General features: G+C 45.6%; 13 protein-coding genes, 3 long non-coding RNA genes and 1 other non-coding gene across 25 annotated transcripts in view; 6 read left to right on the forward strand and 11 right to left on the reverse strand.

Moving 5' to 3' along the window:
• Nucleotides 1-14251: 14251 nt before the first annotated feature.
• On the forward strand, nt 14252-15715 carry fmc1 (formation of mitochondrial complex V assembly factor 1). The gene is made up of 2 exons (XM_026325397.2): nt 14252-14432; nt 15217-15715. The coding sequence occupies exons 1-2, from the start codon at nt 14304-14306 to the stop codon at nt 15418-15420; spliced, it is 333 nt and encodes a 110-aa protein (XP_026181182.1). The 5' UTR covers nt 14252-14303; the 3' UTR covers nt 15421-15715.
• A 1286-nt stretch (nt 15716-17001) lies between these two features.
• LOC113141436 (heme-binding protein 1) lies at nt 17002-21369 on the forward strand. Of its 2 annotated transcripts, XM_026325846.1 has the most exons (4): nt 17002-17509; nt 19511-19649; nt 19815-19995; nt 20200-21369. In XM_026325846.1, the coding sequence occupies exons 1-4, from the start codon at nt 17432-17434 to the stop codon at nt 20375-20377; spliced, it is 576 nt and encodes a 191-aa protein (XP_026181631.1). In that variant the 5' UTR covers nt 17002-17431; the 3' UTR covers nt 20378-21369. The 2 variants fall into 2 exon arrangements, with proteins under 2 accessions (XP_026181631.1, XP_026181630.1); XM_026325845.2 differs by lacking the exon at nt 17002-17509 and having other exon boundaries at nt 18915-19649.
• On the reverse strand, nt 18219-18903 carry LOC113141437 (uncharacterized). The gene is made up of 2 exons (XR_003296739.2): nt 18771-18903; nt 18219-18619 (listed from the first exon to the last, which is right to left on the reverse strand). It is a non-coding gene; the product is annotated as an uncharacterized LOC113141437 (long non-coding RNA).
• A 294-nt stretch (nt 21370-21663) lies between the features above and the next one.
• Nucleotides 21664-25450, reverse strand: wbp2nl (WBP2 N-terminal like). Its single transcript, XM_026325844.1, has 8 exons — nt 25318-25450; nt 24698-24806; nt 24426-24564; nt 24190-24282; nt 23860-24057; nt 23355-23465; nt 22779-22855; nt 21664-22686 (listed from the first exon to the last, which is right to left on the reverse strand). The coding sequence occupies exons 1-8, from the start codon at nt 25374-25376 to the stop codon at nt 22630-22632; spliced, it is 843 nt and encodes a 280-aa protein (XP_026181629.1). The 5' UTR covers nt 25377-25450; the 3' UTR covers nt 21664-22629.
• Nucleotides 25451-27101: 1651 nt separating this feature from the next.
• On the forward strand, nt 27102-29915 carry LOC113140984 (zona pellucida sperm-binding protein 4-like). The gene is made up of 12 exons (XM_026325143.1): nt 27102-27255; nt 27332-27456; nt 27543-27663; nt 27830-27964; nt 28063-28235; nt 28490-28560; nt 28676-28800; nt 28920-29103; nt 29178-29319; nt 29422-29491; nt 29566-29703; nt 29779-29915. Exons 1-12 carry the CDS (start codon nt 27102-27104, stop codon nt 29913-29915), a joined length of 1575 nt encoding a protein of 524 aa, XP_026180928.1.
• A 215-nt stretch (nt 29916-30130) lies between these two features.
• rrp7a (ribosomal RNA processing 7 homolog A) lies at nt 30131-32177 on the reverse strand. 2 transcript variants are annotated; one of them, XM_026325492.1, is made up of 8 exons: nt 32104-32177; nt 31775-31917; nt 31564-31689; nt 30950-31073; nt 30768-30865; nt 30481-30688; nt 30224-30306; nt 30131-30190 (listed from the first exon to the last, which is right to left on the reverse strand). In XM_026325492.1, exons 1-8 carry the CDS (start codon nt 32165-32167, stop codon nt 30188-30190), a joined length of 849 nt encoding a protein of 282 aa, XP_026181277.1. In that variant the 5' UTR covers nt 32168-32177; the 3' UTR covers nt 30131-30187. The 2 variants fall into 2 exon arrangements, with proteins under 2 accessions (XP_026181277.1, XP_026181276.1); XM_026325491.1 differs by having other exon boundaries at nt 30131-30306.
• Nucleotides 32178-32813: 636 nt separating this feature from the next.
• On the reverse strand, nt 32814-37717 carry poldip3 (polymerase (DNA-directed), delta interacting protein 3). Its single transcript, XM_026326177.1, has 10 exons — nt 37628-37717; nt 36876-36976; nt 36333-36772; nt 36183-36227; nt 35949-36026; nt 35591-35812; nt 34937-35014; nt 34721-34850; nt 34448-34514; nt 32814-33904 (listed from the first exon to the last, which is right to left on the reverse strand). The coding sequence occupies exons 1-10, from the start codon at nt 37693-37695 to the stop codon at nt 33688-33690; spliced, it is 1446 nt and encodes a 481-aa protein (XP_026181962.1). The 5' UTR covers nt 37696-37717; the 3' UTR covers nt 32814-33687.
• A 481-nt stretch (nt 37718-38198) lies between these two features.
• Nucleotides 38199-38352, forward strand: LOC113141695 (U12 minor spliceosomal RNA). The gene has a single exon (XR_003296771.1). It is a non-coding gene; the product is annotated as a U12 minor spliceosomal RNA (small nuclear RNA).
• An 842-nt stretch (nt 38353-39194) lies between these two features.
• LOC113140260 (uncharacterized) lies at nt 39195-43495 on the reverse strand. The gene is made up of 3 exons (XR_003296634.1): nt 43370-43495; nt 43115-43287; nt 39195-39718 (listed from the first exon to the last, which is right to left on the reverse strand). It is a non-coding gene; the product is annotated as an uncharacterized LOC113140260 (long non-coding RNA).
• Nucleotides 39327-49385, forward strand: fam234b (family with sequence similarity 234 member B). Its single transcript, XM_026324056.1, has 13 exons — nt 39327-39451; nt 43138-43671; nt 44409-44522; nt 44860-45027; nt 45437-45552; nt 45955-46105; nt 46233-46371; nt 46863-47057; nt 47148-47226; nt 47420-47587; nt 47749-47869; nt 48231-48457; nt 48548-49385. Exons 1-13 carry the CDS (start codon nt 39415-39417, stop codon nt 48548-48550), a joined length of 2052 nt encoding a protein of 683 aa, XP_026179841.1. The 5' UTR covers nt 39327-39414; the 3' UTR covers nt 48551-49385.
• On the reverse strand, nt 44180-49643 carry LOC113140259 (uncharacterized). The gene is made up of 5 exons (XR_003296633.1): nt 49613-49643; nt 47367-47607; nt 45930-46059; nt 44400-45036; nt 44180-44212 (listed from the first exon to the last, which is right to left on the reverse strand). It is a non-coding gene; the product is annotated as an uncharacterized LOC113140259 (long non-coding RNA).
• Nucleotides 49644-52745: 3102 nt separating this feature from the next.
• Nucleotides 52746-61927, reverse strand: ldlra (low density lipoprotein receptor a). Its single transcript, XM_026325781.1, has 18 exons — nt 61732-61927; nt 59558-59686; nt 59095-59217; nt 58606-58983; nt 58404-58526; nt 58181-58303; nt 57977-58096; nt 57753-57878; nt 57028-57199; nt 56714-56941; nt 56422-56540; nt 56202-56341; nt 55944-56085; nt 55722-55865; nt 55212-55592; nt 55021-55101; nt 54771-54934; nt 52746-54016 (listed from the first exon to the last, which is right to left on the reverse strand). The coding sequence occupies exons 1-18, from the start codon at nt 61778-61780 to the stop codon at nt 53960-53962; spliced, it is 2799 nt and encodes a 932-aa protein (XP_026181566.1). The 5' UTR covers nt 61781-61927; the 3' UTR covers nt 52746-53959.
• A 3005-nt stretch (nt 61928-64932) lies between these two features.
• smarca4a (SWI/SNF related BAF chromatin remodeling complex subunit ATPase 4a) lies at nt 64933-79390 on the reverse strand. 2 transcript variants are annotated; one of them, XM_026324627.2, is made up of 34 exons: nt 79234-79390; nt 76787-77050; nt 76461-76593; nt 75290-75748; nt 74465-74563; nt 74133-74388; nt 73557-73683; nt 73275-73448; nt 72969-73142; nt 72715-72882; nt 72578-72628; nt 72131-72261; nt 71907-71964; nt 71715-71824; nt 71415-71562; nt 71097-71260; nt 70889-70955; nt 70680-70790; nt 70351-70593; nt 70149-70262; nt 69645-69752; nt 69445-69531; nt 69260-69306; nt 68935-69101; nt 68663-68826; nt 68289-68555; nt 67758-67835; nt 67448-67666; nt 67071-67333; nt 66869-66974; nt 66674-66775; nt 66231-66363; nt 65952-66091; nt 64933-65578 (listed from the first exon to the last, which is right to left on the reverse strand). In XM_026324627.2, exons 2-34 carry the CDS (start codon nt 77006-77008, stop codon nt 65546-65548), a joined length of 4923 nt encoding a protein of 1640 aa, XP_026180412.1. In that variant the 5' UTR covers nt 77009-77050; nt 79234-79390; the 3' UTR covers nt 64933-65545. The 2 variants fall into 2 exon arrangements, with proteins under 2 accessions (XP_026180412.1, XP_026180413.1); XM_026324628.1 differs by lacking the exon at nt 79234-79390 and having other exon boundaries at nt 65546-65578; nt 68328-68555; nt 76787-77008.
• Nucleotides 79391-80907: 1517 nt separating this feature from the next.
• On the reverse strand, nt 80908-85806 carry LOC113140255 (cysteine protease ATG4D-like). The gene is made up of 11 exons (XM_026324050.1): nt 85659-85806; nt 84283-84533; nt 84033-84116; nt 83767-83940; nt 83193-83484; nt 83043-83107; nt 82730-82857; nt 82327-82405; nt 82159-82235; nt 81612-81731; nt 80908-81486 (listed from the first exon to the last, which is right to left on the reverse strand). Exons 2-11 carry the CDS (start codon nt 84473-84475, stop codon nt 81319-81321), a joined length of 1380 nt encoding a protein of 459 aa, XP_026179835.1. The 5' UTR covers nt 84476-84533; nt 85659-85806; the 3' UTR covers nt 80908-81318.
• Nucleotides 85807-86382: 576 nt separating this feature from the next.
• Nucleotides 86383-117044, reverse strand: LOC113140944 (microtubule-associated serine/threonine-protein kinase 1). Of its 6 annotated transcripts, none has more exons than XM_026325079.1 (27): nt 116339-117044; nt 112049-112080; nt 103751-103845; nt 103258-103333; nt 102384-102456; nt 100379-100539; nt 99949-100024; nt 99249-99458; nt 98083-98184; nt 96470-96602; nt 96316-96383; nt 96020-96096; nt 95411-95619; nt 94970-95108; nt 94699-94831; nt 93460-93625; nt 93264-93365; nt 92769-92891; nt 92564-92673; nt 92300-92460; nt 91834-92090; nt 91525-91707; nt 91186-91415; nt 90918-91040; nt 90698-90831; nt 90404-90591; nt 86383-90222 (listed from the first exon to the last, which is right to left on the reverse strand). In XM_026325079.1, exons 1-27 carry the CDS (start codon nt 116375-116377, stop codon nt 88604-88606), a joined length of 5019 nt encoding a protein of 1672 aa, XP_026180864.1. In that variant the 5' UTR covers nt 116378-117044; the 3' UTR covers nt 86383-88603. The 6 variants fall into 6 exon arrangements, with proteins under 6 accessions (XP_026180864.1, XP_026180862.1, XP_026180861.1 ...); XM_026325078.1 differs by having other exon boundaries at nt 88604-90222; nt 91525-91749; XM_026325077.1 differs by lacking the exons at nt 112049-112080; nt 116339-117044 and having other exon boundaries at nt 103751-106194.
• Nucleotides 117045-124935: 7891 nt separating this feature from the next.
• rtbdn (retbindin) lies at nt 124936-132912 on the forward strand. Its single transcript, XM_026324487.1, has 6 exons — nt 124936-125126; nt 126347-126526; nt 126619-126718; nt 127780-127908; nt 128476-128572; nt 131783-132912. The coding sequence occupies exons 2-6, from the start codon at nt 126367-126369 to the stop codon at nt 132137-132139; spliced, it is 843 nt and encodes a 280-aa protein (XP_026180272.1). The 5' UTR covers nt 124936-125126; nt 126347-126366; the 3' UTR covers nt 132140-132912.
• Nucleotides 132913-136867: 3955 nt separating this feature from the next.
• junbb (JunB proto-oncogene, AP-1 transcription factor subunit b) overlaps nt 136868-137061 on the reverse strand; it is a 1746-nt gene continuing 1552 nt past the window's right edge. The window contains exon 1 of the mRNA XM_026324480.1: nt 136868-137061. This exon is cut by the window's right edge and continues 1552 nt beyond it. The gene's annotated coding sequence lies outside the window, so the exon portion shown is untranslated.

A 137061-nucleotide genomic window follows, 5' to 3' on the forward strand; every position in this document is an offset into this window, starting at 1 on the left:
TCCAAGCACCTTGACAGTGGGAAAGGTTTACCCACTCACACATATTTCACCTTTACACACACACACACACACACACACACACACACACACACACACACACACACACTGACTGGAGAAGGTGGTACGTGCACGAGAACTAGCACTGAGCAACCGATGAGACGATATCTGAGGGTTTCGCTACTTCATCATCAATATCAGACACTTGGGCAGCATTTACTGATAATGTCAGAGGACAATGTTGTTATGAAGGATATTATTATTCCAGTGGACTGAAAATGAGATATAGTACAATGCTGCTGTCAAAACACAGCTCACCCTTCGTACATGTAGCTGCACGTTGTTTTGTTTTCTTTGACTTATTAAAGTCATTACATCTTTGCTGATCTGTTCCTATGTGTCATCTGTCAAACACGACTTAAAGGATGGGACCTGCCCATCAAAACCACATCTCCATAACTGCAACCACTATCAACATTATGATCAAAGCTGCACTAGAACAGCAGCTCAGATAAAACCTCAGGAGGATTTACAGTTCCAGTTTTATAACACACCAGAGCCCCATGAGCCCCAAAAAGCACCAATCTCCTATTAATTGCTCAGTTCTCAGGATTAACATGGGCCGTAGACATCCTGTAGACCACCTTGCCTGGCCCGTTTAAAGGCCGATTGCCTCTCTACCCTCCACTGACTCTTATTATTCTGCTAACTATGTGTTTAACGGAGCAGCTCGGTGACCCAGCAGGCCGACGTGCGAATCATCTCGTGTTGGTCTGTTGTTTCTCTGTCCAAAGAGGAGTCATAGGGGTTTTAATCTTTTAGGTGAAATATGTGGATACCACTCGTTTAAAAAACCAAGAGTACTCCCTGGGTTTGCCAACTTTATTTTAAGATACTGTCAAGTCTAATAATTCCCATTGATCACTATTTTCAGTATGAGACTTTGAAATCTCCTCACTAACATCTTGATAATGACACCGATAATGAAGGTGCCATCAGGGTCTGGCTGCGTTAGTGTCTTCTAATTGTCTCATCCTTCGAGGTGGCACATTCGTGGCCTGAGGCTTAATTTAACACCCAATCCTCCTTTGGCACCGCAGTTATTTACACCTCACCGTCACACATGCAAACACACTTGGCTCACCTTTCCAAAAGTTTCCTTGTACCATAACCATCATCCTCCTCCTACCGGGTGTGTTTACGGCAGAGATACACCGAGCCGGCAGCAAAGAAACAGCAGCCAACGTCGCCTTTGTCTAGAACTAAAAGTGTCTTTGAACGCACCACGCTTTACACCTGGTGAGAGGAGATACCTCTCCACGCCAGCAGGGGGCGGTAGTCTAAAAGGTCAGTCAAAAAGGAGCAGACCTATACTGCAGATATATCATGGAGACTACACCGATCCGCTAAGCTAAACAGCCAATCAGAGCGCTCCACTACGGCCTTCTCGCCCTCACTCGGCATGTTCGACCTAAATGACAATAAATGCATTATATTTATCTTTACGCCCTTGAATTAAATTTTATACAAAATACTTCATGCTTGAACAGACTGTTTTAAAAGTAGGAAGACAATAATATAAAGTTTGTCTAAAATATGTTGCTCTAAACACTAGACCTGTGTCTCACAGGTGCAGTAAAAGGTTAAAGGTTAGGTAACCAACAGGGAAAAGTTATTTTAGTAATGTTGCAGTTGTGTCCAAATATGATGATGCTGCTTGTTTTTTTTTTTTTTTTTTAAACATGTTGGGAGAATAAGTTTAAGTCTGAAATAAAATAACCTGAAGAGTTCAAACACCTATAAATCAATACTGCTGATAAATCACAGTGAACACTGGACTGAGGTTCACCAGGTGGACACCATTTGATAGTTTCCACATATTTCTGTGACACTGTATATGTCAGACATATGAGTGGATGAATAAGTGAAGCGAGAGAACAAATGGGTTAGGGCACAAGTGTGGGAATTGATCCATGATTGATCTATAAGTCAGAGAAATGTCTGTCAGACGTGTTTAGAGCTGAATAATCGTACATGGTGTTTTCAGCAGTTTTCAAACTCTGGTTCTGGCTTTCAAAAATCAATGAGATGAAAACGGGAACAATCGACTGAAAACACATTGAGAGCTGCATCGTCTTCAGGTGAACTGAGCTTCATCAGTCGGACTTTGACAAACCTATTATGTTTCTATAGCGCCCATCACAGTCTCCTGTCTCCCTTTTGTGCGTCTGCACAGCCGGAGGTTTTTCAGCATGTTCATGTTCTGCATGAGTCAGACCGGTACATGCAACCCATTCTCTCCCACAGCCCCTCCTGTTCCCCTCTTACTCTGCAGCCTGGTTCCCACATATCACAGATTTTGACAGTCCGTGGATGAGGTCCCTCAGGGAGGCATTAGCTCCCCATTGGGAGTTCTTCTGCAAAAGTGCCGACATACTACAAGTTTTTAAGAGTGAATCAACATTTTTCTGATTTGGCCTGGTTTGGTGTGGACCTCACTGTTTCACGAACGAAGCTGTGTTTTCGGTTTCGTTTATGATCCAGGTGGAATCGTCCTTTCACACAGTGAAGCCTCGTTCGTCCTCCAGGCACGAGCTGCTGACCTGTGACATACCAAAACAAATCACTCACCAGCTTCAACAACTCAACCTCCATAGGTGAGGCCAGCAGCTACCGCTCTCACACGTATAAAGGAAAAAATACCTAACACAAGTCGAAACACGTCTTCACTGCACCCCGACCTACACATTCACACGAATAGTCACATAATAATAGTAAAGTAAATACCGGTATCAGTAAATTAAAGTAAACAGGAAGTGAATGCCAGTGACCTATAAAATGTAAGAAATGACAAAAGCACGACCTTTGACCCAGCAGGTGACATCACCAGCCTGCTGCTTGTTCTGGTCAACAGTCTTAAATTCACTTTCAAGTTTTATGGAAACGGACAAAAAGCTTCAGATTTGAGAAGCTGGAGCCAGAGCAGGTAAATAATCCTCTAAAGCAGGGTCGCTGGTTTCATTTCTGTTGATCAGCGAGTTATCTCAGCATCAGGACCGTCCAAGAACCGCAGCACAAACGCTGACGGCACCTGGAGCCTCCTCACAGCCGCATCTGACGACGTGCCAGGAACTAACAGATGCCACCAAAGCAAATGTTGGAAGTGCAACGCTCAGCTAATTATTGGATCTGCAGGCCATTTTCCAGGTGACTTATGTTACTGCCCTGCTGCTGGAGACGAGGATGAGTGAAGCCGTATTGATCTGCTGTTTTGCAACCTAATCAATGCCCCCACACAGATCTCAGTGAAGCTGAAACACACGGTCTTACAGTCCAGATTCAATTATTACTCACTGACGACATTATTCTGGTATAAATAACCACCAGGGACTCACAATGCCCCCGTACGATTGTGCTGATCTGTCTGACAAGTCGGTTCAATTACCCCATAATTGGACATCATTGGAACAATGTGATTGAAATTCATCACAAACAGAAACATAACCAGGGTCAGTTCCGCCTGCGTCAAATGACGAGTTGTCGGGTTAATGAGACATGGCCAAAAAAGAACAGACGGCAGCAGAGACGCAAACAGTTGCACATCCCCGGAAACAACTACTGAAACACTTCCTCTCCTCTGCACCTCGTTTCGTTTTCTCTTGTCCTCCTCCTCATCAAAATCCTCCCGGCTCTTAAATTTACTCTGATACAGTCCAAGGAAAATAGGAAGGAAAGAATTCCTTAAAAAAAAAAAGAAGAAGAAAGGCAGTCAATTATAAATGTTCTTTAAAAATCAAGCACATAAACATCTCACACACACACACACACACACACACACACTATAGGAGGAAGACGGATATGCCCAGAGGTGCTCATTTATCTCACTGTTACACTTCAACACAGAAATCTGCCGTTCATTACACTCCGTACGCCAGCAGGGAGGAGACAGATGATCCTAAAATATTTCATACTGTATTTCACACATCAAAGATTGCGCCCTCAGTGCGTTCCAACACTTCCATGAGCTGGATAAGCACGATGACGATGACGTGGCTTCCCGGAGTCTAAATAAGCGTCTATTGTTAATTGGATTTGTCTGAAAAATGAGTGAAAAGCCACGCGGCACCTAATTAATGGCAATGAGTGGCGGAGATATAATGAGGGAACCAAAATCCCATTTAGGTTCGGTACACAAGGGCTGCAGATAAAGCATTTAAAAAAACTCATGAGACCTTATTATTCCACCATTATCCCAGCAAGTGCATTACCCAAACGGTCTGTGCAAGAGCAGGAAGCTGCCTGGACCTAATAACAGGCCTAATAGAATAACAATGCCTTACAGTGAGCATGAATGAACGAATTTCATTTGATGATTCATGCAGACTAAGAGCAGTTACAATTAAAATGATGATTAAAAATACAGGAAGGCTCAAAGGCTCATTCCATCGTGGTCCTCCAAGATGAACGTTGCTTCTTTGCACAGATGGTTGAGTTAATCTGATTTACTGTCATTTGTTTGGACGCACCTTCTCATTCAGTGGTTTTTCTCTGTTTCCATCATTTTAGTACTGAAAGTATCAATACTCAAATAGCCCAAAGCAAAGAATCTGCACTGAAACTCATCCTGAACCCCCTCCAGTGGGTTTGGGTCAGGGGGTTGTGGAGGTCTTCCTCAGTCAAACGGCCTCACAGAACCTGGAGGGGCCATCTGGGTCTGGGTCCCACTGATGGGACACTGTCTCTCTGCAGGAGACGACGACGCCCCATCACACCTGCTCCATGCAGAAACCATCCGTTCACCTTCTCTGCATCACAAAGACTCAGCACTGAAATAAACTCAGATTTGGACCCACCAGACCAAAGTTCAGATTCTGTTCTTCTCACTGATCTCGCTCAGTGTCTGCTGGAGTTGGACCATCAAGGCCTGACCCTCCCAGTCTCCTCTGACGGGGGCTCTAACCTGAGCTGCTGGTTCCTCTCCTCCCTGGGATGGTCCTCGTGAGAGCCAGTGTCGTCCCAGATAATTCATATGTTATTTCATTTATTCGATGTTTCTGTTCATTTTCGATGCAGATAAAAAATAAGAACAAAGTAAAAACCACTGAATGAGAAGAACTGGAACTGTATCAGTTAATGTTTTTTGATAGTAGACGATCTGCAGCGTCAGCAAAAAGTGAGGCAGCACTGCTGCAGCTTAAAGTAGTGTAGAGTAACTTTCTAATGGCAGCATTTGCAGTGTGTTCACACAGTCCATCACCCCCACAACAACCACCGGCTCCTCTTGCCTTCTCCTCGGTGCTCAGGCTCGGTCTCTTAGACGTCACCGCTGATTAATAGTAGATGGGAAGAGATGAGAAGAGAAGGAAGAGAGAGGAAACAGGGGGAAAGGTAGTAGAAACAGGGCTGTGAATAAGATATGAACATTAAAAAAACCCTTTGCACCGAGCAGGGAGGAGACGAATGTATGAGAAGATGATAGAATGTGCTGATATGATAATGGCCTCTCACAGGCCCCTGTGGCAAATACATTTGCTCCCTGTAATCTGGTCCTGGGACGGAGAGAGAATTATGTCTCCTATTACCTTATCATGCAAAACATACCGTCTCTCTCTCCCTCGTCCACGTCGACACAAACGCGACAGAGGGCTCACGCGCTCCGGCCGCGGAAATCTCATTCAACAAATCCTTTAATTGCCCGATCGATGCCTGTACAGCTGCGAGAATGAAGCTGAGAGTCAATAAGGGTTAGGGTCAGGTCCACGCACTGACGTGTGCCATTGATCAAAGTGCACCAGAATGAAACCGTTCATCTGTAGGCTCCACCTACAACCATTACCCTGACCCTCAGGCAAAACCTGGCACAAGAGGCAAAGCAGGAAGGTTCTTGATCTACATCCGTCGCTTAAACAGGTGAGATCACAAAGCGTCTTAGCAGCTTCTCTACAGCCACAACGTGAGAAAACCAGCGTAGGAGCAGCTGCAGACGCCTCCTTTATGCTCTTACCTTGTGATTTGGCAGCCAAAGTCTCATCCCAGCGTCTCAGACGTAGCATGATGGTGCAGCCTGGGACTCCTCTCTCCCTCTCATAGCCTCAGACTGAGGGAGGCTGAACTACAATCGACAGGAGACACAGGACAATATGATCAGCGACTGTGAGCAGCTATCGTGGAATCGTTTTAATTCTAACTTTTTGTCACAATACACACCGAATCTCAACAATGAGCCTTTTGCTGTCGACAGTGCATTTAGCTCGTCCCTGAGGGGGACGACGGTTCCCCTTCAGTGGGTTCTAGTGATCGGTTTTGTCTCTCATTGTGTGAGATCACAATACAGGAGAGTTCTGAATAATTCTAAGACAGAAAATCATTTTAAAAACTGAAAACAGCATCACTTCATTCTCCGAGTGTGACAAAAACATATTAAACAAAAAAAGAAAAACCAGCACAAAACACTACATGAAACTCGTCTACTGTCCGCATCCATCCCATCCAAACGAGGAATTAAAATATGGAGGGATTCTTTGTGCAAGCAGACAAAACTAATCACCTGGAATGATAACGCCTGCCAGCACCGTTAACCAATTAGCAAAGAAATGAGTTCAGCTCCAGAAAAGAGAAGAAAAAGCTCTGTCACCTTCAGGTGTCACTCCACCAGCAGGTCTGTTTGCTCTAACCAGCCTCACTTTATCAAATTAATGCATTTTGGTCTCGGTGATTAATTGAATTACTCCTCTCTAGCAGGACACCTCATTAGGTTTGTGGGGTTTGTGGAAGCAAATACAGATGTTCACGAACAGAGAGGTGAGATTAGAAACGAGCCAACGTCGCTGACGAAACGGAAACTCACAGCAGTTCGGGGTAAAATCCTTGAAGGGTCAAGAGGGTGAAGCAGCAGTTTGAAGGTGATCGTGCTCCACAGGAGCAGCCTCACTTCCGTTCCTCCGTAGAGACGTCTGGCGTCGCCTGCGTTTCTGACGTCTGCCAGTCTGTTATTGCGAAAAAAGAAAAGGGAGGACAGGAGGTTAGAAGCAGGTCACAGGCAGTTCAACTCGAATAATGTGACCTCTGACCTCCTGCACTTAGAACTGATAGGCTTAATGAACTGAGGGGAATTTTAAAAAAACGACCCAGTGTGTACCGGTATTTTGTTTACAGTCCAGATCCAGTGTGGAGGCCAGTTCTGTTCTATATAAAACAATGTCTGTCCCTAATCTGTTGAAATGCATCTGTGTGTGTGTGTGTGGAGATCAAACCCTCTGATTGGAGGAGAATTTGGACCAATACGATGAATAATATATTTCCTGTAAACGTACTGTGGCCCTGAATTGTCCCAGAACACGAACCGGCTTCTGTTCATCCCGACTAGAACTGACACACGAGTCCATACGAGTGTGGGCCAGGCTTTAGGTAAATAAATGATTCATTCCAATATGTTGATGAATAATAAAGCAGTGTCTGCAGGGTGACAGATTGTACTTTTCATATTTAATAGATTGATGGGCCTCACACAATATGAGCACACAACAACAACATGTAATCACACACACACACACACACTCGTCACCTTACACCCCCCCATGTACTGCTCATTTTAAAAGCCCGGGCTCGTTTAGCTTGTTTATCTTAGACTAATCCCACAAAGGGGCCTGAACGTTGCTTCCCCGGCTCTGTCGATACTAGTCCTCATAATCAGCTCTGATGAATTATTAAATAGCCTTTTTATATCAGATCATGACCCATATTCCATTTGCTTGAAGTGGATATGCTGCCAATAAAAGTCGAGATCCACTTTTAAAGTCGTCCCACATAGGCATCCCTGCCTGCTCGCTCACGGCTGAGCGGGATTCAGACGCAGGCCGCGGGACGTCATGAGCTTTAGACTTAAACTCGCTCATTTAACGAGACGATGGACAAAGTCTTCACAATCCACAGACTGGGGTGAGTTCAGCACGATAATACATCTAACAGAGTGTTAGTGCTGATTTCATTAAGGCAGAGGCTGATCTCAGAGCAGAACACACCAGAGTTCTGCTGTTGCCTCTTCAGTTTCCACACACACAGAAACGAAGCCCGTTTATCACCGACGGCTGTGAAACCTCTTCGGTTTCGTTTGGAGGCTTCTGGCAGACTCGTTTCCACATAAGCTCCTGGCATCAAATCACGTAAACGCTGAAAATTGACAGGACGCTTGAAATATGAGGCGGTGCACCGGTCATCAGAATATAAGTGATTTATTGATCCATAAAATTTGGTGGCAATGTTTACACAAAGATTATTCATTTAGACTGAGAGCACACTGTAATTTTTAGCCTTACATTAAACACCAAACTGAGCAAAACACTAACTGCAATGTCACATTTGGCAGGAACATCAGCCAAAAAAAACAAAACCCACGACAGATTTGGAAAAAGACATTGATATTTCTGCATAAAAGAGCTAATGACCTGCCAGGATCAGCAGCAATTCACCTGGACATGTGCACCCAAGTGCTGCTCAGCTGCATCCATCCTGCAAACCGTCCGCTCGGACAGCGACTGCTCCCTCCGGCACCCAGCCATGCTCTAAAGGACCATCGGCATCCTCTGCCTCACGCCAGTCACACCTGCTGTATCAACTGCAAATTTCCAGCTCAATGTGACATAACGTTCAAATTCCCAATAATAGGAATACCACAGCAGCAACCGTGTTTCACCTGTGCCTCAAACAGACATGTACTCTCACATCCATTCTGCAGCGTGGCAGCTGTGACAGACTCCCCGGGGCCGAAGTGCCCATCTGTAGATCAACTACAGGGGTCACGTATGTGCCAAGAGCGCCGAGCAGCATGGGTAATGGTCCCAGGCTATAAGTGCAGGTCCCAGGTGGGACTCTCAGGTATGCAGCCGTAACCTTGACTCCACATCGTGCGTGCACACACTATAAATCCTAACAGCTGTCAGCCAATGATGGGAGAGCAAATCAGAGAAAAGGGGTCAATCGCTGCTGCACCTATGATGGATAGACGGACAAAGTGCCCGTGTGTGTGTGTGTGACAGGGAGAGTGGGTGTGAATGTGCATTTTACTGCAGACTCCAATTTTATTCCAACACACACAGAGACGAGATCGACTGTCACTCTCCCACCGTGCGGCACCGCTCCTCTGTGGAACAGCAGATAAAAATAACTGCTCCGAAAAGAAGGCCAGCGTAGTCCGACTGTTCATGTAGATTACTTTATCGATCTATGTATATATTCCTCTCACGCTAACACACACACACACACACACACACACACACACACACACACACACACACACACACACACACACAGCACTGTTTTAAATAAGAGTGCAGAGCAGCAGATCTGACAGGCAGAAGCTGCTATTCCACAGGGCAGAGAGGAGCTAAAGGACCAAACCAAGGATGAAGTACAGAGATTCAATTTGATTTTATCCCACATGAATAAAATGCATAATAAAGAGAATTATAGAAGGATAAACGTGTGAGGGAAATGAATCCACCAAACACACAGACACACACAAACACTGGGTTAATGACAAAAAGCATCAATCAATCATCCTCCAAAACATGGCACAGTAATAGCATGTGTCGATTCAAAGCACCGTACTCACCTACTTAACCCTTAACACTGAGAGAAATGGAACTGAATTGATTGTGAAGGCCGGAGAGATCACGGCTATTACATCAACTAACAGACAAAGATGTTGCTTGAGTCTTTAATCCGCGTTAGTGAAATCCCATTAAGATTCAATAGTGGAAAAAAGAAATATTAAAATCAGCTTCAGTCCATTACAAAAATGTCAAAAAGTCTCGAATTTAGAACAGCTTTTGATAATTGTTTTTTTTTTTTTTCATTTGAAATCAAATCCAGGATTTAAAGGGTAATTCCACAGGAAAACAGCTATATCCAGAGAGCCCTTATCAGGGTGACGGCTGCTCAAAAGTCCCACTTCCCATTATCTTGGCGTAATGAAGAGGAGAGGCATTAAGTCTCCTTCAGGAAAAAAGTGGAAATAGAAAAAAGGAGGTGGACAAGGAAATGAGTGTGTGGTTTGCTTCACTTGGCTGTGCATCTGTCTAACGCGGTGCTTGTCCGTACACACACTCACACACCCACAGTCATTTAGTTACCACAGCCAAACCAGCATGAATGATCGGCCACTCGTGTTTCAGTAAATGACAGCGGTCAGGTTGGAGCATCACAGGATGACATCAACAAAACGCAAAATAAACAGCAACTTCTCTCTGATGCAAGCGAGTCAGTGACGTCTGAGTGGAAGAAGGACGTGGAATTTTTCTGGACGGCAAATGAAAAGAGAGAAAAAAAAATGGAACAACAAATAGATCAATGAGGTGACTTGGTTTTGAGCGGGTGGGAAGCGATGGAGGGGAGAAAAAAAGATGCAGGAAGAGGCGAATAAAGAGATTAAAGCTTGAAGCAAAGTGAGTGAAAGAAGTGAAAACTGTGATGGAGTAAAAAAGGGAAAAAATCCTCAGGATGATGATAACGGCAGGTTTTTTTTTTTGTTCTAGTCCATTCTCTGTGAGTGCTTGTGTCTGTTTGCAGGAATGAGAGTCAGTTCTGACACCAGACAGAGAGAGAGAGAGAGAGAGAGAGAGAGAGAGAGAGAGAGGAAAAGAGGGCAGAAACAAAGATGACACCCCGGCGGAACAGAGAAGTGGTGGGTGTCGCTCAGGAATCAAACCTTTTGCTCAGTTTGACCTTCACCTGACAAATAAGACACACCTGAGTTTGCTCATAATGTGCATTTCCTATACAGGGTGGACGTTTGGACGAACAGTGAGGAGGAGGAGCAGGAGGAGGAGCAGGAGGAGGAGGAGGGTGCGTGATGAAAGGGGCATTTCAGACGTTTGTGCGACAACATAAGAAAATGACAAGGGGACTAGAACGTGGTCTCAGGATGAGGAGTTGAGATGGTGCCCGCCTGATGAGTCACTGTGGGCTTGGTTGAGGACAAGAAGAAGAAGAAAAAACAAAAACACAGATTATAGTATGCAAAGGGAGAGTGACGTGAGGATGACACGGCATGAGGCAACAACCAGCTGAGAGCCGGAGGGGAGGGGAGCCATGGTTGGACCAAACCTGCAACTGTAGGCCAGTGTGTGTGTGTGTGTGTGTGTGTGTGTGTGTGTGTGTGTGTGTGTGTGACACAAAACACCTTGCATACACAGCCAATAAACAAAGACTTTGAGACAGACACTAAACACTAAATAGACCTACCTATGATTAGAAATAAGAAGCGCCCAAAAAAGATGCATAGGATGGGAGGAGGAAAAAAGAGAAGGGGGGGAAAATAGGAAAAAAGTGAAAAAGGCAGAAATAGAAAACACAAGCAAGCCAATTAAAAGGTTTCTAATTAGAGCTGTTTAAAGTGAGGAAATTAAAACAGTGGTGGTGTCAAAAAGTAGTTAAAGTTGGGGCGGACAGTGAGCGGAGTGGCGAGGAAGAGGAGGAGGAGGAGGAGGAGGAGGTGTAGGGAGGAGGGAGCGTGGGCTGCACAGGGGTAGAAAAGGCTGGAAGTGATAGCGATGGAGCGGGAAGGAAGAATGAATGAAAAGAAAGGGGGGGGGGATAAGGGAGGCACAAAAATCCCCGTCCTCTTTCTCTCTGTCTCTGTCTCTCTCCCTCCTTATCTGGCTCATAAATAGCAGAAATTGTTGACCAGGTAAATGGCGAAATAGATGAGAAGACAGAGGACCGAGAGAGCGAGCAAATGAAAAGGTAAAGCACCTCCCAGCAGCGCGATGAGGAAAAAAAAGAACAAAAAACGAAAGATAAAAGCAAACACTCCGGTGGGCTCCGTCGTCTCCAGTCTCTATGTGGAAGGGGGGATTGGCTGGTGCCAGTTGTTCCCCTTCCCCAGCTGCCTTCTGCTTTCTTCTGTCTCTCCTCCCAAAAAAGACTTCCCATCCAGATGACAAAAGGCAGCCTCGGACGTCCTTTCCCCTCTCTCAACTGTGCTGTGAATTCACATGCCACTCACACAGGTTAGACATGGCTGCAGCGGCGACGCACAGGATCACCAGTGTTGCTCAGTGGCAGGGGGCTGCTGCTATTCAAGCACTGCCTGCCTCATGAGGAGGGATACTGAGCTGGAACTGCTCTGTCTCCCCTCTCCCGCCCATTCCTGCAAAAAAGACGGGAGGAAGGGAGGTGGGCCCGCTCGCTGCATTAGTATTCATTGAAAGAGTGTGAGAGAGAGATGAAGAGGAGGAGGAGGAGGAGGAGGAGGAGAGGTGCCTTCCAACAAATGTCGAGGAACCAAACCGGTGTGTGAAAACCGATAAGAGACTGGCTCCCCCTAGAGTCCACCATCCATACACCAGCTCGAATAACTGGAAACACTGGGAATATACACTCAGTGGTCAGATTATTTGGAACAAGCGTCTGATCCGACAGTCCTGCAGTGACTCCTCCTGCATGAAGCTGCTAATGTGCAGTTTGTTCTTTCAGCTGGATGATCAGTTTGGAGGATGTTGGACTACACTGCTTTAAAACAGAACACTGAGCAAAACACAACAACATGCACAGACGTGTGTGTGTGTGGTTGTTTGTAGTGTTGACAGCTAATTAACTAACATTCACCAGGGACTAATACGTTTCTTTGAATCTAACAGTATTTTCTTTGTCTCATTTATATCAGCGATGCTGGGCAGAACCAGAAACAGCTCACCGTACGCCACAGTCCAGTCCAACAGCAACACAAACAAACGAACAGCCGTGAAACAGCCTGAACACAAACCGAACATTTTCCCCTTCATGAAGAAGGATTCACTGCAGGAATGCTGGATTAGACTGACTCAGACTGACACAGGGGTTCCTAATAAACTGACCACTGAGCTCTAATGAGGTGCGACCTCTCTGAGTGATGCAGGCCGACCCAAACACCCGACTCTTGAACTTCTGAGGACAGAATTCAACGCTCTACTTTTGCAGCTCGTGGCTCCAGCTGCTTGGATTTACTCTAATCCACTTACAGAATAATTCAACTTTTGTAGGTCAAATATTCAGGCCTGGGCTTTTCTCTGGAGCAGAGTGTTTTTATCATCTTTGTGTGATGAAGCACTTGTCCTGTGTAAAAAATGAACTAAGGATTAAAGGACCTTCGGTTTGTGTCCGTCACGCTGTTCTCTGCATTTGGCCCAAAGCTAAACTCTGTGTCTGTGGCTCCCAAGGGTCCAAATCAAAGCTACTAGCAGACGGAGCAGTGACTCTCCACAGTGATCTGTTTCTGAGTTTCCACTCTGGACGATGACGGGGGAGATTCTATCATTACATTTCATTTAGCAAACAGGGCCGTGCTCAGCAGGCTTCACAGAGGCTTAAACCAGAGCGAGTGTAAGCTAAACTACAGTGTTTTGTTTTATTCTGAAGGAATAAACTGTTTGCAGTTTATTTGCACAGCTCAGGTTAGAGCTCCGTGATAAAGCTGTTAGTTATTGTAAAAGCATCAGACAGACTGATGATGACAGACCCTAAAGGAAAATATGATTCCAGGTCTCCACGGTGCTGTCCGTCTGTCCGTCTGTCCATCAGACACTAACTTCACTCACAACCAAACTCAAGGCCAGTTTTATTCACAGTGACGGGTGTTTGAGACTGAAGTGCATGAACAAATCACCTCATGTTGAATCTGAAGACGGATTCCACGTGACCCAGGATGAGCAGTTTCTGCAGATTTACTCTGGTGTTGGACGGAGCCATAAAGGCAGGACGTGCGTCTGCTCCTCGAGACATCTGACCGACTTTTCTGGACCCTTTGTTGCATTTCTGCAAAAAATACAACAAACACAAACCAGTGAGGAAGCAGTGAGGTGATAACAGTTAGATTTCAGTTTTCATTCCTTGTTTCCTCATTACATACATTTTGCACCAGTGGGCTCCCAGAGGCAGCCACTGCAGCTGGGGTCCAGCACTTTAAAGCCTGTACAACAGCAGCTGATTCCCTCTGAGAGGAAAAGGCCACACTAGAAGTGGAAAAGTGACTGTTTGAACTGGTCCTGCTGCAGAAACTACAACCAGAGCTCTGCAGGAGAAGGCTGGACGCTGGTGGTTCCTGGATAAACACGCGGAAAAACCAGACAACTCGTTTTGCAGTCTGAGTTAAATCCACGTTACCTTCAGGCTGCTGCGGGAGCACGTCAGGTGGGAGGAAGCGGCATGCGTCGGGAACTTGTCAACGCGTCACAGCGCCGCCGTGCGGTGGCTCCACGGCATCGCGCATCACATCGACTGTGCGGAGTTCGGTTGGTGCTGCCTGGCTCCATCACCACAGCAGCTCAGAGATGGCGGCGCTGCCTTCACCGCTGCGGGTTTGTCGGGGGATACTGAAGGAACTACGGCTCCTCCATGGCCCCGGGTACAACCAGTCACTGGCCTACACGTATGTCATGGACCAGTTTCGGAAAAATAAGGCGAGTTTGTCACAGACTGCGTGTTAGCTCAGTTAGCTCAACCGGCTAACCTCCATTACAAGCTGCATGGCTATCGTTAGCTAGCTGGCTAACTGATAACAATAATGTTGTGATTCATAATTTAAATAATTTATGCGTGTTTGACCTTTGACACACAAACGTGGAAGTCGGCGTGTTGTTTTCTTTAAACTGTACAACACTTTGAACCAACAGTTAGCTGCCTGCAAGGTGAAGCAGAAGGGCATGCTAACATTAGCCAGTAGCTAATAGCTAATGAGCGTTAGCATAGCTCAGAAGCTTTTGTTCTTATTTTTAATGTAGTTTTTAATCAGTTTATTAATTCGGCACCGAAATCCTTTGAGTCTTCAACCTAGTTTCACTTTTCACATGTTCACTGCCGAAGTCCAACAGTATTTAGTTTCATAACCTTCATGTTTACATGGGGCTTATTTGTTAAAGCTCAGAGCTTCTTTATTAATGCTTGGGAGAACATGGCTCACATGGTTTAATGTGCAGTCACTGGAGCAGAACAGATCCTGCTTGTCACTGTGTGTTTGTCCAAGCTCTGAAAAGACCCAGAGCTGTTTTAATGTACATGTCTCTGTGGGGACTGAGCCAGATGTTTGTGTCCATGCGGTTACAGAGAAAAAATCATGATGGATGTCTGATTTTGAAATATACAGTTAGATCTGAAGGCTTTTTCTGATAAATAACCTATAATCTGTAGCAGCCAATTTAATACATGGACACGCAGCACTAATATCTTCTCTCTCCTCATGCACAGGTAACTGGGGAGAGGTACTGCCGTGCCCAGCAGGAGGCGCACCATGCCTCACACTCATACCTGTGCTTGCTGGAATCTACCAGGAGCCACCTGGTCCTGCACAACCTTTACCACAGCAAGGGAGAGCGTAACCCAGAACAAGTGGCCAACCTAGTGGGGCTCAGGCTGCCCACTCAGCCCGGAGGTAAAGGCTGGGATAAGTGAGGGCGTGGGAGGGTGACACCTTGGAAGAAAGTCGTGAAACTCTTCAGGACTCGTGAATTCAACTCCAGTGGGATAAACAGACTGTGCTGGAGACTGCTTTGAAGGAACTCTAATTAGTCCTTGTGTTCAGAGGAGGTAAACGTGATATAAAATATAAACTGGTTAAAAGTGTTGATGTGTGTGTAAGCTGTACCCTACCACTTCTTCTCACCTGCTTTTGTTTCCTGTTGAAAAACAGTTGAACTGTAGGAACGTTTTCATTGATTTGTCCCATATTACAATATTCACTGTCACACTACAGTGTTTGGAGTTTTTCTTAACATTATGGTTCACGTTTACATCCTGTCATAGCAACTAAACACATTTATTACCAGATTTGCCGAGGAGCCAGGGAAATGCAGACAATTGGCTTAAATCAGCGAGAGCCTTAAACAAACACAGGCTTCAGGAAGTTTTCAGATGTCTTCATTGTTTCCACAGTAAAAGTCATTTTAAATGGATAAACCTACAGTTACAGTCAATCTTAGACCTGAGCAGTTTCCTGCCTCTTATTTTGTATCAATGTGCAGTAAAGCAAACATCTCAATGGAAAATATTAGACTTTAGAGTATATTATGATTTGACTCATTCAAAGGAAAGTTTGTTTTTGTTTGTTTGCATTTTCCATCTAACCCCATCTACAAAACAAGCCGGTCATTAAGCTGAATATCACAGCTTTAATTAGAGTTTAAGGCAGCTTACCAGCACGTTGTTTGTGCTTCACTGACTGCAACTTACATAACGGGACAAGAGGAGAAGTGTAAAAAAATCCTCAGAGTACATGCCAAACAGAAACAGCTGCATCATCACAGATGAGCAGCGGTTAGTGAGGAAACCCTCGAAGGCACAAATAGTTTCCTGCACCACATCAAGCTGCTCCCTGCACACGTAACAGCTGTACAATACTAGTATAATTAAATACACTCGCAAACAAATTGAAATTTGGGATTTTCACACTGTTCTGCCGGTACTGCAGTACAGCATCGCAGTACTTCTTCCACCACTGTGTTGCCTTTCTGTGCCTCAGTACTGCAGTTTTCCTGCCCTGGGGTGGCTCATCCCACTTTTTGCATTAAACCTCCCTTTTCCCCTCTTCCTCTGATGACTAACATTGCCCTCAGTGGGAATTTAAATAGACTGACCCTAAAGCAAAGTAACGCACAGTGACACAGAGAGAAAGACTGCGCTGCCCCAGACTAACACACGCACACGCACCCTAAACCCTGAAAGAAAGCCCGATGCAAACTGACAAAGCAACAGCTTGTGTCAAAATCTATAGTGCGCAAAAGGCAGGATGTAAATGTGCATCCCTGCGTCCTGCTGTTTCACGCGTCCTGGAGCAGACAGCCATGCCAAGCAGGATGAGAGGGAAAGCCTAACAAGAGCCGAGCGGCACTGAAGGTTACGCTGCGTTCTGTGGGGAGAGGTGGACGAGGTGACGCCCTGTGGACTGAATGATGCTGCACCTCACACCAAAACCAGAAGTATTTTAAAGGCAGCGCAACTAGAACTTATCGGGGGGGGGCGATGAGCTGCAGAAGCGCTCCCTGTCATCCTGGAGTCCAGGTTCAGGATAAAGGTTTCTGAGTGCGAGGTGATGACATAAGTAAGCGTCAGGCTGCTGAGAGGAGAAACTAAGAGCGGAGGAGGAGGAGGAGGGCGGAGACACTCCACCCGCCGGAGAGGAGGTTGATTTGATCATTCCCAGCATCTCCACCTTGTGCGTCTGAAAAGACCAGACAAATCCTCTGTGGAGGAGAGAGCTCTGCGCTCGCCAGAACAAAGCGCGCACTGTGCCGTGGAAGAGAATTTGCGCTTTGGACACTCTGGATATAAGTTACTCCTCGTTTTTCAAGGAGCCAGGGGACCGCACAAAGAAAGAGAGGACAAGCTGATTTCAACAAGACCACAGACCCCAGGGAGGACAAATAAGAAGCCCGAGGAGGAGGAGAGGTGACGCGGCCGAAGCGACATGTTTGGCATGATCAAGAATTCGCTCTTCGGAAACACCGAAGAGACGGAATATACTCTGCTCAGCAGCGAGACCAAGGTAAGAGGCGTCAGACACAACTTCACCAACCTGATGTGTTAAAGCTTCTGCAGCTTCTCCCCTTTTAGTTTCTCCCCACGTTTACGCACAGGCACCGTCATGTTCGCATGGATAGTTTGTTCAGCACTTCACTCTGATTATTGCATTAACATATCTGGAGTTTAGCAGCATCTTTGCCACAGTTATCACAAACCCTCTAACCTCTAGCAGCTTGGCGTTAATTGGCTGTGACCTTTAAGGGGGGGGCAAAAGGGGCAAAACAGCCAGAGCTCCTGTGTCAGTCACCGGGGCAGAAATGAAGAAAGATGCTGAGTTTGGAGCAGCCTCGAAACAACCGGGTCACTCATGCACCAGAACCTGTGGCTCACTGGTTTTACCGTTATGGGATTGTGCATGCGCGTTCGTGCACACGTGCACGTGGAACGACAGGGGACACGGTTTGTTTCTAAGCCCTGAGGTCGGATATGGATGCACTGACCATGAGGATGGTGAAACTGACGTCACAGAGGAGCAAGCCCCCCTCCCCCCCCCTTGTGTTTAGGTGCAGGTTATGTTTAATGCACACACACACACACACACACACGATTCCGACACCCTGCACTTTTAATTAAAAGTGACAGAAACCAAAGGAGCTGTCTGTCAAGGCATAAACACACACACACTCACACACACACTCACAGTAAACCAGCAGCAGCAGATGCAGCAGGTGAAATTCAGTCAAAGTGTGTTAATGAATCTACAAGGCAGTTTAACAGTGACACTGTTGATAATAACACCATCCATGTGCCCTGTTCAGGCACAGGGTAATTATCACTGTATAAACTGGCATCAGCAGCTGAACACACACACACACACACAACCGCCAGACACATGACAGACAAATTAATTGCACTACTGAACTGAAGTCAGCCTGTGCTTTCTTTGGTATGTCGCCCGTACACAACGTTAATGGTGGTCCCCCTGACACCACGCACACCAAAAGTCTTGTAATTACTGTGCAGGAGCCTGGTTCCTGTCACAAGTTCGACCTCTGTGATAACAGGGTGTTATCTTCCATTTGTTGAGGAATGAACGCGGCTGCTATGACTCTTCACAGGTTCCTCGGGTCCTCTGGAGAGAGGTATGAAGAAAATTAGTTGTTAAGTCACACAAATATAAAACAAAGTCATAACATAAGGGGGGAAACTGTGACTGGAGTCAGAAATGTGTTTTTAGATTTGAATTTTCCTTTAGGCAAAAAAAAAAAAAAAAAAATACTCACATCAGGAAGCAGAAGAAATGAAGCATGAGCATATTTCTGTCAGATCATTTTGAGAAAAGCACCATCTGCAAAATAAATGACATATTATACAACAGCTCACAGCTTCATCCACTTACACCCAAACAGCCCCACACTGGGAAAATATATCTGTAATAAGTGTATCATCACTTTGAACTTGCCTAGATAGAAAATCATACGTGGGCATAACTAACATCTGTATTTGAAGCCAGATTCCTTCCAAACCTACTCCACTTACTGTTCATCAGCATAGTCGAGCGACTGTGCTCCACATTGACCCCCCACTTAATCATATTTAATGCAAAACTGTTGCATCATATGAACAGTGTGTGTCTGAGGGTGGGGGGGGTGAGTTACATAAGAGGATGCATCTCTTGCCCAGTATTTGCTGGAAGCTGACTGAGCCCTGCAGAGCAGAAGAAGAAGTTAAATCAAACCAGTGTAAATATGTTTCATCTGTGTCCCATTATCTGGCGGCCCACGCTGATTTCACACACCCCCGCCAGTTCAAGGCCTCCGTCCTCCGGAGCAGACTGTCAACATCAGTGTGTCAGAGGTGACTCATGTCTGAGCTTAACCTCGCTCCTACACTCATCCCCAAGGAAGAGAACAGCTGTGTGTGTGTGTGTGTGTGTGTGTGTGTGTGTGTGTGTGTGTGTGTGTGTGTGTGTGTGTGTGTGTGTGGTCGGTCTACTAAGCCACCCCCTGATCTCCCCGTCCAGAATGGCGTTAGCTTTGAGGTGCGGCGGTACGACTCTGCCAAATACGCCACAGTGACCTCTGAGGGACGAACCTTTGACCAAGTGTCGGGGGAGCTGGTGAGGAAGCTGCTCATGTACATCGGTGGGAGCAACGAACAAGGTCTGTTTTACAGCTTCTGGTGTTGGTATTTGCATAACGATATTATGTGCTCGACACGAAATCACACAAATCCTGACCTTTAGATTTGTTTCTTGCTTTGGGGAGACTGGATTTCCTCCGCTCTGTTGTTAAATTCACATTCTGTCTCACGCTCCGTCTTCTAAGGTGAGGCCATGGGAACAGCAGCACCCATCATTATCACTGTCTACCCAAGGAACGACGGCGTCATGTCTCGCCGTTTGGCGGTCGCCATCAAAATCCCCTCCATCTACCAGCAAAACCCCCCGGCTCCGACCGACAGCACCATCAGGATTGAGGAGCGGCCCGGCATGACGGTCTACGCCCTGTAGGTGCCACTTAAACCGTTTCAGTCAAATATGGCAGTGTAAATAATAGATACAGTGCTGGTCCTCAGACATGTTTACTTGACCTCACAGGTCCACGTGTGGGTCTGTGTTCTGGTCCGGTGAAACATGATTCACCCGAATAAACGAACACTTTAATTATCCACTTAATTTAGATTTTTCTCCATTTCTTTTTCTGCCCTCAGGCAGTTTGGAGGCTTCGCAGGGGAGAGTGAGTACCGAGCAGAGGCCTCGCGTTTGACACGCGTCCTGGGCGAGACGGCTCCATTTCAGCGCAAACAGTATTTCTGCTGTAGCTACGACCCCCCACTCAAGCCTTACGGACGCCGCAACGAGGTGTGGTTTCTACAGGAGGAGCCGTAGGAGCCGTTCGAGCGGTCAAACCTCATGCTCAATATTCAACATTCAAACTTAATCACCCTTCCACCACTGACAGACCTGTAGCTCCAACAGTGTCTGACTGGTAAGAACAGGTGGGCAGATTTTCCACGTGTTGCATTTACCATCAGATCTTCTGCTTGTCACAGTAACTGCACTGAAGTTATCTGTTCAAACAACAACTACATCAGCACAGTAGTATTTCCTCACTTCATTATGGCAGTTTCTGTATTTTTGTTCCGATTTAAACCCATCCTCATAGCTCTGAAACATGAATTAAAACGACTAAAGACTTCTCAACTAATTCAGCATTCTGAAGAGAAAGCACTGTGACAGTTCAGTTTTAGAGCCAAAGGGAAAATAGATTGTTTATTAGATATTAACTTAAAATAGCCTGATTTGGATCCTGAGAGACCGGAGCTCAGTAAATTGACTCGGTGACTAATCTGACATTAATCTGTATTTAAATCCAACTGAATTGAATTTTTCTGCCCTTTGAGATTTACATGTTTGTCCTCAAGGGAAGGTAAAGTCCGAGTCGAGCTCCCATCTCCCTGAAGAACACACAGTAGGGCTTCGCACGACTTTAATCTACAGTTTAGTGACTGCGACAGAGACATGTACAGAATGAACTTCCTTTTCCTGAGCAAGGACTTGGAAAGAAACAGGAGCTGAGCCATAAAGTGAAACTAGTCTTTATGAATTCATGGCTAATTAGCATAATTAGCTAGCTAATGTTGTCGTTATATACAGTATGTTGGTGCATTTGTGTGTGAATATGTTGTGTCTTCATGCATGACGGTGCCACCTTATTCTCTTCAAACTGTGTTATGCAATAGGTCTGTGTGATTTTCTGTGATAGAAATAATCAGGTTTGTTTGTGATTCATAATATAATAAATGTTACTCAGCTAAAATTTGGATAACTGCAATTTCTTCCTGTTTCCAGGGACAGTCTCATTTAAATGAGGCCACACATGAACAGACCTCTGCAGATGTGACACACCCCATCTACTGCATTTCTAATGAGAATTAAAATTTAAGCGTCAAACGTATGAAGATAAATGATAAATATATTCAAATGTGAAATAAATGAGATTTTATTAGATTTTAATTGACAAAACGCAGAAATAGGAGTAAGAACTGCAAAAGAGATAATATACAAACATTTGATTAATTCAAGCAAACTAAATCCCAGACCTCCCAAAAAAACCCCTTTCTCCCACAACTGTGTGCACATAGTCCTGTACAGGTGTTTACTGTTGCAGACCGAGGGGGAGACGCAGGCTCTCACCCAGTTCAATCAGGAATAAATGGTTAGCATTCAGAAGAGTCAACAGCAGACAAAACACTGATGGGTCCTTTATATATACCGGTGTGACCCTTTAACTCCACGCTAGTGTGATAACTGAAAGAGTCTGGTCTCAGATCAGCTTTGCATACATTACTACAGAAGAGTAGAAGAAGAGAGCGTCAGGTAACCCCAGCTGGTCACCTGTAACCTTCTTATGTAAGGTAGAAATATTGCACATAGACGGGTTTCGCAAAAAAATCTTTCTAATCCCATTTCAAACAATACACTGCCCCTTTTCATAAACAAAACCTTCTTATTATAAGATAATATTATTTATTAAATTACGATGGCGAGTGTTAGAATTGCTTAAGACTGTAATGCAACATATGTAGTGCAGGATCATGCTGATCATGTCTGAACAAAATGGGAACCATTCAGATACTGTTCTACCAAATGATATTCAACCCAGTGGTAAATACTCACTAAAACCTGTGTTTTAATCACACAGTACCTGCAATGATACTGCAAAAATACTTTGTGTATAGTCAGAGTTGCTGTTAATTTCTAAGGATAATGAAATCAAACGTCTACAAAATGTCTTCAAAAATTAATTCTACATACTGCCTCCTCCTTTGACCTCGTGACAAAAACAAAATAAATCCCATCACTGAGACTATTGATCAGTCTCAGATAAGCCAGTCACAAGCTGTTTTCAGTGAACTGAGGTCAAAGGGAAAACAGTATTTAAAAGACGTGATTGCTTTATAAGTTGTTCAAAAACATTAATTAACTGGTGAATTATCGCTGACACATCTATAAGCCCTCTATGACTTGCATATTCTTTTACTACTGAATAGCTATCATCAACAATACTCCTGTTTCAGAATATATTGAAAATGCAAAGGAAGAGAAAAGACCGTCTGTGAAGTGATGGTTCCTGAGCCTCAGTTGTTTTTCTTGTCAGGAGAGTCTGAGGTTGGTGCATATGGTGGAGGCCGCTCCTGTGTGGGAATAAAGAAAAACTCCATTCAACAAGTGCTCATGTTACTTCTACGCAATTGCACTGGAGAAGAAGACAAGTAAAGCAGCTCACCATAGGCATGTAGACATTGTGTGGGTTGCTGGGATTGTAATATGCACTGCCTGCTGCTTCAGCTGCCTTGGCGTTACCTGTGCAGAAAATGAGACGTGACAAAGAAAGATAAAGACAGTGATGGATGATGAGCATATTTAGGAACAGATGCTACAGTTTCTAACAATGTAAGGAGAACAGATAAGGGGGATGGGGCATCAGTCTTCTGAAGCACAACAACTGACAGCTCCGGGAATCCTCAAGACAAAATCTACTGGCACATCCCGATGATGTGTCTCATGTCTATAAATGTCTAACTCAAAAAAAAGAAATATGCCAAACTGACATGGCAGCACAGCTTACCAGGCCGATTTAACTGCAAACCACAAGGTGCTAAAAAAGACTATGGGGGGAGGGGAAGAAGGGAGAATGTTTATCCTTTGGAACCTTGATGTGTAGCAGATGAGACATGAGCACCCCTTTTTTGGTGGCGTGCTTCAAAATGAGTCACTTTGAGGGAGACAGATCAGATCTGACGGGTGCAGTGACACAGACACACACACACAGGAAAAAATAAAGAAAGAGGGGGAAATAGACCTGGAGGTGCTGGTGGTGCTGTCCAGTTCTGGGGGGGTGCGGTCCAATTCATGGGTGGCCCGGGGTACGGGGGAGGTGGGGCCATGTAGTCAAAGCCAGACGGGTACATTCCTGGATCAAACAAAATGGAATAGAAAGAAAAAGAGAGTTTCAAGGTCTCAGGAGGTCACAGTCCGTCAGCAATTAGACAAATAAATAAATAAAACCATACAGAAAAAACTAAACTAACAGGGACAGAGAGAAACTGCAACATCATCGTTGCCTCGAGGGTTTTTCTTCTGTGCAACGACCAGCAAAGCACAAATGTATATACAAAAACAAGCACATGCACTGCTCACATGCACCAACACACACAGATCACCTGAAGGCTGACATCTATCACAGAGCACATACTGATTTTGCTACATTACATTAAATGAAAGAATAAACAAGTAAAAGAAATCTACAGGAGAAAAAAAATATGAGAGATTCTCATGAGAACCTTAAGTGGAACCTGCACCTGTACCTGCAGTGGCTGCTGGATAGGGGTAGCCCATGCTGCCAGCAGCAGGGGGAGGGCCCTGGTAGAATCCATTCTGCTGGGGAGGTGCTGGGTAAGGATAGCTAGGAGGAGCAGGTGGAGGTGGGCCGTAGCCATTCATCACTCCAGGTGAAGGATAGCCGTAAGAGGCCGCACCGTTCTGAGCAGGAGCCGCACGAGACGCTAGAACAAAGCAAGAACAATTAAGCTGGTCACTCACTGTTTCTACCCATAAATCCACTGTTGTATTAAGCTCCACTCGATGAATATTTGTAACATATGGGGCATGGTGGGTAAGTACAATAGCACACAAACCATTTGTGGCAAGTTTGAAGAGATGCTGTCCCAGTTCTATGGCCCCTCCACTTGGGAATGACATTTTGAAATGGGCCTGGCCCTCCCAGCCACCTGACGAGAGTGGACAACATTTTTAAGGACCAGAGAAAACCTAACATGCATAAGCAGCAGCTAAAGAAAAAGACAACACACTTAAAGTCACTGTATTTTATTCTTACAAACATATTCACAGAATCCAGCAAAGGGCCACCTACCACCAGGCTCAGCTGAAACTGTTCCTTTGATGTAGTTGGCTGCAAAGACTGGTTGCTCAATGCTGCAGCCCTTCATTAGATAATAGGGGAACATGGCTGAACCCAGACAGTCCTTGGTATTACTGGACACAAACACCAGCTAAGCCAGTGAATGAGGGAAGAGACAGAAGGTGGGGGGGGGGCAACAGTTAAAACAGGATCTATGAGAATATGAGCACTGCAGTGTTTTGATCAGGAAGACAGCAGCATGTTAAATATGTTTTGTTCTGTACCCTGTATGGTGTCAGGTAAACCGTGCCCTTCTTGGTCCCCTTCAGCAGGTCTGTCTTGCAGGTGACATCGCTGAACGACAGCTCCACGTTCTTGCACTCCCTTAAAACACTGGGGAAAAGAGCGAGCAGGTCAAAAATCTACTTTATTGCTGTAACGTTAGAAAATGTGTGAAACTACTGCATTTCACAACGTGCAGCTGTCCCAGTCTACACAACACCAACGCTATGTGGTGACATTTTGGTTTTAACGGGATGTCAACAAACGACAGCAGCCCTAACTTCCTGTTTTGATACGCGGCTAACGCAATAGCGTAGCTAGCAACATTACGTAAACTCCCTTAGCTATCAGGGAACGAAGAAATAAAGCTCGTCATTAATAACATTATATCGGCTCAGCTCTGAACAGTAACACAACGTCTGAATTACACTGACATGACGAGCGCGGATAACATTAATGTAAACATATGTTGCTCGTCAGGCCAGCTAACGGGAGGCTAGCGGCTGGTTAGCATGATGCTGACTACGCACCGTGACGTTTAATAAGGTAAACAAGCCAAAACAGAAACGACAGTTTGCAAAGTAACGAACCAAAGAGTAGACACGGGAGGGAAAACACACACCTCTCTCCGTTGTTTATCAACACGCCGCCGTTTTGCGAATGATTCCGATTTAAAGCCATGTCTGGGAGACGTCTGCTCTGATGCTGCCTGCGCTAAAGTCTGAGCGTCAACCCGACAGGACGCCCAGGAAAAGTCATCGGCGTTACGTCACCACGCTGTCCGACGACGCGTGATCATTGGTCAGAATCGGACTAAGACAAGAGCGGTCCCAAAGTACTGGGTAGCTGACGTTAACTACCTTATATACTTCTAATTTGAAGTACTTTCCATACTGCTGGGTAGCTGACGTTAACTACCTTATATACTTCTAATTTGAAGTACTTTCCATACTGCTGGGTAGCTGACGTTAACTACCTTATATACTTCTAATTTGAAGTACTTTCCATACTGCTGGGTAGCTGACGTTAACTACCTTATATACTTCTAATTTGAAGTACTTTATATACTGCTGGGTAGCTGACGTTAACTACCTTATATACTTCTAATTTGAAGTACTTTCCATACTGCTGGGTAGCTGACGTTAACTACCTTATATACTTCTAATTTGAAGTACTTTCCATACTGCTGGGTAGCTGACGTTAACTACCTTATATACTTCTAATTTGAAGTACTTTATATACTGCTGGGTAGCTGACGTTAACTACCTTATATACTTCTAATTTGAAGTACTTTCCATACTGCTGGGTAGCTGACGTTAACTACCTTATATACTTCTAATTTGAAGTACTTTCCATACTGCTGGGTATCTTGGGAATTTCCCCCCAGGGATCAATAAAGTTTGATGATCAGTCTGTATTTTGTTGGATCCATCTGATCCTGAAAAGGAACTAAAGTTCTCAGATAAATGTAGAGCAGGAAAAAGTCCAAGGTTTGACTCTGACATGTAGTGAAGTCCAAGGATGAAGTAGAACAAAATGCAAATTTGTACTTTGGTGTTTTCACCCACTAAAACAAACAAACGGTAAAGAGCTGCACAGCCATAATAAGGACATCCCATTATGAACAACATAAATAAAAGTGCAAATTCAATTCTTTGTCTCAAACTGTACATTATGAAAATCCAGTTTAGGGTCCAACACAATATTCAGGGTAATGCAGCACAATCATGATAAACGCTCATGACAGTTAGCCAGATAACATCTTGTATTTGTTTCTTTACCTGACACAGAATTTGAAAGGTAAGTTCACATTTTACAACCAAAAGTCCAGATGAGCAGAAGAGGAACTGAACCAGCAGTAGAGACACAAACATGGTACAGATGGAAGGCCTGTAGCAGAGGCTTTGGTTCTGTGTCAAGGTTCTGTCTGTGTAGTTTAGAAAGAGAAGCAGAATCTGGAGAGACTGAAATACACCTGAAGCACCAAGACAAGCAGGTAATCCCCCCCCCGATCCCCACGGACACAGGGCTGAGGTGTGACTTATGCAATAACTTAATTTAATGGCTCCCTGGGCATTGTGGGACATGTAGGAATTAAACGGTGACCTCTGAATTAATTAGCAGCTTGTTCTCTCCAGCCTTTGTCAGGGCGCACAGGTGGAGAGAACCGACAGTCGGTGACATTATTATGAAAGACGAAGAAGACCTTACGGACCTGACGTAGCTCTGGAGCTTCAAGGCAATTAACGCTAATTAATTGGTGCCACGTGACCGCTTCCCGCGTCCAAGAAAGCACCGGATGATTGTGTGAACAAAAACGGTTTTCATCAGTGAAAACATCCACAGTATAGAGAGATGACTCGTTATTGTGCAAAGCTTTGCGTGATTTACCTCATTTGCGCCTTCATGGCTCAGCAGCGCTGTTGGTGTTTCTCACACGCACAGGTGGAAGAAACACCTGAGCGGAAGTTACAGCTCGTGCAGCCGACAGTCACCTGCTCCGCCCGGAGACTGAAGGCTGTGTTCGGCTCGCTAGTCCAAAGTAATGTTCGCGTTGAAGGTAAGGTCTCGGTGACTGACGCTGCACGTCCAACGCATGTTGCACAGAAATCACTGCACCTGCTTTGTTTTTGCAGATATGTCAGGGGCCAAAATCCCAGTGCCTCAGTCTGAGGGGCCCTGTGGGCTGAGGACGGGCAGAGACAAGGATCAGAGGCTCTCAGTCGTCAGCAGATATGACAGCTGCTATGCTCAGATTGAGGTCAAATGACACACACATCAGCTGATTTAGTCTAAATGCACAGTGGATTTCCTAACGTCCATGTTGTGATGACCTTTGGTCCTCAGGACAGAAAAGTGGTCCTTCCTCTGCAGGTGCAGCTGATGGGAGTGGATCAGTGGTTCAGGGTGAACGTCAGCTGTCCCCTGGTAAAGAGGTCCAACGCGAGGACCCGCCTCAGTCCAACACGTGAGTGGAAACGGCTGATACATGTAAAATCAACTCATCCTCACAGCCGTGTCTGCTAAACCAGTGCTCCCACTTCATCACGTTCACACTCCAACCAGCACATTTCCCTTCACCTGGAAACATCACAATTCACTGACAGGACACTGAACACATGGCTCTTCTCCAGCAGCACCTGGACCCTGTGACACAGAACGAGCCCTGCGGGTGGACTGTGGCCATCAAAACGTTTCTCAGGAGGTCTGTTCCAAACTGGGATGCTGTTATGACGATCGAGATCAAACCTGCTACTACAGAATGAACGGTGAGTTTGTCTCATATGTGGAAGTCCTGTACCAGCAATCCCTCAGAGAGGAACACGTGCTCATGTAAGAAACATTTCCTGTCTGAGCCTCTCTGCAGCCTGCTCTCTGGACGGACACTTTGTGTTCTCAGTAAAAGCTACAGACACAGACCCGCCCGTCGACCCCAGAGGCCTCATGGTCAAAGACCAGCCACAGTGTTCGCCTGTGGTCACCACCCCAGACACCGCGGTCTTTAAGATTGGAGTCACGGACTGTGGGGCAAAGATGAAGGTAAAGCTGCTGGTCAAGACTTTAATTCCCCAAAAAAGATCAAAACATGATCTGGCATCAAATTTTTTAAAAACTCAGTTGTGTTGTAGAAAGATGTGAAAGAAGCTTTACAATCATAAACGTGCAGTTTACCAAAGTTTTCATTTACAGGACAGAGCTTCTTCATTAGCTCAGGAGACTCATTTATTTAGTATCAGTGAACAGTTTAAAAGTTTTTCTGGAACCTAAAGCTGCTCCTCCCTGCCGACCTCTAGGTGGACAAAGACATGATCATCTATGAGATCGATGTGGAGGAGCTGCTTGCCAGAGGACGTTCTCCATTTAGGTCAGATCTTCCACCTTCTATACATCAGTACAGAGCTCAGATGGTGTTTTCTGGTTAGAGAATCATTTCCCATGATGCAAGAACACTAAAGCTACGATATGTATGGGATTTGTAGTCTCCTGGTCCAGTGTGAATATGATCTGAAGCATGAAGTCAACCTGCCGGCCTTGTATGCCGTCACCAACCCCCCACCTGTGACTGCAATGGGAACCATCCATGTGCAGATGAGAATAGCCACAGGTAACAAAGGGCAGAGCAGTGAGGCTGCGTTTGACAGGATTTAATCACACACGTGTGTTTCGCATGCCTGAAGTCTGCAGAACAGTAGTGCCTGTGTTTGTCGTTACTTCTTCCTACAGACGCATCGTTCACGTCCTTCTTCACGGAGGATCAGCTTCCGCTGACGTTGCCCCTGCGTAAAGCTGCATATGTGGAGGTTTCCATCGCTCAGCCTTCCCCAGACCCGACCCTTTCCCTGCGTGTTCAGGACTGCTTTGCCTTCCCAGCGTCCAGGCACTCTGTGTGGACCCTCCTCTATGACGGGTAGGCAGACAACTTGAAAAGTATGTGTGCCGGTTTCTGAGCAGCTGTTAATTTCACTCTCTCTTCGTGGATAGATGCTCCAACCCTCTGGATAACATGAGAAGCTCTGTTCCTGTGGGCGCCCAGGGGATCAGCTCCCACTCCCAAGTTAAGAGGTTTGATGTCAAGACCTTTGCCTTCTTGGACCCTGTCACAGGCCACCCAAGTGTGGAGGAAGTAAGGACCTCACACAGATGTGTGGCTTTCTGAGCACTGTTCCCCATCTGCATCTGTACAGCTGCACAGCAGCTCTGCCGTTAACTGTGGAATCTCTCTCAGATGTTCTTCTACTGCTGGGTGGAAATCTGCACCGACGACGCCGACTGTGCCCAGCCCTGTGGCTTCGTTTGTGAGTATGTGTTTCACCTTGTGCTGTGTGGTCAGTGCATATACATGTGGTGCTGTTACACTTTCCTCCCACAGCTTCTGAGAGAAGGAGACGGAGACGAGCGGTCACGTCGCAGCTCAGCCAGGTGGAGCTGGTGATGTTGGGGCCTCTGCTGCTGCTGGGACAGAACCGCACCGAACTGGAGGACGACCCGTGTGTGAAACTGAACACAAGTATGTCGGACTGAGCACAAAGCTGCAGTGTCGATGTGATGGAGCAATATATAAACGTGTTTCCCTCCGTCTCAGTCTTTCAGGCGACGGTGTATGTCCTCTGTGGCGTTGGTGCTGCCCTGCTCCTGATCCTGCTGTTGACGGCGTGGTCGTACATCACAAAGTGTCAGAGGCCACAAGTGCAGCAAGATAACAGCGAACAATGTCAATAAATCATTTCACCCACTGTAGTGTCCGTCTCTGTGCTGTTAACTCATGGGTGGGGCGTTTGGACCCAGCTGAGGCTCAGTCTGAGGTAACTGGGAATGTTTTTGATCAAAGAATGAACATTAAAAGACGAGAAAGCAGGAAATATAATCAAACTGAATCAAATTTCCTTCACCGTCATGAAGTGAGGTGCCATAACTCAATAATCATAACACAACAATCACAATAATACTTTATTCATACAAAAACGTTGTGGTTCCTAATGGAGCTGGTTGACTCAGGCAGTTCAATGAGCAGAGACAGTGTTGACTCAATAAGGTCTGAACTTCCTCTGGGCCCTCAGCAGAGCTATTCTCTGTTTATCCTCCTCAAACTTTTTCCTTAGCTCAGCGATGTCTGAAAAAGAAACACATAAAGTGCAGTTAGTTACTGTAGTGTTGTCTTTATAAATCCTACCACTCCATCTCCTTCAGAAAATTAACTGCAGATGGACGAGCGAAACCAAATCTTGATTCCAGTCGATCCTAAATGTTTCTACAGGCTGAGTAAAAACCAGAAACATCAACTTACGTTCTTTCTGTGTGTTCCTGTGCTGCCAGGTGTAGAAGTTCATGAGCTCCTTCCTCTTCTTCTTCCTCATCTCCTTCTGTAGAGTCCTCTGGTTGGCCGCCTCGGTGTGGGGGCGGGCCTTGGTGCCCTTATGTCCTCTTGTGACTTTGACCCAGCCCTCCTCATCCTCCTGCTGCTGCTCAGCCTCCTTCCTCTGCCGCTCGGCTTCCTGTGGCACAGAAAACAACGTCAGGCTGAAGTCAGTGGAGCGGTGGGCAATGCTGCAGGCAGAACCGCAAAACTCCCACCTCTTCTTTCCTCTTGTCATAGTCCTCCATAAAGGAGTCCACTATTTTTTGAAGGTTTTCTGGCCTAATGAAGGAGTCCGTGTACTGCTGGATCCATTCTGCCGGGACAAAACACACAGACATGTCAGGAGGTTCGTTTCTCAGCTGAACCTTAGTTCATATTTAAAATGTGCAGCACCTACTCTGGACCCCTGTCCTCACTGGACGCTGCTCCGTGCAGACCACCAGCGGCACATTGTGTGGGTGAGATTTAGCTGCTGTTACACTGGATGAGTCTTGAAAAACTACGTAGCCAACTTTGAAACCCTGGTAGAGACAGAGGCGCAGAAGGTAAAATTACCCTTTCACTTCCTGTACACTTTGTTTGTATTGCAGATTCATTTGAAATCAAGTGTTTGGAAAGTCACATGTTTATCCCACGTTCCTGACATGCACAACAAAAACCAGGTCCCTCAGACCTAAAGGATAAAGGACAAGTCTCAGAGTCCAGCCACAGTCCGGACCCAAACCCCAGAGAGAGATGGAGGTTCAGATTCTTCCCTCCAACCTGACGGAGCCTGAGAGGAAGAATGGGGGAATGTGCACAGAACCAGGTGTGACCAGACTGAAGCTGGACCAAGTCTACAAACTCCTGAATAAAGTCCTGAGTACTTTAGATCTCAATTTATAAATTTGCATGAATTTGTACAAAAATGTTTTTTCATTGGGCAAAAAGGAAAACGTGGAAGACGTGAAGGCCACAGGGGGAGAACGTCTCCCCAACGACACAGAACGAAGAGCAGTAATAAAGACAAACCTGTTTTTCAGCCTGTCTGAAGAACTTGGACAGTCTGGGTCCAGACTCCTTAGAGGAGCCCGGGTGGTCTCTGAGCTCCACAGACTGAACACTGCCAAACTGCGAGAACAGGTCTTTGACAACAGCCTGAAACACAGACAGTCAAACAGTGTCACTCAGACAGACAGTCAGTCAGACAGACTGTCGGTCAGTCAAACAGTCAGTCAGGTACCTCTGGGCAGTACGGCGGGACGTTGAGGACAAACAGAGTCCGGTCCTGCGGTCTGTGTGAGCTGGTCTCTGCGCGGACTCTGTGCTCCTTCACAAACAGCTGGTGCTGCGCTGCGGAGTCTGGGCTGAACTGTAGGGCCAGGACTGAAACACAAACAAAGAAACAAACCAATAAACAAACAGCTAAACCTGCGGCCCAACACGTCGCTCATCAGCGTCTGAACCCGCCCGGATCAAAACCCACACAGGCCGTGAAAAAGACGAGAAACGGTTCAGGCCTCGGACTGAGCCTTAAAGCGGGTTAAAGGGTCAAAGTGAAGAGACAAACACCTGTAAACCCTCCAGGTAGGACACACGGCTGGGCACGGGCATGGCTCTTCTTGGAGGACGCCATCTTGGTGTGACCTTTCACACCGGAAGTAAAACAAAAACAACAGCTTTTAGTTTCTAGATTGTTGCTATAAAAATAATCAGTTATACGATCAAAATTAAATTGAAAATTTGAAGGAAATATTTATATATATCGTTCAATTTGAATTATTGCTGGAGTTTCTGTTATTTTGTCTGGCCCGTTTATATCAGTGAGCCTCCCCGACACAAGGGTTCCTAATAAACCGACCATTGAGCAGGTTTATTAGCGGGATCTCATGATTGTTTTTTTGTAATATTTGTTTTTTGGGATTTTCCAAATAAAGAGTTTAATATAAAGACTGGAGCAAAATAGTAAATGTTAATAAATAGTAAATGTTAAAAATGCCCTTTATATCATTTTTCTCAATGTTTGAAGATCTTTTATTTCATCGAGTTTTAAAAAAATCATTTAATTCTGAGCACATTACATCTTCACTATAATTTTCTATTAGAACCAGAATCAGCTTTATTGCCAGGTACAGCAAAGAACACTTCACAGTACTAGGAATTTGTTATTAGCTGTTGAGTTACTTGTGAATATGTAACTTATGATGCCTGAGCTGAATTAGTAAGAGCAGACCTGTGGACAAACTGCACTTTAAATGTTGAGGAAAGAAGAGTCGCACAGATACAAATGCTAAATGTTTAATGGTGACATTTCAGACAGATCTGACCTCTCCAGTCTTCTTGCCCAACGTACCAAGAAAGCAACAGAAAGTGATTTACAGACCCTATACTTAAATCATGTGTGACGTGTACTACACATATTTAAACAAATACTGTTTCAAAACTAGATAACCAAGTAAAACAGAGCAGCAAAAACAGTGAAACCAAACAACATGACTGAGAACAGAGTCACTGAAATGACTGCTCAGCCTCAATTCACTCACTAAAGTACAATTATTCTGTTATTCAGTGACTCTGGCTGGTGAACTGTACACTTCCTGCTGTTTGGTCTGTTTTGTTTCTACGGTCTGTATTCACACACGCAGACAAACTGAAAAGAGGTACAGACAATATGACCGAATACACCTGTGTGGACGTACAGGGCTTCAAACATAACGTCTCAGTCACAATGCTGCAGTGTATGTCAGTCAACTTCTCTTTTGCTGGGACGTTGGTGTAAATGGATTAAACAAAACTAAACAAGAATATCCAGATGGGCTGGTATTGAATTAATCCATGAAAAAAAAAAAAAAAACCCTAAACATGCTCTGATTTGGAGCTTTCCACATTAGATTAAAACAACAAACCACATGACATTTCCCTCCACTGGCCCAGCACAGGAACAAACAGGAGACGTCTGGATACGACAGAACCAAAAACAGGGCGCTGCGTATCTGATTTTCATCTTCAGAGCTGTCAGGACTATCAAATGTGTAAAAACCTGTTTCATATGAGAATGGAGTCTGCCTGCTGTCAAGATGAAAACCAGTTTATATGAGAACAGTGAGTATGCAGTAATACGTTTCTGATCAGACAGTGTATTCACAAGAGACAAGGTTATATCTTAATGCGAAAAGCAGTGGCCTGTGAGCTGGGGGGCTCGGTGGTGGAGGCGGACTGTGCAGTGGACTTGAACAGAGCTTTGAGGATGGTCTGGGGGTCCACCTCAGGAGTGGGCTGAGATGAGGCTCGCTGTCCGGAGGAGCGAGACAAAGACGGGGGCAGACCTTCTTTCTTTGTACTGCTGCCTGAACCTGGACTGTCACTGAGCCTCCTGCAGGAGCCAGGAAGAGAAACGAGTGTCAGTTCTTCAGGACCACAGAGAGAGTCAGCAAAGCACATAAACCTCCACACATTTCATGTTTTGTTTCATGGAAAACTCAGTTGTCAGAGCAAAAAGATTTAGATTTGTGAGTGGACAGTGCAAACCAGAAACACACAACAGCCACTGGTATTTACATTTCAGCGCTTTGCTAAACCTGATTATATCAAACATGATCAATTTGTACTGTGAACTGGACACACCGTACCACCAATTAGAGTAAGCCAATAACCAAATGTTCTGTTTGAGTAACTGCCTGGTCCTAAAACAGGTAAATGCTCCTTACAGTGAGCCAATTACATACATATTTAACACAATCAACATCACTGGTAAATAAACTGTGACTAAAAAAGAAAAGCATGCTGGGCAGTTGCCTGGACTAGAGACCAATTACAGGTCACTGGAAACATGCAAAGTAAAGTACATCCATGTCCACACTCATGAGTGCACAGATTAATACATACTAAAGAAATTATGGTCTGTAGGGTCACTTACAACAGAATGGGCTGATCAGAAGTGATGACATTTCCCTGAATATGAAGGTTACACTTCATGGGTTGGCCTATTGGGGAGAGAAGAAGAAAAAACATCGACACAAACATCCATGTGGTTTGAAGTTCATCCAAGCAGGCCACTATTCAGTTCACAAAAACACAACAGGATGTCCTTAACACACTACAGCTGTCATTGCCCTGCATGTAAAACAGAAGCCTGAGCCAAAAACCCAGAGAACACTGGATGTGTGGCGTCCTTGCTACTGGCACTCACCGTCCAGGCAGCGGTTGTTGTACTTCCTGTATGCGCTGACAGCGTCATCTTTACGGACAAACACCACTTCAGCCACACCCACCCTAACCAGCCGTGCTCGCTTCAAGGCACCGCACACACAGAACAACTCCTGTGGAAGTGCGCACACACACCGAATGAGTCATCGCTGCATATCAACCACAGCAAAAGGTTATTGGAAAACTGTGGTTTACTCACCACTATGTCTTCCTCGGTGACCCGGGGATGCAGGTTGTTCACTGTTATTTTAGTGCCCTCCAAAGGACTGAAAGCAGGCTGGAAAGACACATGACAAACAGCAGATGAATAAACATATGCAGTGAAAACAGCTGCCATAAAAACATCCTGAACCGGATGTCTACATGTATTAAATCCATACTGTAATTTCTGGGGTAAATACTGACAGCAGATCATAATCTCAGTCAGCTATTTTATTGTAAAGAAGTGAGGCAGCTTCATGTCTTTTACTCATGTTTTCATTCTATAATGTTGTCATCCTGATAGTCTGTAATTTAGATCTACTACATTCTCTGTATACTTGACTACAGTTTTTGTTCTGAAGAGTGTTCCGTGTCTGGTTTGAGGGTGTAAGAACACTGTCAGATGCTGCACAGATTGGAAAGGCCCTTGAGGTAAATTTGTGATCCTGAACTGTACAAATAATAAGAGAATCATGGCACTGGAAAATAAGGACAAACAGACCTCAGGGTAAAGATTACTGCCTGACTGGCTTACTGAGATATAATTTAACCAACATTTGGTTGGTACAAATGTTACTGACTTGGCATAGACACAAATTACACTGTACTCCAAAGTGAGGGGAGGAGCTGAGACTGAGCTACAGATGTTTACCTGAGGAGGAGTTGGAGCCGTTGTGCTGGTTTCTGGTGTGCTTTGCTGCAGGGTCCTGGACACGGGCTGTAAGGCTGCAGCTGAGGAGCGGGCGGCAGCCATGTTGGTGCTGGGCCGAGTGGGAGCCACAGGGACTGGAGGACGTGGGGCTGTATAAGCATCATTTCTAACCACCTTAGTGATTGGGGCTGACATGGAGAATGCTGCACCCACCTGACCAGACTGTCCAAGACAGAAAAACAGGACGTGAATTTTAGTGTAGGCACAGATGACAGATATATACTGTTTACAAAGGATGTGTTTCTGTGTGGTGTCCTACAGTTTACGAGATCCGAGCCTGTCAAATGGCTGTTCTTACCCGTGACTGTAGCATATTGTTGGCAGTAGTGATCTTTATTTGTTTACTGAGGGTGCTATCATACTCATTTGATTCAGGCTGTGGGAGACAAAATCATTTATTAGTACAACATTTTGAGGTTGTATCCACGATGCTGTACGAGTGAAACATAGAAATCTCTTTAAGAAAACATTCTCAGAGAGATTAATCTGAAAATCTGACATGTTTCAATACGCCAAAGAAAAACAGAACAACCTGTGTCGCAGCACGTATGCCAGCTGACATCCCCACTGGACGCTGCTGTAAAAAGAAACACCACACATCAGAATACAGTGTTGGTATCATTACACACTTCAATACATCAACATACATGCAGGATGTGATTTGCCAATTATTTAACCTCACCTGGATGGTCTTGGTTATTTTCAGGGGTGGTGCAGCAGCAGCTGCCTGTGTCTGTGTCCCTCCAATGCTCCTTTTGAGGCTCAACCTTTCACGAGCATCCACCATTCTCTTGTTATTGCTGAGCTGTGGTGTTGTGCCGCCCCTCGAACTCAATCCTTGTACATTAGGGGCAAACTGCCTTGTGTTTACACCGCCAGGAGTGTTACTGGTCTGTACCTGTATCTGTGTCACAAGTGAGCCTTGGCTCTGTAGTTGGTGTGTTACAGCTGTCTTTTGTGTGCTCTGCGCTGGAGCACCAGGCTGATTCTGCCCTTGTTTGCGTGAGTTGATCATCTGACGAGCATCCTGCAATCCTCCTGCTCCTGCTCCTCCCCGGCCACGGATTTTAAACCGAGCATCCTTCTGAACCAGTTTTTCTCTGGCGTCTTTCACCTGAAAGCCTGAGAGAATGCATGGTGCTCACTTCTCAGTTGGTTTTCACTGGATACAAGGGATAATTGATCTTAGTTCTTTTATTTGTCCAGGCAATATCGGCAATATTACCTGTTCCTCCTCCAAGCCGCTGTCTGACATCATTAACCCCAATTTTCTGCCGGGCATCAAAACTCTTGCCAACCCCTCCTGCACCCCGTCCAAACGTGGGCCTGAGAGAAAAACAAAGCCCAAGCTCCTATTAAAAAAAACCACTGGGATTGTGTCGACAACACTTTCTAAAACCTTAGAAGTTGAATTTGTTGTTTGAGTAACGCTTCCGGTAGTAATGTTCAATTAACTGCCTTAATATTTCATTCAGACTGAGTTATTATACCCTCACAGACGTGTGTCACAATATAAATGTGCCTTTATATTCGGATAATGTTGAGAAATCTAACACAAACATTTGAACAACCTTAGACAACACCCGAACTTAAATCACTGGTTTAAACACCGGGTCAAACAAAGTGAGAGCTAACAAATATTAGCCAGCTAACGTTAAGTCCAACGCGTCAACTTACAAACATCCATTCAAGAGATCACAGATTTCCAAGTTTGTGCGTTTGAGCTAAAACTGAATTTGATCAAAAATCAGATAAATTACCAACTCGTGCTTTTTTCTCTTGTTTTAAATTAATAATAGTTTCAGGCGTAAAGGCCTCCGGCTAACGTTAGCTTAGCATTTAACGTTACGATAAACCCGCTAGATGTAATGGAACCAGCGACCTGCTCTAATTTGACGTTGTGCTTTTAAAACACTGCTACACATTACAACCTCCCTAATATCATCACATCCACCGGTGCAATCATAGTTTTATTACCGTTTAGCTGGAGCCTTGAGGTTAATACCGCGCTGTCGTATAACTTCATCCAGAGAGACGTCTGCCATTTTCTCTAACCGACTCACGGCGCATGCGCGGATGGCATGTTTTACCGTGTACTACGGAAGCTGCACTGAGCCAAAATGTACAATGGCTTTTGGGAGCGGACCCGATATTTATATTAGTTTCATTATTTGTTTAAGTCGATCGATCGTGTGTTTAATAACTTAAGAATGATTAGTCCAGAACTACGACTGCATCGATTAAGAACCGGATATTTCCCGGTACACAAGACTGATCTGCGATCGATTAATCCTCACAAAATGCGAATGACGTAAATGCGTTGGTACCCATGAGCCCTAGCGCCAACAGCAATGAACCTTATGTCAAGACAAATAAACTTCACGGCCAATAAACACTGTCTAACACTTTATTGCCACAAACCATATATTCCACACGCGGCTGCTGTTGATTCAAAGTAAAACAATCAGTGTCAGTGAAACACATTTGGCACCGTAACTGAGAAGGCCTGCACACCGAGTCTATCCCGGTCTTCGAGAGTGAATTGGTCATGCCTTAAACTGATGAGTAAGGAAAATAACGACGCGGGGTGACGCCCGTGTCCTCGTTCAACTAACGAGAAGAATTTTTGAAAGGGTATAGGTCTGCCTGCTGAGGTGACTCGCCTACTTTGCGAGATGCCTCGTGGGACTAGGACCTTCCCTGACCCCCTTAGATGTTTAATAAGAATGAACTTAAAGATAAAAACCACATCACGTGTTTACATAAACAACAGCGAGTGACCGGACTAAGGCTACGAAGGAAGCCGGACTTTAGTTTCTCATGAAGCATCTTAGTCCTCAAAAAGGCTCCTAGGGTGGAAAATTGTTCGAGGACTTCAGGAGTTTCTTAATCAGCGGTGAAAACTACTACAGCACCTTTCCACTGGACAGTCACACCATGCAGGCTCATTAAAAGGCAGATGGTGATGAGGTTTCTGTAAACCTGATGAACCACATCTTGTTATTGCTGATTATAAACAACAGGGACGTTTTTCTTTAAATAGACCAACATGGGCCTGTTTTTTCAAATCAAAGGCTTTAAATCCATCATGAGAATTTGCTTGTGTGGAGGTGTGCTTTGTGTCAACCAATCACAGTCCTCAAAAGGACGCGTCATACGTACCAACAGGGTAAACCCCGCCTATGTCTTTGAATATATTGCTGACTTGATAAAACACATCGAGGGCCACTGTACCGGATCCAAATTCCTTGTGTTTTGATTGTGAAAACATAAAGTACTACAACATGTAGTACAACACAAAGTACAGCCTGCAAACCATAAATAAAAGTGGCCCTGGGGCTGAGGGGGTCGGATTATGAGTAGATCTTATTGCTTTTCACCACTAAATAATAATATTGATTAATACATGTTGTTTTTAAATAGATAATTAAAAGAAGCATAACAATAAATAAACAGTACAACAGTTCATTATAAAACGAGTGGATCAATATTAATACTGATCATTTACTAATCATTTATCAATATAAATATTTAACGTTTAAAACACTGTTTGATTTTGTTTAATAATCTTTAAAAACCATTAAAAGCGGTTGAATCAGCTGCTTGTGGCTTCATGAGTCACGTGACCAGTCGTTGTCGTAACTCTCATCTATACCGCTCTGCTTTTTGACGCAACCCCCGCTGCTTCAGGGCTCTGGCAGATCCAACCGGCTGGGTCGGTGCCCTGTTCATCGGCGCTGCCTCACGGACCCGTTATAGGAGAAATGGCCGCAGCTCTGTCCCGTGCCCTCAAGCTGCCCGGTAAGATCCGCCGCACGCGTTTCTATTCCGACATAATCCGACGAAACAGAGCCGATCCGGTCTGGACCAGGTGGTCTGCGGTGGTCTTCTCTTTAGAGGAACTGGTTCATTTAATGCGCAGATCCATGACAGACTCGGTTTAGCGTCTCCTCCATATCAGCATTAATGCAAACGTTTCCCCGAGGGCTGTTTTTTTTAATATACCAGATGTTTTCTGTGCAGACGCAGGCTGACGTCTTTGTGTGCAGCTAGCTGTTAGCTAACATGCTGGAGAGTAAACAAAACAAAGCATCACAGTAAACATCATGTCTGACATCATGCAAAAATCATGCACTGTGTGTATAAACCAATGTACCACTGATGTATTACTGCAGTAGTACTGTGCTATATGTTTAGGTCTAATTAGGAACAAGCTGCAATAATTATTTATTAAAGGCCAATATAACCTATGTATTATTCAGTAGTGGAAAGTAACAGTGCATTTATTCAAGTACTGTACTTAAATGTAATTCTTTGTAATTTACCTGAATATTTCCATGTAGTACTACTTCATCCTTGGACTTCACCACACGTCAGAGTCAAACCTTGGACTTTTTCCTGCTCTACATTTATCTGAGAACTTTAGTTCCTTTTCAGGATCAGATGGATCCAACAAAATACAGGCTTCAACATGTGGAGACACCTGGTGGAAAGAAAAACCCTGGATAGTAATCAATTAGAGTGTTGATAGCCAATCACAGCTGTTCTTGTGCTTTTCTATTGATTGGTGATATGTCACAGTTCACTATCATATTCAAAACAGCAATTTAATAATCATCAAACTTTATTGATCCCTGGGGGGAAATTCCCAAGATACCCAGCAGTATGGAAAGTACTTCAAATTAGAAGTATATAAGGTAGTTAACGTCAGCTACCCAGCGGTATATAAAGTACTTCAAATTAGAAGTATATAAGGTAGTTAACGTCAGCTACTCAGCGGTATATAAAGTACTTCAAATTAGAAGTATATAAGGTAGTTAACGTCAGCTACCCAGCAGTATATAAAGTACTTCAAATTAGAAGTATATAAGGTAGTTAACGTCAGCTACCCAGCAGTATGGAAAGTACTTCAAATTAGAAGTATATAAGGTAGTTAACGTCAGCTACTCAGCGGTATATAAAGTACTTCAAATTAGAAGTATATAAGGTAGTTAACGTCAGCTACCCAGCAGTATGGAAAGTACTTCAAATTAGAAGTATATAAGGTAGTTAACGTCAGCTACCCAGCGGTATATAAAGTACTTCAAATTAGAAGTATATAACGTAGTTAACATCAGCTACCCAGCGGTATATAAAGTACTTCAAATTAGAAGTATCTAAGGTAGTTAACGTCAGCTACCCAGCGGTATATAAAGTACTTCAAATTAGAAGTATCTAAGGTAGTTAACGTCAGCTACCCGGCGGTATATAAAGTACTTCAAATTAGAAGTATATAAGGTAGTTAACGTCAGCTACCCGGCGGTACATAAAGTACTTCAAATTAGAAGTATATAAGGTAGTTAACGTCAGCTACCCAGCGGTACATAAAGTACTTCAAATTAGAAGTATATAAGGTAGTTAACGTCAGCTACCCAGCGGTATATAAAGTACTTCAAATTAGAAGTATATAAGGTAGTTAACGTCAGCTACCCAGCAGTATGGAAAGTACTTCAAATTAGAAGTATATAAGGTAGTTAACGTCAGCTACTCAGCGGTATATAAAGTACTTCAAATTAGAAGTATATAAGGTAGTTAACGTCAGCTACCCAGCAGTATGGAAAGTACTTCAAATTAGAAGTATATAAGGTAGTTAACGTCAGCTACCCAGCGGTATATAAAGTACTTCAAATTAGAAGTATATAAGGTAGTTAACATCAGCTACCCGGCGGTATATAAAGTACTTCAAATTAGAAGTATCTAAGGTAGTTAACGTCAGCTACCCGGCGGTATATAAAGTACTTCAAATTAGAAGTATATAAGGTAGTTAACGTCAGCTACCCGGCGGTACATAAAGTACTTCAAATTAGAAGTATATAAGGTAGTTAACGTCAGCTACCAAGCGGTACATAAAGTACTTCAAATTAGAAGTATATAAGGTAGTTAACGTCAGCTACCCAGCGGTATATAAAGTACTTCAAATTAGAAGTATATAAGGTAGTTAACATCAGCTACCCAGCGGTACATAAAGTACTTCAAATTAGAAGTATATAAGGTAGTTAACGTCAGCTACCCAGCGGTACATAAAGTACTTCAAATTAGAAGTATATAAGGTAGTTAACGTCAGCTACCCAGCGGTATATAAAGTACTTCAAATTAGAAGTATATAAGGTAGTTAACGTCAGCTACCCAGCGGTATATAAAGTACTTCAAATTAGAAGTATATAAGGTAATTAACGTCAGCTACCCAGCGGTATATAAAGTACTTCAAATTAGAAGTATCTAAGGTAGTTAACGTCAGCTACCCGGCGGTATATAAAGTACTTCAAATTAGAAGTATATAAGGTAGTTAACATCAGCTACCCAGCGGTACATAAAGTACTTCAAATTAGAAGTATATAAGGTAGTTAACGTCAGCTACCCAGCGGTACATAAAGTACTTCAAATTAGAAGTATATAAGGTAGTTAACGTCAGCTACCCAGCGGTATATAAAGTACTTCAAATTAGAAGTATATAAGGTAGTTAACGTCAGCTACCCAGCGGTATATAAAGTACTTCAAATTAGAAGTATATAAGGTAATTAACGTCAGCTACCCAGCGGTATATAAAGTACTTCAAATTAGAAGTATATAAGGTAGTTAACGTCAGCTACCCAGCGGTATATAAAGTATATTCAAATTAGAAGTACATAAGGTAGTTAACATCAGCTACCCAGCGGTATATAAAGTACTTCAAATTAGAAGTACATAAGGTAGTTAACATCAGCTACCCAGCGGTATATAAAGTACTTCAAATTAGAAGTATATAAGGTAGTTAACATCAGCTCCAACATTAAAGTGATCAACACAATAATCATCAATAATATCAGATCCATTCATGTGAAATGGGCCATTCTGCACAATGAGTACTTTTACTTTGGATACTTCAAATAGATTTTGATACTAATAATTGTGTATTTTTACTTTACTTTAAATTTTTTACAAATATACTGCAGTTTGCTGTAGTACCTGGATACAACACTGGGTGGTGAATCCTGGAGGTGATGTAGTTACTACAGTTGCAATTTCCTTAATCAGCAGCCATGTTAATCAATAACTAGTCAATCATTAATGATTTATGACACTCCTATTATAAAAGGCGTTTAACAATCTGTGTTTACAGAGAGAAACATAGGAGGGCGTCAGTACCAGCTGAGCAGGTGTTTCCAGCAGCTAGACAAATTTCAGCTTCAGTTAGCGACTAGACAAATACTCATGATGTTCTTTAAAACCAGTAAAACCAGAGTTCACTGTGCCGAGTGGAGGAACTTCACCAATTGTAGTCCTTCTTTAGTGCGCTCTAATTGGACAACTTGGTGTTTTACTGCATGTGTTCCAGTTACAAGAGAGGAGATTAGTAATTGTGGATCAATAACGTATCAGCACGATCACAATGAACTGGTCACCTGTACTCAAACTAACCAACCACACAGGACAACCGATCCTCACCCGCATCCTCTGTTCCTCTGCAGGGAAGAAGGGCTCCGAGCTGGGGGAGTACGACCCCCTCACTCAAGCAGACAGCGACGAGGATAGCGAAGAGGACGACCTCGTGCTCAACTACCCTCGAAATGGTCTCGGCAGGGATGGGATGGGCCCCTCAAAGCTGCAGGCCGGCAGGTCTGGAAGATTCATGGGGGCAAAAGATGAGGCACAGGAGGATGAGGAGGAAGAGGAGGATGAATGGAGGGAGCAACTCCCTACCAGATCTAGGCAGGACAGAGGCGGCATGAAGGGAATGCAGTACTGGAGCCGCAGGGACTCAGGAAGGGACAGGGCAGGGGAGGACAGAGGGGGGACGCTCGGGGCCGCTGGCCTGGGGGTCAACAGTACAGATGAAGAAGCAAAAAGGATGAGGATGATAAACGCTGTTCGAAGTGCGTTCTTCCTGGTGCCGCTGGTCTGTGCCACCGTGCTCGTGCTGCTCTGTGCGTTCCTCATTCCCTGCAGGAAGGGTGAGCTGGAAAAGAAGCTGCAATGGGAGAGAGTGCTGGGAGATGCAGGAGGTAAGAGGAAAAAGGGTGTGTGATATTTGTGAGTAATTACGGTAATTATATTTTAGTATTGCTGCTATTGTTGCCACCAAAATAATGCAGACTTTATATAGACTTTCTCAGGCGTCTCTGTCTGGTTCACCCTTTAATTAGTCAACTATAATTACACATCTTCTGTTCCAGCACACACTGAAAGTACTGAAAAGTACTGTACAGTGTATTTATATTTAAACCTGGGGATTTTCTATGTGTTTGTTGTTTCCATTAAGCCCAAACAGACATAACCAACAGAATTTCTGCTGTTTACACTCGTCCTCTGGCTTCTCACTCGACACATAACGTCAGTAGACAGATCAGAGACCAGTGGACTCTTTGTTCCTTCAGAGACTGTAAACAGTGTCGGTCGTTCTCAGCGTCTGGAGCTGGTTTTTGGAAAAAGACGGGCCTCCCATTGTTGGTGAGGAAGAACCATGTGAGCCAGGTCAGCGGTGTGGCTCCCTGCTGGGTTTTTAATAGTTTTTGGACAACAATGGAGGGGATGGATGGATGGGATCTGGCAACAATAACACAAACACACAAAATCACAGGCTGTGTCCTTTAATAAACATATATGTATATATATATATACACCAGTATTTTACTTAGACAGTTCAGCCTAGAAACCACTTCTCGCTGACTGCTGTTACAGCAGCTTCAAACACTGACTGCACTGGTGGGCGGTGTTTATTTGTTTTGCTCACTCTGTCTAGGTGTCACTCCGCCTGCACTCGCACTGTGGGATGTAGATGGTGATTCGGTGGAGGATGTGTTTCTTGGAGTTACTGAATGGACCAATGACACTCATCCTACACAGAGGAACAAAAGTACGTGGGGAGTTCCTTGAAAAGGCGTGGTGTTCCCTGCCGGTTCAGAGGAACTATAGGGGCCTTTTAGATAAGAAGAGACAGAGCGTAGGGTGTCAAAACAGTCTTATCTTGTGAATGTCACCTTCCGCTCTGTGTCTTCACCGTTTCTTAGTGCTAGAACTACAGTTTGCACTGGGGCTACGCATGTAAAACAAATCTTCTAATCTAATCCTGATAGTCCTGACCCTTCCTGAATGTAATGTTAACACCTGATCCTCATTTTCCTTCTTCAGTTTTTGTTAACGCTGTATATTTCCTTGATTTGATGATGTATGAGGTCCTTTCTTTGCCCTAGTTTACAGTGCAGTGGCGCTGTCTGCAGTCAGTGGTCAGGTGCTGTGGAGGAAAGTCTTGAGAGAGTCTGTCATGTCCATCCAGTGTGGTCTGCAGTACAGCACCCAGCCGTCACCTGTGTGTCTGCTCATCAGCAAGTCCATCCTCATGGGAGTCAATGGCACCACAGGTTAGAAGTCTTTCTCATGTGGAGATAACAGTAATTAGTAAAACAATAATTAGTACCCACTTCTACAAGCCTTCTGTATTTATACTGTGGTAGTTTGTTGTCTAGGGCAGTGGTTCCCAAAGTTAGAGGGGCCAGGGTTAGTCAAATCATGGCTCAGAATCAAAACATGCCTCAGAGTGTCCACAACACAATAAGACAATAATATGAAACTGTTAAAGCCCATAATAATCTGTATAGATATATGCATGTCATATTGGGGATCATGAGGCATGAGATGCCATGTCAAAATAATTTCCTTTGACAGGCTGACATGCAAAGAAATGAAGAGCTGAATTTCTCTCTGCCTCCTGTTCTCCAACCAAAACTAAAAGTAAATAAGGACATTTAAAGGTTTCCGGTCTCTCCTCAGGGAGGAATCTGTCATTGGTCCAGCTCAAGAACATTGAGTCCCAGGCAGTGTTGCTGCCAGACCTGCAGGGTGATTCAGTCCCAGATCTGCTCATAGCCACCCTGCCTGCAGATGAGGTATAGCTACACTTGTGAGGAAAAGTACTTTGATTTACTGCTTTTGACTATAAAAATCACAAACTGTCCCATTAGTACACAAATTGTCAGACATCTCCCTCTTTTCCTTCTATACACAGACATTAAGTTAAACATTAGGCATTAAAAAAACTTAATAAAAATCCTACATTATAAAAAAAAAAAGACTGGGGGTTAAAATTCATAGATTAAAACATTAATTTCACTTTCTCCCTTATTTTAAAAAAAGCAAATACTAAATGCCATTTTTTTTGTCTGACAGTACAGTTCCCACTTTATTTCCTCCAGATAAATAAAGTCGTGTCACTGGCACCTACATTTCAGACTATGGAAAGTTTACGGATCATTTTTCCACTTACCTATTCCTGCTGTATTCTTGTTCAGGCTTTGGATCTCTCCCTGACCTTGGTCTCTGGGCTGACAGGCGCACAGATCGGACATCCAGTGTCTTTCAACCTCACTGCACAAGGAAAGCTGATCGGTCCTTTGCTGCATGAGACACAAAAAGGGGCATATTACATCCTCTTTGGACTAGGTAAAGGACTAAATCAGCAGCATACAGATCTGAGATATTAGTATTATGTCCTAACCATTACAAGGTGTCTCATGCATTTAATTCACATTAGGGCTGTTGATTTACAAGACAACATGTGTTTCCTTAGGAAATGTACAGGCCATCTCCCTGTGTGATATCTACATCCGTGCCACTGGCCAAACACCCATAGCTCAGGGACTTAAAATTAAGGACCCAGGGTGGGAGAAACTAAGAACCAACTCGTCCTCCTTCATACACATTTACAGGTATGCCTCAGCGACTGGCACGTGGCTCTGGTTACACTTTACAATCATGTCTTTGTCTGTTACGTACTAAACCTTTAACCAGTTGGAACAAGATCACATGACTCTGACTACTGTGAGGGGTGATTATATTTTTCTACCTATTCCACTGGAATTAAATAGAAAATGGTAAACCTGTTAATCTTAATTAAATCCTAAACATTACAGTTATTTCATTATTTTTGATATGTGCACTTTAAAACAGAAAAATAACTACAGGTCTTAAATCACTATCTAATGGATTCAAACAGGCTTTTTCTCACATTTGAGAAGAAGACTGGTTTCAAGAAGGGAAAACAATCTGTAAATGTGTTAAGAAACATACATTTACCTGCAACATTAAAAACATCTTACTAGGTACATGCATCACAATGATGGCCATGAAGACTATTAGTTAATTAGAGAACTTAAGCCTCAAAAGGACCAAAACCTCACCTCTGTTATCGTCTTTACAGAGGATCTGAGAGCGTGGACTTCCTGCTCCCTCTTGTGGCAGGTGCTGCCAACAACCGCAACAGCCTGGACATGGTCTCTAACCTGAACTCCACCAAAAGTGACTGGGTATTAGTGTATGGCTCTAGCAAGCTGTCAGTGATCAGACAGAGGGACATCCGTAAAATATGGACCTTCAGTTCTGACCCTATTCACAGGTAAGACCCTGAGTGTCACTGCGGACTCAATTACGAGTGTTTTTTTTTTTAATTCTGCAAAACATCCTTAAAATATTTCTCCTGTCATAGCCAACCATCCTTGGGACACTTCAATGAGGATGGAGTCCTTGACCTTTTCTTTCAGCACTCAGCAAACAGTATCATGGAGGTAACCAGGCAGGGCTTTCATACGCTTTAAGGCTCAAATGAATGCAAGAGCTCACATTCTGCACAAACAAAACTGTTCTCGTTGCATTTGTCAATATTGAGTTGTCACAGAAACTAGTGTTTTGAAGAGTAGACTTTTACCTGACCTCCACGTTGGCTCTAATTGTGCTGAATTTCCCCTCTTCTCCTGTCAGGCGCAGGTTGTTGATGGGGCAAATGGGCACCTTCTCTGGTCAGCAGAGTTTACATGTCCAGGTCTTGTTTTGGAAACTTCTGCAATCTCCACCTCGACTGGCCAATCGGTTTTCCTCTTCTGGGCCAGCGAACCAATCAGAGCGCAGAAGAATGTAACCAAGACAACCGTGAGTCTGAATCACTTTTGCTGAGTGAATAGGAAAATAAAACAGAAAGAGCGTGCTGTGTATGAATCATGTTCACAGCTTATCTTACTGCTTTGTCTTGGAGCAGTTACTGAAGTACTCATGTAAAAAAAAGCATGAAACTGTTCACTTTGGCTGTGCAGGGAGCACCAGGTGTTGCTGCAGCACAGCCCCTCATCAGAAAGCTCTTCCTGCTGCACCCTGCATATCCCACAATCCTACTGGAGCTCACCAGCACCACAGACACCACAGTCACCTCTGCAGGTAAAAAATAAAATACTATAGAACAATACCTGCTTTAAAAACTGACTCTTTATCATAACCATTATCAATCACTTTTTAAATGTCTGCATATAATGGGAGTGTGGAGAACTTTATACTTTACGTTGCACCATTGGACGTACTGACAACCATCTCATGACTGCTAGTTTTTCACGTATGCTGCATTATAATTCTCAGATACAGAGGTGTCCAGTTTTTCTTCCGTCAATACGGTGCATTTCCATAAATAATCAAACGGTTTTGAAAATAATTACTGTACCAGTTAAGAAAAAAAAGTACACCGTAAATAATACACACATTCCATGTTCTACCTTCTGTTTTCTCCTACTTCATCTCCCAACAGTGAGTTATCAGGAACATCAGAAAGACGCCTCCTACATCACTGTATCCTCCCGGCCCACGACTAATTCAGACCCCGGCGCTCGAATAGTTAAGAGTATGAGCCTCAGAGCTGCTATCGCCAAAGCACAAGTTGTCAGACTGGGGGAAAGCAGCAAGTCTGGGGAACCCGCTAAACCTGGTGCGTTTGAGATCAGCAAGTTCTTCAGACGTCTGTTCTTCAAACGTCAGGTGAGAAACAGCGATACAGGTAGAATAAGTTCATTTATTTAAGGCTTCAGTAATAACAGTCAGTGATAACTCTCCTGTTTCTTTGTTCAGTAATGAGCCAGCACTGCCTCACACGAAGAGGTTCGACTAATGGAAGAAAGGGAATATTAAAGCTGTGGATGGACTCTGCACTTTGGAGACACTAAGAATAACTTATGTTACGGTCACTCTATATGTACTTCATTTGTTATTTGTTGCTGTAAAAAGATCAGTGAAAAGTAGGGATTTCATTTGTATTATTTTGGTTTATATTGTGTTTGTACATTGAAAATGCTTATTTAAATTATTTAATTAGCATCTAGGGAATTCTATCAAATTTAAGTGAATGTTAATGGTTTGCCTTCAGTAACTCCGCACTGTATTTCATCACTGACAGTGAACATGAATCAACATTTATATTATTATATATGTTTACAGTATGAATGACTTACACTACTCCTCCAAAGCCAGTGTGCTCATGTATCATTCCACCAACGAAGCCACTAATTAGTGCAGATCACCAAGTAGTATAGTAGTCTGTAAATACTTAATGCTGTATAGTATTTATTAATTTGCTTCAATGTTTTGATATTTCTCATGTGATCTGTTGATTTTTTCCTTGTTAGATTTTGTATGGCTAAATCAAACACCGTTTCTCTGAATATGTGGCTGCTAAAGGTTATGGCATTTAGATGTAAGATGCAATTTCACATATTGCAGGAGAAATTATAAAAATGACTTCTTTACAGAGACCGCAATGTGCTTCCTGTGCCATTTCTCTCAATCTATATCTATATTTGCTGTTTTTATTTTTGTTGGTGTTATTTCTTAGTTTGTGCTTAGATTTTTAAATGTCACCTGCAGAAATACATTAGCGTTAATCTGACTGGTAAAGTAAAATAATAAAGGGAATTTAGCTAATCAGGCGCCATGTAAACAAGTGTTTAAGCTAGCAACGACACACGGAAATCTAAACTTTTTCACATAAAAACTGATTTTAAACTGATGAATGTGTTGATAAACAACAACAAACTCATCTAAACTAAAAAAAGAGACTTAAAACCGAACAAAATTCCACCGTTAAAGTCCGTTAAATAACTTTGATTAGCTTAATTTACCGGAGACAACGGTTCTCACCTTACAGCTTGGACGAGCGCTCGCGGGTATGCGCCTACGTCACGACCCTAACAACGTGCTCGTGCACACGCGTAAACGCGCGTATTTCTGTAGTTGTGACATAAACATTTTTTATTTATTTATTTGCTTTTTGTACAAACACAACAACAACAACAACAACAGAGAAATAGAAGTTAGTGGCACCGTTTAAAAGAAAAATAAAAAATATCCCAAGATTAAAGATTTTGTAGTAAAATATTTAAGAAAAATTTCTATAATTTTGGAGCATGTGTATTATTAAAAATGTATCTCTGCTTGTTAACCCTAACATTTAAACCTGATTCTAATTTGAAGTATTTTATATACCGCTGGGTAGCTGACGTTAACTACCTTATATACTTCTAATTTGAAGTACTTTATATACCGCTGGGTAGCTGACGTTAACTACCTTATGTACTTCTAATTTGAAGTACTTTATATACTGCTGGGTAGCTGACGTTAACTACCTTATGTACTTCTAATTTGAAGTACTTTATATACTGCTGGGTATCTTGGGAATTTCCCACTTGGGATCAATAAGGTTTGATGATTATTAAATTGCTGTTTTGAATATGATAGTGAACTGTGACATATCACCAATCAATAGAAAAGCACAAGAACAGCTGTGATTGGCTATCAACACTCTAATTGATTACTATCCAGGGTTTTTCTTTCCACCAGGTGTCTCCACATGTTGAAGCCCAGTTTCAGCCTGAGACAGTGACAGGGGGTTGGCATCAGTTTGTCAGTGAGTGTAAACAACACATCCCACTGAAGGTCAACAACACTGCTGATGACCAAAGTAATTCTGTTTGCAGAGTCACAACTTGGACAGGACACTTTGTCCCCCCCCACATTGCTGGAGGGGACCTTTTCTCTGTGTGGGTGGACCAGAGGGGGTGAGGCTCCCAGAACCAGGACCAGGGCCCAACTGCCAGGACTCACAAAAGCATTGATACAGGTCAAAGTCAATGAAAAGAAAATCACTCAAAGACATGATAAATAAAAAGATTTTTCTGAAGCGAAGGACTAAAGTTCACCTCACATCGGAATAAGTGGGTTCGGAGAGTGTAAAGTATAAAATCTAGAGATTTTCTCCTCTCTGCCCAATTCACTACCAATGGTGAAGCTTTTATCTGGTGGATGTCGGGCTCCTCCCACACGAAGCTGCAGCAAAACACAGTCTGAACAAAGGTCAGTGATGGTCCAGGATCTGGACCCTAGGCTGGTTTTTGTTCATGTAGACTGTTTTTGAATATTTATGCATATGAGAGATTTCAGTGTTTGATTTCTATAAAACAAAAACAATAAAGCTTTTTAATAACATCTTTTCACCTGATGTGAAAAAGTGTCAGTGAAGTGTGCAGGAACTGAAGGGGCCTCCACTTAATGAAATGAAATGTTAATTATGCAGCATTTGTCTGTCCCCCCGGGGCCCCCAGTAATAAGAACACTCAACCTCAACTTTCTGTCTTTTTATAATTCTGTTGATTCTGTAAATAAACCAATTCTTAAATCAACCATTAATAATTAAACGTAATAACAATAACACTCCTCACAATCTATTAATTCCTTCAGCTTTGTCGTGGTCTGTTGCTTATTATCATTAAAGTAACTTTTGAAATGCACCTGAAAACCACCTGAGCTGAAAACCACCTGAAGAGTTTGCAGTAGTTTGTAGTACAGCGGGTGTTGAGGTCTGAGGGGGGAGAAAACACTGCAGGAGTATTTACTCCAGTCGTCTGTGGAAGTATGTAGAATGAGCCAGACGGTCGCACACGACCTTTGTGGTAAAATTAATGATTGTTGATGTCAAGAGATCCAGATGAAGCTTTTCTCTGAAACACAGACATTTTCTTCCACGTGTGCAAACAAACACAAACTGTCCCACAGGACTGTGAGTCTCAGGAGCTTCACACTGACTGACGGCAACTTTGCTCCAGTTAAAGTCTGCGCTCGCCTCAGTTTTCCAGCTGTTATATGTCTGAAGTTTATCGTCATGTCTCTGAAATTAAAGAATAAGATAATAAAACACTTGGAGACTCATGAATCTTTAGGATGAAGTAAACGCAATGGAAACGTCACACACACTGTGACATTCTTTGTTCCATTTCTAGTCCATCGCTGGATTTGGCCTGTAAATAAAAATAAAAATTCAAAATGGAAATGAGCCAAAAACCGTTGACGTATACAGTGTTTACATTTTACTCAGAAATCCGAATGTCGGCTTCTTATCTGGATTTGGCTTATCAGCTCAACACTTCCCCTCTTCCTCAGCCTTGAACTTCGCTCACAACACACAGACCTGGAGGTTCACACTGTCATAAAGCCCCACACAACATGGATTTGGGTCATAAACGTTGTTTTCGACCCACAGACACACGATAAAGTGTAAATAAACACTCCTCTTTCTGTGTAAAAGAAACGATAGACACATTATAAACTGCTCCTGCTCAAAGACAAACCAGACTACTTGTTTTCTAGTTTAGAGGATTTCTAAGAAACTGTGTGGTTCTGCCTTTCACTCTGAAATCTGCACTTTCTAGGAAAAACCTCATGTTTTCCATAAAAGTTTAAATACAGAGAAAAGTGTGTAAGGGAAAAATGAGTTTCAGTGATTGATTATTGTTACTGATTATGATTGTTATTGTTTCTTACTGTGTTCTTGGGTTTTCAGGTTTTCATTTACAGGTTGATTCACTAAGGCTCATGTGTTTTTCATAATCATATCTGATGTTCATGTTCTTCCTGACCCAGTATAGTCTGACACTAAGGGACACAGTGTTCTCGAGGATGTTGGTGAGGAGGCTCTAGGAGAAAGGTTCCTTAGGACATGTTGCTCATCCAACGGGTTTTACCACGACACGTGACCTTCTCATTTACGTCTGTAAACCAAAGCATTTCAGCCTCTGATCACAACACAGTGAGGGAAACGCACAGAAAGGAAAACTGACCGTAACTTATGTAGTCCATCATAACATAAAACCACTGGAAACATCTGCTCAATATCAATACCCATCTTCACAAACTGAACCCAGAGGTTTGATTTTAGAATAAATAGAATCATTTATTAAATGTGCAGCAAATGTTGAAAGTTTACAGCAAAACACTCCGAACCAAAAGAGTAAAGAAGCAGTATTTACATTTATGAACATTATATTTACACAATCTGTCTGAGAGCAGTTCCCACACTAACACAAATTGTCTGTGTGCCTGAAAAAGGCCCAGGACTGTGACGTCTACATTAGGTATGACCTCACCCCATGTCAAACAGCCTCATCTTCCAATAATTCACTGTAAACAGGTAAACACACTGATTCTCACAAATCCACGGAGTTCAACAGCACCAGCATGTCATGAAAAAGCATCAGCAACACAAACATTTGCTAAAACCTGCTTTAAAAACCATAAAAGCCAGAACAGAGCACCAGGTGTTCTGGGATAAGGCAAGTCAAGGATCAGTCCTAAAGGTGTGTTCACTGACAAACATGCACCTCTGCATTAGGCTGTTGTTTACCTGAAGGCTGTTTTTTTTATTTATTCGACTGGGATCAGTAAAAATGGTGATTACACTCTACAAATGAAATATATACAGTACTGTTAGTAGTGCTGGTGAGAATATTTTTGGATAGAGCTAAACTAGGCTAGGCTAAGCTAGCTGTTTCCTGTTGTTTCCAGACTCTATGCTAAGCTAAGCTAAGCTAAGCTAAGCTAATCACCTCCTGGATCCAGACTCATGGTGCGTCCCAGGTCAGGGGCTGCATCCTTCGAAGGCTGCGTTTAAAGGCGTTGTTGTGACATTTCAATAGTTCGGTCTACGTGGTCTACGTGGGCTTTAAAGATCTTTGTAGACCGCGTCCTTCGAACGATGTGACCCCTGAACTGAGACACAGCTATGGTTCACCTGCAGACATGACCCTAAACCAAAAAAGACCTTTACATATCTCCCAAAGTGTTGAACCACTGGTTTCAGTGATAAAGACATGAAAATGTGATGTGTTTTACACATCAACAAGTCCCTATAACACACAGAGCTGCTCTGCTTAAATACAAACAGGATGAGGTCTGGGCCAGGTCCTTGGACTTGCACATACATTGGACATAACCTGGGCCTGTGCATGTGAGAATACTGATTTTAAAAAGCTGCTACCTTCTGATGTGGATGGAAAAACTGTCCCGGCCTGGTTTGTTGTTCTGTGAGGATACGGGGGTTCACATTTGTCTGACACGGCTTTGACTTCCGTGTCTTTCTGCTGAGTGAGGTAAAAATACAAATGCACGTCTCAGGTGGCTCATCCTCGAGGCTTTGTCCACTCTGCTCGACGTGTGTCAGATTTCTGTGAAGGCTGGATTGTCTGCTTCTTCATCCAAACTCACAACTTGTCTCTGAGGGGACAGAAATGACCAAGTCAGACAACAAACCACAGATATTTGAACCAGCTGAAGCAAAGACCAAAAATTTGTTTGTTCTGAGGCGTTTCCTGTTTCAGTTGATTATTATTTATGATTATTTAATAATCCAAAAGGAGCGCCACACAGTTGTGAAAGTGGGAAAAGAAGTTAAACACTCGTACACAGATAAGTGAGATAATATCGACAATATATATAAAATGACAGAAATCAGCTTTGTGCTCTTTGAGTTTTTAGTTTGTAACTGGGGGAGAGGGGGGACGATCCAGCAGTCACTCGATTTACGATGGCTTCAGTCCCCTGACCTGTCACGGCAGCCAGACTTTATCAGGCCTGTGTGTTTTCTGCCTCTGCTGAGAAATAAATCTCCTTCATATACAATGTCGCTTTTCAGCTTCCTAATGCTAATGCTAATGCTAATACACCCCAGAGTCTCGGTCCAGGATGGAAAGGACTGGACTTTAAAATCCAAACCGACAGAAACTAGTTTTTTTTTTAACTAATATGAATTTAGCAGGAAAAATGACTTTATATACCAAAATATAACAAAACTATGAGATAATGTGTAAAGTACAAGATGATTCCAGGTGTGTATTTCAGCACCGTCTGTCCCATTAACCTTAAAGCAAACCAGGCAGGAAGAAATCAGGGAATCCTTATTTCTGTCGTCCAGTTTTCTATAATCATAAAAATCAAAGTGTGTTGGGGCAGCGACTTCTCTTAGACTCACTTTTGGGTAGGAGTACCCATCAGAACTGTGGCTTCTCCAAATGTGCACTTGGTCCTCTGTGGTTTTCTGATAGACGGGGTTGTCAAAGTGAATGGTGTTGGTGTTCTTCAGCCTGTAGTTCCTCCAGAGCAGCACGCCGCCAACGGCCACCAGACAAACGATCGCTGCAGGAGGAGCAGAGCCACAGAGATGAGGCGGTTATTGTTTTAAAGAGACGCAAGTTTTTGCAGCAGCTGCCAAAGCAACATACCCAGAGGTAAGACAACGTAAAGAGCTACTGGGGAGCTGGAGACCATCTTGGGTATGACGGCAGGAAGTTCATGTCCGACATCTGAAAGAAAAGCACAGGTTAATACATGAAAACCGACCTGCATTATATTGTGTTCTATATTGTGATCTACATTAAATAAAATACAACCACCGTTATGCTACTTTACTCGCCTGGAGCCTCTGTGGTGGTTTGGGGAATCCTGGGCTTCAGCGGCTGGGGTGCAGTGGTCTTTGGTTCAGCTGTGGTGGTTTGGGGAATCCTGGGCTTCAGCGGCTGGGGTGCAGTGGTCTTTGGTTCAGCTGTGGTGGTTTGGGGAATCCTGGGCTCCAGCGGCTGGGGTGCAGTGGTCTTGGGTTCAGCTGTGGTGGTTCTTACAGGGGGTGGGATGGTCCGTGGCACTGGCTTGGCTGCAGCACTGATGTTCAGGATAGGCGCTGTCGTGGTGCTGTGGTCCTGGGGCTTGGCTGTGGTCCTTGGGGGGTGTGGCAGCAGATGAGGCGGGTCAGTAGATGGAACCTGAGGCTGCACAGAAGCTGCAGGTGTTGGCACAGCTGGATAGGGACAAAAACATAGGGGGAGTGACAGTCAGGCACAGGAGCTAATGAAAAATATTCAACACAGGAGTTCCTAATAAACCGACCACTGGGCTAATATTACAGTATAATTGTTCGTGTACACACCCGGGACACATGTCCTCATATCCCTGGCTAGCATCATGTTATCTGGACAGGCGCAGGTATATTTGGGGGGATGTCCGCCCACTTGAGGAGCTGCCAGACACAAGAACTCACAGCCGCCGTTGGACACCTGGCACCAGTTCCTCCCTATACCCACAAACATTATGACGCATTAGAATGATGTACACAACAAGAAGACTGTTTTGGTGGTGCAGGGCGTCCTACCTGCAGGCTGTTTGAGGTTATGGTAGAGGATGATGTCTTCTGGTGATGACAGGTGCTCTGCCACAGGTGCTATGTCGTCACCTGTCAGCCTGTTGGCACTGAGGATGGCGCTGTTACTAACGTCTGTCCAGAACACTCGTTCCTGGAAACACACAACAGCAAATCTCCCAGTGGTTGTTCATCGCAGCTCGTGATGTTATGATAATATTTTAATAATATCACAGAGCTCGGCTTCATGAGACGCTCAGGAGTCTTTACCTCAAACACGGTGAGTCCCAGTGGGTGAGCCAGCTTGTCTTCGTCAGCGATGAGGGTGCGCCGACCTCCGCCCTGCACGTCGATGCTGGAGAGGGTGTGCAGCTTCGAGTCCACCCAATACAGTCGCTGGTTCAACAGGTCTGAGGGGTTAGGGGTCAACAGGTCAGACCAGAGAAAGCACAGGATGAACACCTGAAACCGCAGAGACGCGGATGTTTACCGAGCGTGATGCCATTGGGCCACACGATGTTGTCGGTGACCAGCACGGTGCGGTCTCCTCCGTTAAGACCTCCCTTCTCGATCTTTGCATGGTTCCCCCAGTCCGTCCAGTATATGAAGCTGGGAGGCAAGAAGTACCAGAGATGAAAAAACTGAAGACACACCATTTAATTTGGGTTCCACACCAGTCTTAATTGCAGCAGGTCACACCATAAGACTCTGCATTACCTTCCATTGACAAACAAACACAGAGACTAATGCAGATTTGGACCTTACAGGACGGTGGGACTTACTTGCTGTGGGGGTCGACCACGATGGAGCGGGGCTTTGATATATTGTGCCGAAAAAGCGTTTTGCGGCGGCTGCCGTCAGCAGTCGTCACAGAGATGGTGCTGCGGATACTGTCCGTCCAGTACAGGTTCCCATGGATCCAGTCAAAGGCGATGCCTTCAGGAGCATCGACGTCGCTGCCGATGACGACGCTGTGATGAGTGGCGTCCTCAGCCGAGTCCATCGGAGCTCTGGAATGAAAGCGAGGAGCTGGTGTCAGGGAGGAGTAACGGACACAAAGAACAGGATTTTATTTCTTTCGTTTGTTCCTGCTCACCTGTAAATCTTCTTCTGGGAGATGTCTGACCAGTAGATTTCCTTCGTGGCCATGTTCATGTCCAGAGCCACAGCGTTCTTCAGACGGGGGATCACTCTGGTGTATTCGCTTCTGTCCAAAGTCATCTTTCTGACCTCATGGCGGTTGGTAAAGAAAAGGTAGGCCACTGTCCCTACAACATCAGGGGACAAAAAAACTGAATATGGCAGATTCCTGACAGATTTGGCTTCAGATACCAAACACAGCCAAAGTCCAGGAACATCCAACAAGGCTTTTCAACTCCTGTTGTCAGGTTTACCCTACACTGACATGGTTCTTTTCCCTGAAGGCAATGAAACACACGACAACTTTGTACCGAGTGTATGTCTGCCAGTGAAAATAGGCCTCAGTTGCAGACGGAGAGAAGAGACTTTCTTCTCTCCCCCATGCGACCTTGACTCTCCTTCGCCTTCGCCCTCCTTCACTGAGCAGTCCTTTATTTTTATAGTGAGGAACAAACAAGGCACATGATGCGTGGGTGCAGTGAGAAAGGTTTCAGCTCATCATTTACACAGGCCAAAAGGTTATGTGGTTTATGTGGTAAGATAGACACCTGCTAACACAAACATGGTATTGTCTTCAAATCATGTTACACAATGACAACAATTGTACTTTTGACCTCATGACCCCAACACCTGTGAACTTCCACTATAAAGAAGCAACAGAGTGTGGAGAGTTGATTCTACCGATGGCCTTGCAGGCTTTGGTGGCCGGGTCGACCTGATAACCCTCCTCACACTGGCATTTGTAGCTGCCGATCTGGTTGATGCAGATCTGGCTGCAGGTGTCAGGGCTGGCACACTCGTCAATGTCTGTAAAAAGGAGGAGGAGGAGGAGAAAAAAAATGAAATGAAACCCAGGAGCAGAAGATGTGGAGTATTTCTGCTGCAGCTCTGAGGAACGCTGTTACCTTCGCAGCGTCTTTGGTCAACCAGGCTGTAACCAGCAGGACACAGGCACTCGTAGCCGATCTTCAGGTCCTTGCAGATATGAGAGCAGCCGCCGTTGTTGTACAGGCACTCGTTGGATCCTGCAGTGGACAACACCAACATCCTGAAGCCGCACACACATTCATTAAACACACACAGCTGCTGATGGCAGCATCTGGACTCACCACATTCCCTCAGAGGCTCGTCTGACCAGTCCCTGCAGTCACGCCGCTTGTCACACACCTTCTCCATGCTAACACACTCCCCGCTGCGGCACCTGAACCTGCTCGGGCCCTCACACCGGGTCGCTGCGTATGAGACATAAAACAAGGATCAGGGAACACAAACCAATGGACCTGTGGTTCATCTGGTCTCCAGGGTAGGAAGTGTAGAGAAGGTGAGCCGTACCATTGACGCAGCCCGTTTCATCGCTCATGTCACTGCAGTCGTACTGATGGTCGCACTGGCGGCTCCCGTGGATGCAGGTGCCATCACCGCATTGATACTCATCAGGTCGGCAGGTGGGATGAGCTGCAGGAAGAGACGGTGACTAGGAGCTAACGACAGTGTGGAATCAGCAGGAAAAGCAGAACTGTATCGTTGTTCGTACCACAGTTGACTTCATCGGATTGGTCGAGGCAGTCAATTCCTCCGTCACACTTCCAGTTGCTGTGGATGCACTCTCCGCTGCCACAGTGGAACTCCAGGGATGAGCACTGACGAACGGCAGTGGCGGGCCTCTGTGTCCCACAGTTCTGGGGCCACTCGTCCGAGCCGTCGAGGCAGTCGGCGTCGCCGTCGCAGGCCCACAGGCGGGGAACACAAATGCTGTTGTTGCAGCGGAAGGACGTGGCGCTGCAGGTGACGGGCGGACAGGAGGCCTCGTCGCTGCCGTCGTCACAGTCGGGCTCGTCGTCGCACACGAAGGAGGACGACACACACTGGCCGCTCCCGCAGCGAAACTCTGTGTGTGTGCACGGCCTCGGGACTGAGACCGGAGAGGGAACGGGGCGATCAGAGCGATGACAGACCAGAAGAACATTCAAAGAAAAGGATAAACCAATGCCAGGACTGAGCCTGGGCCCTCGGGTCAACTCACCACAACTCTCTTCGTCAGCTCCATTGTCACAGTCGGCTTTTCCATCACAGCGCCAGGTGCTGGGTACGCACTGGTTCAGGCGGCCTGTGCAGCTGAACTCTGTAGGCCTGCAGGTTTTGGCCACTGGAGGTGAAATTCATAGAAACATTTTCAGGTACATTTACTCAACTACTGTACTTGGGTCTTATTCTGAGGTATTTATGAGTATTTCTATAGATTTTGGTGCTGATACTTTGGTACTTTTACTGCAGTAATATTTCAAATACAGGATTTCTACACCATGCTCTTTGTACGGTTACTGCAGTAAAGGACCTCAGTACTTCTTTTACTTCTGTGTATACCAGGCGGTTTTATAATTCTAGTTGTACAAACAAATGAGACCAGTCAGGATGAATCCAGGTGTTGATGAGCAGCCTGAAGATGTGGGGGCTCCTGCAAATGGACAAGCAGAACTTTTACTCACAGCAGGTAGCAGGAAGTTCATCGGTGCCGTCTCCACAATCGTCGGTGCCGTCACACACCCACCTGACCGTGATGCATTTCCCGTTCCCACACTGCAGCTGGTCGGTTCCACATGTCGTCAGCGACGCACCTGTGACATGACACACAGGAGGAGATATCTGATATAAACACACAGGTCAGCTGTCAGGACTTTCCAGGCCCACAGGAAATTCACCCTGCAACAACAGACCAGGACACACAGGTTAGTGTGTCAGCAGGTCCAGCTGACGGGAACGTTCTGGGTGAGAGGTTTAACCTTCATCCCCCAGGGGTTGGGAACATCTGTTCCTTCTAGTAGAGACACGTCTGTGGCCAGACACATGCAGCATTTCTCAGCCCCCAACTTTATGAAAAGCTACTGGAGGCCCCGGGGGCTCCAAGCCCCAGACGGCCACCTGTTTCTGGTAGAGGCTTCAACAGTACCCCATCCATCCATCATCCGTACCCCCTTAGTCCTAACCAGGGTCCCAGGGATCTGCTGGAGCCTATCCCAGCTCTCTCTGGGTGAAAGGCAGGGGTCCACCCTGGACAGGTCCCCAGTCCATCACAGGGCCACATAGAGACAAACAACCTCACACACTCACACTCACTCCTATGGGCAATTTAGAGTCACCAATCAACCTGACATACATGTTTTTGGACTGTGGGAGGAAACCAGAGTACCTGGAGAAAACCCACACAAGCACAGGGAGAACATGCAGACTCCACACAGAAAGGCCCCTGATGGGTTTCAAACCAGGAACCTTCTTGCCGTGAGGCAACAGGGCTGACCACTAAGCCAAATTCTCCAAATACTGCAGTTTTCCTGTAGATATTGTACCAGTTTTTAAAATATTCTACACATTGTCCAAAACCTTTCTCAGATTGAACCTGCATCACAGTTTCCTGTAAAAACAGATTAGTAAGCTATTGAGTAAATAGGGTGAAGTCATTATTACTGGAGCCGTAAAGATAAAGACCTCGACCTTATCAAAGGATCTTCATGCTGCTACAGAGTCTGACATCCTGTACAGATAAAACATTCAGGATAAAACACTGGAAAGATCGAATTTAAAAGTTGATGTCAAACTTTTCTCTGGCCTCAATGAGCCGAACAGGAAAAAGAGCTGAACCTCAGGCCGACAGGTGATTTTCCCACATCACAGATCAGCTCCTGTTCCCTGAAACCTGCCGCTTATTTACTCACTGGGCTTAAAGTTCAGGCAGCGTGGATCAGGTGGCAGGTTATTGATCGGCCTCAACGTGGGCACAAACAGCACCAGGGAACAGGAAATATTTTAAACTAATGATCCTGGTCAGGAACTCAACCCACTCCCATCAAAAATCACAATAAGAAAATAAAGGACCAGGTTGAGGTGATGGGTTTGACCTCAGGGGGACACAAATAAAGTTTCTCTGTCGAAACTATTTCACAACCTGTGGACAGAAACCTAACAAAGCCACTAGGTCTCAGAGACCTGTTGGTGGCACAGCCAGTCCCAGCATGTTCCAGCAGACACCTGACACCAGTTCCCAGAAAAGGCACAGCGGGAACAGGTCTGACAGGGAGTCCACAACCAGAACTGCAGGGGTGCCACCTCAAGACAAAGTCTGCGTTTTCACTGGAGGATGAGTTGGAGGCCGTCCATCCATTTCCAGACTTCAGGGCATTTCAGGTAAGAAGAAAGAGAAGAAGAAGAAGAGCCTCCTGCTAACTGGCTGCAGGTTGCATCATGTAGGAAGCCACCAACTGTTCCCAGGATGGGTTTTTCTGTCCCGGGTCCCACATTCAACCTGCTTTTCAGAAACGTCTTTCCCTGCTCGGATGCTCATTGGCTGCACAACCCGCCGCGCGCCACCACCGCTCCATTCAAAAGCTGCCAGGACAAAAACCGGTTTAATACCCAAAGAAGGCTGCAGCGTTACCGGCCTCGAGTCTCCAGGGGCCCGAGGTTACGGTGAAATATGAAGAATATACGACCACGAACATTTTCCCGGAGGTTCATTGTGGAAGAGATGTGACCTACATAGTGAGAATAACTGCGCCCTCCCCCCATCACCTTCCAGAGGAGGGGGGCCCCTGAAATCCCTCAATTCGTCTGAATCGTTTCAACACCGAGCTGTTTGACGCACAAACGGGTCCGATAATAAACTCACATGTGAGCTGCAGGCAGCAGAGCAGCAGAAAGAGACTCCACCGGCGCATGTCGTCCCCTGGAGCCCGAATCCTCCCAGACCGAGTGTGATGTGTCTGCGCTTTGGCACCGGATCAGCCTCTGCGTGGCGCGCCGCTCTGGTCGAACCGCTGGGAGATGTGAGCAGAGATGCTCCGCACATGTACTGTAGGACATCATCATCATCACACCCATTTCTATGTGGTCCAGGGCTGGGTGGGGCCCAGGGGCCCTGTAGGAGGAGGGCGGGACCCGGAGTGGTGTGATTTCTGAGGCGCACAACCTCAACAATCGGGAGGTGGAGCCGAGTTTAACCCTTTCAGAGGCACCAACTCAACAACAGGCCCAGGAGCCAGGACTCTGACCCACCTGGGTGTCATTTCCCTTTTTCCACAAATTGAACAAACGTCTGTTAGTAAATTATAGACTTTTAAATGAATCTATCATTTCTGAAATAAAACTGAATGTTTTATAGAAATATCACGACACTGACAAATGATTTTCTTGAAACGGGCTGAAGGTTTTCTCAGATTGACCCTTCACACCTTCTTCTTCCAAACCTTCTGAATAGTTTTCTATATAAATGCAGCCACATCTCCTCTGGTGCTGGAACAAAAGAAGAAAGAGGCTCCTCAGGATGAACTCACACATTTCCTGACAAACTTTACGACTCAGACTCTCGGATCCTTCACAGCCTTTTTTTTTTTTCCCACTAAAAACTGTGAACATTTCCCTCGACTCTGATGCTCGAGCCTCGACCTGAACTTCAGCTCAGCTTTTGTTGAATTTAACTCTTAACTAGCAGCAACTGTGACCCTGAGAAACCGAGACGTCCCGTTCCCCGGTCTGAAGTCCAGAATTTGTCCCCAGATGTGAGATTGGCAGCTGGCCTGGAATTTCAACACAAATCAGTCCGGTTTCTAAGATGCATTATATTATAGTGACAGCCGTGTTTCCTCCTGTATCAGGACCAACTTTGTGGGTTGAGGTTTGTCAGGGTCATAGTCTCCCGTCAGAGGTGTGGAGAGAGAAACCTGAGAATAAACAGCAGCAGCGGAACCGAGGACAGAGCGTCCTGTCAGAAACACACGTTTAGTTAGACAAAGATAAATAGATAAATAAAGAGATGGAAGGAACAACCTTCATCGACCAAGTGCATTTGATCATGTGTGACCTTTGGTGTTAGTCTGATAAAAGTGTAGTCGCCCACGTGACGGATCCTCACAGTGAAAACAGAACTCGGGCTCTGTTTGTGTCCAGACTGCCCCTGCACGTTTAAACACACAGACGCTGAAACAGGGACAGGAGACTCTTTCTATCTGATCCAGACCTTATATTTATTTATTTCCCAAGGCTCAGAAGTTCTTCAGTTTTCTGATTTTACTTTATTTAATAGTACTTTAGTATTTAGTACTACGTTGTACTACATTTATTCTCTTTACTTCAAACAAAACATGATGAGCAGTTTCATTTATTCAAATACAACATATCATCAATAAAGACCCAATAATATACCAATAATCACCGACAGGGTCTGTTACATCAGGAAAGTCAGTGACATAATTGTACTGCACAAATCACCCATGTCATTTAAAGACATTAGATACTTACAGTTTTGTTCATTAACCTACAGTCGATCTCCCCAAATATTCAAAACTGGTTTTTAGACATTTTTGCAAATGTATTAAAATCAAAAAATGTCTCAATGTCTCATTTACCAGAATATCCAGAATCTTAATTCAGGACTTTGTGTCATCTGCCTTTTCCTCAGTCTCAGTCCGACTGATGGAGCTGCTGCAGGTTCCCCATCTCTGCAGAGGACTTCTGAAGCTCCGTCACAGGGACCGTTGGGTTCTTGGTCTCCTCCCTGACTAAGGCCTGACTCCAGGAAGAGTCCTGGAGGTTCTAGACTGCTTCCATCTCCCAGTGACTGAGGTCACTGTGCTCCTGGGAACACTTAGAGCTTTCGACCTGGTTTTATCCCCTGGTCCTGATCTGAGTCTCAGCACAGTCTGATCACATAGTGTACAGAGAGTTCCTGGACTTGGGTCCTGAGGACTTTGTGCTTATTGATTAACGTCTGATGGATGAAAATGAAACTTTTATCTTCATCCCATAAAATCTACAGCACAAAGTGTGCACAGGGCGTCGGGGTGTGGAGCACCCAACCGTCTCTCACAATCTCAACCATTTCTGGTTTTTCCGGTGCACGATCCCTCACAGCCCTTTGTTGGCTGCAATCAATTTCCTGTTTTCCAAAGAAGCTCAGGTCAGGTTCTTCAGGTGCAGCTCAGCACAGTTGTGGCTGAAGAAGTTTGCCAGGATTCAAATATTTCAGTGTATGTTCATCCATCATCCACTGAAATCACAACCTGCCTGTTTGTGGATTTCCCTGCTGTCATTGCGGCTCAGGACGGGGGGAGGGCTGCTCTGGAAATGACACGTTTCTTTGGAGAACCGACATTTCCAGTCCCGACAGTCAGAGGGTTCTTTTCTGTCACTTTCACAGCCCTTCAGTCAACAAAAAGATTATTTATAGGGAAAGTGTCAGTGTCAGCTACAACCATCCGAACACACTCACAAAGCAGAACGAGTCCGCATCATGCTGGTTCCTCTAAGGCTGAGCCGGGCCATGGACTCACCCACGCAGCAGATTCACAGCAGATATGGTCTCAGATATGGCTCAGGTTTGTCGAGGTCAACGAGATTCTGACGAGATACAGACTCCGGCAACACAACAGACTGACAGCACACTGAACACACACCGCCTGGGTCAAAGGTCACAGCGAGTGATGCTGTTACTGAGCCCGAATCCCATCCGTCTTCACCGCTCACAACATCTGGAGCTGGTTTTTGGTCTAAGTCGGGCCTCCCCTGTGACCCAGCACATAAGAAGAGTAGTTAGTTTCCTGGCAGATTTAAGACTCTGCTGCAACATCAACATCAGGCTGTTTGTTTTAAAGTTTAAAATGTTTTTCTGTCCCTAAACTTTCTTTCTGATTTCATCAGGTTTATCTGCTGGAAGAGATTTAAAAAAAAAAAGACCTTAAGAAAACGAATGAAGCTCAAAGATTAAACCAGATTAACGTTGATTTAACTTCAGACCTCTGTAAAAACTGCACCAGCAAGTTCTCTGTGACCGACAGGATGCACTTTGGACAAAAACCAAGAGACACCAGATTCATTATGAGAAGCCTTTATTGTATTTTCTGGAATCCAGTGACACTGACGCAAGAAAATGGTCCCCCCCCCCCCCCCCCCCCCTTTACAAACACACCTGAGAAGGAGGGGCTGCAGGCCGGGGTGCACCGTGATCCCGCCTGTAGTCTTAAATTAAACACAGAACAGCGACGACACATCCAGGTGCATTTCCACAGACACGCACGACATGCATTCAGACGGAGGCGTGAAAGGACACAGCGACTCCCGGTTCACATGTCTCAAAGTAGAAGACGAGAAAATTAACAGCACTTAAAAAAAACAGCGAGCCGTTGTCAAGGCCCACGATCAGTCACCAAATCAGGCTCCGTCCTTTGTCCACTTACAGCAGAAAACAAAAAAAGGCAAAAGACACTACTACTCATACTGGGAGAGACGCTTTAAATATAAAGGGGATGGTTCATGTTTTTATTGGTTTTAATTAATGGTAAACTTTAATGAGAATACAACAGTCTCACTAAAAATCAGCTCATCTAGGTAAAACTAGGCCTTTGCCACCGACCGTCTCCCTGCTGAATCTAAGTAAAATATAGAAAGTCCCGTCCAGGGTCCGCTGGTCCGATCAGGACTGGGTCACTTCAGTCGTCCTCGCTGCCGCTGGCCGAGCGCTCCTGAAACAAACAGGTTAACAGCATCGGCGTCAGAAATGATTAGCAGGATAAAGTGACCTGGTTTTATGTGGATTATTTTTGAGAACGGCTCCACAAACTGAGTCCAACAGAAAAACTACATGTGCCACCAACATATTTCATTAACAGCTGCGTCAGAACCATAAAATTCCTTCAGTTGTTGGACCCGGGTCCAACAAGAACCAGGAACCAAGAAGAACCAAAGGTGAAGAACCAAGAATATGTTTGATTTAAAACAGAAAACTGGCAAATTCTGGAAAAAGAAACTGGTGAATTTTGGACTTGAAAACACTGAAGTGAGTCAAAATGGACCATTCAGTGATTTAATAGTCCAGCCGTTAAAGTGTTCTCTCACCTCCTCCTGCTCCTCCTCGCTGTCGTCGTCGCTCACCACGGGTTTGGCCCGGGCGCCGCGGCCCCTCCGTCGCTGCCCTTTCCCTCCTCGGTCGCCCTTTTCCTTCCGGCTCAGTTTGATCTTCACCTTCACTGAACGAGCTGGTGGGAATCAAACATCACACTGAAATGTTGAAAGCTGAACCACATGTTATCAGACGGTCGTCTGGCGTCTCCTGGTTAAATTTACACTGATGCGTTCAGGGACCGTACGCCAGCCCTCTGCGACTCCGTTACTCACATTCAGACTCTGAGCCTTCGTCTGCGTCCTCCTCCTCCTCCTCACTCTCCTCTCCTTCGCTCTCGTCGTCCTTCTCGATCTTCTGTCTCACGCTGGTGAAGACGGACTGCAGCACGATGGAGTCCTCGTAGATCTGAGAACAGATTTCCAAAACGTTCCATGAGCTCTCCAGGAATAGCTTTAAGCTTTAAGGTAGTGATGGAAATAAACACCCGAGGTGAAAACAGAGGGAACATACTGATGTCAGCTCAGACTGAACAGTGAGAATATCACAGTATTCTCAGGACACAGGCTGCGTTTAATGATGGACACAGTGACTCTTTAATAAGCCACAGCCAAAGCGAATTAAACACAATCCACTTCAAAGCCCTTCGCTGGTTCCCGACTCAGGAGTCAGGAGCTGCTCACTAACACGGACTTCCTGTAAGTGTTTGGGGACTCACCAGAGATCCCTCCAGGTTGAAGGTCTGAGCGTTCTGGCACAGCAGCATCACGTCCTTCTCCAGGTCGTTCAGGCTGCGGTACTTGTGGCTGCGGATCCTTTCCTGATGGGGCAGAAAGCAGCAGTGAAACAAACGGCAGGTGAACAGATGTGGATGCACCGAACAGCAGCTGGAAAAGCGTTTTCTTCACCGCACCTTGATCTTTCTGAAGTCCACGGGTTTGCGGATGAGCTCGTAGTACTCGGGCAGCTCTTTGCGGGAGGGCAGCTGGATGAACACTTCGCTCAGCTGGCGCCCGTTACTGCGGAGAGAGAGAAGCTGTGTCAGTATCACCACTGCTCCCATTAAAGTCGCATCTGTCATTTCGGCGTCTGTCCGCCTGCAGCGGCGTTCTCACCCATCCTTGTATTTGATGACAGCATCGACGATCTTCTTCATCTTCCTGGTGAGGGACGGAGGGTTGGGCGACAGCTTCTCAGCGGGCGGACGACCTCGTTTCTTCGCTTTTTTCACCTCCTCGTCTTTGTCCCGCCCTCGGCCGCCACTGGAGCTGGGCGTGGTTGGGCCGCTGTCGTGGTCACGGTCCCGCTTGCGCTTTCTGGTTGTCTTTTTGTGCCGCACCTCCTCTTCGATGTCCTCAAGATTCCCCTCTTCTATGGCCTGAGGGGTGAAGAGACTCAGGTCACACACTCATTTCATCCTGCTGTGATAACGCTCCCTCAGACAGAGACCTGGCTGACAGATACTGATAACAAAGCTGCTATTCTTCCACACCTTGAGCCACTGTTTCTCAGTGAGCGAGTCGCTGTAGTCCACCTCCTTCCGCTGGCGGGATCCTCTGCCAAACATCTTCTCCTCTTCCTCTTCGCAGGTCAACCTCTCCACCTCGGCGTCGTCCTTCAAAATCCAGCCGGGCAGGTCGTCCTCCTCCATCAGACGAGGTTTCCTCTTAGGGTTGCGCGCCTCCTCGCGGCGTCTGTCTAGGTCCATACGCTGGAATGAAAGCAGAAGGCAGCCGGGGTTTAGCGGATCCAGCTGCTGACAGGACAAAGTCTTTAATAACCGATATGGGAATGGGACCAACCATGAACAGTTCAAACTCTTCTTCACTCCTGGCGATCATCTGATTAACCGTCTCATCATCGGGCACCTCGTCTTCCTCCTGTGGACCAATGACGGAGCGAGTGAGAAGAAGCTAAAAGCAGATTCATGTGGCACCTCAGAGCCAAGTCTCTGAACTAAAAAAGTCAATGTGTAACGTTCAAACGCACAATTCGTGTCACTTTTATGCCCGTTACAGCTTCGCATATTCAAATGATCTGAACTACACCTGAACGCTAATAAAGAGAAAGACGTCAACAGCAGAAAGAGAAAAAAGAGGAATAAAAGGTTTGTGTGTTAGTGTAGGAAAGAAAGTATATTAACCATCAAAGGTTTGTGCAGAAGCAGAAACACAAAAGCGAGAAAAGTCTGGATTGATGAGAGCTCACAAATCCTGAGAAAAGGGGAAGTAAGGAAGAGAGAGGAGAAAAAAAGAGAGAATGAAGAGGTGGGGCAGCGCACAGGCGGATGTGGGTGGGTGGGCGATGTGGGAACAGGTACAGATCACACCCACCCACGCCCCCCTAGTGCGGCAGCCTCCTCGAGCCCCGACCTCGTCCTGCTCCTCGTGCTCCAGAATGGCCTGTAAGAAGGCCCGACGTTCATAGCCTGAGGACTTCTGGTCGAACATGCCGGCCTGGATGACCTTCTGGTCCACGTTCAGTTTGTACTTGGCCGCCGCCAAGATCTTCTCCTCCACGCTGTTGACGGTGCACAGGCGGAGCACGCGCACTTCGTTCTGCTGACCGATACGGTGGGCTCGGTCCTGGGCCTGCAAGTCCTGTAGGAGGACACGCACTGATTAGTTTAAGAGGAACAACATCAACAGTTCAACAGTTCACATGAGTAAACCAGTTACTGTATCACTGTTTATCTGCAGCAGAGTACCTGGTGTGGGTTCCAGTCACTGTCAAAGATGATGACTGTGTCTGCAGACTGCAGGTTGAGGCCCAGGCCTCCAGCCCGGGTGCTGAGCAGGAACACAAAGTACTCAGAGGCCGGGTCATTAAAAGACTTCAGCAGCATGCCACGGTCCTCGGCCTTGGTGGTTCCTATAGGAGAGGAAGCCCCACATGAAGGTATTAGTCTGCTGTTAGTTCCTTCTTGAAAAGAACATGCAGGTTTTGCAAAACGTCAGCCGTGGTTCGCAAGTGTCTCACCGTCCAGACGCAGGTACTTGAAGTTGCGGTACGCAAAGTAGTCCTCCATGATGGTCATGAGCGAGGTCATCTGACAGAAGAGCAGCACTTTGTGGTTGGTGGCCCTGAGCTTGGGCAGGATTCGATCCAGCAGCTCGAACTTCCCAGAGGAACGGAACAGGTCGGGGCTGGACACCGGACACAAGAATATGAGGGAGGAAACAAATATCCAGACACAAATACACAGCACACACACACACACACACACACACACACACACACACACACACACACACACACACACACACGAGTTGTACAAACATACACAGCGTCAGGGTTTACATACCCACTCACTATTCCACCAGAATAACCAAGATGCTCAGAGAAAGACTCCTGTAAAACAGAAACAAAAAAAGAAAAAGAATCATTTAGCTCTGAATTCTCTCTGGATTCATATTCACTTTTACTTTTCCTGTCTGCTCATATGATGTTTGAGATGCTGATTAAGGCAGTGGGGAGTGTGTCCGGTACCTCGATGTGCTGGAACATGTAGGGGTGGTTGCAAATTTTCCTCAGCTGCATGATAGTGTTCATCAGGGTCTTTGTGCCACCTTTACCCTGGAAGATTAGGGAGACAGAAGAAATGTGAGCTTTAATAACATGTTGCATTTATTAAACAAAGGTTTCGCTGCTGAAATGAAAAAAATATATAAATATCTACTTCATCGTACCTTCTTGTCTTTCTCTGACCCGTCGGTGAGCAACACTCCCTTTGCCTGCATGTGTCTGTACAGGACCCTCTGCAGGGCCGACATGTCGCACTTTATCACATATTCCACCTGCGAACCAAGACCAAGAGAAAAGCTCACACACATTTTAATAAAGACATATTTCCACGTATTCGAATGTCTGTCTTGAGAGAGTACATGAAAACTAATGAGCAAAGATATGAGATATGTAAGGGTACGGATACAGAGGTGACACAGCTAAAATAAATAAGATCAGCTTAAATTCTCAGCTACGGCAACAAAACATCAGCCAGAATATAAACACTAAGTAAATCGATAAAGTGTTTAGCAGCTAAACATAAGCCAAACAGCAAATTAACTGTGTGGGCAAAGTTGAAATAGTTTGCTGAAGTCATGAAAAACAAATGAGGCCTAACAAGCTGCTGTTTGGAAACAACATCTGCCTTTTTACAGTTGAAGACTCATGTTGGGAAAAATCGTCCTGACCTTCTCGGGCAACTGGGCCTCGACTTCCTTCTTCAGTCGCCGCAGCAGGAAAGGTCGGAGCACCTTGTGCAAACGCCGGATGATCAGGATGGTCTCTTCTTCATTCAGGTCAACCTGCGGGGAAAAAGAGGAGGATGAGGAGGATGAAGAGGACGAAGAGGACACGTTTTACAGCGGCTCAACCTGCCCTGCTGCCGCTCACCTTCTCTCCAGTCATGGCGAAGGGGGCGTTGAACCACTGCTCGAAGGTGCTGCAGCTCTTGAAAATGGTGGGCAGCAGGAAGTTGAGCAGAGCCCAGAGCTCAGGGAGCTTGTTCTGCAGCGGAGTCCCCGTGAGCAGCAGGCGCCGTGGGGCCAAGTAGTGCGTGTTTAAGACCTGGGTCAGCTTACAGTGGTGGTTCTTCATACGGTGGCCCTCGTCCACAATCATGTACTTCCAGCGGAGCTTCGGGAGGAAACAATGCACAGTTAGAGCAGACAGTGGCTGAAACATTTTTCATCATCACAGAGACTTTGAGGACGGTTTCTCACCTTTGCAAGCACTTGCTTATCTTTGATGATGTACTCGTACGTGGTGAGCAGCACGTTGAACTTGCCGCTTCGCAAGATGGGAACGAATGAGCGACGAGCAGCTGGAGACCCCTGAGAGGCAACAGGTTCAGTTTCCATTAGCCTTCACCACCAAAACAGCAAAAACAGACAAATGACTGAACGATGAGGTAAAAGTAGGTGCCACAAACCTTGTAGGAGACTTTCACCACAGATGGCGCCCACTTATCAAACTCATAGACCCAGTTTGACAGAGTTCTGAAAACAAAAAACACACAACTGGTTGAGAAAACAAACAGCCGACTCTGCTTCTTTAAGATCATCGAACACTTTCTTTTTGAGAAGCTGCGTGTACGTGCGTGTTCTCAGAGGAACTAAGATGGACGTGTGAGGACTCACGAGAGAGGTACGATGATGAGGAAGGGCCCGTTGAGGCGTTTGTACTCCATGAGGTAAGTGATGAGGGCGATGGTCTGGATCGTTTTTCCCAGCCCCATCTCATCGGCCAGGATGCCATTCAAGTTGTTGTTGTAAAGCGACACCAGCCACTCCAGACCTTTGATCTGAACAGGAAAGAGTCCGAGTTCATTTCATTTTACTCACTCAAACACCTCATTTTCATTTCAGCGCACGTGACAGAGGATACAAAGTCTGATCCCTCATGCACGTTACCGCTGTCTGACTGAGGATACCCTGGTGGTTTCAGTGCCTGGGTACCTGGTATTGCTTGAGCTGCCCGTTGACCAGCAGTGACGACTGCCTCTCCACCTTCTCTGTGACAGCGTGAGCCACAGCGTAGTAGGACTGCAGGCCGCGGTTGAAACTCGCACTGCCGTACTCGTCGTCGACGTCCTGCTTGGCGTGTCTGGTGGGAGATACAACAGTCAAGGTTTCTGAGCGGATGAAAAACAAGCAGCTAAAAGAATTAAGACAGAAACAACCAGCGTGGTTTAACTATGAGCTAACTATGATTTTTAAAGTTCAAACAGAACAAGATCCCTGGACGTGTCGTCTTACTCGATGATGTGCCGGACATCCACTTCAGATACGTCCTCACTGTCAGGGTCAGGAATCATCTTCTTCTCCTCTGGAGCTGCAGAGGAATGAGGCTGCTCCTCGTCTTCCTCCTGGAAGACAAAAACAAAGGAGGGGTCAGAAGAGTGTTTGCAAAAATGACAGGTGATCATTTTGATGCAGAGGTAGCTGTACCTCCTCATCCTCTTCTGAACCGCTGTCTTCACTGTCTGAACGTGGGGCTACTTCATATCTGCAAAGCAACAGAACGCTGGTGATTTTTAGATTCACAAATCTTTATGGCAGAACAACAGATGTACAGTTGGTTTAAACCACCGCCTCTGACCTCTTCAGTGTGACACACACTGTCCGTGGATCTAAGGGTTCCTACAAAGTCACAAGGCAGCCATGACACTCACCCTGGGTTCATTTCAAGCCAGGCCTCCAGCTGTCCAGCCTTAGGTGCATCGACCCCAGTCAGGATCTTTCCACTGTCCACATGGATGACCTTCACCGGCAGGTCGCTCATCTGACTGGTCTCATCTAAAGGCTGTGGAAACGACAGAAAACATTAATGCTGTGAAGAAAACACACAGCTGGTGTTATAATTTATTAGAGGTGATCCTTAAAGGGTTTTTATTCTTTTCAGCTCAAAAGAAACCATGAAAAAACCCCTGCAGGACAACTGGGGTCAACTCCAGTCCATGTCTATGGAACAGTGGGATGTTTCCCAGGATTCCCAGTGAAGCCTGAATAGATCAAACACCTCACAGCAATAAGACAGGGGGTGTGCTGGACGGTTCAGTTTTTCCTCAAACACACACATTCAGGCAGAGATTTTTCCTGTCATCATCTTTCAAACTCACCTCTCCATCAGGTCCCAGAGCAGGAGCACCTCCCTCTGCTGTCTCAGGCTTCTGCAGATATAAACAAATTGAAGTCCGTTGAAAAAACACAGAGAAACATGTATTACCAAAGTCCGCTCTACACTCGCGACACTTGCCTTCTTTTTCTTCTTCTTTTTCTTCTCTTTGAGCGCCTGTGCAGCTTTGTGGGCCCGCACCAGCTCAGTGAGGTTGGCCACGTATTCGTCTGTCTGCTGCAGCAGGTAGGCCAGACGCTTGTCCTTCTTCTGGTCGATGAGTTTCCGATAGCCCTCTTCATCTTCAGCCTGGGAAGAGATTGACAGAGAGGTCAGGTGACTTCGTCCCCTCCCCCAGACTTCTGGCACTGACCGCAACACAAACTCAGCCTCACCATCAGCCTCCGCATTCTCTCCTTTTCAATGCGCTCGTTCTCTTTCTTCTGCTCACGCTCAGTGTTGGCATGATAGGTGGCGACAGCTTTAGTGGCCTTCTGGATCTTCGCCGTGATGGAGCGGTGGTACTCCTTAAAGTCCTTGGCGTGCTGCAGGATGCTGTTGAGGTATTCCTATCAGCAGAAGAAGACACAAACACACCACTGGTATCAAACTCACAAAACAATGTTAAATTCCTCTATTTACAAAGTGGGAGGAAAAACAGCAGACTGGTCCCCCCCCCCCCGTCATGTCCTGCTGTGTACCTGGTGTTTCTGACGACGTTTGCGCTCCTGTTCGATCTTCTGCTGTTTCTCAAGCTTCTCGGTGATTCGAGCTTCGCGCAGGGACTGACGTTTACTGCGCTTGTAGGCCTTAGCGTTCAGGGCAGTTTCCAACGCAGTGTCGCGCCGCATGCAGACCACGACCTCCTGACGCAGCTGTAGGCGCAGACAAGTCGACATGTTAGACACTAAATCGAAATAATGTGTCTGCAACCACAGCGTCTCAGACTTTTAGACATGTCCCGCAGACAAACTCAAGTCTACCTGTCTCTGGAAGTTAAGCAGCCTCAGGGCCTTCAGCTCGATAGTGGCTTTGGTGCGCAGGTCACCTGCTAGAGAACCGGGCAGGTTCTCCAGCTCCTGGATACGGTGAGCAATACGGGCCTGTAACCTAAAGAAGACGAAAACTAAATAGCACTAATAACAACAAAAATTCAATCCACTGATTCAATCCCCTCAAAGCTGAGCACCTACAGTTAGAAGAGAAAAAACTGCACATAAACGTTTTTCCTGGATCACTGAGTCCTGACGCCAAACAGCACAATGAGCAGTTTCCTCCATTTTACTAGACAAAGAAAAAATGCTGCTCTAAGATGTTAGGTTAGGGCTCCCAGTATCTTCATCCATTTTTAATAGGTTAGATTTAAAATGATGTGTTACATGAAAAGCCAAAAACAATGTGTCAGTTCTACTAAACAACAAATTTTCCTTTCAAATTATTTCTGAGAAAATTGTGTTTATGTTTAAGGCACAAAAACCCTCTGAGCCACATCTGCACTATAAAATACATACATACCATAGATAACATTTTTCCACTTTATCTTTATCCGCCCATCTTACCTGTATTCTCTCTCCTGGAGGATCTCCACTGGGTCCAGCCCACGAGGTTTCTGGATGGGTGTTATGCGATTCTGTTTCTGGTGTAGCATCATGGGAGGGGGCTGGGCAGGCTGTCCTGGGGACTGGGTCTGAGGGGGCATTACTGGGGAGGCGGCCGGAGGCACGGAGGGAGGGGCAGGAGACGGTCTGCCAGTGGGCTGGGGAGGAATGAGCTTCTGAGGAGGGTTGGATGGAGCAGCAGCATTCACCATTGGTCCTAGAACATAGGGATCAATCAGTGTGCTGCACGTGAACATAAAAAACACACAGCGCTGCCTCTGAACAATGTTTACCTTCAGGCCAGGATTTGGGAGGTCCATTAGTAGGCTGGCCTTGCATACCTGGGGGGACTCCTGCAGGTCCAGGAGGTGCCATATTGGGTCCTACCATGCCTAAACCAAGAGAAAAAATAGAATGTCACACATATATAGTAAATATTGTAAAATCACATTCAGCCACCAGGGGTCTCTGCTGAGCTGTTAAATAGTCTGGTTCCTTTGTTTGAAGGCAGCAGCTGGTGATTCAGTGTCACTGAGCCCAGATCCCATCCACAGACTGACAACAACGAATGTGGTGTCCTCAGCGTAATGTGTGTGAATCCAGAACCTGGTTCAGCTTATGGGTCTGAGCCGTAGACCTCCATTGTTGTCCAAAAACTATTAAAAACCCAGCAGGGAGCCACACCGCTGACCTGGCTCACATGGTTCTTCCTCACCAACAATGGGAGGCCCGTCTTTTTCCAAAAACCAGCTCCAGCGGCCGACACTGTTTAGTCTCCGAAGGAACAAAGAGTCGACTATATGCGACATCTTACCCATTACAGTGATTTCACCACATCCATAGTTAGTTTTAGTCTGCAGATGGGATTTGTGAAGGCAGCAGTTTGTGCTGCCAGGCGTGGGCTGTAACCCAGCTTTTCTAGCATGTTTATACTTTGCTTTCAGTTATTTTGTCATGAAACAGCCTTCTGAACGAAGGCTTTTTATTTCAGCTTTCAGCTTTTTATTTCGTGCCAGAAGAGTGCCTTGGATCTTTTGTGTTTTTTAAATTTCCAGCTCCCGTTACAAATGCATGTAAATATGATCCTGCCACAAAACGACAGGTCTTCATTAACTCACCGTGTGGTCTGTTGTAGTTGGTCTGAGCTGGTCCTGGCCCAGCGACAGGCCCACCCCCAGGTCCTGTAGAAGGTGGCATGTTGGGCATTGGCTGCTGCTGCATCCCTGGCATGGGCCTCTTCCCCTGCACCGCCATCTGCAGGTGCTCTGGTAGGGCCTGATTGCGTGCCAGCATCTTGTAGGCCATAATCTGGGCCCGGAGTTGGTGCAGCTGGTTCTGGTTGAAAGGAGTGGGACCACCTGCACCAACTGGTCCCCCACCTGCACCCCCTGGTCCACCTGGAACCTGAGGACCTCCACGGTTAGGTTGACCCATACCCTGACTGGGGTCACCACCACCCTCCATTGGGCCAGGCCCGGGACCTGAGGGACCTCCGGGCATCATAGGGCCGGAGGGAGGGCCATTGGCTGGGACAGGGCTGGGTGCATGCTCCGAGCCTCCTAATGGAGAGGGGTAACCTGAGGACACAGAAACATGCATATTTTATAAACTGACTCAGGCACTGTCCTAAATAGGTTTTAAATAACTAAACTAGATTTACCTACAAAGGTATTTCAGACAGTGACTGTAAAGTGACATGAGGTTATATCAAGTTTAGTTTCAGCTACAAGCACAAAACACAAGTGCTGCTCACTACGCCCCTCAAACATAGTTCCACCTCCATGTAGCATAAGTCGCCTGTGACACTGCCGTCATGTCATTTTAACACATCTATGTGCCTCTTCCAGTCCTTGTTTGCTTACTGACTTGTGTGGCTCAGTAGATGCAGGTTCCTTTGTTGTCTGAAAGGGAAAGCCCGTCCACCCTGCACCTGTTATACCTGCTGCTGTCAAATGAGTAACAAGAAGAGGAACAGGCTGGATGGGTTCACACACACACACACACACACACACACACACACACACACACACACACACACACAATACCTGCTGCTCATACTTTATGTCTCTGCAGCTGAGCTCTCGGTTCTTCCTGTCTGGAGCTAACAATATACACATCCCAGATACCACAAACAGAAAATGCCCTTCATGCCCTGTGAGGATTCAAACTGGCCACTTTCATGAAGCACATAGATGACAAAAATACTGATGTATTTACTCACGTTTCACCCTTCTACTGTAGTACCTAATAATGAGTGATCATAAAATACAACACTGGGAGACATGCTACCTTGGGAATGTTGGTCCATTGGGCTTGGCGGGGGTCCCATCCCACTGTGTCCCCCCGGTCTCATGCCCATACCCTTCATCTGGCTATAGCGAGGATCATCGGGCATTCCCTTCTCATGCATGACTTCCATGGGCTGAGTCGTCAAATGTAAAAATCAAACCACATATTTTTATACAGTCTCAGTTTATAAGTGATATGATAGGTTAAGATGTCATGGGTGTTAACATACACCATTACTAGTTTACAGTGTTTAGTTGTATTTTAAACCTAAGAGTGAAATTTAGTAAACAAATGAGTGAGTAAAAAAAAAAAAAACTGTTCTGCACCTTGTGCATCTGGTGCATGTTATCCTGAGGGTATCCTGAGGGTCCCTGTGGCGGGTGAGGGTGTCCAGATCCTGGAGGTCCTGGGCTCGGCCCCATCATGCTGTGGGCTGAGCCTGGTGAGGGACCTGGGCTTGGACCCATCATGCCTCCTGGAGATGGCCCAGGGCCTGGGGAGGGTCCAGGCCGAGGTGTCCCTCCCATTGGGGGGTCAGGAGTGGACATCTCTCAGGGGAAACTGGGAATGTGTAGCAGCAGCAAGTACCCCTGGGAAGTGAGACGACAAGGGCAATTTAGGAAACGACCAGAATGCATCTATACATGAATCATGTGTGTATTTACTACATGACGCGCTCAAGCCCAAACATTATGCAACATAACCAAATATGAGTGAGTGTACTAAATTATCTTTCATAACAGAAACTATAACCCCTCTCAATTTAACAACAAATAAATAAATAAAGCACCAACTTCTCAGACAAGGTCGAATGTGACCTGCTGAGGGTTGAAGGCAGCACCCAAAAGGTTAAAGCCCCATAATATTACACCTGAAAAACATGCTCAGCAACTTTTCATGTCCGATTATTCTATGGATTCCATGATTGTTTTGTCTGTCATAACAGTATAAAATGGTTTCTTCAAATGCTGGTTTGTCAGAAGAGAAAAATGTAAATGTTGATTTATAATGACATAAAGGGTCGAGCAGCAACACTCTCTTCTTTGCATGATAACTTAAAACACCTGCTTAATATTTTTTAATCAATGAGATCAGCTCTACTTTTAATTTTATTCACGCACGCTGTAGTGAGACTAATGTGCTCAGGAAGTAGGTCGTACTGTTACTGAGAATTAATGCTCCTGCTTAAAGTAATTTATCATTTGATGCTCTGCAAACACACATCAGAAATCAAACCCCTCTAAGTGTAAAGTAGAGCCAACACCTCACAATCACAGCTAATGAGAGGAACCTGATCTGATGTTGTTGTGTGGGTTGAACTGTCAGTTCAAAGGGGTCCAATTCCAAATTGATACTTCAAATATCACTAAGTCTATTATGTCACATACACTGGGTCTGTGTTCTGTTTCAGAGGTGCTGATTCACCTGGATGATCATTTTAGAAGCTGCAGTTTGTGCTGATGTTTGTTTACCCATTTATACCACTGAGTCCAAACACCAGAACCATCTATCAGTGTAACAAAGTCCAGTCCAACAGCAGCTGATCATCCAGCTGAATGCACAGCTGTGAAACAGCCTGGACATTATCCCCTTCATGGAGGAGGATTCACTGCAGGACTGTTGGATTAGACTGATCAGTCTGACACAGGGGTTCCTGATAAACCGACCGGGTCCGACACAGGGGTTCCTGATAAACCGACCGGGTCCGACACAGGGGTTCCTGATAAACCGACCGGGTCCGGCACAGGGGTTCCTGATAAACCGACCGGGTCCGACACAGGGGTTCCTGATAAACCGACCGGGTCCGGCACAGGGGTTCCTGATAAACCGACCGGGTCCGACACAGGGGTTCCTGATAAACCGACCGGGTCCGACACAGGGGTTCCTGATAAACCGACCGGGTCCGACACAGGGGTTCCTGATAAACCGACCGGGTCCGACACAGGGGTTCCTGATAAACCGACCGGGTCCGACACAGGGGTTCCTGATAAACCGGGTCCGACACAGGGGTTCCTTGTATATTCAGCTCATGTAAACTGTCACTTCAGGTTCAAATCAGCCTTTACATTTCAATAAACATCCAAAAAGACAGAACCGCTGCTGAGAGCAGCGTCTGTGAAACAGCAGCTGCTCAAAACAAAAACATTGTGTTTACATTTACAAACCAATAATTAGTAGCGGTCTTAGCTGTGCTAGCGTTAGCTTGGCCTAGCCGGATTGTTTAGTTGACGCTATATGGGGTCGGATAAAACGCACAGTTTGACCTCATCGTATTTTATAAAGGGCTGTGGGGTCGCTGGTGGGGCCCGAACAACGTTTCAGCTAAAAACTATGAAGTAAACAAACAAAGAGCAGCAGCCGGTTCGGGCTAACCTGTTAGCTAAAAGGCTGCACTGACACAACAATGTAGCTAAGTTAGCATGCTAGCTACGGTTAGCCTAGCCGGCCATGCTGTCTGAGCCCGGTTCGGCTCCAAACGTCTTGTTCTGTGCGATGTTTGTCCTGATACGGCGACACGCGAACGGTTCGAGCAGCTCTGAGCTCTGGGTCTGACTGATCCATCGCGCCTCCCGTACCTTTGGCCCGGACCTCCGGGTCCACAAACGCTTTTCATTCATTGCAGCTGTGGCGCCACAGCGGCGACTCCGAAATGTCGGTGTCGTTATTTTCCGTGACCGTAAACACCCAAACACACACACACCTGCCCCCCCCCAGCGGCGGAGAACCCGGAGGAAACTCCGCTGAGCCCCGAACTAAGCGGCACCGGACTTACACGAGTGGTGTTTGGAGCCTCACCGGTCGCAGCGTCTCTCGGTTTTTCCTCCCAGCCAGAAACAAAGAGCGACCTTCCCAGTCGGGTTTTTCCTCCCCCCCCCGCAGATTGTATCGCAGAGACCGGGCTGTGCGGCTCCGCAGCGCCCCCCCTCCACCGTGTCACGCAACTCCCGCACGCAAAGAGAAGGATGCGGGTTAACGGAGGAATGCAGGAGCCGCCGGGGTGGGGGATGGGTGGACGGGTCGGACCGAGCTTCACCGCCGTTTACCTCATTATTGTAATTATTCAAGGCTGCAGATAAGCAGTACATTTACTGAAGTACTGCATACTGTATTTAGGTATTTGTACTTATACTTCACTTTAATCATAGGCCATATTCTAAAAAGTACTTTATTAAAATAATTTGCATACGTACAATTCTGAAATATTAGTACTTTACTTACATATTTCCATGTTGTACTACTTCATCCTTGGACTTCACTACATGTCAGAGTCAAACCTTGGACTTTTTCCTGCTCTACATTTATCTGATAACTTTAGTTCCTTTTCAGGATCAGATGGATCCAACAAAATACAGACTGATCATCAAACTTTATTGATCCCTGGGGGGAAAATACCAAGATACCCAGCAGTATGGAAAGTACTTCAAATTAGAAGTATATAAGGTAGTCAACGTCAGCTACCCAGCGGTATATAAAGTACTTCAAATCAGAGGTACATAAGGTAGTTAACGTCAGCTACCCAGCAGTATATAAAGTACTTCAAATCAGAGGTACATAAGGTAGTTAACGTCAGCTACCCAGCAGTATATAAAGTACTTCAAATTAGAAGTATATAAGGTAGTTAACGTCAGCTACCCAGCGGTATATAAAGTACTTCAAATTAGAAGTATATAAGGTAGTTAACGTGAGCTACCCAGCGGTATATAAAGTACTTCAAATTAGAAGTACATAAGGTAGTCAACGTCAGCTACCCAGCGGTATATAAAGTACTTCAAATTAGAAGTACATAAGGTAGTCAACGTCAGCTACCCAGCGGTATATAAAGTACTTCAAATCAGAGGTACATAAGGTAGTCAACGTCAGCTACCCAGCGGTATATAAAGTACTTCAAATCAGATGTACATAAGGTAGTTAACGTCAGCTCTATCATTAAAGTGTGAAACTCATATTTAAGTCTATGTGGTTTTGTATTTGCTGATTAAAACTCTGGGACCGAATGTCGTCAGGAGCCTTTTGCAGATTCCTGCTGCTGGTGACGGGTTAAAGGATTAAGGTTAAAGGTTAAAGGTTAAAGGACTCAGCATGACCCTGAGGGCCTGTTGCACATGACAAAGGCAGCGCTGAAACATCTGTGCAGATGTGCACCTCTGTGTTTCTTTTGATGAAGCTCAGTGCAGGATATTCTTTGAACATGGCCATGAACCGCTCATATTTATTTACATTAACATGAAGCTGAATTATTTTTTAATAACGTACATAATTACTGACGACGTGGACACAGAGTGACTTCAGGAAGGATCCAGACCTGTTCACCTGTTTCCACATGAACCCACCCCCCATCAGTACGGTGCCGTTGTAATTTTACGTAGGGAACATGGGTGCTAACCCAGATTACAGCCAGCACTAAACCATCAAACCCAGCACTGAATTAACCAATCAGCTCCTTTCCTACTATAAACAGATCTTTAATTAAAAGAGAATAATATGTTTAAAGCAAATGTGGTTTTCCAGAAAAGACTTTCTTCATCATCCACATCTGACAATAACATCTGCCTGACGTTTGTCTGGGTGAAACCATTATTTCTACTGGATTTAATACAACAGATTAAATATCAGGACATGACCTGCTATTTTACAAATAAGAAAATAAGAAAATTGATTGAAATGGCAAACAGCAGAAACATCTCTGGTCATTTTTGTCTTTCACTTCAATATTAAACATTCTTCCTTGAAACAATAAATTAAAAAAGAAGGATCACAAACAGCAATAAAAATACAGTAGTGTTATTAGAGAAATCACAGCCCATCATTGTAGAAACACTTCAGGAGTTCATGGCAGGTTGATTTCATCTTCTTGTGTTCACAACAGAACAAACTCATCCAGGCTGCTGCTGGTGTCGACCCTTTTCCGCTCGTTCTTCCTCTGGATGTAGGTGACGCCTGTGGGTCTGGTGCCTCCCACCTGCTCGTGACTCTGTCCCTCTGCAAATATGAACATGGGGTAGGTGTCTGCAGACGTGGACAGAGCCTGTGGGAGATGTTAAAAGACATTAGCTTCTATTTGCAATAAGACAAATCAAGACCAGGTAAGTATTACTGTAATAACTGTAATACATGATCACACACAAAATAAAAATAAAAAAGCATGTGTACCTCATTCACAACCGTGCACAGTGATTTAAAGTCTTTTTGGCTCTTGGCATAAAACCCTATTGTGCAGCTGGGGTCCATGCGAGAGAAAGACATTTTCCTGGGATAATTACAGTGAAACGACTGTGGAGAGAAGAGAACTGATCTGATGAGCGTGACAGAAAAGAAAAATATCCTACACTGGAATAATTCCCACACAGTTATTCCCATGGAAAGACTGGATTATCTCAGCTAATTTTAAATCATGATTTGGTAAAACAAAACCACACACCTGAACACAAGATGTTGCAGTTGAAAATAATATGTTAAAAATGTTGGAATCTGAACAAAAGAGGTAACAGTAACAGTTGAATGGTAAGTAAAATATATAAATGGCCGAAAACTGGTATGTAATAGGAAGATGAATTATGGAACGTAGGAGAATTTTGAAACAGAAGCAATGAGTCAACAGCTGAAATAACTTCGTTTTGGTTACATGAGTGAGCGCAGCTGTCACAGCAGGAAACACAACTAACAGTCAAATGAAGAAGAGAAATTCATTTCCTCATACCTCCAGGGGAAAGTTCTCCTTCTTTACGTCCACGGTGAGCTGGCAGTAGTGAGGATCCAGGTACAGCAGGTGGTCACCTGTCACACAGCCACACAGAACAGAGTGAATGGACACCGGACACCTGAGCACAGCAACCGCCAACTATGACGCACTCTGTACCACACGTACCCTGGAAGCCGACGAAGAACAAAGAGTGCTTTGGTTTGCCCCCGATGATTCCAATGCAGCATTTTAACATCAAGAGTTTCTGTGGAAGAAACGATTAGATCTGCTTCAGGTCAGACTTCTCTGTTCTCACACCACAGAGAAACCACAGTGTTCACAGAGAGACCTCAGTGAATGTGGTGTACGCAGTGTTATGTGTGGGAACCAGAACCTGGTTTAGCTTTTGAGGCCTACAGCACAGACCCATAAGCTGAACCAGGTTCTGGATTCACACACATTCATTGGACTCAGTAAGAAAAAAAAAAGAAAAAAAAAAAATCACTGGTTCTCCTTTAAATGTTTTTAACAAACTATTCCATCTACCCACAATGCACAGAGTGAATACATTAAATTATTGTGCAGGTACTTTGACACATGTGATGTAGGCAGGATTCAGGTCTTGTCCTCCAAGTCGCACAGGAACCAGGATGATAACAGACGTCCAGGAGTGAGTGGAAGGCCGCTCACACAACCTCTTCACATCCTCTAAGTAGACTGAGCAGAGGGGGACAAAGAAGACGTGTCCACATGCTTTAGTTAATCCTCGTGTCTGTTTCAATCCCTGACATTATTCAGAAGCAGTAACAAAGAACTGCTTTGTTGGACACGAGCAAACACACACATTATATGTTACTTGCTAGGAAAACCTAACAGAGAACACACTGACAGGAATCACTCACCGGTACAGTCTTGTGCAACATAAACCACCAGGGTGGGAAGGTCTGCTGATGCTGCCACAGCCTTCCTGAAACAAAACGACGTTGACCGTTACATCCTGGTCAGAGCTGGTCAGGACTCCTGGACTGGAGCGTCATCACTGCAGGTCTCACCTGAGGATATGCGCCACAATCGAAGGACCATACCAGTCCCCGGCCTTCTTCCCTGAGCTCTTTCCCAACTCCACCAGGTGGTGAATCCCAAAGGGGGCCTCGGGCCGGTCTGCGAACCACGACACCACCCTCCTGTGTGTAGCCTCCATGGGTCTGTCCAGCAGGGAGCCCAGGCTCAGTTTGCGACTCCTGTTATGAGGCCCTTCCTGGAAACTCTGCCCACGGCCTGCAGGGCGACTCTTGAGGTCCATGTCATCTTTGACTGCGTGGTGACTCACAGACCAGGTCCAATCTTGAAATCATATCAACATGAGGTAAAAACAGGTTTATGAGATGGTCTGACAGCTTTCTCTGTCTTTTACATCAGTGAAAAGCAACAATCCTTCCCCCATCGTTATAAGAGAGAAAACTTTATTAAAAACTTTATATAAATTCACTTCCCTTTGGTCAAAACTGATTTAATTTTGAGGCCATAGCTTAAGGTGGTGCATTATAATGAGACTGTTTTTCAATGATCTGTCCTAACAGTTGGCACACGTGTGAAGCTTTGACGTGTGCTGGTTTCTGTTGTCACCTGGAGGCATGAGGTGCAGCAGGAGGCCCTGCGCCAGCAGCATCTGCCCCGTACGAAGAACACAACCCCAGCCGCTGTCGGTGGTCAGAGAGCAGCCGGCCAGAGGAGCGAAACCCCGTCTGTATGTTAGCCACAGCATGGATGTAAAGGAGCGGCGGAAAAACTCCCTGTCCCCTGACACAGTTCCACATGTTGAATTATTATTTTAGGATCACATGAATTAGACACTTTTACAAAGTGAGAGGGTTGAACTTTCCAGGTCTCACCTTGATACTTGAGCTCATAGGACTTTCCAAGCATGGTCACAGGAGAGGTTTTACTGAATTTGGATTTCTGCTTCAAGGGCCAGCCTGATACATTAAAAACAAAAGACACAGTTACACTACATCAAAGTCACAGCTGAACTTTTAGCTCTTTCCCTCCTGTTCCCACAATGTGAACAGACCAAACCAGATCTGGTCCACCTGCATATGTGGTCCTAGATCTGATTCCTTTCCGACGTGTGAATGTGCTCACCATATTTGACACTGTTCCATGCAGACACCAACTTGGATTTGAGTCTGCCTCTGTCCTCTGCCTCTTGCTCATCCCTGCTCACTTCTAGGACCTGAGGTTCCGCAGATTCAGAGGAGAGGAAAAGCCAGTCGTCCATGAGATCATCTGCAGACGACGGGCCCTCAGAGTGAGCCGAGGGGGCGCTGGGATTCATAACAGCTGGAGGTGACCAAGACTGAGCGAGGAGAAATGCTGTCTAGCTCCATGTCAGCCTGAACAGACACATTGGGAACACAAACCACACAGACTGACTCTCATTACACACGTGACACAAGCAGCCATGACTGTCACAGCCAAGTACAGTTAATCAGATGATTTAGTCTTGGAACAAAACAACTTCAGTCCTGGACCTGCTGGGTTAATGTGAACCATAGCAATAATTCACATGATGGTAAGAGAGGGACCCATGTGACTGCACCATGTGACTCAAGGAATTTGGGATAAGACGCAGGAGATGTGTTTGGATCCTTTTCCTTCAACCAGAAGGCAGCAGCAAGCAGAGGTGGAACAAGTACAAGCTGAATATTTACTGCAGTAACAGTAGCAGAACCACAGTGTGAAAATACTCCACTACATATACGACTTGTATATGTAGTGGAGCATTTTCACACTGTGGCAGCTGAATCCTATTTAAAGTAAAGGTGTCTAAGTATTATTAGCAAAATGTAGAAGTAGAAGTACTCCACAAGCGCTTTCAGACCAGAGAAACCTTTTCAAACTCTGAAGGAACTTCCCCTTTTTCTGTGTCCACACAGCAGGAACTGAGAACCATAATGATTCTTAGAACGCTGTTCTGCAGAAACCCTGTCAGTGTTTTGCTGCAATATCTGATGTTTCTGGATGAATATTCCTGCTGCATTAATGTGCATGTTGAACTTTACTGCAGTAGTTGTGTAAGATTGGACCAGTCTGAAGTACTTTATAAATCACAGCAGAACATCATGTTCTACAGGATCTCACATGTTTGAAGTTTTCACTGCATGAAAAACTCATTGGAAAAGTAACTGCAGCTGTCAGACACATGGAGTGCAGTAAAAGTACAACATCTGCCTGTTGGGTTGTAGTGGAGTAGAAGTATAAAATGTCATAAAATAGAAATACTGCAGTAAAATAAAAGTAGCTTAAATTTTAACTGAAGTATTTATGTTCAATCACAGGCAACAGGCAGGTGTGACGTGAACAAACCAACTCACACCCTCATACATTTTACAACCATAAATATCTGCTATGACAAATGAATATTTCTGAGTGAAACCAGTTTTTGAGCCTCCACTAACTGTCGTTACCGACCACAACAAACTGAACCAACTCCGAATATAATGAAGTTCATGTTTTACCTTCACTCCTCGTCATCGTGTCTCCTGTAGCTAAATAAACCCGTAAACTAAACCCGGCCTGAAGCTTTTCTGTTTTCCGTCAAAAACTTTGACTCCATCCACGAAGACGAGCTGGGAAACGATTTTCTGCTTACTTCCTGTTTATACTGGTCACGTGCCAACGCAGACCAATGACAGCGAGTCCCGGATGCTTCTTTCGGAGGACCGTCTGCCGCCATCTTGCAACGGGGTTGAGTTGAAGCAGTAGCAATAATTTAATTAAAGAAATTTCAAAACCGAGCAACAAATACCAGCACACAGATGATATGTTGTTACTAAAGTCACACAGAGACTGGATCTGCTGGAATGTTTTATTTTTTAACATCAAGACCATTTTAATGATGTTTTATTAATTCGAAATATTCTTCTTTGTGTGCATTAACAGTTGGGGTTATTAGCTTGCTAAGTTTTTCTAGGAACCCCTGTGTCGGACCCGGTTGTTTCACAGCTGTTCATTCAGCTGGATGATCAGTTTGTTACACTGACAGATGGTTCTGGTATTTAGTCCACTCCATTTAAACAAACAAGACTAGGCTAAATAACTAACAGCTAAAAACATATGCCCTTAGCCAACATGTGTATGTAATATTTTGTTCATTGTGGTGTATTATTTCTGTCTCTGTTTTACATCTTGCTTGTTCAATAAAAAGTATTTTTACATAGAAAAAACATCTGACAACAGGAGGTTTCTCCACTTTTTAATTACATTTCTGTACTATAGACTTTTTTTGCATTAGTTTTTCACAACAGTGATTAGTAAATATGTGTCAATGAGATGGACAACAACCCTCAGACAGTTGATGTAACAAAAAAAAAAGTGGACATGTACATGACAGCAAGATTAGGACTTCAGGTTTATGGAATAATGGCATCAGAACTACACAGGATGGAGCAGCCACACAGATTTGGTAGATTTCTCTGTCTACAGGTAAAAGTAAGAAATAACTTATTTCAGTAGTAACACAAAGTGATTAACTGAACACATATAAAACATCAGAATAAATTAAAACGTAATAAATAGAACAAATACAAAATAATAAATATTTAAGACAAATCAATAAAAATATTTGACACAAAAATAAGTGCAATTTTATCACATTACACACAAGAACAGCAGAGCTGAATGTCCAAACATTGAGCTAATGTCTCTTTGAACAACTACATCTCAATGGAAAAAATAGACTCAGACTGTAGAACTAATCTGAAACTAACAATTATGCATCAGATTTATAATGCATGAAATGGAAAGATCCACAGGCTGACAAGAACAGACGTCTCACTACATCTAATATTTCCCTGCAGTCGTCCTCAGGGTAGCAGTCTGAAATCAGTTCACACAAGAACAAACAAGACCTCAGCACAAAGACGCTGTCAACAAATCTACTCCTGGCCTCAGGTTTAGTCTACCACTGACACAGACACTCAGTTTATAGAACTGGGCCTGATGGATTGCATATTATTTTACATTTAAGAGTAAACAAAACAATAATAATAATTAAAAAAAAAAAAAAATCACATTATTCTTCATACATAACAATACACAATAACTGGTATGTCTGCATAAATAGAAAAGAGTGACCTACTCTTCTGTAAGTGCTACTTTCATTATGGTTCCCAACTATTTTAAGCATTTTGATAAACAACAAAAATCAGCTCCATAGAAAAACCTCTGTATTTTTGTAATAGGTTAACAAAAAAAACTGTATAAAAGAAACACACGGCTTTACAAAAAGAAATGAAGCTTCTACGTAGGAAACTAATGGCTTTAAAAAAGCAGATTCCCAATCAAAGTTCTGCACTAAGTTGAATTATTGTAATAAATAAAAATCAGCTCAGTATAAAAGAAAGACATACAAAAGTGAAATCAACAGATTTCCAATGGAACGTCTGACTTGAAAGTTTGGACAGAGAAAACAAGCCAGATCGAGTTTAGTAATATAATTTCCAAAACAAAAAATAACTGTGATCACATCAGGCCTACATGGTTTTCCAGGTCCATTAGTTCCAGCAGTTAAAACACTTGTTAGGTTTAGTGCAACACAAATAAGACAAATAAAGGTTGTAGCTGTCAGACTCAGACAGAAAGCTATTAAAACTTTGCTTCAGTTTAAGGAGTCAGAAGCGGAAAAGGTTGGGAACCACTGCTTTACATGTTGTCTCTTCACCTGACCCCAAACACACTAATGTATTCAGGTATTGGTCTAAAATATACAGCATCATTGTACATTTCTGCACTTCAAACTAAACACTTGGGTTATTGCAACCCTTCCCTCTGCCTCCTGTCCTCACCCAGAGCACAATGTAAACTTTATAAGAGGGACACCAAAAAAAGTGGCATCATTAGGACATTGCATAGTGTCCCTGTGCAATTCATCTAAACAAACCAGCCGATTCACCCTCCGATCCCAAGAACCGTCTTTACTGAGCCCGATCCTGTTCAGTAACTGAGCATTAGGGAAACACAGCGTCTCATCTGAACCGATGATGGCGCTGCAGCTGATCCAAAGTGGGAACCCTGCCTGTTCACCTGTAGTTTGCCTGCTGTGTCCGTCTGAAGGTTGTTCACAGTGTTCTCTACCTTTAGGTTTGCTTTATGTTTTTTATCTGCTTTTTAAATATTCTTTCTTTTTCCATGTGCAACATCAGACATGCAGTAAGACTTGTTTTTTAAGTATATACAACATGTGATGAACATACAGTACGTACGGGCCTACACATTGATACCATGTTCCAACAGAAGCTGATGCATCTTTGTTCTTTTCTGGTTTGTGTGCCAAGTGATCCGTTTGATTCTTCAGGCATTTGTCTCCCTTCATCCATAGTCATGGTTATTAATGATATGTCAGTGTGATGCTACGGTTAAAGGCATTACATGGGAGAGTCTGACTCCGTCTGAAGCTCTTGTGTCATGAATGATGCTTCGAGCTCCGAATGGCTCCTTTATCAGCTGTTGCAGCGGTTGCTGAGATTGTAGCTGGACCCCCCCGACGTCCGGCCCCAGATGAGGCCTCAGCTTTTCCTGAAGCTTGTCCGCGCTTCTCCTCAGTTGTCTTGGAGGTGTCTTTTAGCTTGGCCCCCTCCTGGGTTCCCCCTTTCATAGGCCCGAGCACGGTTTTGGCCACGCTGGTGAGCTGGGTGACGAAGCTGGCCTTGTCTCCTGGAGACATAGGGCGAGACTTGCTTGAGCAGGGTGAGGCTGCATTAGAGGAGGGTGACATGGGATTCTCCTCCAGGACCTCCAGGCGTGCCCTCTCCTCCCTAGCCCCACCACAGCTGCTTGACACTTTCTCTGCTTTGGACCTGGTGGCAGCTGGGCCATGGTCGACTGTCTGGGTTGGAACTGGGGGTGCAGGTCCTCTCACCTTGGTCGTCTCAGCTCCACTGATGATTGCTTTCTCTCCCGGTTTGCGCTGCTCTGTGGTTGATGCTTTCTGCACGCTACCTCTGTCTGCACCTGCAGAGCCTTTGCCTTTCTCCTCAGTCTTCTCCTGAGCTTTAGCTGCAGCTCCACCGTCTGTCTGTCCGCCCTGCTGCTTATTGTCTGGCTGCTCTGGGCCCTTCGAAGTCCCTGCTGTTGAGAGTTTCTCGCCGAGTTTAGTCTTGGAAGCTGTTGCCTCTGAACCAGAAGTGCTTGCAGTTGGAGGTTTGTCCCCTGGGCTGGTCTTGGTCTGTGTAGTGTATGTGACCAGTGCCGGACTAGGTTTGCTCTCCACTGCAGCTGCACTTACACTTCTCTTTAGAGCCTCAGCAGTGGGCGATGTCTTACCAGTGTCAACAACACTGGTCTTGGAATCAGATTTAGAAGCCATGCTCTCTGGTTGAAGTCCCATGGTCTCAGATGCTGTGGTTTGTGGATCTTTCTCTTTAGCTGTGAGTAGTGTGTCACGGCTGAGTGGTGACTCCTGCCTTCCCAGTCTCCTCACATGCTTCAGGCCTCCAGTCTCCCCTCCCATTGGTGGAGATGGGGAGGAAGATGATGAAGGAGATGGGGGAGCAGGTCCGTTCTCTCCCTCCATTTCCAGCAGACTCTGCAGGCTGTGCTCACAGTGGAAGGACTCTCTCCTGTAGTCCCCATGTGTCACCTCCAGGCTATGCTTTCGTAACGACACCCCACCTGTGAGGGGAGAAGGCGATGATGACGATGAAGAGGAGGAAGGCAGAATCGGTGCTCCTAGCTTCTCTGCCGACTGCACCCGCTGCAGCAGGGGGGATCTGGGGGGCTCGGCACTTTTGGGACGAGGGCGAGCTACAGGAGGTGAGGAGTGCAGCTTGACGGGAAACATCTGTGTGGTGTTGGAGCTGCCGACAGTGTGACCGGTAAGAGGCGGAGGAGAGGACGTGGTCGGGGACGGAGTGTGAGCCAGCGGCGACAGAGGGATGTTGCCGGCAGATTTACAGCGAGCAGAGCGGTACTGGCGGTGCAGTTTGGGAGACAGGCCGTGCAGGGAGCTGGGCCTCATGTGGTGGGAGGTGGCCGGAGAGTTGGGGGTGCTGGATGCTGGGGAGCTGCTCGGGGAGGAGGTTCCTGAGGAGACAAGGGGACACATTTAAAACACTCACCCCCTTGTTAATCACACACCTGAAAACGTCCCTAAATAAAATGTTTACTAAGCTTACATTCGTCTTTTTGCTTTTAAAATATATTTGCTTTAATGCACATGAGAAAGTCAAACCATGTAAGAAGAGACGTGGTCGTCCATACTAACCCAGGTAAGGTGTCTCAAGCATGGAGCGGTAACTCTGAGTGGGCGAGCGGGCAGAGAGGCTGTGGGTGGGGGAGCCTGGGAGACTGTCCCCAGACGACAGGGAGCGATTTAAGGAGGAGAGACTGCGGCTGGTGTGGAGCAGGTTGGACTGCTTGGTGATTTTCCTGAACAGGGAGCTGCGTTTCTTGCTAAAAAGCCAAAAAAAAGACATGATGTGGAAAATAAAGACATAAAGACATAAAATTAAATATGTGTTCAGGGGTAATGTTAAGCATCTATTTTGCAGAAACCTACTCTTGTCCCTCCTTGGCTCCGGTCCTCTTGCTGCGTCGTGCCATCTTGGATTTATAGCTGGTCTTACGGGCGGGACCCACCTTTATAGACGTGTTCTCAAAGGGAGTAGTTGTGACTGTCACCTTGTTCCCACTCTGTAGACAATATATTTTAACGTATATGAATCATATTATTTGATGAGCATTTTTAATCATCTATAGAAATCCTAAACCTCTCTCACCTTCAGGATGAGCTCCACCACTTCTGTGTGGACCAGACCGTGGACTGCCTCCCCGTTTACATGAGTGATGAGATCCCCGGCACTAAGTCCAGCCTCCTGCGCAGGACCTCCATCCTCCACATGCTGTGATTAAAATGGAGGCTGGTGACTCACATGCTACATGCAAGGGGTTCCACAAGGTGCAATATTTGGCCAACACATTTTTAATTAAACAAGTCTGCACTTAGTCCGACTAAACAACACACAGTCAAATTTTAGTAGTACCCACCCAGACCATGTGATGAACGCTATAAACGTCACTGTCTCCCATATAGACTCGGATGGCTCGGAGAGTGAACCCATACTTCTTCCCGGAGCGGTGGATGGTGATCGGGGAATGCAGGATGTTGACCATGGGGGAGTAGTCTCGGCTGGGAGAAGAGTCACGGGACGAGGGGTTGGACGACAGGGAGCGAGGAGACATGGGGCTCGCCAGAGGCGAGGCACCATGCTGCTCCACTGAGAACAGAGACGGTAGGTTTTACAATTATTAACTGTATATCAACTAAAATGGACTTGGTTTGTTTTCGAACACATTTCTATAACACAGCACCATATGTGTCCTCACCTGCAGGAATGATGACAGACAGAGCAGTAGCAGAAGCCGATTTGATAACTTTGGTTCCTGGTCGCGAGCTGCGTTTTTCTCCTTCGGCCGTGAGCTGCTGGTGGCGAACCCTCCGCAGCACCAGGTCTGTAGCTGCCCCCCGGGGTCCCTGCGGGTCTGGAACCCCCAGGACAGAACTACTGCCTGGAAGAGGCAACGATGCATCAGCAGGTCTCAGAACCTTGTCTGTGAAACACACATTAATAAGCCAGCTGTCACCAGATGCTCCTGACACACACCGTCACCAACATGTTCCTCGTCCCTTCTTACCTCCAGCTGTGAGTCCATTGCTTTCTTTAAGGTACGTCCTCAGATCGCTTGGAGAGGAAATGGCACCCACGGCTCCTTCCAGGGACACCCCCCTGGCCTTCACAGGCTGCCTGCTGGATCCAGGCGGCTCAGACTCAAGTTCCAGAGGGGAGGCAAATCGATGCGTATCCATGAGGGCGGAGAAGCGCCTTCGGGTACCCGACGGGGGGCTGGAGTCGCTCTCGGTGAAGGAGGTCTCAGAGCAGGACAAACGTTTCCTGAAGAAGCAACACAAGAGAAGCCAGCAGGTCACTGGATGAGGGAACACGTTTTTACGTTTTTGTGGGGAAGGCTGAAGTTCTCCGACCCACCCATCCATCCCAGCCCTCCTCATAACACAGACTTCATTTACTACATCACCTGTGTGTCTCATAGGTATGGCAGGTAAAAGACACCTTGGGGATGACAACAGGGCGGGTGCACTCACATCTCAGGTGATCCAGTCCTCCAGCTCTTGTCCCTGAGGGTGACACTTCCCAGGCTTTCTCTCTTGGCCACTCGATCCTCCCTGGGGACCTTGTGCTCCCGCAGAGTCACGGTGTGGGGCTTATGCTCCAGCTGGGACAGATGCTCCATGCTGCTGTACACCTGCAGGGCCACACGACAGCCGACAGTTTTACCTGAGGTAACGAGTGGCCACTGCTATTTCAAGCTTCAGTACAGAAGTCTTAGTGTGAACGTCAGGTCTGACCTTGCTAAATCGAGGGGAGCAGGATGAGAAACGATGTATCTCCACAGGTTCGTCGTCATTGGTATCGTCTTCATCGTATGAATTCACATGATGGTAGCGTTCAGAGCGGGCTGATGGTGATGATGGACACATTAGACATGAGCCACGGTTTGAGCAGCGAGAGCTCAAACTATATTCAATTTTAAAGACTGCTGTAAAGACTTACTGTCGAAGTAACTGGTGTCTTCCTCTGACTCCAGGTGAGGGATGAACTCTGCCTTCTGTCTCAGCAGGCTGTTCCAGTCCACTTCGGTGAAGAACGAGTGTTGCTTCACTTCAAAAGCACCACCTAGAGGGTGGAGGAAGCGAGGACACCCAGGGTGAGACAGAGACAGGTAATGACTGCAGCAATGACAGGCAGTGTGACGCTGAAGGTGACACCCTGCAGGCCCACGTGAAGGACGATGGTAGTTTGTTTACTACCCCAGGGCGCATGTCTGCAGGTGCCAAGGGGCACAGGGGCACAAGATTCTGAAGTAGCTGAAAAAACATTGTGATTTATGAAGAAATGAATGTGGACACACTGAGTCAGAGGCCACACCTGAACACCATGTGCTGAAACTTCTTACTCTAAACTGGGGGCAGTCGTGGCCATGCAGTTTAATATATATGTGAATTAACGCTTTTAGACCTGAACTAGTCACGAGCTCAGCTGACTGACCTGTGCCCAGTCGAACCAGTGGATTGGTCTGCAGGAGGGAGGAGATCAGGTGCTGGGCATCGACAGGTAGAGCCTCGTCCCCCTCTGGCCACACGATGTCGTCTGCAGGACGCAGCAGAGCGAGACGGGGACATGAGGAAACACGTTGGTGTGTATCACTGTTTGCATGTATCCATCTAAAAACACCTGTCCTCACCTGTGATCACCTGTCCGAACAGCTCCTCTGGAGTGTCTCCAAAGAAAGGCACACAGCCCACCAGGAACTCGTACAGGATGATGCCCATAGCCCACCAGTCCACTGGCTTCCCATAACCCTGACGAAGAATAACCTCTGGGGCGATGTACTCGGGAGTTCCACACACCTGAAGGAAAAGGAGCAACACATGGTTTGTTTTGGGTTTTTTTTAAAGATGTATTTATTCCAATACCTGCTGATTCTTCCCTGCACTGACTCAGTCCGGATGTTCCCTCAGTGTGAACAGAGCAAACCAGATCTGGACCACCTGCATATGTGCTCCTAGATCTGATCCCTATCTGATGTGTGAGTGTGCGAGCGCCGTCAGAACGGTCAGACCAGAATCCATGCGGTTGTTTTAAATTTGACCGTGGCACAAATGACATTGTTCAACCTGTGCACGGTGGCACTTCAGGAGCTCAGGGTGTTCACACTGACGGAAACAGCAGGACCTGTTTTGTGAAACATGTCCAACCCTCTCCTGATTATAGATTTGTTCATTTCTGCCTCTAAAGCATCGCATCTAATATCTGAGCAGATAATTCTGTTTTGCAGGCTGCAGTTTCCAAAACCACTTCAATTGTTAAATACAAAAACTTTAATTTGGTTTTCAAACAGGCGGAAGTGACTGAGACGTATGTACAGTGTTCACTGTGTGAATATATGATGCCAAAGATGCCAAGAGAAGATGGAAGCTGCAGGGAGCATCTCCATTAGCGGATGAGTATGTGGTGCTGTAATGCATACAGATGATATAAAGAGGCTTTGATTCAAAGCAGCAGCAGTGAATGAAAAGCTCTGAGAAAATAAATGTACCTGAAGGAGAAATGGTTTTAATAACTGAGGAGATAGTGCTCTATTGTTCTGCCAACTGCTGAGCTGATTTTTATGCTTCAGTTATTTCTGGCACAAAGTGTTGGGGAATATATTTGCATAGAAATGAAGACATCAAAGGATCTTACTGTAATTTAACTGTCTACAGTGCAACGCTGCCAAAAACACACTTCTTCTAATGTCATTTCATTCTGCTACTTACATTTAATTGAAAGTGCAGGTAAATTAAAGATCTACAATTTAAGATTTTTATTTTTTCATTTATTTTTTAACAGGTTGTGTATTTGAAGTTTTTTAAATGTATTTTAAACCGTGAACTGCAGGTCCACAGCCCAGTACAATGACACTTCTATGTTTTTGTGATACCTGTTTATCCAGAAACTCCCGAGTGTCCTTCTCTATGTGTCCTTCATACAAGTTGGTGGTGAGACTCATCAGGCCCATCTTAGACAGGCCGAAGTCCGTCAGCTTGATGTGACCCATCGAGGTAATCAGCAGGCTGAGAGCAGGACCAGGAAAATTCAGTCCCAGTAAAAAAACGGGCTTTAATTTCTTTTCTGTTACGCCACCAGAGCAGTGTGACAACAGAACTGCCACAGTTTGTTGGAACGTTTTGATAAAAGCAAGTTCCACTTACTTGTCAGGCTTCAGATCTCGGTGCACGATGCCATAGTTGTGCAAGTACTCCAGCGCTAGGACAGTCTCAGCGAAGTACATGCGCGCCATTTCCACAGGCAGTGGCCCGATGTTCTTCAGCAGAGTGGCGCAGTCTCCACCTGTTGGCAGGTTTTGTTAGTCCATTAGCAGCTACTGTGAATGTCTCCTGTCTGAGACTTTCAGTTTGCTTTAAGGCAGAGGGCAACATGCAGAGCAGAACACCACCACGCCAACCTCAACCCTGAGCAAACCCTCTGGGTTGGGGTCTGGTTCAGTACCATAAGACACGACTGGGTCCCTCACCAACGACACTCCTAATATGTTTGGTGCTCACTGTAGCATATTAACAACACACATTACTAAACTGGTAAACATTTCCAAGTACTGTCAACGTGAGCATGTCTGACAGCACCGGGCTCACCTTCCACGTACTCCATGACCATGCAGAGGTGTCGCCGGGTTTCGAAGGAGCAGAACATGGACACGACAAAGGGATTCTCTGCGAAGGTGAGGATGTCTCTTTCCACAAAGGCCTGCTGGATTTGGTTCCTCAGGATCAGGTTTTGCTTGTTTATCTTTTTCATGGCAAAACGCTGGCGTGTCTCCAGGTGACGCACCAGGTACACAGCACTGACACACACAGACGCACATACATTCACATGTTATCTTCACTCTATGGCTGTTTTGATGACCAAAGGTGTGCCGCAGGGATCCACTTAGGCCATATCCTGTTTAAGACAGTCTCTTCCTTTGGTACCTGGCTGTAATATTCATAGTTATGCAGATGATACAGTTGTATATCGAGCTACTGACTCATTTGTTAGCATGTATGTATTATTTATTTATACGATACTAATATATTATTATATTAGTGCAGCTTTTATAATTAGTTTTGTATTAAAAGTGTCTGTGTCCTATATTCTTTACCTGTAAACAAGGTGCTGCTGTAAGCTCAGCCAACCAGCTCACACGTTATAATAAATAATAAATCAATAATAAAACAGGAGGACCTCCTCAGTGCTCTACTCACCCGTACGCTCCATTACTGATCAGCTTGATGGTCTGGAAATCTGCTTCTCCTGGAGGCTTCATCGCTTTCATCTTACCCTGTGGGTCAAAGGTCACAATGCAGCGATTAAACCTGTTCTTCAGTGTGAAAACAAACTCATCAATACACCAACATGGCTGCCTCAGACACATATAAATGAAGTGTTGTTCTTTATATTCCAGATAAAAGCACGTTTGTCAAGTTAACACCAGGGTCATTCTTCTCTCACGCTGCTGAAGGAAGAAAAGGGTGGATGAAGGTTTTGTTCTGGGTCTCACCTCTGTCGAGTCGTCTGTCTCAGGTGTTAGCGGTCCCTCGCTGTCGTAACTGTCGAGGTGTACCATCTCTGGTGACAAACAGATCCCTTCACATCAGCTGACAGTTGAATTATTGTCCATTAGGTTAAATCTGCTCGTCGCTGTTCGCTCTCACCTTCGATGGGGTCCCTTGTCAGGCCCAGCTGGCTGATGATGTAGCGGGGGATGTCAGTTTTCATCAGGTGACCCTCCTTGGCGTGGTCCTCGGCCGCCTCCAGCAGATGGTAAAACTCCTCAGGGTTAAACTCCTGGAAACCAGAGCACTGAGACCTGAAGCCATGATGCTGTCAGGTGTTTGCATGAAAGACTCTAATCATTTTAATCATCGTTTGTTAAAGCAGCTTGTCATATAAACACTGATGCACCAACATTAGACCCTGATTCATCTTATAGACAGAGAAACATTCACACTCAGTTATTCTTCTTCTCTGTGTAATAAAAAATACTGACGACGATCTACACATACAAACTAATGAGAGAGTTCCATCAATATGTAAAACACATATTACAGGTAAAGTTATTCACTGTGTGGTCACATGACTGTTATCACATGTTTTACTGGATTTTCTAATGTTGTGAGTAATAAGCCGACAGATTTGAGCTTTATATATTCAGACTTTAGCCTTAGCCTGAGACAGTCTGTCAGGAGCTCATCACTGACAGACCCTGAGGCTGATGTGTTTGTGGTTTTAGCTCCTGGATCAAACCTGGTGTCTAACGGTGCCAAAAACAAGCAGCAGATCACAGCCACTGTAATCCAGCTGCAGCTCCATGAAGGAAATCAGGCTGAAATTAGATCAGTCAATTAGTTCTCTGTGTCACTGTTCCAGCTGCCGTTTATAGTCAGAAAGCACGTCAGAGTGGTTTGACTCATCGAGGGGGGACACGGGTCTGATTCTGTGGGTTCCCCACACACACACACACACACACACACACACACATTTCCATCGTCCACCATGGCCACGTCTGTCTGAGTCAGACTGGGAGGGATCCGAGCAGCAGGGGGCACAGCCTGGTATTAGTCGAGCTGTGGCAGAGCAAATTTTAATCCAAATGCAAATGCCATCCGGCTCTTACAGTGCAGAGTGTTTGTTTCGGTCTGCTGCCCCTCCTGTGTAACACACCACAGTGCTTAGCTGCTTGAATGGGCTAATGAATGAGGATCTGTGCTCATGTTTATTTAAAGGAAATCATGAAGTCGCATGAGGGACACGAGCCGTGGAACGATGATGGATTGTGAATGGGTTAGTAACAACGTGTCATGTGTCCCTCATCTCGCCCCGCCAATCAGCAGTCAGCGCTCCAACTGTGTCACACATCGTTTTCTGCCTGTTGTTGGGCACAGGAGAACAAAGTCCAGTCCCAGAGGAGGCCGGACTTTGTTCTCCTGTGCCCAACAACTGGACTCTCTGCTTGTGTTTTCTGCTGTCTGCCTTGTCGTTATCTTGGATTCCCTGGATTCTCCCTGTAGTGTGTGGGTTCTCTGTTAATAGCAGGACCTCACCCTTAATTCCCACTCTAACTGCTCTGCTGTGATCATGGATGTATTAAGGAGAACCGGATACTGGATCACTGCTGGCTCAGCGAGCTCCCGATAGATTCCTGCACACACGTATCAGGTACAAGAAAACTGTCCCTCAGCTTTTCTGCCCCCGTGGATCATCTGGCAGGTTTGTGGCCCTCCAGCTGTCAGTAAATCATCTCCCACTTCACACTGTGTTTTCTTACCAGACACTCCAGAAGCCTGGCAGGTCGGGAGATGATGATGAGAAGCTTTTTCACCAGCTCTGTGACGAAGGCGACCTCGGTGCTCTCTGAACGCTCAAAGGCCTGGCAGAGGAGAATCAGACCGACGCACAGGGAGAAAAGGGATTGTAAAACATTTAGTCACACAGAGACAGAACAAACAAGTCTGGAATCTGACGCAGATACAATCAAACCCAACCAGGCGACACAGAGTAATCACGGCAATCTAATCAAGCCGTCAAAACGGGGTTTGTGATGAAATGAAATGATGCCTGTTATCTCCTCTGGCAAATCACGAGCACAATTAACCTCCATCTCCCACAGACATTTCGATTTCATCTCTGACTGCAGGCATCGCACGTTAGAATAAAATTAGCAGAGTGGAGCTGAACCTACCCAGGATGGATTAGGCCATGACTCATTTCATAGATATGACTTATTAACTCTGTGCAGATTTAATTAGAACCAATTCAATTATAGCTTCTATTTTTACCTGAGTTCCTCAAGCAACTTGTTTTTTTTTTATGGAGGAATGTTAAATGCAAACTAAGGCTGAGCATCATTTGAAATATAAACCCTTAAATTTAACTGAAAGAAACCTGAGTAGATCCAGGCCTTCACAAACAGGTGCCTATTTTGGTTTTTAAGGTTTTAAGGAAGGAAATGCATTAAAGCACATGTTAGATCTCCAGGACACATAGAATCCATTTTGTTTAAACGCTTGGCTGTAAACACAACGCTGACATATCATCAGACTAGCATGTTTCTGGTGACTTGGTGAAAATGAATGCAATATTTTCTCTTCATTTTTGCTCTGTTTTTGGTCTCCACCATCTCCTGAAGGGGATATCTGGTTCTTTAGCTGCTAAATTCCCCACTGAGCTGCTGCCTCAGTCTGTGTGCAGTCTGGTGCTCAGCAGGTACGACAGTGCTTTAGAGCTTTTTTGACGAGGTTGATGAGAGCTTGTGTACAACTCTAAAAAGGTGTAGAAAAAACCAAAACAGTGAGCTGAAAGACACTAAAATGCTCAGTTCAATTAATGATTTCACATTACATTAATCTTTCTGGTGTTATTTAGTGCAAAGTTTTATGCCAATTACTGCTGGTAAAACAAACACCAATTACTCATCACTCCACTTTAACTCACATCATGAAGCAGCTTCTCCAGGTTCTCCTGCAGCTCAAAGAAGTAGACGGAGGTGATGAGGCCCTCACGAGCTTTGGACAGGCAGTCCCTGGACAGCTCGATTATCTGATGGTGTATGAAGCTGAGGACTCCGTCGGCCAGTGGAAGGACGTTTTCGGGAGAGAAGGCCTCGGTGAACTCGGCCAGCCTCTCCTCCATCTGTGCTGTGGCCTGATGGAGGACGAAGGCATGAGGAGCAGGACAGGAGCAACATGGTTGGACAGAGAGACAAGAGGATTAGAACATTTCTTCAGAAGACCCAGAGGTATGGGGCAGAAAGCCATTTCATCTGAGGCCCAGAGTGTGGAGCTGCTGATTTACACTGACTTCAGTCATATTTCCTTTTGGCTCGAGTGAGAACAATCCCAGAGGGCTTTGACCTCAGATGATCTCCAAATTATAATGCCCAACTTCCTAAGGCTCCATTTCCAACCTCAGCTCAGCAAGAGAAAGAGGGAAAACACATTTTTATTGAACTGTGATGAATAATCTTAATATTCACTGGGCCAGGGTCGGGTTGTGGTTTAGCCCCTTTTCACTGTGACTGATTATATAATGTCAAAGCTTCATTCTCACATTCAGTCACAGATTAGATGCATTTTTACTTCTCTAATGTTTGAGTTCTGGATCTGGTTTGATGCTCTGTGTTTTTGTGTCTTACCTTTGGAAAGCGCTCCTTGTACACATGGTTCATCATGACTATCTCATTATCATAGCAGGAGGAGGAGCGTCCTGGGCTGCAGGGAACAACAGAAATAAGGGAATACAGTCAGGAAAACTGAACTCATCAGCTTGGATTCCCTGGCCCAGTCCAGTCCCTGTTTTTGTTCACTCATTACCTACTAGACTTTCCTAGCACTGTGGTTCCTGCTCAGCCTTTGCAGTGACATCTCATCTCTGTTTGAATCTGGGTCCTAATTAAAGTACAGCCCCAACCTAACACTGCTGATTATACACCTGTCTAACATGAACTGATATTAGCTCACATTCGACACAGTCCCGCCTTAATTCAAGTAGAGGTTATATACAAACGTCCTGTAGATGTGTTCAAGACAGGCCTTTTCAAAAAGAGGCTGGTGGTTTGATCTGACCTGAGGCTGCGGGAGCGTGGGCGCATGTGGGGGGAGCAGCGTCCCCCATCATCGTCCGTGATGCTCTCGGTGCTGCCAAAGTGCTTGGATAAGAAGTGGAGCTCATCCATGGTGGGCTGGAAGGGCAGCTGGTGCAGGCGCTCCTGAGAGGAACTGGAGGACTGTGGTGAGCCAGGAGGAAGAGGAGGGTGAAGAAGAAGACCGGGAGGCCAGGATGTGGATCAGAGGGCAAGGTTGGCATATAAGGAAAGAAACGAATATTTGAGCTGATCAAAAAGAAAAAGTGACAGAAAATTAATGACAAACTGCAGCAAATGATTTCAACATCTATTTCTCCAGAGTCGTTTTCATTATTATTTTTAGGTTTCATCACTTTCAAGATTTTTAACTAACTAAGACCATCATTACAAACCTATTAGGCTGCTCATTGCTCTGTTTAACACATGACAGTTAAATACTGGAATCATAACTTCCATTTTCTACTGTTTAGCTGTAGAGCTATGGACCACTGACAATGGATTATAGATACACAGATAAATGGATGGATGGATGGATGATGGATGGATGGATGGATGGATGGATAATGGATGGATGATGGCTGGATGGATGGATAGATGGATGGATGGATGAATGGATGGATAATGGATGGATGATGGCTGGATGGATGGATGGATGGATAGATGGATGGATGGATGGATGGATAATGGATGGATGATGGCTGGATGGATGGATGGATGGATGGATGGATGAATGGATGGATAATGGATGGATGATGGCTGGATGGATGGATGGATAGATGAATGGATGGATAATGGATGGATGATGGCTGGATGGATGGATGGATGGATGGATGATGGCTGGATGGATGGATGGATGGATGGATGGATAGATGGATGGATGGATGGATGGATGGATAATGGATGATGGATGATGGATGGATAGATGGATGGATGGATGGATGATGGATGGATGGATGGATAATGGATGGATGATGGCTGGATGGATGGATGGATGGATAGATGGATGGATGGATGGATGGATAATGGATGGATGGATAATGGATGGATGATGGCTGGATGGATGGATTATGGATGGATGGATGATGGATGGATGGATGGATAATGGATGGATGATGGCTGGATGGATGATGGATGGATGGATGGATGGATAATGGACGGATGGATGGATGGATAATGGATGGATGGATGGATAATGGATTGATGGATGGATGATGGATGGATGGATAGATGGATGGATGGATGGATGGATGTATGGATAGATGGATGGATGGATGGATAATGGATGGATGGATAATGGATGGATGGATGGATGGATGGATGGATGGATGGATGGATGAATGGATGGATGATGGATGGATGATGGATGTTTGGATGGATGATGGATAATGGATGGATGGATGGATGGATGATGGATGGATGGATGAATGATGGGTGGATGATGGATAATGGATGGATGGATGGATGAATGATGGGTGGATGATGGATAATGGATGGATGGATGGATGAATGATGGGTGGATGATGGATAATGGATGGATGGATGATGGATGTTTGGATGGATGATGGATAATGGATGGATGGATGGATGGATGGATAATGGATGGATGGATGATGGATGGATGGATGGATAATGGATGGATGGATGGATGATGGATGGATGGATGGATGGATGGATGGATGGATGATGGATGTTTGGATGGATGATGGATAATGGATGGATGGATGGATGGATGGATAATGGATGGATGGATGATGGATGGATGGATGGATGGATGGATGATGGATGGATGATGGATAATGGATGGATGGATGGATGGATGGATGATGGATAATGGATGGATGGATCAAGGATGGATGGATGATGGATGGATGGATGGATGGATGGATGGATGGATGGATGGATGATGGATGGATGGATGGATGGATGGATGGATGGATGGATGATGGATGGATGATGGATGGATGGATGGATGGGTGGATTGATACCGTTGAGCTGGGAGTATTAGTTCCATATCCAGAAGAGGGTAAAGATGCCAACGACCATCGGCGCCCGTCCGCCCTGCAGAGAACATGAATGTTACATCACATTGAGCTTAGCTCGGCTCTGTTGCACATATTGCACATTTATTGCAGTGGCTGGAATAAATCAGCAGCTATGGATAATTTTGCTGCCTGTGAAAATAATAAATGTGACAGACTGTAAGGCAAAACCCTGACAACACACTCTCATGCGCTCATGGGTACATCTCAGAAGTGACTTCTAACACCTCTGCTCTGTCCTGGGGGGGGGCACGGGAGACTCGTTCACTGTGCTGCTGTATGGCTGGTGCCCACACTGACAGGCAGGCAGATGGATTTGATAAATGAGGACAGAGGATTTACAGCACAGGCTCCATGAGTCTGACTGAGTCCAATCACACGTGTCCCTATAGATCACCTAGAATGAAGTCGTGCTACTGCAGCTACAGAAAGTCCCACTAAAAAATGTAGAAAAAAAATGATGCAAACTGAAAATGTGCATCAGAGCAGGCGGCTGGAAATAACTAGAGAATATGACCATAAGCTGTAGAATTACATTTTCCCTTTAGGGCAATTAGGGGTTTTCAGCCTAAACCCCAAAAACCAGCTCCCGACAAAAAGTCCACAGCAGTTTGTGGACAGAGGCGTCTTCACAAACACATCAAGGTCCATTTTGACCCGACCACATAAAGTTACCACAAATAAACCTTCATATGAACAGATGCTCGCAGCAGTTTGCAGGCCCCACTTTGCCTGTCTCTCTCTCTCACATCAACACAAGTGTGAATAAACCTGTCGAACCACAGTCAACGCAGAGCAGGCAGTGAAATAAAGCAGTGACCTTCTGGAGGAGGCAAACGAGAAGTGCGCCGGGTTGCTGGGGGAGAAGTTTCGGGGGCTGTCCAGAGGGCTGCTTCCTGGAGGGACAACAGGACACACAGGGAAAGAAACACAAGGAAGAGTATTATCAGGACACGATGTGTTTCTCCAGGTGCTGAGTCCAAAGACGTTTTCACTGTTCCCCTTAAATAAAAGCTGTGAGTCTTGGTGCAAACTGTAACAGTGAATAATGAAAGACTTGAGCCACATTTGATTCTACAGGTCATTACAAATGACATGTAATGGGGTCATTCCTGAGCACTACAGCCGACATGTTCCCATGTTTCCAGTCTTTATGCTAAGCTAGGCTAACTGGATGCCTGTGGTATCAGCATGGAGACATGAGAGTCAATCCAATAATCCAATAATTCCTATTTCTACATAAATACAGTCTGTGCCTGCCACCAACGTATGGCCACGCCCACAGCTCAGGTGTGATGAGTCGCTGCACGCACCGAGGTGTCCGGGGAGGGGCAGGGGGGAGTGCGGGCGCGGCAGGGTCGGAGAGGTGGTGGTGAGAATCAGACTCTTCCTGTTGCTTGTGCGACAACTGCAGAGAGAGAGAGAGAGAGAGAGAGAGATGTAAACACAGGAGGAACCTGAAGCTACTGTGTGTTTGTGTTTCCAGCTGCACGTGCAGGTACATGCATGGCTCGCTGCAGGAGCATGCCAGAGATAAACAGGATCCATCAGTTATCCCTGACGCCTCCTCTCAGCCCAGATAAGAGATGAGGAGAGAGAAAAACAAGCGTGGGCGAGGAGAGAGAAGCGTGAAAAATGTTTCCAGAAACATAAATATCAGTTTTTCCATGAGCTCAGTTAATTGTGTTTGGGTTCCTAAAAGCAGCCACGCTGAGTCACTTCTCATCGAGCCTTTCTCTCTTACAGGTGCGATTATTTAGTCAGACTCCTGGGCAGCAGTGCAGTTTGTTCAGGGGCTTTTTGAGCTTCCAGTCACTGTGAGCTGCACAAACACATGCAAATAAGAACAACTGAGGACAAAGAGGAGAGAGCAATCAAAAAGCAAAGAGCAGCTCATCCTCTGTGGGACACAGAGAAGCGTTATTTCAGCTCTGCACTGCAGAAAAGCCTCATGACACCGAAGTGACCCAGGCTTTCTTTAGCTTTTTGTATGTAAGAGATTCTTTTCATTTCGAGAGGACACAGATTCTGTATAAACACTAATAAAAACCACATCGACACAGAAAACCTTTCCTGCCTGTGTTTCTATCTGAAACGTTAAAACAAGGTGAGAAAACTCAACCAGCACCAACTGACGTCACCTGTTTCTTTAACAACACACAGATGTCCCGATGAGTCTGATCTATAACTGGCCCTATGGATATTGATCACACATGCCAATAGGCAGGATTTAACACACAGGTTCAATACCTGCAACTGTGCCATTTCACACTTTCTAGACTCATCGATTAAAACCTTTTTCTTCATTCAATAACCTCAGTGTGACACACACACACACACACACACACACACACACACAGTGTATGAGTGTGTAAGAGCCAACATGTCCTTCATTTCTTCAATAAAAGCTTCTTCAGAGGAAAGTTAGAGTGAAACAGAGACGAACCAGGCAGCAGGACTATTCTTGGTAAATGGATTCTGAGCGCTGCAGGAAATCAATGGCGTCTGCTTGTAAACGCACAAAAACACACAGCTCCAGCCCTTGAATTTCCGCCGTCCAGCTCAGGAATAAACTCTGTCAGTGCCCTGCACCATGTGCAAACTGGCATGTATTTACTTTACACATGCAGCCAGACTGATGCTGCTGTTGCTGATAAACACGAGTCCACGTTTCTGAGCAAAGCCTGGGGGCTGTTTCTCGCTCGATGGTCATTCAAGAGCAAGAGAAGGAGGCAGGGATGCGTTCGCTGCACTCAGTAAATCTGGAAATCTGGGCTGCACCGGCTGCAGCCACGAGGGGGGGGGGGGGGGGGGTATGGAGGAAGAGGAGGATGACGTGACATCACAGTGAGATGTGAGAGTCAATGTTTAAGACAAAGGGAGTGACTGTAAATTCAGTGGAAAACCCCTGAGGGACACACGAAGCAGAAAAACAGGAAACAGAGATGCAGGTTGCTGCTCATCACTTGTGTGTGCAGGTAAACATGACCCAGTTTCTCTCCACACACACACACACAGACACACACACACACACACACACACACACACACACACACTAAGAGCAGCTGTATTATTCAGTGTGAGAGTGAGCAGGTGACAGAAACATGGGCAGACAAACAAGAGCCTTCATCCTCTGCATGTTCATACTTCACAGCAGGGCGACCGTTAATATCGCTCAAACTGAAACAGCCATCCAGAGGAGGCCGCACACAGTCAAGCAGATCTGAGGCAGCCAGGGGGGGGAGGAAGACGAGGGGGAGGGTTATGAATAAAAGGAGAGATGGAGGAGAGATCTGCTGATGAGGAGTTCGGGATGAGGAGAGCAATGATTCCTGCCTGTGTCCCCGTTTTGCTGCTGTTCCACCTCCCACACCCTCCACCCGTCTGTTTCCGAAAACCAGCTCCAGACGCTGAGAACGGCCGTCACTGTTTACAGTCTCTGAAGGAACAAAGAGTCTACTGGTCTCTGGTTCCACTGCTCCACCAGGTTCTCTCTGCTCACAGCAACGTCTGGAGCTGGTTTTTGGAAACAGACGGGCCTCCCATTGTTGGTGAGGAAGAACCATGTGAGCCAGGTCCGGATCCTTTAAGGGTGACTCCAAATCAATTAAAGCGGCTTTTAACAGCCCCAACACCAGGTCTGTTGACGTCCCTCCTCACTGATGCAGCACCTGCTTTGTGTCTGAGGGAGGAAACACCAACGACCTTGTCTTTAAAAACCTCACCCAACCTCAGACAAGCAGCTGATGCAAAGACAGAAAAGAGGTTAAAAAAAAAAAAAATATATATATATATATATATATATATATATTTTTTTAATATATATTTATATATATCAATCACAGGTGGACACTTGGTAAAAATCTACATTCATGCAGCATCAGTCCCTTCAACTGTGCACACATCTGCCCTCAGGTTTTACAATGCAAAGAGAAGAGGAGGAGTTTTCCTCCTAGAACAAAAAGAGAGGAGAGACAGTTGGCGTCTGCAGCCCCACAGGGAGCGAGTCGTCGACACATGGCGGCCTGTTGCTACGCAGCGTCCGACAGGGAGGCTTCTGATATCACCGACCTGGGACCACAGAGGATGAGAAACACTGCTCATTACAGACGCAGGGACAGGACGAGGGCAGACGAGCATTAAATCATTTTCAAACTCTAGATGTGAAATAAATCACCTGGCAGGTAAAGGAGACCAGGGTAAAAATTTAAAAACCTAAATGTCACAGGTTTGACTCCTGTTATCGGCCTGAGCATATTGTTGCTGCAATATGAGACAGTCAGAGGGATCAGCGGGCGCTTTTTATTGTGTGTGTGCAGAAACGTGAACTCATCACCTAAGCAACCTTTCAGTAAAACAGGGAAAAGCCAACAAACACTCTGAGGGGTCTGAGCCTCCCACTGGCCTCCTGTGGTTATGTGAAGTGGAACGTTTAACGAACGGCACAATGGCCAGGACAAAGTCAGACACCTTTCATGACCCTTTGCCTCTTTCATTACCAGGCTCCTCTGGGGTGCACACACTCCATCTTCTGTAATAGGCTCAGATCTTCTGCCTCAGTCTGGGGAACTACTCAGCTGACAGCAGCAATATCTATCAAGCACGGGTAAATTTAGCGCTGTCAGGAAGCCCGTGTCCTTGAATGTGTTTTCCTGTAAGAGAAACTCATGGAGGAGACAGAGGCTCATAGAGGATGATCCCATTACAGTACAGACGGTCCTCTCGCTGAAACCAGGAGCTAATGGGAGACATGGCACCGGGGCTCCTGTGGCAGGAAGCCTCAGACCCTGCAGTCAGACTGAGTCCACTGACCTCTTTTGGTTTGCACATAATTGTGCAATGGAGGAACAGTCCACTGCTCCACAGACGACCAGTGAATCCAGCTCAGCCCTTTATGTGTCAAACAGTAAAATGTCCTTAATGTCCTGTGACTGGAGAAAAAAAATCATATTCCCAAAAGGTGAAAAATCCTACAACACCCAGGATGCATTGTGCCAGTTGCATCCCAATGTCCCGTCTATGTTTAACGCCAACTTCCTGTTGACCAGAGACGAGCTGTAATGGACGAGCACCGGACTTTCTACTGATTACTGAGGAAGGTTTCAGTCCTCGTGGTGTCCAGGTTGGAGGTTTTTCCAAAGAGCTCTGGTCACAGGTCACACAGAGGTCACAGGTCACACAGAGGTCACAGGTCACACAGAGGAAAGGTCACTGTTCACTGAGACACACAGGAGGCTGAATGGAGATCAGTGAGCTAACTCTGACCTCAGTAATAAACATATACTAGACGTGTATTAATATATATATAGAGCTGTTTTGGTAGGAACATATTTAATACTACAGTAATACTACAGTGTAGACGTATTTTTACACACAGTCTCATCTTCCAGCTGAACTTAGCATCAGAATATCTGCTTGTAGTTTCAGTATTTGCAGCGTGTTGAGCTCTCACTGTCGATTCACCTCCAGTCTCTGAAACGTCTGTCATCGACTGAGGAAGCAAAGCAGCAGCCAGAAGAGGAAGAAGAGCAAGAGAACGAGCGACGAAGAGGATGAAAGCGAAGGAGATGGAAAAAGAGGGAGAGGCTGAGCGGGAGAGCAGGACCCCGGGGTGATATCTGTGTCTCCATTAGGGACCAGCTCACTGAGGTCACGTGAGCCAGGCAGGCACACGGGCTTTGTCTTTCACCTCCTGTTGTCAGCCTTTTCTTCTTCATTATTTCTGTTTCCAAGGTTCCTCTGACAGCAATAACGTGAGACACACGTCTACAGCAGCAACTGGAGCTGTTTCTGGTAGAAACAGGGTGGACAAAATAACGGAAACACTCAGTGAAAGACAGTTCAAACTGCAGCTGCGAGGTGAACAGCTCTGAATGTGACTCAGTCTGACACAGGGGTTCCTAATAAACTGTCTGGGTCTGACATGGGGTTCTTAATAAACCAACCGGGTCCGACATGGCTGTTCCTAATAAACTGACTGGGTCTGATCTACTGGAAACACCACCAATTAAAAAGGTGAAAGCTCTGCATTGTTTCCATCTCTCTCGGGGGGTCAGGGGTCAGAGGTCGGTGTTGGGGCTCAGGTGTTCCACAGGAGCCGGTTTAATCCCTGATCAGCAGGGACCATGAAGTCAGCAGGACGTCGGCCCAGAGGGAAACCCCCGTTGCTCGAATGTCAGCTCAAACCTTCAGGTGGATTAAAGCATCAGTGACGAGCACTAAAAAGCTTTTATTATGAAATTGGCAAACGTGATCACGTGGCTCAGCGTCAGTCGGGATTATTGCAGGATTTAACCACAACAGGTCTGAGGCTGTGGAGCAGGAGAAACGTTCGTGGGTGTGCATGATTGATCATGATTGATCATGATTGATCAGTTAATTCCTCAGTTTTTGCTGATGAGTCATATTTTTAGGTAATGGGTGATAATTGCTCACCCTTGTTTTGAAATGACATGTCGATTGATTCTCGCTGTGATTAATATCATTTATTGATTAAGTTTACTGTCAGTTTAATGTTTGGACTGATCGATTGGTTGGTTTTTGCTGACTCAGGTGACTCAGCTCATGAGGATTTATGAAGCCTGCATTTCAATTTTACTCTGCTGTTCGTGTGTGCTCACATTTTCGTTATCAACTTCTTTTAATTCCATAAATTGGTTGTTTGCCTCGTTAAGATCATGTGATACTTAACGAGGAAGATTCTTCACTTAGTGCTCTATCAATCAATCAATCAATCAATCAATCAATCAATCAAATCTTCCCCAAACAACGATCATCACACTCCAGGAAAGTCTCTGTGGAGTCAGTCTGAGAGTTGCTGTTGTGTCTGACTCACCTTTGGCTCAATCAATCACCGATCGATCACTTCAGAATGAGTCGACCTGCAGGTGTGCAGGAAATGACACTATGATGAGTCACTGATGCACATTATCAATAACCCAATGTTATAAATACATGTCAGGGTGAACAAAACCAGAACCAGGGCCAGGGCCAGAGCTTGAGTCACCAGTTAAACCTCAATCTCAATCTCTTCTTACTGGTTTTTATTGATTTATTATTGGGAAGAAATGAGTTGATCAGACCTGCTGCATTAGCTGCTGTTAACATAACACACCCAAGTGTTTCATAGACATCATGTGTACGACGGTTTCAAGGGATCGACCAAGTTGTTTAATTTCATCCTGAGGGGGACACGAATGTCTGCACCAAAATCCATCCAATGGGGATCAAGACCCTTCACTCAACAGAACAAACACCAACGTCTTCCTGTGTCCAATAAGCCTCAAGGCCAAAAACCTCATCTGGAAACCGTAAACATCTGTTGGAAATTTCATGTCAATCCATCCAGGATTTGTTGAGACATTTCAGACCAAGCGATGGGCCGACCTAGACCAGCACCCACAGAGCTAAGCACAGCATGAACACAGCAAAAAGATGCATCCTGGTCAGTGCAAGTGGTTTCGATTCCTACCCTTCAACAGCACTGCAAGTTTCTCACTGCATCCTTTGCTGGGACTTTACAAACTGCCAGCCCGTAGCAGCATTCAGCAAATCAACACCAACCCGCACTGATCCGCACTGAGCGGAAACCTAAAACCAGGTCAGACACACACGCGTCCACAAACACGATCTAACACACCTGCCAGCTGTTGGTGATGTTAGACGGCAGACAGTGAAAGGAGAAAGGAGAATGAGCAGCCAGCCCTACCACACCCCACAGCCTGCTTTACCTCTTCGTGCGTCGAAACATGCTGCTCGCCGAGTATCCAGGCGTAGCTCTGAGCAACAGCAGCGGCAGCAGCAGCCAAGCAGCGGGGGAGAGCAGTCAGGGAGCAGCAGCTTTCTGGGAAAATGCCATGACAATGCAACGCAGACCGGAGCTGCCACAAGCTTCAGATGACGTCTGTGCGTCTGAGCCAGGGCGGCCGAGCACCAGAGCAGGCAGAGAGAGAGAGAGAGAGAGAGAGAGGGAGAGAGAGGGAGAGAGAGGGAGAGAGAGGGAGGGAGGCTCTGTTTTTTTAGAAAGAAACTAAAGGCAGCAGGGGACTGTGGGTCCTGTTCTCCAGGGTAAGGTGCTGCGGCACACGGCGTAACTTCGAGACTTTTTTGTGTTTGAGCTTTTCTGATGGGGAGGGAGAAGCTTTGGCTGCAGGCTGTGGACACATGAATGAATGAAGGGAGGTGAACTCATGTCAGCACAGTGAAGACATGACTACAAGACAAGCTCACATGGACTGTTATATAACCGTGAAACAGATGCTGAATGAAACCAAAGACTAAAAAAAAAATCCTGATGTGAATGAGACTTGACACATGAATGAATGTGAAGCCAGATCATCAGGGAGACGGGAGGCGACGGGCAGGAGGCGGCTTTTCTTCCAAACGTTGCACTAATTTGAACTGAATTCCAGGGAAATCTGCACAAGAAAACAGGAATAAATGTGCTTTTCTCTTTGGGTTCTATTTGGTTCTAAGGACGATTATTTTGAGAACATCAGTCACCGACAAGATTTCTGCTGTTAAATCAGTTTGTGGAATTAGATTCAAGTATTAAACAGATGATACGTGCAAAAGATGGAGATGGAAAAAAAAAACAAACATGAATTCTTGTCTGATCCTTTTTGCACGTCTGATTTGAGCAGGTTCTCGACACGTCGTGTACAAAGACTCTAAGACGTTAAAATATGCAGCAGACACCTGGGATGTCTAGATGCTTTTGATTTGGTAAATCATGTCCTAATGAGAAGTTGGCATCAGGATGAACAGAACTTCAGTTAAACCTCAAACCGTGGAAAAAGTAGAAAGCAAGATGGAAATGTGACATTTCCCATGTAAATCTGACATTTCAGTTTCATGTACTAATGAAATCTGGGCTGGTTTAGGCCTGATTCTATGTCCCAGTTTGCCCAGGGCTCAGGATCTGACAGGGCGGAGGGTGGGAATGAGAGCAAACCCAAACAGATGAACGACCAAACAAAAGGAAGAAAAGAGGAGATAAAGAAACCGAATGGCTCTCAGCAGCGTGAGCAGCATCCAGAGCCCCTGGCTGCTCTTAATCAGACTCTGACAGACTCCCAGCATCCCTCTGGCCGACCCCTCCTCCCAGGTCCACACCCTGCAGCACCAAGAAAAGCTGTGAGTCTGATGCCTGAGCTCATGCTGATGAATGGGACCACATTAGAGATCTTCACAGACCAGATCCCTCTCTCCGGCCCGTCTGTCAGACGGCTACTGAACCTGCTACTGTTGGAGCCACTTCCACAGCTCATCTATCTGGGTCACCACATACATTCACAAAATGATTCTAGTTTTTTCTGTAAGATTTATTCCTGCAGTATCATTCGAGGCAGGTGAGGAAGCTCGTGGGTTTTCTAAAATAAGACTGAGCCAGCTAAAGACCAGACCGCTCCCAGCTCATAAGAGAGGACAGTATGAGGGTGGACGTGCACCGACACCTGCATGCAGAATAAAAAACAAAGGCCGAGCTAAAGACCAGACTGCAGGTCTAAAACGTGTGCATGTGCTGAGTAACGTGCACTGAACACAGGGCTGCCATATAGAAAAGGCCTGTTGCTGTGATGGGAAACGTGCAAAGCAAAGGTAAGACTCACCTGCTGCTTTTGCGAGGCAGGGGCAAATCCTTCTGGAACAAAGAGAGAAAAGGGACAAGAGATCAGGCAGAGAAATATACAAACACACACTTTTCCATTCACAAATACACACTAGTCTTCTACCTGTTCTTCTTCTTACTTTCTAATTACAGCATTTCTCATGTGTCTCTGTAACTGGGTGAATAATCTCCTGCTGTGCAGAGGGAGGGAGGCTGTAAACAAGGTGGAGTACAGGGTGCAGCCTCATCCTTCAGTCTTTGGCCTTCAGCTCCATGTGCTCCTGCAGGAGCTGCTCCTCAGTTTATAGCAGCAGATTTGAATGAAGGCATTAGTGGCTCCACACACGCAGGGTAACGCTGTCAAGATGCTGTTAGCATCGTATCGAGCGCCTGCACACAGTCGACGCAGCGATTAGGTTAGCCTTCATGTGTGTGTGTGTGTGTGTGTGTGTGTGTGTGTGTGTGTGTGCTGCTGGTCTCTGCATGTTAGCGGAGCTGCTGCAAGGACAAAGCTTTATGTCGGCAGACGACACCACAAGGTCAAATCCATGTCACAGACAACAGCAGGAAAGAAAGAAAAGAAAAATCCTCTTTCCGGCTCAGGATCATCAGGCCACAGGGCTCGAGGGTTTGCACGTTAACAAAACTGAATATTCAGTGTGTCTTTTGCTGATCAGGCTAATTATAGGAGATGGTTTCTAAGTGGCAGGAGGAAAAAGCTTCTGGAAGATGACAAGGGTTTAGAAAACAGGACTGTCACCCCCATGATGTCAGTGCCAACAGTATTTGACTTCAGCCACAGGGTGTCAGGCTGCTGGAGGATCCAACACTCACATCACAGACCTGAAGAGTTTTAACCTGATCATGTGTTTGAGTGTTTCTGCTTTAATTTCACCGAGACAGTGAACTACACACATTTTAGAACAGCTGGGAAACAGAGCTGACCCCAGACTTTTGGCTGACTGGTGTAAAAGCTTTTCAAACAGCAGACCCACGCCCATGAACATCTGCTCTCAGTCTGCCTCGTGGCCCTCTGTGGGGCCTTTTAATGCTGACCAGACAATAAAAGACCCGGTCGGCACATTAAACAAAGCTCAGTCATCTGCTGGTGCTGGAAAGAATGAACCACGACGACGCTTCATTGTCCCATCCTCACGTGACGTCACAGCCAAGCAGCAAACACAGAGACTGAGCGGTAAAGTAAAGTATTTCTCTCAGCTCAATTAATGAACCCTCATGTCACATGACCTTCGTTAACCTGCAGGAAACTGGAGTCTTATATTATATTATTAACCTGCCTGGATCGCTCTCATAAAGTCAGGGAGACGTCTCCAGTTCCAGTCCTGTACCAGGGGCCTGCACCCGGTCTGGGTCACTCCCAGTCCCAAGACATTACAGGATAAATATACATCATGAAGTACATAAGATCCTAACGGACAAACGACAACAGATGGAAGAAGTACTGCGATACTTTACTGCAGTAACAGTAGAAATACCAAAGAGTAAAAATCCTCTGTAGGGAACTAAAGTTAGAGTCAGATAAATGTGGTGAAGTCCAAGGATGAAGTAGCACAAAATGCAAATACTCAAGTAAAGTACAAATACCTCAGACTGTACTTGAGGGTGGTACTTGAGTAAATTGCTGCAGTGACAAATCACAGATTAGAAAGCAGCACAGTTCCACACTATAAGTCTCCTTTATCCAACAGCCATGGCTGATCTGTTGCCATCTTCTGTTTAGTTTCACTATTGAACAATGACTTCCTGTCCAAATGATAATAACATGAGTTGTATTTCCTGAAACAGGCAGTAAACCATAACTGGGATGGAAAAGACCAGTGAATTCTGCCATGTGATCATCAGATCATCCTTCCAGCACCGAAGGATTCAAAATGCCCCTAAAATAATCAAAAGGCTTTAGCTGAGCTGCAGCACAGTGGAGACGAGCCAGCCGCTCCAATTACTCTGTGGACACAGTGGAAAGAGAAAGTCCTGGAGACGGACACTGGGGCTCAATCAAGCAGCTGCCAAGACAAAGGGAACAGGCCCACCATCATCTACAGCAGGGAGGGTCCGACAGGAAGGCAGCAGTCGAACATACGAGATGGTCTGTTCATGTGACACAAAGCTCCAAATAAGCTACTCCCAAATAAATCAACTGACACAGGGGTTCCTAATAAACTGGGTCTGACACAGGGGTTCCTAATAAACTGGGTCTGACACAGGGGTTCCTAATAAACCGACTGGGTCCGACACAGGGGTTCCTAATAAACCGACTGGGTCCGACACAGGGGTTCCTAATAAACCGACTGGGTCCGACACAGGGGTTCCTAATAAAGTGACCACTGGGTGCACAGTCACAAATGCAGCACAAAAACATCCAACAACCCACACTAGGGTGGGGGTGGGGGTGTGTCACCATATGGTGCTGAGGATGAGGCGCCGTGGTGACGGTGGGGATGATGAGGCCCAGGGGAGCAGCGAGGCAGCTGAGGGGACACGCAGAGTAAACACACACAGACGTGGGTTTGAAACCCAGCAGAGAAGCTAAACGTAAACACACAAACGCCCATAAAATGGGTCTGTGGTGATGAGTCCCCTCGCCGCTCACACGCCACGGCAGCAGAGCACCGAGGATGATGAGGCATGAAACCATCAGCGCACCTCACTACTAATCCTCCCCTGGCTCCTCTGGGTCCCCTGGGCCTCTGGGTCCAGAGGTGCCATCCATCCTCTTTAGTCGCTGCAGTAGTTTAGATAAACTGGATTAATGGAAACAAATACACTGGTACACACAAACCCAGAGGAGGCTGCAGCCTGAACTGAATCAGACACAAAGATGAGGGGGGGGGGTTGGCCGGCTGCTCCATAATGGATGAGCAGAGTCACGTGACCACGTCATATCTGTTTGCACGAGAGACGACTCGTTACAGAGACTGCACCACAGTAACGATCTTTATACTGATGAGAGTCTGAACATTCAAACACACAGTGATGGAATAAAGAGACTGTTAAATTAAATAGAGCAATGTGTGCATGTTTTTACAAAATGAATTTTCTGAACTCACTGCCATTGTGTGTTGAAATCCCTTCAAAACTTCACCTTTTGTTGTAGATGAAGATATTTTGTCCATGTCCTGTAAATCTACCACTAACAGGCAATATCATCAGTTTACATTGTCATATATTAAAATGACGTGTGTGTCTTTTAGGGATATCTTAGTGTGGTGTGCATGTGTGTGTGTGTTTAGGAATTTATGTGGCTGTGTGTGTGTTAGTGCAGCTAAGTGTGTGTTAAGTGTGTGCAGCTATAGACGCTTACAGCTCCCATCAGGTTCACAGCAAATAGATATCATGTACATGTACACACACACACACACACACACACACACACACACACACTCCTTTGAGAAATAAAAACATTAGGCATCTTGCAGGATTTCAAAGGCTTCCCCACTGAGTGACCCCAAACAGCCTGGGAAAGTCTGGTTCTGTTTACACAGGTGCATCTGCAGGTAAACATAAGTGCATTTCACTTGGACTCATTTCATCCTGACTGTGAAGATGAGAACCAGGACCAGGTACAAGACCTGAGCCCTCAACCTGATGAACATTATTATGGAGGAAGGTGAACTGTTGTTCTAAGAACGATTCTAAAATGTTCTAATAATAATAATGCTCATGTTTGAAAGTAAATCTTGTTCTTGTTCAAAGTAAAATTATTTCTAGAACAAAATGAGACATTAGTCCATTAAAAATCAACTTTGCCTTCAGTATATTGAAGATATTTCCCTATAAAAATTAGAGTATTGTCACAGAAACTGGCATTTAAAGAGTTAAAGTTATGAAATTAATGTTGATGAGGACTGAAGTTGATAATGACAAAATATATAAATGATAATTTTATGGAAATCTTTAAAAGAGCAGAAAATGAAGGGACCCCGGGGGTTAATCTTCATACACTGGACTGGTTCTGTTGCTTTTAAATGACAGAACCGGAGCTGTTAAATATCATTTATAGGCCTATCAATATCAATGATATCAATATAATTTACATCAATATCATTCACATCAATATCATTTATAGCAATATCATTTATAGAACCGGAAGCACAATGAAACACGGTGGCAACATGTTGAACCTTAAGATTCTTGCTGTTGCAGAAAATTGTAGAAGTTAAACTAAAAATGTGATTTTAACCTGTGGACCCTGAACGTCTCTCCAAGTGTTTCAGTGGAGCACAAACGCACAAACACGCACGACAGGATGCTGATGCTCGGGCAGCCTCACCTGCAGCCTCCGGCGCCGTATGATCCCCGAGTCATCCATGACGCGGGGCTCCTGGCTCAGATGTCCCCACTAGAACCGTCTCTGCTCAGTGTTTGGACCCAGCTGAGCTGCGGCGTCCACCCTGGCGCACACAGAACGCGTCCGGCGTCACGTCGAGACAACAAACGGTCCCATGCTGTCGGACTAGAACCGGGGCTGTGAGTCTGTGGCTCTCTCGGCTCCACCCCTGACCTGTGCGTCGGTGCGGGCCGTCATGCCGCCGTGTCTCCTCGGAGCATCGCTGACATGGTGCCAGAGGTCTGTGCGCTCTGTCCGGGAGGCGCAGGCCTGAGCAGTCACCGCAAACACGCTGTCACATGGGGGGACCAGGCGACTACACCGAAACTTCTCTTGTTGCTGCTCCAGAAACGTGAGCTCCGTCCCACAAAGGACGGCGCGTCCACAGCCCCGCGCAGCCGAAAACAACCAGGCGATTATTTCACACACTATTGCACCGGAGCTGAGCTGCGCTGCGCGGAGACGCCATTCATCCCCGGGCTGCCGCTGATTCTCCGCGGAGGAGCCTGTCCGGTCCCATAAACATCACCGTGCTGCCCGTTCAGAGGCTCGTAAAGTTTAAAGTCCTGTCCGGTTCATTCATCCAGGAGCCGCTTTTCCGCCTTCGCTTCTGATATGAAACTGGACGGAGACGCAGCCGCAGCAACGCGATATCTGTAACCCCTTCCTGGGATTCCCTGTCGCTCCTCCTCCTCCTCTCACAGCGGAGGAGCATCCACCGGGTCCGGAGCACACAGTCCACCACACAGACCTGTTGTTGGATATTTATCCATGTTGTATGATCCAAGCTCACATGTGCGCTTTGCTCTGTTGAGGTCAACACACACTAACCCAGTCCGAGCCCAGTCCGAGTCCAGTCCGAGTCCAGTCTGAGTCCAGTCTGAGTCCACCTCACGGCTTTAGAGGCGACCCTGCCCTGCACACTGCTGCTCCACCTTTAACTGGTCTTCTTACTGTTCTTTATTGTAGCTTGGACTTGTCTTCATTTGTTTGTTCCAGCATTTATTTAATCATTTCTAGCTTATTAACATCTTCATGTATTTAAGAATGAATACATTTATTTATGTATCATATATACACACACATATATACACACATTGTTAATATATATATATACACACATATATACACACATTGTTTATTATATATATACACATACACACATTTATTATATATATATATATATATATATATATATACATTGTTAATATATATACACACACACATATATACTCACATTGTTTATTATATATATACACATATATATATACACACATTTATTATATATATATATAATAAATGTGTGTATATATATATATATATATATATATACACATATATATATACACACATTGCAAGTTTAGTTCAGCATTTATTTTTTTCTTTATTCTTTGTTATTTATTCTGTTTGTTCTTGTGTTTATGCCACTTTTCATCCTTTTGATAGAAGTTGTTGATTAAAAAAAACATCACACAAACAGAAACAGGCAACCTGAGCACACACACACATACACACACACACACACACACACACAGGGCACCAGGATGCGTCCACGTCCATGTTTGAGGCCGGTGGCCCACTGGCAGCGTCTATGCATAATGCTGGGGATTAGGACTTTCACACAGTTTTGATGTAACATATGGTCCAGGCTGCCCACGCAGCCACGACGCAGCAGGAAGTCTGAAACAGAGCGTCCAATCTCTGCCCACGCCGCCCCGTCCAAGAGGAAACGGCCAGGAAGACTGCAGGGACATAAACAACAGGCTGTCCTCAAAGACTGGGCTGACTAACAGAGTGGCTTCATTTTTACTGTTTTCATCATGTTTACCTCAACAATAACCATTAGACAGATGGATAGATAGATAGATAGATAGATAGATAGATAGATAGATAGATAGATAGATAGATAGATAGATAGATAGACAGATAGATAGACAGATGGATGGATAGATGGATGGATAGATGGATGGATAGATAGATAAAGTAGATAGATAGACGGACGGATGGATAGACGGACGGATAGACAGACGGACGGATAGATGGATGGATAGATAGATAAAGTAGATAGATAGACGGATAGAAAGACAGAGAGATAAAGCTTTTATGTCCCTGCTGGTGCAGGATGTGTTTGGATCAGAACCAGCTCTGGTCAGCAGGTTGTTAGATTAAATGGAGCTGGCAGTCAGGGAGCCTCTCTGTGCTGATGGAGCTGCTGTGTTGTGTGACCTGTAAACCCTGACGGACACACAACACTCACGCACCAACAGCCCCGTTGCCTCTCATGTTGAAAACTGGACCTGTGGACCCACAACAGCAGCAGAGAGTCTGGGTTTCTGAACTGACAGTAGAAATCCCAGCACAGGTGGAAAGACTGACCCCACAGTGGAAGGAAGTGCTGCTGAACACAGAAACGATGCAGCTTTCAGATCCTCTTACATAATCGTTTGATAATCCCTTTGAGTTTGGAGCGAAACAGCTGCTCGGTTTTGGTTGGAACCAGATTTGATGCTCTTCTGTTCCTCTGAAGGACGAGCCATCCTACTTAAACAGCAGTGTCCAGATCCAGCTTCAAAACTGTCCCGCATCATCATGAAGTGTGTGTGTGCTGACTTCACTACACAGCGCACATACACTCATACAAACATGACACACGCAACGTCACATGTGACAACGAGCCACACACAGGATGTGAGCAGATGGGAGCGCTGATCCTTTCCGGGTCACAGCAGCTGAGAAACATCTGCACAGCTGCCGGTCCTGACTACACACAACAGGAAAAACGTACTGCGATTGTTCCAGCCTTAGACAACAACAGCAGCAAAGTCCAACACAATCGTTAATGCAGCAGGAATATTCATCCAGAAACTGCTGAGATGATCCTAAGATCCTGTTGGTCTCACCTGTGCAGTCGGTGTTTGCTCTATTTTGATAAATAACGTGAAGCTCTGATTCCCTGTAGGGGTCGTGTCCTTAAATCACCACTGTGACTCCTTGTGGTGAAACACGGCAGAACAACAGGGGACACTGTGCAGGGTTGTGTGCTGCTTTGCTTCAGAACATGAAGTATCATGTTATTTTACCCACAAATATGATCGTTAATCACACGTTTCACTGACGGACATGGATGTGAGGGAACAAACACACCAACAGATGGAAAGACTCAGGCCTGGGGTTGTAAAGGTAAAATGTCTTCGCCTCTGCATCACCCCTTCATCCCTGTGCTAATCTGGAATTACACACCCACGGACTTATGTCACCAGAAGACCTGACAACAGCAACAGGCATTATGGGTAATCCTGAAGGCCGGTTCTGCATCAGAAGGCGAAGGCTCAGCCCAGCAGGACATCCCTAAACCGTCCTCGGCACCACGTCACACCCTGCTACTCCTGACAAGTGGACACATAAGAGGATTGGTCCATTCATTCCAAAAACCCATGCACAGCACATGTAGCGTCCAGGTTTCCTGCCTGTTTTTAGAGAAACCGAAGTGAAATCTCTTGACAAATCTGACATCAGGTGCTGGACTTGTTGTCAAGGTGAAGAAATATATTTAACCCCTTGTCACACAGCAGCCGTGTTTGTGCACAGGCCCCCAAATAAAAACTGTTCCTGTTCTTCTGATCCCAACATCATCCTGGTCTCTGCTGAAAGCTAACTCTACATTTCACACCCAAAAGTCCAAATGAGCAGCAGAGAAACTGGGGGGGGGTGCAGAAACTGGAAACAAACTGGACTTTAGCTGGCAGGCTGTGAAAAGACTCTGCAGCCCTGCTAACATGCTAACATGCTAACATGACAACAGTCAACAGCTGTATTGTTCCAGTAAGACTGATAGTTAGCATGAGCCACAAAGTCGAGCTGGGCGGGATGTCCTTCACGCTCAGTACCAGTACCAGTACCAGTGCCAGTGCCAGTACCAGTACCAGTTCATTTGTGGAGGAGCAGGAAGTGAGCAGAGCAGGAAGAAGAAATGAGTCAACAAAGAGCCAGAACAGCAGATGTTATGGGAGAAAAGTGCTTTTAGAGAGTGAGCTGATTACAGCTGAGGCGTTTTTCATGTGTGTGTTAGTCATTGATCCGAGTGTGATTAGGCTGCAGCTTCAGAGCAGCACTGGCAAAGACCCAGATAATATTTTAAGTCTCAGACGGCTGAGGAAAAGGCCAGAACACAGCAAAAAGCTGCTGCTGAGACTGATGCAGCCAGTGTTTCCTTGGTTTGAGGAAATACGACAGGAGCTTCAGAAAGTCTTCAGACCTGTTCGCTGGACTTCAGGTTCCGGTTTCTGTCCTGCAGTGTGAACTGTGGGACCTTATATACACAGGTGTGTGTCTTTCTAAGCTCTGTCCAATCAAATCAGTGTGTCCCAGGTGGACTCCAGTCTGGTTCTAGACACATTTGATCTGTGGACTTTTGTTAATGACAGATTTCAGTTTTAGTTTTTAATGAATTTGCAAAAAGGTCTAAAAACATGTGTTTAATGATCCATCCATCCATCATCTAGACCCCCTTAGTCCTAACCAGGGTCCCAGGGATCAGCTGGAGCCTATCCCAGCTCTCTCTGGGTGAAAGGCAGGGGTCCACCCTGGACAGGTCACCAGTCCATCACAGGGCCACGTAGAGACCAACAACCTCACACACTCACACTCACTCCTATGGGCAATTTAGAGTCACCAATCAACCTGACATACATGTTTTTGGACTGTGGGAGGAAACCAGAGTACCTGGAGAAAACCCACACAAGCACAGGGAGAACATGCAGACTCCACACAGAAAGGCCCCTGATGGGTTTCAAACCAGGAACCTTCTTGATGTGAGGCAACAGTGCTGACCGCTAATCCACCATGCTGCCCGTGTTTAATGTCAGCATTTTAAAATAAATCTACAGCGTGCAGACGGTGAAGCTGCTGTAAGTCCACATTCAGTATAAAAACAGCGATGAGATGCCGCAGATCTGAGCAGGATCTTCTCTATTGATCTGCTCCAACTGAGGTGTCATTTCAGAAGCCGAGTTACGGACAAACACTCCGTTTCTTCTGCCATCCATCTACCGCTGCAGAGCCTGGCCTCGTAACGCAAACATGAATCTGTCTGGGCGTCTGTCATGTGATCAGTCTTCCCAAATGTGCACCCACACAGATTCGTGTGCTGTGTGTCTCTTTATCCCCCTTGACTCTGTAGGTAATAATTCGTTTTCTAACAAGTGAGGAAGGATAAACAAGAAACTCCATCCCAGGATGCAAAGATCTGGATATTAGACTGGTCTCTAACAAAAAATACATTTTATAGATGTTTATATTATTAATACGTCCAATATGCCCCTTACTCTATAGATTTACATACAAACCTGTCATGTCATGTCTTATATCTTTTCATTTATTCTTATAAAATGTACAGTTTTATGTGTTTTCTTCTTTTATTCAGCTATAGAACTAAAATGTCTTGTTTTGCTCCACAGTTTTAACAAATAAAGAAATAAAAATACAGACAGAGGTGACGGAGGCAGCTGCTTCACGTCACACAGGGAAAGTTTATTTGGTTGTTCAGCTTTTTCTGTCCGAGCGTCACGTGGCAGGAACGTGCCTCCAGCTGACTCCTTCCTAATAACGACACGCAGGAATTCTGCCATAGGAAACTGGGAATATGATTCCTGGAAAAACAATCATGACGCCTGATGTGTGATCTTGGCGTTGGTGTGTCGTGATCCATGTCCAGGTGTGTGAATGTGTGAATATATGGACTTTAATATCAGTTTCTTTTTGTTTAGAATGTTTCACATCAACCTGCCTGCAGATGAAATTTTGGCCTTTTTCCATAAATCCCAAACCTGCATCATTCCATGTTTACTAATGTGTTGTCCCTCCTAAATAAATGAGTAACTGAATGTTTTTTATGGACGTAGGAAACATTGACCTTGGATGTGAAGCTCAGACTGAATGACCTCTGTTGGTTCTGTTAAAGAGTCCTGTCTGGACTGTTTTTACTACACACCGTGTTCAGTCTCCCACAGGTGCTGCTGACGTCCTGTGGCAACCGGCTGGCTGAGGATTTGACGTGAGCAAAGAAGACAGAGAAGATAAAGAAGCGTGTTTGCAACAGGTAAGCAGGTGTTCTGAGCAGGCCGTCCAGACAGAAGCATCGACAGGTGAAGTCGTCAGCGGCACATATGGAACCCCTTGGTCAGACAGCCGAGGCAGCAGACGCTCAGTTACAGAGGCGAGGCTGGAGGTTTGTGGCGAGGAGGGGAGCTTCATCACAGTTTGTGGGCAGCACCATCATCATCCTCTGCACTTCTGCTGTTGCTACCCTGACCATGAACTTTGGGAAAACCATCCAGGAGCAAAGACTAAGGCCAAACGACAACTAGCAACGAGATCTGGACTGGAATGAAGGTGAAAAAGCAGAAATGAACAAAAAGTCTTCAACTGAACTTGGTCCCTTCTCTCCATCTTATGAATGTGCTGCATGGATTTGTACACTCTACATTAAACAGGCTCCCAACATAGATTAATGATCTTTGTGTGCAGTGCTGCCATGTGACCACATGGTGGGGAAGTGGGACTACGTCTCAGTTCTTGTGGTTTCCAACAGCAGCTAATCCGAGGTTGACTGAAGACCGGATGTGTTTGCTCCACTGATAAGTATTGAACCCAGACAATAACGTTATTGAACACGCATCAGACTGATGGGAAATTCAACACCCAGACGCTTGAACTTTAATTCTGAATATCTGTTATGCCTTTTTAAAAACACCCGTGTGACTGTGTGAGAGTTGATTATATGTGTTACTGTTAAACGTCTGTGAGCTGATTTACTTCTAATGACTTTATTTTAGACAACGCACAGCACATGGATAGAAAAACCTAAATCCTAAACTATTGTTCTCCTGTTTGTTCCGCCGAGAACATCAGAGTCTGACTGACATTTGAAACGTTTCTTCTCAGACAGAAACAGTTTGTTATTTGACATTTGTGTCGGCTGAAGGTCACTGACTTTGACCTTTTCTGTGAGCGTCACTGCAACACTTGGTTCCTTTTACCTTAAAATATCACAAAATAAGAGCTGATTTATTTTTACCCGTGTTCCTGTTAATGAACTATATTAACCCCAGTTAGTTCAGATTGAAACTGCTAATCCAGCATGTTTATCTGTCCCAGTCCTTCATTTGAGCAAACTCTAACTTGCATGATTTAAAGTGATACACACACACTCAGAACATTGCATTAGTCCTCTGGTTGGTTAGGATGCAGTGCAGTCACATGTATTTCAGCTTTCGGACTTTTCTCCCCGTTTATTTTGTGATTTGATGCGGATGCTGGTTGAAGAGCTTCATCCTGGAGAAACAGCTCAGGGAGCAAATCAAAGCAAATCAAAGCGTCTAAACGGCAGAACTGAATGTGCAGTGAGTGAGTGGACAAGCACGGGTGACCCAGCCCTGCTAAATGAGAACAAGGGTACACAGAGCGGCGACGGCCTTCTTTGTCCTTCCTCTCTCTGTTCCCTGAATAGCTGCGGCACAAAGGATATGGTTATTCCTCTCTAATTACCAGATGGAGAGCTGTATGTCTGCCTCTCCGCTCTCAGCCCCCAGAAATAAAGTGCTCTGTGGTATCGACCCTCAGCAGCAGTTATGAAACAGTCTGGTGAGTCCCCTATTTCTCCTTCAGCCTCAGCTGAATCCAGCATGAGCCTGAGTTAAGTCTCCACAGAGAGCGGCTCGTCCACACTCAGGTTGTGTTGATTTGATGGCCAATCTGTCTGGTCCCTTCCTGTCCCTGCTCGGTTTTACTTGCCAAAACCAATCATGTCTAAGGCATGTCACCAATTTCACAGCCTTGGTTTTAGGCGGATGTATCTGGGCTATAAGACGCTCTCCATCTGCTCTTCTGAGGCCAAAATCCTTGGGAGGGCACTTGGGGGTGGGGGGGGGGGATGCATCCAGGCAGGGATTAGGTTGGCAGGCATGTCCAAGGGGAGGTGAGATTAAAAGCCGAGAGCAATGATGCACAGAGTGTGGAAAAACACACATTCAGACCTGCACTCCATGGCTGTCATTGAATGAAGGTGAGTGCTTCAGACGTTTGCCAGGAATGGAAAGAATGAATAACCTGCTTTTAGGGATTACACCTTCTGATGGCACTGATGGCACAGGGTGAACTCTGACAGGACACAGCAGCCTCTCTGTGGTGTTGTGTTCCCTGTCCTCAGCATATCACATAATGTTACATCTCAGCTGTGCCCTCTGCTAAACGCCCTGAGCTCAGTGAGGAGGACAGGTGTGACTCAGCTGCACCTGTGAATGAACCTCCCACAATCAGCAGCAGCGCCTTTAAATCAACTGGAGCGATGGTGTCTTCGTGTTTCCATCTCTGACATGGATGGAGGGGAGGCTGTCAACAAGGAGGATTTGGTAAACATCTGATTAACAAGGAGGGACCCGGTGTGTGCGTGCAAGGCAGGGAGGGAGGGGGAGAGAGGACTTCCCAGCATGGGGCAGACAGGGAGGGGGTGAGTCGCCTGATGGAACAGACCGAAATGTCCTTCATATAAACCGGCGACAAAGTGTCGAGCAGCGGGTCCAGAGACAGAGCAGGAGACACGAGCTCCGCGCACCGAGCACCGAGCACCGAGCACAGCCGCCGGATCCACCGCAACGCACCGGGAGCACCGAGAGAAAACACGCACCAGCGCTGAGGCACAAACCCACAGGAAGCGTCTTTTACCCACCGACAGGTAAGACAACGCACCGTGGAACCTGCGCACCGACAGATGCATTGAGGGAACCTACGGCTCATTAGAACAACAACACTAAGTGCCCTCAGGTTAATTGGACTTTTAGCTTTTCATACAGTCCACTGTGGTGGACTCACCTGTCAAATGACCGTCCAGATAAAATGAGCATTTTAAAATAATTCGACACTTTAGATCTAAACATGAAGAATGTTACTAAATCCCACATTTAAAGCATCATGGGATACTGTGGGAAAGCTGCCTAAATAACTAACCAGGCTGATTAAAATGAATAATACATGTGATTCAAACAGGCAGGGACCATGAACTAATGTGCCAAAGTTACTGACACATTCTGTTGTGCTGAATAAACCTGGGCCAGTCCAGGAGTCCAGCAGATTTGTTTAAGTCGTGTTGTCAGATTAGACGACTACGCATGTCATCCATCTCAGCGCGGTGCCTCAGCTCCACCTAATTACTAGGTCAGCAAACAGCCTGCACTGCATGGCTCTGTGGCACCGTGATGGAAACCAGCTTTTTGTTTGGGTTTTGTGCACCAATCAATAAGCTGCTGAATGATTTCTTCTCTGATAATCAATAGAACCTATTTCTAATGATTTCAGCTGCGTCACAGCCTCTGACGTGCTGCTGGCTTGTCTGTTTTTGCTCCGTCTTCCCTCCTTTCTGTCTTTCTCAGTCGTTATTTCTATCTTTAAAAGCACATTTGCACATTCAAAGTTTCGATGCGTGTTTGCACTGAGTCACTGAGACAATCGGCCCAAACTCACACCTGTGCCCGGGCCTCAAAGCTAATCCAAACCTTAAATATAAGAATATCATCGACATATAGTCAAAAACCTTATTTCACATGAACCAACCAGAGCTTCTATCACAGGCCTGATTTTCTCTGTATTCAGCCAAAAAACACCCAAACTTCCATCTGTACCTTCTTTATTTCTGTGATTCGGTTTCTCTGCTGCTCATTTGGACTTTCTGGCTGTAAAATGCAGAGTTACCTTTGAGCACACACCAGAGTGATGGTGGAATCAGAAGAACAGGTGCTTTTTATTTTAGGGACATGATTTTGGAACTTAAGTAAAAGTCAACAGGATGTTGACCCAGATTTTTGTGACAGCGCCCCCTAGTTTTGGAGGAATGAACTTGTGCCTTATCTTTAATTATTGCTGGTGATTCAGGTCAACGTGTGCTGGACTCTTTTGCAGACCCGTTAGTGGCTGTAGACATGGGTCTCTCCTGTCGCCCTCTGCTATTGGTTTGCGCATATTTGGTGGCTGTGCTGATTGGTGGAACCCACTCGGAGGGGGTGTGTCTTCAAGACGGCAAACACAAGGCCACGCCCAGCCCGGAGCCTCACCTGGGGGAGTGTGCGCTGTACGCTGACAGTGAGTGTTTACCTGGACACACTGTGTGTTTATTGGTGTAATGACATGTGACATGTATAACTGACGCCGGCTGAACCTTTTCCCCGTGACAGACAGCTGCTGCACACAAGAAGACATCCAGGACATCGCCCATGTCCCGTCTGCCAGCAGCAAGAATGAGCCCTGGGACAGGTGTGGACCTCTGAGCTCAGAGTAAGTCTCCCCCAGCAGAAGTCCTGCTGCTCCAGACTCTTTAAATGTTACAGCTAATGGTTTCGGTCCAGACAAAGTCTGCATAGAAAATGTGAACAAAGTGGAGCATTTAGCTGCTGAAGTGATTTCTTACAGTGCAGCTCAAACATGAGTTCACAGTGGAACAGCTGCTGATTGTGTTTTATATCAGAATCACAAACAGGTTTTTTGCCAAGTAGGTTTTCACTGCAATTTAAAAAACAGCTTTGAAAATATTTATTTACTAGAAAAGAACAATAAGTATAATCGCAGGTAAACCTGCGTAAAAATATACTATATATATATATAATAAATATCTTGTTTTTGTTGCGTCCAAGAACCTAAAACGCTTATTTTTCTCCATCATAAGAAACTGCAGGGTGTGTTGGCTTATGAAATGACAGTGGATATGTGCAGGTCACAGGACGCAGTAATTCATGCCCTCAAGGACAAGAGCTCAGCAGGGACAGTGTTATTATCCAGCTCCAGACGTCACTGTGAGCAGAGAGAAGCTGGTGGATCAGTGGAACCAGAGACCAGTGGACTCTTTGTCGACTGTAAACAGTGTCGGCCGTTCTCAGGGTCTGGAGCTGGTTTTTGGAAACAGACGGGCCTCCCATTGTTGGTGAAGAAGAACCATGTGAGCCAGGTCAGCGGTGTGGCTCCCTGCTGGGTTTTTAATAGTCTTTGGACAACAATGGATTCTCATAGACCAGCAGTAGCCAACTCCAGTTTTCGAGGCTCAGTTTCCTGCTTGTTTTTTACCTATTTTTGCCCTTTCAGCCTCCGACTGGCTGAACACACCTGAGGCAGGTAATGGACCGTGGCTTAGGAGCTTAGGGGAGGTGAAGGTTTGAAAACAGGACAGTGGTGACCTTGTTGGTGAATTCACACCAAAGCAAAGACCTTAAACAGCATAAAAACACAGATATGTCTCCACAGAATCAATATTTGTATGACTGAGCAGCGTCAGCGTTCCCAGGCACAGCAGTTCAAATGTCAGGCTTCCTGTCAGTGCTGACCTCTGCCCTCTCTCTCCTCAGGTGTGAAGGTTTCCTGAAGCGGGTGTCGTGTTTTTACCGCTGCTCCCCAGACGCGGCGCGTTGGCCTCACCCCCACAGCCGCTCATACATCCAGGCCGTGCCGCTCTGCCACAGCTTCTGCCATGATTGGTGAGGCTGCCGGACACACTGCCAAGCAAACCTAAATCAAAATCAGCACCGGTCCCTCTTGTCCCATAAGGCTGCCAGGAAGGAGATTAGCAGCCAGACTCACAGCACACGGCGCTGGCCTTGCTAAGACAGCGTGATGTGTAACACTGAAAATGAAGAAAATTAACTTGCATTAAATTGCACCTTCCTATAATGATAGATTTGGTGTGTGTATTTGTGCTTAGTGTGTATTTTAAAAGGCACAGTTTCACATTTTAGGAAACACCTATTTGCTTTTATTGCCAAGAGCTGACGACGTTTAGCAGCTGCTTAGCAACAGAAGAGTGAGAACGTCCTGATTTACAAAAGATGCATCAAAACCACCACAACATGTTTTGACACTTTGTTTGTGTGCAGATTAAATTAAACTGACGTGTGTATTCAGAGACGCTGGAAGGTGGATTCTGTTTCCCCTGTGCTCAGTCTTTGAGCTAAGCTCACCTCAGTTTTTAAGTCTGAGCTAAAGTCAGTTTGTTTCTCTTTTTTTAGATATTTTATTCTGAGCCTTGATGTTTCCCTTGTCTGCAGGTTTGAGGCCTGCAGGATGGACCTGACATGTGCTCGTAACTGGGCCCGAGACCCCAGGGGCCAGAACTGCACCGGGACCTGTGTTCAGTATCAGCAGGTAGGCTGTGGTCTGGCACACCTGTGACTGGACATTGACAGTAGTGAGTTTGTTCCTCTGCAGCCACCATGAGGTTCACATCTGTGGGATGGACTTGCATGAAATTATGCTGAAGGTTGATGTTCCCTTCAGGATGAACCAGAATCAGAACTTCAGTCTGCCCCAACAATTGGAGGCTGTACAGACGTATTAAAGTTACCTTCAACCTTGACAGTAAAAACATTAAAGTGAATGTTTTGGTCAAGAGCTCACAGTCAGTAAGGCCCAGTCTGAGTCCATCAGACCTGCTGTTTGATCCATGTCTGTCAGGGACCTGTACCAGGCTCCGGTGCGAACACCCTCACCTCCTAAACTGTGACCATGTTGTCGTGCTAATGTTAACACCCCTAACCTCTGTCACACCCTCGGATACAGAGACAGCGGCAGATATGTGAACTGGGGCTAACAGGCTGTTTGTGCCTGATCTGGCCTGTTTTCATGCCAGACGCCACTAATGGCACAAAATACGCTCAGATAAATGGAAGCAGCTGTGAGAGCCGTGTTTTTGAAACCGCTCCTGCCTACAGAGAGGCTGCACTCGCACAGTGGAGTGCTGGTCGGTCGTGATGAAGTTCACACATCAAACTTGGACATGCTCTGTGGTCGAAAGAAAATCTCTCTCTGATGGTGATTTAATCCACCGTTACACTGCCCGCCAGAGGAAGTGCTTATGAAGCAAAATCCTTGGTGGTGTTTCAATCATCTGCTGAAAGTTGTGTGTGTGTGTGTGTGTGTGTGTGTGTGTGTGTGTGTGTGTGTGTGTGTGTGTGTGTGTGTGTGTGTGTGTGTGTGTGTGTGTGTGTGTGTGTGTGTCAATTTGCATAGAAATAAGCTAATGCATTTAAAGGCAGACACACACACACCCTGTCCCTGTGTGTGTTTCTCACTCTCATTTGTCTCAGCGTTGGAGACTGTCTGCTCCGGGTTTATGGAAATCAGTTTCATCTACATCACAGCAGAAACACTGAAGTTTCACCTCTGAACTAAGTTACTGATTCAGCAGAATGTGCAGGAGATCCAGAAAGGATTTGCATCCCATCACTTTCCTTCACTTCATATAAGTGAAAGTACTTCATGTATATAAAGTACTTCAAATTAGAAGTATATAAGGTAGTTAACGTCAGCTACCCAGCGGTATATAAAGTACTTCAAATTAGAAGTATATAAGGTAGTTAACGTCAGCTACCCAGCAGTATGGAAAGTACTTCAAATTAGAAGTATATAAGGTAGTCGTCAGCTACCCAGCAGTATGGAAAGTACTTCAAATTAGAAGTATATAAGGTAATTAACGTCAGCTACCCAGCAGTATATAAAGTACTTCAAATTAGAAGTATATAAGGTAGTTAACGTCAGCTACCCAGCAGTATGGAAAGTACTTCAAATTAGAAGTATATAAGGTAATTAACGTCAGCTACCCAGCAGTATGGAAAGTACTTCAAATTAGAAGTATATAAGGTAATTAACGTCAGCTACCCAGCAGTATGGAAAGTACTTCAAATTAGAAGTATATAAGGTAATTAACGTCAGCTACCCAGCGGTATATAAAGTACTTCAAATTAGAAGTATATAAGGTAGTTAACGTCAGCTACCCAGCGGTATATAAAGTACTACAAATTAGAAGTATATAAGGTAGTTAACGTCAGCTACCCAGGAGTATATAAATACTGTGGTATTTGTACTGGTACTGCAGCACTGGTACTATACTTCTCCCAGTACTAATTGCATGTTGTTCAGTCAAAAACACTCAGATCTTCTAATATGGTCCTGAGTTCTTTAGTTGTGGTTGTTCTGCTTTATACGTAGAATAAATGATTCCTCTTCAGTCACGTGACAGGAAGGATCCATCTGTTTGCATTATCACGGCAGGTGAAGTGTCATAGGTTTCAGAAACGGGCAGGACGGACTCGTGAGGACGAGAACGACAGAACGGCCGCAGGAAGCGTCTCTATCCGACTGGTTCGGTCAGACCGTGTCGCCTAAAGCCGCTTGTGCCTGCGCTGAATTAGCTCTGGCGGCGAACCACGTCTGCCCTGCGTTATGAGGTCGCTGCGATCAGACCTCAGCCTCTGACAGGGAGGGCGTGCAGAGGAGAGAGCTCATCCTCTTTGTCCTTCCAACACAGTAAATATATTGCAGCTTTTTCTTGTCTGTGTGACTCAGTCTTAATCCCCCCCCCCCCCAACAGGCGGGAGGATGAAAGGGAGCTGGGGTTGGGGGGTGGGGGCTGCTACGGAGAAGCAGAGAGAACCAGACAGATATATGGTGCAAACAGTGAGTGCACCAATAAGCAGCTATAGTAGGAGGCAGGCGGCGACTTGGCAGCACATTTTAATGACTGGTTATGAGGCAGTTGCCAGAGAGAGAATAGGAGCTTAAACACAGACGAGCACAGCGTGTGAAACATCACTAATTAGCTTTCCCCACTCCATGAAGCATGAAGGCCCGGGCCCTGTGCCGTTAAACAGCTTAGAGCAATATGGCTGTTAATCTGCATGTGTCTGCTGATGAGAGCGCTGCCATGGCCCAAAGCTCTGGTCTTTGTCGTCTGCACAGGTGCGGATGTACGTGTACACAGGAAGTGTAGAATAAAAGAATAAAAGAAAGAAGCAGCGCTGGGCCCGTGTGAGACGACACCACCTGCAAAATGCTTAAAGCTGCTCGACCTGACTCTGATCAGCCTCTAGAGGGCCTCATAGACCTCCAAACAAACCCCCACTGTAAACCTCCCCCTCACTGTGTGAACTACAGGTGCCTGGTTGGGACAAACTTCTCAGGAGGCAGCTCCCAGTCCAAAGCTCATTGTAATTACAGGAGAATAATTATAGTTATTTAATTTATGTTGCACTTTGTTTAATTCAGACGGTTTGTCGTCTTGTTTTGTGTCCAACCCATCCAACACTGTAGTGTTTGTTGTTCTGATAATTATATGTTGGTAGGAAGATCCAGGGCAGGACAACGAGCAGCTCTTTGGCAGCGTTACCTCAGTCTCCTGTGTCCGTGCACATCGACGTCCAGCCGGCTGTTGTGATTATAGGTTGCTGAGGGCTCGTTTAAGTGCTTTGTGTATTTTTAACTACGTGAGCTCTGGCTGTTATTCCTTGTGCCCCAGTGGTGGATGTGGATTCTCTTCACGTTGCTGCAATACGTTGTTGTGTCTGTGTCTGTGTGTAGATGTACCAGCATGGCAGGGACCTCTGTGAGAGCCTGTGGGGCGACGCCTTCGTGACCGTGGAAGAGGAACCGGCCGATGTGGGTCAGGCCGGAGAGCCTGGGGCGGAGGGGGATGGACGTCGGCCCTGCGGCTGCCTGACCCTCAGCCCCTCGGACAAGGACGTGATCGCTGCCCTCCGGGCCCAGCGAGACAACCCGGAGGAGCTGGACACCACGAAGACCGGCCTGCCTCAGTACCGGGCCCCTTGCCAGACCAAGCTGCCCCTGCAGGCCGGGAGCAGCAGGAAGGGGAACTCTGTGCTGCGCAAACGCTCGGTCATGGTGGACGACATGGAGGGGAGTGGGAGCGGCTTGTAGAGAGCAGCGACAGGTGGTAATTCCTTAGAGTTAACTGTCTAGATCCCAGTGTACGAACTCCTTTAATCCTGTAACTAACCTGACCCCCCAAACCTCAGCTCTCATCGTCACTCTCTCCATATATGTAACCTCTGTGGCTCTAACCTGTAAGACAAGCTTGAAACATTTATAAACCTCCAGTTAATGATGCCACAGCTGAATAAAACTATCAAATCCTAAATTATTCAAGGGCTCTAACGTCAATAATAAGATTAGATCCATCATATCACTGATAACGTCACGTAACAATGATTTTTATTTTTGTTTTTAGCAGCTCAGATATTCCATGTGCTTTGTATAGTTCACCGGTGCACATTGCTCAGCATTATGATTTGACGTGGTGACACGTGGGAAACGTAGGTTAGAGTGAACGTCGTGTCGTCCCATCGTCACAACCTGCATCTGCGCTGCTCAGCTCAGCCTCCTCGGTGACGTTAGTTGTTGTGGTGCCGTGCAGTCCACGTGGGATAGTGGATAAAGTCCTGCAGAGATAATCAACCGACTTAGGGGGTGTGTTCGCTAACGACAGTGGGCTCTGGGCTCTGGGCCTGAGGGAGGTTTAATATCCAGCGTTGGTACCAGATGAAGCCGCTCTGGTTTTTTTGGATCCCACGTCACCAGTGGTCTGTGGATGCTTGTTTTCTAATCCTGTATTTGTGGAGTGGGCTCTGTTAGATGTTTTTGTTTTGTATAAAGAGGTTTGATTCATCTTGTTTCTGTGCTTTTCTTTATGTTCCCAATAAATTTTTAATGGTCACCCTGAGTCGGTCCCAGTTCTTTGCTGTCAGGATCATACCAGCTCAGTGTTTCTGCACGAGATGAGCTCATTTACACACTATTATTTTATTATTAGTTTTAGGTAAGAATCTCACCTGCTCGTTCACTAGTTTAGTAAGTTTAGTCAGTTAACTAACCCTCATGTAAGAAGCTGTAGATGTTAGACCTTATTGAGAAGTAGAAAAGATAAAGAAATGTTCCTAAACATTCTCACCGAGCAGTAAAAACATGTTTTACAGCTGATACAGAGGATGAAAACTGCATTAACATGGATGTTACGTTTCACTGCTGTGTTCGTTTAAGGCAAAGAGATAAATGTGATGTTTCTTCTGAGGTGTCATGAAGTAAAAGCTGCACAAATGGAAATAAGCTGCTAAAGGAGCTTTATAAACACCTCACATCTGAATACTCGACTCTACTGACAAAATGAGGCAAGTGTTGCTTTGTCTAAAATCAAAGTTACACTGGATTAAATCAGTCAAACCGTGTACGTCCCCTCAGGCTGAGACGTCCGTGTTGGCGTTTGACGGCAGCGTTGGCGTCTCCAGCTCTGATTCCAGGAGCGGCCGCTGCCTCTGCTCTGTCTGCTCATCACCGTGAGCCTCCACTTCGCTGACACATCGTGACAGGTCTGTTTACGCTCCCATCTGGACAGCTGTCACTCGGCCTTAGCCTTTCCCACCCACAGCTGGAAGGGAGGAATCCGAATGATCTTATATTTAAATAAGTATGAGGAACCTGTCACAGCCTGATTTTATTATACAGGCCACATTTCAACTGAACGCCTCTGGGCCTCTGGAGGATTTAGGTCCTTCCAGTGATTCAGCCTTACAGAAATTGACCTGACAGAAAGACTCATTATCTGAATCCAGCAAATAGGAAACAAATCAGACAAATCCGGACGTGAATAATCTGTAAATCACCCAGTAATATGCAACATTATGATCTTCACACTGTGGCAGTTCTGTTTGAAAGTCTTAAACGTGGCCTGTGCGCCCTCTGCAGGTGAAGCTGCAGTGAACACAGAATCATGTTTCCTTAATATGGACTTTTCAAGGCCACTACACTAATCCCTTTACAGTCGAGCTTCAATAACGTGTTTGAAACCCCAGGTCCAGACGTTGCTGTGAGCAGAGAGCAGCTTTTTGTTTTTGGAAACAGACGGGCCTCCCATTGTTGGTGAGGAAGAACCATGTGAGCCAGGTCAGCTGTGTGGCTCCCTGCTGGGTTTTTAACAGTTTTTGGACAACAATGGAGGTCTACGGCTCAGACCCATAAGCTGAACCAGGTTCTGGACTAGGGAATGCATTGTTTAATGAGTATCCTCACATGTACAAACATTTGTGTGTGTGTTTCTTTATTAGTGGAGAAGAGACAACAAACAATCTACAGAAGAACAGTTTGTGTTTTCAGCTGCTATGGTGATGTCTGTCCACTAGGTGGCGATGTGTTCCCACAGTAACCCTCCAACAGCACAGTTTCTTCTTTGTGGGTCTACACCTGTTCTGCTGTGGTTAATGCACCAACAAACTCTACAATGTGACCATACTTCACTTAACGCAGCTCTGCTCTTTCTGCTGTTAATGCTCAGTTTGTCGTCGCTCTGTGTGATGTTGATGTTGGTGAAACTATCATTTCAAATGAATGGACCATTATTATTATTTTATTCTCATCATAACAAGCTTTAAAATAGACCATTTGTTTGGTACAAGTTCAGTCTGACACAGGGGTTCCTAATAAACTGACCAGACCATAATACACAGCTTTAATACACACAGTTAAATGTGGATTATCTCTGTAACAAACTTCCCTCCAACAGGCCTCATGTAAAAAAAAACACCCCCCTTTCCTAAATCATCTCTCTATTAAACATCTAAAACTACTGATGCAACTTGTGATCCAACGTCTGTGAGGACCTCAGATGGCCAAGGTGGGAGGAATATTCATGGTTCTCGAGAAGATAACAGAAGATCTGAAGGGGGATGAGTGAGAGCCAGGCCTGCGTGTCTGTGGGAGGGGGTTCATGGAGAGGAAAATAAACCCACCCAGAGCTCTTTATACGTCAGCGTTCACATCACAGATGTTCCCACAGACACTCAGTGTGGGCTGTGGGCTGAGGCGTGTGGAGAGGCAGCAGGGCTTCACTTGGCTTGTTGTTGGAGTGTGTGCACGCATTATAATATGTAGGCCTGCTGTGTGTGTGGAACTGGAACACTGCAGATATTCAAGGTTCCTCTGAATAAAGAAAATACCTCTGACAGTTTTACAACAATAATCCATCAATAATGAGAATCCAATAAGATCAGACACATTCTGCACAGTGAGTACTTTTACTTTGGATACTTCAAGTACATTTGGATGATGGTACTTCTACTGCAGTAACATTTGGAGTGCAGGACTTTATTTACTGCAGTAAAGGATCTCAGTACTTCTACAGCTGCTTCAACAACGTCGTGTTTTTGTGACACCGAGTTTGATCATAATCATGTAGGTTATTTGAAACTGCTCGATAAAGCAAAAACAGGCGCTGGGTTCAAACATGTACATCCCCTGAAACCTCGAGTTTCTCAATAAAAAGTCAAGAATAGGAGAAGTTGTGTGGGCGCTTTTGTTTCCACGTCCACGGTAAAAAAATAAGGGGAGTTGTTTTGGATGGAAACGTGGCTATTTAAATAGATGTCAGATGAAAACAGGTTAAAACCTTCCTCTCCAAAACAAGCTGAGGTGAGAGCGCGCGCAGACCGCAGCCTTCACTAGTAGACGCGTTTGAAGTGGTTTCGTGCGCACTGACAGAGAGGTGTTTTTCAGACCACAGTGGCGGTCTACTTCAGCCTGCTTGTACGTCACAGTCTGATTTCACAGGACTGAAATCCCCCTCCAGGTTTCCTCAGACCAGCTTCTTTCGGCCAAGGGTCACTAAGCGTGGACTGCTGTTTGAGCGGCACGGACCTCACTGTAGACGCTCCAAGGCCACCTACAGTCCCATATCTTCATTATCCTCATCATTTTAGTGCTTCCGGGCCCCATAGAACCGTTTGACGACCCCTGGTTTAACAGTGCGAAGGCTTAATGACTCACCCACCCCAACTTAAAGCGGGACTTTCCCCTCTCTAACCAGCTCCCTAACCCCTGCTCCCGCACATTCTTGGCCACTGATGCGTCCCAGAGTGTTTTCTTTGGCGGCGCGCGCGTCTCAGTCCATCCACACAGATGCTCCCGCGCGCACCAGGACGCCCACTCGCGCCTACTGCTGTGCCAAGCGGCGTGGCATCTTGAGACGCCCCCGACATTCCTGGAGCCGCAGTCACTTCCCCTCCAGTCCAATCTTTCACTTATACAGACACCTCAAATATGCCCTAATGACTCGGACTTGGACCGGCGGGTTTACGGATGTGGCTTTATAGGAACCGTTTTAGTCCGCAGGGTGTGTTGGATCGTGAAAAGGGGTGTTGTGTTGACTTGTGTTGTCTGAGCTCATTATCTACTCCCTGCTGGTCTTTAGCCAGTCAGAGAAACCTTTACCCTGATAAGACTTTGCTCCGTTCGCGTGTGTCACGTCTGAATTCGCTCAATGAGAAAAGGAAATTCCACCACCCTCACGCAGCTCGCAGACCTTATCGATACGACGGGAGGGATTGAGATGAAACCAGTTTGCTTTACCTGGGCGGGGATTCCCAGAAATCCTCCCCTGTGACGGAGTACTCACCAACATGCCCATTTATGGACAAGCCCCTGCGTACATAGGAAAGGCCTACGTACGTGCCTACGCTCTGTGCGTAAAACCCTGAAACCAAAATGTTTATGTGTGTGAGGCCTCCTCAGTGGGAGCTACAGTGACTGTTCCGGGTAGAAAACAGCCCTCCCTCATGGTTCCTGCTGCTGTTTCATATAAAACAAACACTCAGCATCACATTCCGTTTCAAACACTTTACTTAAATACACGTCACAGATAAAAAAGACACTGTAAACATTGGACATCATTAGTTTGTCTGGATCAACCGGGCAAACACAATAATTTACACCATGAATAAATGCAGCATTGCATGACAATATCCGTTTTAAAAAGTACAAAGAATGATCATTCCCATTTTCTACCATTAGTAAAG

Source organism: Mastacembelus armatus, chromosome 8 (genome assembly GCF_900324485.2).
Source record: "Mastacembelus armatus chromosome 8, fMasArm1.2, whole genome shotgun sequence".
Taxonomy (NCBI): domain Eukaryota; kingdom Metazoa; phylum Chordata; class Actinopteri; order Synbranchiformes; family Mastacembelidae; genus Mastacembelus; species Mastacembelus armatus.

What these genes read in the sequence shown, in the direction of transcription:
- LOC113140944 (XM_026325076.1), bottom strand. Translation starts at nt 103,985, where the DNA reads ATGGATCCTGTTTATCTCTGGCATGCTCCTGCAGCGAGCCATGCATGT. An exon ending in ACAAGGAGCGCTTTCCAAAG is followed by an intron (nt 99,459 to 99,948) that starts GTAAGACACAAA and finishes GTCCTCCATCAG; the next exon opens with GCCACAGCACAGATGGAGGA. An exon ending in ACTGGTTCGACTGGGCACAG is followed by an intron (nt 92,892 to 93,263) that starts GTCAGTCAGCTG and finishes TCCACCCTCTAG; the next exon opens with GTGGTGCTTTTGAAGTGAAG.
- rrp7a (XM_026325492.1), bottom strand. Translation starts at nt 32,167, where the DNA reads ATGGCGTCCTCCAAGAAGAGCCATGCCCGTGCCCAGCCGTGTGTCCTA. An exon ending in TCCCGCCGTACTGCCCAGAG is followed by an intron (nt 31,690 to 31,774) that starts GTACCTGACTGA and finishes TCTGTGTTTCAG; the next exon opens with GCTGTTGTCAAAGACCTGTT. An exon ending in AGTGAGGACAGGGGTCCAGA is followed by an intron (nt 30,866 to 30,949) that starts GTAGGTGCTGCA and finishes TTGTCCCGGCAG; the next exon opens with AATGGATCCAGCAGTACACG.
- LOC113140255 (XM_026324050.1), bottom strand. Translation starts at nt 84,475, where the DNA reads ATGAATCCCAGCGCCCCCTCGGCTCACTCTGAGGGCCCGTCGTCTGCA. An exon ending in GTTCTTCGTCGGCTTCCAGG is followed by an intron (nt 82,236 to 82,326) that starts GTACGTGTGGTA and finishes GCTGTGTGACAG; the next exon opens with GTGACCACCTGCTGTACCTG. An exon ending in AGGAGAACTTTCCCCTGGAG is followed by an intron (nt 81,732 to 82,158) that starts GTATGAGGAAAT and finishes TTCTCTCCACAG; the next exon opens with TCGTTTCACTGTAATTATCC.
- LOC113141436 (XM_026325845.2), top strand. Translation starts at nt 19,352, where the DNA reads ATGTCTGAGCTTAACCTCGCTCCTACACTCATCCCCAAGGAAGAGAAC. An exon ending in CGGTGGGAGCAACGAACAAG is followed by an intron (nt 19,650 to 19,814) that starts GTCTGTTTTACA and finishes CCGTCTTCTAAG; the next exon opens with GTGAGGCCATGGGAACAGCA. An exon ending in GGCATGACGGTCTACGCCCT is followed by an intron (nt 19,996 to 20,199) that starts GTAGGTGCCACT and finishes TTCTGCCCTCAG; the next exon opens with GCAGTTTGGAGGCTTCGCAG.
- wbp2nl (XM_026325844.1), bottom strand. Translation starts at nt 25,376, where the DNA reads ATGGCTTTAAATCGGAATCATTCGCAAAACGGCGGCGTGTTGATAAAC. An exon ending in AGCACCACCAGCACCTCCAG is followed by an intron (nt 22,856 to 23,354) that starts GTCTATTTCCCC and finishes TTTTCTGCACAG; the next exon opens with GTAACGCCAAGGCAGCTGAA. An exon ending in ACAATGTCTACATGCCTATG is followed by an intron (nt 22,687 to 22,778) that starts GTGAGCTGCTTT and finishes ATTCCCACACAG; the next exon opens with GAGCGGCCTCCACCATATGC.
- poldip3 (XM_026326177.1), bottom strand. Translation starts at nt 37,695, where the DNA reads ATGGCAGACGTCTCTCTGGATGAAGTTATACGACAGCGCGGTATTAAC. An exon ending in AAATAACCAAGACCATCCAG is followed by an intron (nt 36,228 to 36,332) that starts GTGAGGTTAAAT and finishes TTCTTTTTACAG; the next exon opens with CAGCGTCCAGTGGGGATGTC. An exon ending in TCACCGAGGAAGACATAGTG is followed by an intron (nt 34,851 to 34,936) that starts GTGAGTAAACCA and finishes GCACTTCCACAG; the next exon opens with GAGTTGTTCTGTGTGTGCGG.
- smarca4a (XM_026324627.2), bottom strand. Translation starts at nt 77,008, where the DNA reads ATGTCCACTCCTGACCCCCCAATGGGAGGGACACCTCGGCCTGGACCC. An exon ending in CAACTACAACAGACCACACG is followed by an intron (nt 74,564 to 75,289) that starts GTGAGTTAATGA and finishes CTCTTGGTTTAG; the next exon opens with GCATGGTAGGACCCAATATG. An exon ending in GTGACTGGAACCCACACCAG is followed by an intron (nt 68,556 to 68,662) that starts GTACTCTGCTGC and finishes GTCCTCCTACAG; the next exon opens with GACTTGCAGGCCCAGGACCG.
- ldlra (XM_026325781.1), bottom strand. Translation starts at nt 61,780, where the DNA reads ATGCGCCGGTGGAGTCTCTTTCTGCTGCTCTGCTGCCTGCAGCTCACA. An exon ending in TGAAACGGGCTGCGTCAATG is followed by an intron (nt 58,304 to 58,403) that starts GTACGGCTCACC and finishes TCTCATACGCAG; the next exon opens with CGACCCGGTGTGAGGGCCCG. An exon ending in GTGGTCGACCCCCACAGCAA is followed by an intron (nt 56,541 to 56,713) that starts GTAAGTCCCACC and finishes CTTGCCTCCCAG; the next exon opens with CTTCATATACTGGACGGACT.
- fam234b (XM_026324056.1), top strand. Translation starts at nt 39,415, where the DNA reads ATGGCCGCAGCTCTGTCCCGTGCCCTCAAGCTGCCCG. An exon ending in GGGAGTCAATGGCACCACAG is followed by an intron (nt 45,028 to 45,436) that starts GTTAGAAGTCTT and finishes GTCTCTCCTCAG; the next exon opens with GGAGGAATCTGTCATTGGTC. An exon ending in TCCTTCATACACATTTACAG is followed by an intron (nt 46,372 to 46,862) that starts GTATGCCTCAGC and finishes TCGTCTTTACAG; the next exon opens with AGGATCTGAGAGCGTGGACT.
- fmc1 (XM_026325397.2), top strand. Translation starts at nt 14,304, where the DNA reads ATGGCGGCGCTGCCTTCACCGCTGCGGGTTTGTCGGGGGATACTGAAG. An exon ending in ACCAGTTTCGGAAAAATAAG is followed by an intron (nt 14,433 to 15,216) that starts GCGAGTTTGTCA and finishes CCTCATGCACAG; the next exon opens with GTAACTGGGGAGAGGTACTG.
- rtbdn (XM_026324487.1), top strand. Translation starts at nt 126,367, where the DNA reads ATGGGTCTCTCCTGTCGCCCTCTGCTATTGGTTTGCGCATATTTGGTG. An exon ending in GTGTGCGCTGTACGCTGACA is followed by an intron (nt 126,527 to 126,618) that starts GTGAGTGTTTAC and finishes TCCCCGTGACAG; the next exon opens with ACAGCTGCTGCACACAAGAA. An exon ending in TGTGGACCTCTGAGCTCAGA is followed by an intron (nt 126,719 to 127,779) that starts GTAAGTCTCCCC and finishes CTCTCTCCTCAG; the next exon opens with GTGTGAAGGTTTCCTGAAGC.
- LOC113140984 (XM_026325143.1), top strand. Translation starts at nt 27,102, where the DNA reads ATGGCTCAGCAGCGCTGTTGGTGTTTCTCACACGCACAGGTGGAAGAA. An exon ending in AAGTAATGTTCGCGTTGAAG is followed by an intron (nt 27,256 to 27,331) that starts GTAAGGTCTCGG and finishes TTGTTTTTGCAG; the next exon opens with ATATGTCAGGGGCCAAAATC. An exon ending in GCCACCCAAGTGTGGAGGAA is followed by an intron (nt 29,320 to 29,421) that starts GTAAGGACCTCA and finishes AATCTCTCTCAG; the next exon opens with ATGTTCTTCTACTGCTGGGT.